A 117,251-nucleotide genomic window follows, 5' to 3' on the forward strand; every position below is an offset into this window, starting at 1 on the left:
ACTTATCATTGCGAAACTGTAGCAATTGCTTACGGTTTAAACAATCACACAGCGCAAATCTAAATTCATTTCGTCGCGAGACAAATAAAGGCCAGAGACACAAATAAATAAAAGTGGCTGAAACTCCTATCGCTGAGTGCGCTGCAGCCTGCAAGCCCAACAAAAATTTTCAAAAACGTCGTAAAAAACTCCTAGAATAAAAGTAATTATGACGCAATAATCCACATCGAGTGATCTGAATGTTTGCACAAATTGTATTACTTTATTTTAACTACTGTCAACCGTGGACGTCCACGTGTCAACTTAAGTGAGTTTCTCGCGTACCATCTAAAAGACCTTCGCGTACCACTAGTGGTACGCGTACTACAGTCTGGGAACCACTGCTCTACAAGTATGCGAAACTACCAGAAATAACCTATCAAGGTTTTGTCAGTCCGAGGATAAAGATTCAAAAACCAACCTAACCATCATCCGAACGACCTTCGCGTACCACAGTTTGGGAACTATTGTGTTAGCTGAATTTGAGGAAAAGAATAACCCTAAACCCTCGGATGCATGTTGGTAAAGAATTCAATATGAAAATCAATGCTAAAAATACCAAACCATTGATAATCTCAAAATCATCAGACCCTCCAGTAGGCTATTCCGAATTATATTTGATAATGAAAATACATAAAATGTAATTTTTTTCCTATCTTGGACACTCAATGACTAAAGATGGAAGGTGTGACCATAAAACTCTAAGGCGGATAGAAATTGCAAAAACTGCATTTGGAAAAATGAAAAATGTTTTAATCAACCAAAATTTAAATTTAGCAATTCGTCAAAGAATATTTTGCTTCTTCTGGTCAACCTCGGGGTCATACAAGGAAAATTAATAAACATTTGTTTATAAGGCCAATAGGAGTCGGGTGGTGGTCTAGTGAGTGTTTCAATAAGCGTTACAAATACATCTTTATGCTTTAAAGTAGTTTGTTTTTTAAAAAAAAAGGTATTTTTGTTTCATTGTTTAATTTCACCAGCCGTCGTGTATTTCCACTAGGTTATAAAATTTTAAAAAAACGCGCGGTGGCCTGTTTCTTCAAAAGTAGGAAAGATCCATTTATGAAGTGAAGATGAAGATTCTATTGGAATTTCTCTTCGACCGCTTTTGTTTCTACGATAATTTGAGATAATTACTAACAACATGTAGCGCTGGATAGTGGGTGCGAAGTGGGTTCTTTTCTGGCACAAAAGTCAACCTATCTAAAGTTTTATAATTGAAGTCCGCTACAGCTTTTCATAGAGCCAAAGTGGTCGGCATGCAAAAAGCGCTGACGAACCCTGTTTTAAACAAAAGCATTATAACGCGGCACAAAAAACGGCCAGAAGAGTAACGTCTGTCCACATTTTTATAAATAAAGCTCCTAGATCCTCAAAATAGTGGTAGGTTAATTGCAATTTCGATCCTTCTTTTGTAAAATAGAAACAACTTTCACAAATTCTAAAACTCACTACCAGACCCCTCTGGAGTGGCCCCCAGTGTAGGGGGTGCTGATCTGACGTACACATCTCGGCATCGGAGAGTTGTCCTGAGTGCTGGGATCTTTAACTTTGTTTCAGAAATGAATACAGATTAGACTTGAGAAAGTTTTTATAGACAAACAAGCTTTATTGTGCGATGACGCCATACTGACGTGGACAATGGCACTGCTGACATCATGAAAATGCACAGTGATGTCATAAAGGTATTTACGTAAGAAAAAGTAACGGGTTAATATATTATATGTATCATTATACCAAACAATGAACAAACGAATAATGAAGACGAAGAATTCATAACACAACGAAACGATTGAAATGGGAAATTTCTTGAAAGAAAACTATCCATTGGGTGTTTGGTACGCGACGCTGGGGAGGAATCATCTGACAATAAGTTAAAGAGAAAACAGCAGAAGGATTCAAGGAACTGATTGCGGGATGTAGCTTCTTGCACTGTCTCGATATTTCTCGCTTAATCTACAACACAAAGTAAACATCTTTGAAATTCTTAAAGCAAGCAAAATTATTTAAATTCTAATCTTAGAGACGTTTGTCTAGAAGACTCTAGTTGACTGCGCATATTTTAAATGACGTTATGTGGTACTAAACCAAATTATATCAATCCATATTCTACTTACTCAACCATTTCTGACAAGCCGTTTGTCACACATATATATATATAGTGATAACCGACATGAACTCACAGGCACGGATTGTCGCACAATCTTCCGGTGATTCTTTCAACCAGCCCTGACGTCAGATCATCGAAACCGTTCTCGGCAATAAATACGTCGCTTGATGACGTGGCAATCGTATCAAGCTGGCTTCGATTGAGTCGTGAACCGGCCACTCCAACCGCAAACACCTAAACAGCGATGCCAGTGATCAATCCTCGCTCTTCATAGATAATTTCATAGATGCAGGTTACATAGCTCACTGTTCAAGACAGAAGCTATTATGATGCAGCAATCAAACTTTATCAACGTTTGTTTCTCGACGTCCGATTGTACAGTAGCAAGAATGTAGACACGTGCCCATGGTATCGCCCAACTATTTCATATCAACTCTCGACCACCGCCTAACCATCAGTCAGTAGAATTCGTTCTTTTGTGAAAATAACGTTTTTTAATTGAAGAACAATCATCACTCACCGTAGCGCCGCTTTCCTTGAGTCGGTCAGCTGGCCCTGTGACGTCATCTTGACTTGCTCCGTCAGTTATCAGAATGACGTAATCTTTTGCATTACGCCTGTTAGCTCCTGCTTTTAGACTATTTTCGGTCACGTGATGAAGTGCACGGCCTGTGTTCGTTCCTGAATATTTTGAATTTCAATATTTGTGATAACGAGCAACGATGACGTAATCACAGAAGTTGCTGTCGAGATTTGAAGCAAACTGATTGGCTGATCGATTCAAGAAACCACAGGACAGCTATTATATAACTGGTTTATCATATCAAATCATGCTATCACTGCAAAGAAAAAATAAGTATTTTGTAATTATTTATCCATAGAATTCGTCCAGCAAGTCCAAGTATTGTTAAAATAATATGATGAGACAACTCACCGAATCCTCCATAGTTGAGGAACCTGATCGCGGTCCGGAGGTCGGATGACGTTTCGTGATCTCCAATTCTAATTTCTCCTCTGACATCAACATCTCTGTGGTATCTCACCACACCAACCAACAGATCATCATTTCCAACATTGAACGATGACACAATCTGCAACGAACATTTAAATAGGATTTCAACCACAAGATGGCTAATATCAAATGTGCTATATTTTGGTACAAACCTTTAAAAACTCTGTTTTCTTACGTTGCAAGCACAAGCGCTCTAACTATTTCCCACTTTTAAGTAAACTTGGCAGTAAACCTCTTTAACGTTTCATAATTAAAGTTAACTGATTTTTTTCCAGCTAAGTATGCAAAACGTTAAATTATTAATATTGCTAAATTGGAACAAATTAAAGGCTGATGATCAGATAAACATTTCAAAGAACAGGGTACTCTGATTAACAGTCTAAATACTGCAATGCACTTGCAGGTGGTCAGCTGTCAATACAAAAAATTAGCGGTGTTTTCATAAAAAAAAACACATTTCCACTTTACTTCGTTTTCACATTTATCTCCATGCTTTGAGTAACTAAGCGAACCTAACTTCCTACTTCACTGACAATCCTAACTAACTTCCCACCAATACAACCAGCTGACAATTGTACTTTGTAATACACAGAAAAAATGAGACAAACTTCAGGAGAAGGACCACGGCCTTCAGGAGAGGCAGTGAATATTTTGAAACGTCTTTGATTAGAGATTTCTAGAAGTACGGGATGCGAAGCTACCTTCTCAGAGTAGAGTGCGTTAAATAATAGTGTTGCCATTTTTTGTTTTAGGATAAATGTTATTTATGATTTTCTCAAAAGTAAATTAATGCTTATTTGTTAAATTAATTTCAAAATTTGCAAACACAAGATTCCAATAACGATTAAAAGTTTAATTTATCAACTCATCATTGCAGTACTGTTGAAAAATTTAAGGTGTTCAAAGCAATATTAGGCTACAATCTAAAAAATTATAAGTTTATCAAATAAGCTATATACTGTTGTGCTACATCATCAGCTTATCTAAGGAAAGCATTACTGGATGAGTCAAGTAATGAGTGTAATGTTTATACATTTGTATTTTTTTTAGTTGTTATTTCTACATGGATAATACTTGGTTAATAAATTTATCAACACCAATACTTTGATTCGTTATTTTTTTAGTATTCTGGCTTACATCTGACTGATAAGTTAACAATAGATCACTTTAAAAATTGAGATAATTCCTACAATTGATGCAAATTTTAGTTGAGGCTTGACTAGAAATCATTGGCTGATTTTAGAGCTGTTTGATTAGAAATAGCTTTTCATTTAAAAATGTGCAAAAGTCTGGCAACGCTTTTACATAACATACCCTACTCTGAGAACCAAGATGGCGTCAGTTGAGCTTCCCGATACGTTCTTGATTTACCTGTCTTTGATGAAATGAGTTACCTGATTAACAAAAGATAGAACTTTGGTCCAGTTTCCATAGCCAACGCTGTCGCTGCTGTCAAGCACAAAGAACATATCAATCCTTCCAGAAGGTGGGCATGGTTCTAAAAAAGAATCAATAGAGGTTGAAAAAAAAGTCGCAATAAACCTATAAACAAAACGTCTACGCCAGTGGATTACAGCTAGGCTACGCTGTACAAACTTAGAAAAAAATGTTTCAACTTGTCTTTTTAATCTCACTTTGCATCACACCATTCAAATAATTACCGTACCTGTTACCACTAATTAGGCTACCATTAATAAACATGATAGGACTGATGGGCACACCATACACAGGAACTTGCTACACGGAAAACTGTTGATTTAAAAAAATATTATGACTGCACCAAAGCTTAAACGTGTCCTTTGTAGAAGCAGTAGCGTGCACCATCGAGTCTAGAGATACGCGACTCCTCTTGTTTGCTCCCCCTGGGCAAACTGACCCATATTGAGGTATTGATGTTCTTGCAGGAGTACTCAAATAACTTTACGCACATACATGCAGCGAGAAAGGAAGAAGGAGCATTTAAACCATGACAAAATATGAGCTTACTGGCACAGCACGGGGGTGGTTCGTTCCATCGACCGTTTGTCTGGCAGGTCAACTCGCTACTCCCGTACAATTGGAAAGGTTGCTCGATCGAAGCAACGTTGCCGCAGCTGAAACTGTGAATGTGGCGAAAGTGCATTAAAAAAATGAACAGACCGAAGTCTTCACCTTTTGCATTACATTGAAGTTAAACCATTAGGTACCTGCACTGTGAGTTGTGCCAGTTAGAATTCGTGCAAAAGACTACTCCATTGTCGAACCTGGTGAAGCCGGTGTCGCAATGACCTGAGCAACAATTGACCATAAATTAAACACGATACGATTGGCTGCTGAGCTTAATTTTAACGGCTTAAAAATCTTTCAAGCACATACCTCTGCAGTAAGGTCGAGGGTTAGACCATTCCCCATTGTATCCGCATGTTGTTGCGTCGGACTCGCCCTGCATTTGATACAAGTCGTCACAGGAGTACCTGCATTGCGCCCCGTACTCATTGTGGACACTCTTGTCGCACACAACACGACCATTTGGCAAATGCAGAGGAGGACATCTTCCAACTGAAAGAACAACACATCACAAAGTTGGAAAAAATCACATAAGAATGTCTCTGCTTGAACGGAATGGCAAAGTTAAAAACTAACTTGTTCAACTGAATGATATCGGATTTCAAGACTATGGGCGTACTCACGTCTACAGCTTGGCTTTGGTTCACTCCATTGGCCGCTCAGAAGGCACGTGACTTCAGATGAACCAATCAACTCATACCCTTCTTGGTTGCAAGAAAATACTACTTCAGAACTATAAAAAAGTAACGAGAAATTTTTTTAAAATTTTACTGGAATACACAGCCACTGTATATACGAGCTACGAGCTACAGTATAGCTAATGTGTAGGCTAAGCTTCGTTTCCATTGATGAAATATATATGAATCCCCTCAGTAAAACTCGAATAAACAAACCAATGGGATTATACAAACGAATTTATTTTCACACGAGTCAGTTCAATAATAAACCAATGTGATTGTTTATCTGAGTGCATCGATGTTTAATGGATAATCATTCCTGAAGACCATAAGTGCATACAAAATAAACTTCACATTCATTTTTACAAATAAATAAACTAGTACAAAGGGATAAAAATCAATCACATACCCAGCCTCATTGTGGTTGGAGGATGATACGACGCCATTTTCAAGTTCCAAGTAACGCAGTGGGCACTTTGTGGCTGTAACAAAATTGGGGTCAAAATAGGTTTAGGCTTGAGGAAGGCTTTAATAGGTTGTTAAAAACTTTGATAGAAGTTGCAGTACATTTCCAAGCTAAGAATTAAAGTTTATCTCAAAATTATATTTGGCTGTCTGATTTGGGATGCCATCGTGCCAGTCTTTACCTTCGCAGGTTGGTGTTTTATGACTCCACAGCCCATCAGCGGCACATATGACTGTTTCGGCGCCATCAAGTCGGTACCCGGAGTTGCACAAAAACCGGCACAAAGACCGGAATAGCAATCCATTGCTGCAGCTCACTTCACCGTTCTCTAATGTGAGCATACTAGCACAAGACCGTCCTGAGAGAAGCAAAGTGGTAAGTTGCTTATTACGTCACGCAACAGGGGTGATTCGAAAGAGAACGTAAACGTTAAAAATTATGTGTGACATAAGCGTGTTACAGTAGGAGTGGTACAGTAAATCATTTCCAGTTTGGAATACAGAAACTTGTTTATTCAAACATGATTTATATATCAAATAGTTGCAGTGCTTAAAAAGACTGCTACTTAAGAATTGATTGAAAATGTTTTGATGAGACATGCGCATTTGTTGTTTTTTTACAATATACGATAAAGATCTTTCATGCTGATACCCCATCAGTTAATAACGAAATAACAACATTTACTTAATTAATTTAAATCAGTGGCACTTTTTTGTGACCTTAGCTACAGATATTATCCACGATGCGATCGATTGCGAGTTCACCAGAGGTTTCCGCTCGATGCCGCCTCTAGTGGACATGCTCACGATAATTGATTTTCAATGGCAAAATTTACACTTACTTCTGCATTCCCCTAATGGAGGCGTAAACGTGATTGGCCCCCTGTTGTTGGCAATGGTGCACCTGCTGGAGCTGGCACCAACGAGATCTGTCCCTGAATCACACGCTAGCTCACAATTTCCCTCTTCATTGCAGTTGATGCTTCCCAGAGGGAAGTACTGGTTACAAAAATGTTTCATAATTAGCTTAGAAGCTTAAAAATCATACCAAGCAACTAGAAATACTCAGTTGCTATGAACTGAGTGCTCACTGCACATTTGTTGTAAATGCCATTTTTGATACTGCAACAAAGTTGGTTAGGCTATTAAGTAAGTTTATTTTGAATACAAACTTCCAAATGAGTAGCTACTTAATACCCCCACAAATGACGTCACTCACCGTTGAAGAGCATGTTGTCCGAGCCACACAAGTCGGCTTCTCTATCGACCATTCACCATTGGCTCGGCAAGAAGCTATGTCTCCACTTGTGATGAGCTCATAACTGGGGTCGCAGAAATATTCGCACCGGGAACCGAACCTGACCCCATCAGTACACAAAACTTTTCCATTTTCTAACTCACGGTAGGAAGACGGACACTCCACGTATCCTGCAAGCAACCATTGACAACTATATAGAGTGCGTGATCCAGATATTCTTTGTTGTGAATAATAATTAATTGAAACAATTCAATTAATGAAAGCAAGATCATATCCCTCTTGCGCCATTTGTGTGGCCGACAAAGAGCGCGATTCAATTGTACTGGAAAATTTCGTTTCGTTCACACCTGAGCACTCTAGTTCTGGACCAGACCAATGCTTTTTCTCTGTGCAAGTCCGAAGGTTGTTTTCCGGATTTCTGACATTGCGTCCTGATCGACATCGCGTCACAAAGCATGCCGAGCCGAAGTTGTTGTCATCACTGCACTGGATCTCCTCAACGTTGGTGGGAAGAAGCAATGAAGTGCATTGGATTTCTACCAAAGTATCAAAGAGTTTTGAATATCCAAACAAAACAAAAAAAAACTGTCAAACGTAACTGTCGATGATATTCAGGAAATGTATTAAACTCAATGCAATTGAAGTATTTCATGTTGAGTTGCCAACAAAATCTTTTAACTTACTTTTGCATTTTCCAACGACTGGCCACCATTCATTGTTGGCTTCACATTCAGTGAAAGCGTATTCACCCTCAGGGGTGTACCCAACGTGACAAGTAAGGGTGCATCGCGAACCGAACTGAGATGATCGCGTGCATGACAATTCCCCATTTTCTATCTCCTGTTACATAACGCAAGATGTCAATTCACATTTTCACATTGAGAAAGAATAAATACCATATATACCAATGGATAACAGCTAAACATCTGCCCCGCAGATCGTCTCCATTGCTTTCATATCATTCATTCCTACCTCATCCATCTGTTCGGCAGTGGGAAAGCATTCGGATGGAATGCAACGAGGCGCCTCCTCCACACTCCACGACCCTGTCGTGGTGCATCGAACAGACGGATCGACCACGTCCTTGTCAAACTTGTCCACCAACTGATAGCCGGGATTGCAGATGAACAAACATTCCGACGCGAAGAAGTATCGGTCACTACAGCTGACTCTTCCATTCTCAACCACTTCATAGCCCTCCGATGGACAGGTCAGTTCTGTGCAATTAAAAGATAATTTTTCTAGAAAAAATAACAAGGTCTTCCACTTCTATTTTTTAATTTAGTTGCGCAACTGGTCGGAAAGACAGTTTATTTAGTATTAATTTCTATCTCCTACAACAACAATCAGCAGCTGTTTTGTAGTGTAGACTTTGACTACTGTACTGATTTAGGGCAAGTCGGAGGCCATGATGCTAAATTTGAGCTCAAATGTCTTCTATTACATGAAATATTGAGAACAGAAAATTAATATTGTTTAAAAATTTTATACAATCAACTATTAAAATTATTCCTAACACAAAGCTGTAAGTTAGGTTTGTCGAGAATTGTCTGCTACTCAGAGATAGCAATAAGGACTTACTTTGACAATAGCGGACCGCACCAGTCCAGCTCCCATCGGCATCACAAGTGATGTCATGAGTGATCTCTTCAGACACTTCGCCCGTCGGTAAGTATCCAGGAAGACATTTATAGACGCAAGAAGACTGAAATCTATACTCATCCGTACACAACAGAACAGTGTTTGCTGGTGGCTGAAGAGGCGAACAGGTGATTTCTATAAAATTGATTTGATTCTGTTAAGCAACTTTACAACGGTGTGGTGAAAGGAGCCTTGCACTTCGGCTTTGTTGTAAAGTTTTTGACTTTTCATTACTGATTGACAATATATCTCAAACATAGGTTACGTATTTCACAATGTAGATTTTAATGACCTGTTTTAGCCTGATGCTGCGAGTTCGCTGTGGTAATGGTGAATTGCACTAGCTTTCGGAACACTGTGCCATAGTCATGTGCTATGACGAACTAGTTGTTGTAATTTTATGTCGACGAACTCATATTACTAGGGAACAGTGTTCCGAAAGCTAGTGCAATTTGCCATTACCACAGCGAACTCGCAGCATCAGGCTAAGATTGGTCATTGAAATCTACATTGTGAAGGAAGCGACGATCATGCTACTAAAAGCGAAACTCAATCAATTGCATAGGTTACGTACTTCTGCATAGTCCAAGACCGTTAGTCCAAGTTCCATCATGCTGACAAGTCGTGACATACTCTCCTGTCATCTCGTAACCATCAAAACAATGCAGGAGACAACGTGAACCGAACTTGTTTTCATCTGTGCATGTGACTTCCCCGTTTTCTTGCGCCTAGCGTTGTGAAAGCAGGGCGATATTAATGTTACTACGTTAGCTACTGGGATAAATGTGACCCGCCATAAAGTGGTCGCATAATTATTCTAACATCATAGTATGTCTATCTATGACGAAAGAGGTAAAAGGCAGAACCATCTTCTTTGTTTGAGCTTCTGGGGCCGAGGGTCTATCCTTTTACCACCCCAGATTCACGATGTTCCCGGACTACACTGGAGGGCTACTAGAAAGTAGCCAGTCTTTGGTGTCATCATTTAAGAAGAGCAGACCTTTCATTTTGTTAAGCGGCTTGAAGATGGTAGCCTATAGCCTACTGTACAATTATTGTTGATGATGTACTCTGCGGTCTGTTCCTTTGTGCCATATATATCGGTTGGAAAAGGCAGTTTAACAAATAAAGTCGTATAAAAAAAGTAACAGCTTGAAGTGAATTAAACTTGTGAGTTGTCCACTTTTCACATTTTCTTATTTAGTTTGCAATTTGTAATGTAGCAAAGCTGCGTGCGTACCTCTTGCAAACTGGAATCGTTGGCGGAGCATCTGTTGTTTTCGCAAATGGGCACGGTACTGGACCACAAGCCAGTGTCAGTGCAGGCCGACACGTCAGATTGGCCTTGAATCATGTGGAAGCCCTGGTCACATGTGTAGCTACACACTGATTCAAATACGTTGGAGTCTGAGCACTCGGCAGCCCCATTGTGAACTTGAAGATGATCATCCGAGCATGAAATTTCTGCCAGAACCAAAATAGTTATTATTTTATGTAATTACCATTTTTCCTTGTTCTTATACGATGATTGTCAAATAGATACCACCACATATTGAAAGCAATACAATATATACGTCTCACCCTTCGTGAGTTAGCGCAATTAATTTTATCAACAAGCTTCAAAAGGCAATGTTTATCAAAAAACACCAGCACTTATATTTAAGTGGACAGGCTGATACACTAAATAGTAAATTTGGTGTAATCGCCTAGTTTCGTTAAGTATCATGTACAATTAATTTGCCCCATCTTCTGTAGATGAGTCTTGCGTTCATCTCCGTTTGCAGGGGTCTGCCAGTTTTTCCAGTCCCTTGCCTAACCGTAAAAAAATTGAATTGCACAATCTGAACCTGCAGAGCAGCAATATTAACTGCCAAGACTGGTTAGGAAATGTACTTTTAGTTTGGGTGAACCCGTATGGATGATAAAGAATGATACTAACTATTCAAGCATGAACAAAAATAATACAAGCAGCAACACGAAGCCTCCTTCCACTTACTCGAGCACTCCGGCAACCCTCCACACCAGGTACCATCGCTTCGGCAAGCAATCCCTTTCTCTTGATCGTACTCGTTTTCGGGATCTATGATCTCATAACCGTCGTCGCATTTCACTTTGCAGTGAGACTTAAACAAGTGGCTGTTTGTGCACGTCACAGTTGCATGGGCGGGCGGCTCTAGCGGAACGCATTCAATTTCTACAAACACAGCAAGGTTCAGTCAAGGGATCCACTTTAGTTAAGAGCTTGAGTTGAAAAATAGTCATCACGGCCACGCAGCGAGAGATATGTGCGGAGTGGCTTTGGTTAGTTGAGTTATCTTTAAAATAAATTTTTGCTTAAATCGACAGAAATGGATGTTCGCTTGTTGTGCCATCGTTATGTAAGTTAGATATGTCAAGGACAGTTGCACTCGTCCAATGGAATACCCCCGGATATGTCACTGGCCACCACACTGGCAATGTAATATTTGACAATCACGAAGCCACCTCAAGCACATGTACATCTTACATCGAAAAGTTTTCAGCTAAAAAACGTTTTTATTAATTTACTTCTTCCTCATTACCTTCGCATGGTTCGATGGCTATCGACCACTCGCCATCTTTTAAACAAACGGTTGTGTTCATTCCTCTTCTCAACTGGAAGCCTTTGTTGCACGCAAGAGCACAGTGAGACTCAAAGTTAGATCCATCAGTGCAAGTCACGGTTCCATGCTCTTCTTCCTATAGCGCAATCAAACGTCAGCTCTATGATTCAACAATCACCTGATTCAAAGTCGTACAACCAATCGCATATGTTCATGAGCGCCTAGTAAGCTTTTTTAATTTTAAAGCAATCACTTAACTTTTACGAAACATTTGTTTAAAGTTCGATAAAGAAACAAAACAGCCATGAATTTCACACCTCTTGCATTTGTAAAGCGCTTGGAGAGCAACGTCTTCTGACACACATCGGAACTTCTTCCAAATTCCACAATCCACTGCTAGTACATGTGACCAGTACGGACCTCGTGCTCAGGTTGTCTCTGGGTCGGACAAGTTGGTATCCTTCATTACACTGATAGAAACAGGTGGAAAGATATCTATTTCCATCAGTGCATGACACATTTCCGTTGGCCAGTCTTTCCCAACCTTCCAAAGGGCAAACTTTCTCTGAAACCACAAAACGGCTTCAATCAACAGTTTCACAGTCACAATGTCAACGTGGATCTAAGTGCATGTGACGTCACGTACGTCTCGTGTGTTGCACATTAATTTTACGAAGGTAAAACATTGGTCTGGAAACGAGCTCGACTTCTCATGTAAAACTCACTTTCGCATTGAGGATTGTGGACCACTGTCCATGTTCTCTCCTCTGTACACGCCGCTCTAATGGCCGAAGGGAGGGGAATGAAGTTTCCTTCGTCATCTCTGGATATCCTTCCATCGACAGATTCCTCAATAAACTGGTGGCCCTCATCACAAGTGAACTCGCACTCGGTCTCAAAGTTGAAGTTGTCGGTGCAGTTGAGTGATCCATCGATGGGTTCATCTCGGGGCGGGCACTCAATCACTGAACAACGTTGTTTGATATTGATAATTGATTCTATTTGAATAAGTTAAACTGAAGATGATCTAGCAAGCAGATCACAATCAACCTTTTAGCTGTTTAATTGCACTGATACGTGTAAAAAGAAATTTGTTTATATCGCAAGGCATATCGTTCGTATCAAGCATTGTCTATGGCTCGACAGCGGTCAGATAAAATCTTTTTCTTGTTTGACATTGTACAATATTTATCTTCAAAACAATCTTTTGATAAAGTTTCATACAAAAAATGAAAAGTAAAAAATAAACATTTATCAAAGTCAGCACCCATTACAAACAAGGTCTTGCTTACTTGTGCAAATTCCTATGGAAGCGTTCCAAACGCCCGAGTCAGTACATTCAATCGAGGATTCCCCGTTCGCCTCGAACCCTGAAGCACACTTCAGTTGACACACTGAACCGAACCTGCTGCCTTCGGAACATGACACACTTCCAGCGCTCCCTTGGTTCAAAGCCTAATAAAAGCAGGAAACATTGACTTTCCCTCAAATTATTCCAGACTGTCAAACAACAACTTTCAACAGGCACCTCTGCATTAAATGGATAGTATGCGCTTAGTTTGAGTTGACTTACCGCAAGAAAATCTTCATTTTCCTTCACCGGACAAGTTTTTTTTTCGCATATAGGAACTTGTACATCCCATCGTTCGTCAGACAAGCACTTTGCTGTAACAGTGTCTTGGGCAACAAAATCACTGTCCAGAAATTGATACCCCACCTCACAGTGGTAAACACACACTGATTCAAACAGGTTTGCCTCGGAGCAGTTGGCTGAGCCCAACCTAATATCGAGGTGATCGTCTGGACAACTTATTTCTGAAAAGATACAAAGGATCGTCTGTTAGTGCAAGTCACAATGGATCATCGATTCATCTCATCGTGTTACATGAGTCCATCCAAAGTAATGTGCAATCACTTACTTTGGCAAGTTGGTGCTGGGAAAGTGTATGTCCTGTCCGCTTGGCACGTTACTTCAGGTTCTCCGACGAGATAGTATCCAGAGTTGCACGTGAAGCCGCAAGTAGATTGGTAGAGATTTGTTTCCGAACACTCGATGTCGCCATTGTCTGGCTTCATTAATATTTTGCAACGAATTTCTAAAAATAAATTTGTGGTTGTGAATGTTAGCAGTGCATGTTAACCACCTATCATACTGCCCCTTGCTGCAGTGAATGTTAACCACCTATCATACTGCCCCTTGCTGCAGTGAATGTTAACCACCTATCATACTGCCCCTTGCTGCAGTGAATGTTAACCACCTATCATACTGCCCCTTGCTGCAGTGTATGTTAACCACCTATCATACTGCCCCTTGCTGCAGTGAATGTTAACCACCTATCATACTGCCTCTTGCTGCAGTGAATGTTAACCACCTATCATACTGCCTCTTGCTGCAATGAATGTTAACCACCTATCATACTGCCCCTTGCTGCAGTGAATGTTAACCACCTATCATACTGCCCCTTGCTGCAGTGAATGTTAACCACCTATCATACTGCCTCTTGCTGCAAAAACACATAAAGTGACTTTTGTCTCAACCAACAAAGAGTTAATTGCACTCACTTCGACAGTGTCCAAGAGCGGAGCTCCATTGCTCTGTGTCCAGACACCTAATTTGGCTCTCTCCTTCAACGAGTTCGTATCCAAGGAAACACGTAACAGAACACACTGAATTGAACAAGTTGTTCTCAGAACACGTTACTCTGCCAGTATCCACAGCCTGAAGAAGGAATAAGAGATGTGATAGTTATTCAGAAATAAACGCTATAATTTTGATCAATTTAACGTCCCAGTCTTGAATTCACCATTTGGCAAGGAGATCTAACAACAAAGCTGTCTTCCATGAAAGTGGTACATAAAAGCTTGTAGACATTATAGCAATATAGCAACTAGTGCATTTTATGAGCCACCTACCCTGAGCAAGCTGAAGTCGTTCAGTGGACATTTTCGCTTCGAGCAGGTTGGTTTGGGGTTCGACCACGTCTCAGTTGCTTGACAGGTAGCGGATGTGACGTCACCTTCATCCAGCTCGTAGCCTCTGTCACAATCATAGGAGCACGTCGATTGGTAGCGGTTCGCATCGGAGCAATGCACGCTGCCGTGATCCAAGGAAAGGTAATCAGCAGAACATCTAATTTCTGAAGAAAGAGGGTTAATATATTTATTAAACTTATATTACTAAACTTTGTTTGCTTTACTTGTTGTATACACATCTGCACTGAAATGTTTTCTAAAACATCTACTAAAAAAGAAATCAATTTTCTTCAAAAAATATTTGAGGGATAATTTATATTTACAGTATGGTTCATCTTTTAAAATTGGTAGACAACACAGGGAATACATACTGGAGCACACAGGTAATGATGAAGACCAGGATTGATCAGCTTGGCATGTGCTGAGAGGAGATCCAGTCATCTCATGGCCGGAGTTGCACTTAAACTCACAGGATGACAGAAACTTGTTCGAATCGGTGCAGTTTGTTATTCCATTCAATAAGTCGTCAAACTCAGGACAGCGGATTTCTACACATTTGCAACAAAACAGTGAATAATTGTTGTCTGCATCATAAAGTGATCAACTGCAAAGTTATTTGTTGGAGTGATCACTGACTTAGTTCTAACTACTAACCCATTAAGTTTGTGGCTTTGGTGAATATGAACAATACACAAGGCGACGACAATTGCCAATGTTGACATAAGCGCATTTACGAGAATTAACCTCCGTTGCTGCTTTTGTTTTCGGTTCTGCAGTGGATTTCTTGTTACTTGCGATAATAAAGAAACCTTTAAAAATCATGAAGCCACAAATGACTTACTGATGCAGTATCCAAGAGCTGCATCCCACTCTGCGTTTTCGTTGCAGCGAGTTCTCCGAGATCCGCTGGCAAGCAACTCATATCCCACGTCACAAGTAACAGAGCAAACAGAATTGAACACGTGACCTTCGCTGCAAGTGACCAGCCCATTGAGATCGGCCTGCAATGTAATGGTGACTCGACAGATCTCATCATTGTTTTACAAATGATAAGAAAATGCAGGTACGATCGTCCATGGTACATTGGTACCAAGAAGGGCCCCGGTTGTTGTTGCTGGGTAGGGAGATGTTTAGTGAATTTTCAATTTTACTTCAGCAAGGTATTGTGAGAATGCATTTACTACACCAAGTAAGATTTGTCAACTAATCCATCCACGTACCCGCACGATGTTTTCATCACTGGACTCACAGATCTTCTTGTCACACACAGCTTTCTTTTGGCTCCATGTTTGATCGTCCTCGCATCGCGTCTTGTCGCTTCCGGCTGTGATCTCATAACCGGCTGTGCATCGATATTCGCACACCGATTGAAACAGATTTCCTTCTGAACATTCAGCAGTTCCATTGACGATGGTGAGATAATCTTCTGGGCACCGTGTCCCTGCGAAACGATAAATTATTTCAATGAACATGAACAAAGACGCAGACATCTTTATATTCACGATCGAGTGTATTAACTTCCAATGACATTACAAGCTTATCTTTTTACTTTGGCATCGAGGTTGTGGCTTGCTGAACGTCCGGTCGGCTTGACAAACAGAGTCCTTGCTACCCACCAACTCATATCCAGCAGTGCAGGTGAAAGAACAAGTGGACTGAAACCTGTTTTCATCCGAACACATCATCGCTCCGTTAGCTACCGCATCGAAAGCTGGGCATCTGATCTCTACAAGCAACGCAAGGACAATGTGACGCATCGTACTATTTGTTTCTCGGCAGCCGATTGTAGTAAGAATTTACAGCGACAGACACGTGTTTCGCCCATGAGGCAGGGCTCAGCAGTATCGCACCACTAATTCATGACACATAGTTCTCAACCGCTATATTTGTCAGTAAATTGAATCCATACCTTTGTGGAAAGAAAACAATTAAACTAACTGTCGCCAAGGATATGCACAGTTGAGAAGGAGCGCTGTTCTATAATGAGTAGTCAGGTAGTGCTGACGCCAGGAAGATCGCTTCTTCTCAACAGTATCATAGTATTGCGGAGTTCAACAGCATGATATATTTCCGATCATTGTTCACTGCATAAGTACGGTAGCGTATGTGCTATATCAGGTAGTGAACCAATATTGTGATGTGGTGTATAATTTTGTTCAAACAACATACTTTGACAAGTTCCAAAGGTATCTCTCCACATTTGATTAGCTTGACAATCTGTGATTCCTGTCCCATCTGTCAGCTCATATCCAACGTTGCACGTCAAAGTACATTCCGATTGAAATCTGTTTTCATCTGTACAGACTACGCTGCCGTGTTCAAGAGCCTGTGATGTGTTAATATTCATAAACTAACTGTAAATGGGATTGTAAAAATAAAAGATGATTAGCTTTTAAGTGCAATGGCTAATCAAATTAAATCGCTTCTTTTTATTTTAGCAAAATAGCCACAATATATCAATGAAAATTCATTACAAGAAATTGTTAATTCTGGAAACTTACCGTCAAAATGATCGGATCTGCTTGAGAACAGCGACTTTTCGTACAAATAGGTGCATCGGTGGCATCCCATTTGTAGGTGACAAGACAAACAGCAGCAGCAACGCTGGTTGATGTCAATTCGTAGCCACTATTGCACGTGTACTCGCAGTGGGATGCGAACTTGTTGGAGTTGGTACAGCTTGCTTTACCGTTTCGAAGATTGGTGAAGCTCACCGGGCACGTGATTTCTGAATTCATAATATTGCTTGGTAAACTCAGCCGTAGCACATCAATCATGTTTGAAAATGTAATCGGTGCAAAAGTTACCAACACTAACAATGGATTTAAAATATTCTGGTCTTGGAATTACAAAACAAGGAAACAAACCTCTGCAGGTTGGTTCCACGTGGGAGAATGTTCCATCAGATTGACAGGTTGAAGAGGAGGATCCTATTCGTTCGTAGCCAACATTACATTGGAAGGTGCATATGGATTCAAACCTGTTCTCATCACTGCATCTCATCGCTCCATTCAATGGTTTGTCAAGCCCCCGGCATTTGATCTCTGAAGTTATTGAAAAGTTATGAGAAATATACAAATTCCGCAAAGCTTTAAACTACAAGCATGCTCATTTTAAGTATAAATAAAAGCGACGTGAATAAACAGCAACTTACTTTCACAATATCCAATAGTAGGAGCCCAATCAGCTGTAGCAGTGCATCTGGTACTATCTGGACCGACTAGTTGGTAACCCTCCTTGCAAACAACGGAACACACCGAGCGAAAGAATGTCTCTTCAGTGCAAGTTACAACGCCGTTTTGTGCCGCCTGCAAAACGCGTGAATCTTGTCACGGCAATCTCCTCAACTGGCGCATTAATGGGAAAACCTCAGCAACACGTAGCATCAGCAACACGTAGCATCAGCAACACGTCACATCAGCAACACGTCACATCAGCAACACGTAGCATCAGCAACACGTCACATCAGCAACACGTAGCATCAGCAACACGTCACATCAGCAACACGTCACATCAGCAACACGTAGCATCAGCAACACGTCACATCAGCAACACGTAGCATCAGCAACACGTCACATCAGCAACACGTAGCATCAGCAACACGTCACATCAGCAACACGTCACATCAGCAACACGTCACATCAGCAACACGTAGCATCAGCAACACGTCACATCAGCAACACGTAGCATCAGCAACACGTCACATCAGCAACACGTCACATCAGCAACACGTAGCATCAGCAACACGTCACATCAGCAACACGTAGCATGAGCAACACGTCACATCAGCAACACGTCACATCAGCAACACGTCACATCAGCAACACGTAGCATCAGCAACACGTCACATCAGCAACACGTCACACCAGCAACACGTCACATCAGCAACACGTCACACCAGCAACACGTCACACCAGCAACACGTCACATCAGCAACACGTCACATCAGCAACACGTAGCATCAGCATGGTAAGCGCAGTATAAAGCCGCAAACTTCAACATTAAAATTTAAGTTACTTACTCTCATAAGAGCGCCATCTTTATTTGAACAACGTTTTCGTCTGCATTGCGGCAGAGCTCCTCCCCACGTTCGATCTGCCATGCACGTCAGGAGCGCTGTGTTGTCCGCAATGTTGGATGACGTAGCACCAATCATTTCATAACCAGGATTGCAGACGTATACACAACGGGATTCGAACCGGAACCCATCGGAACAAGAAGCGTTGCCATTTGTAAGCATGGTGTGACTCTCGGGGCACTCGATTTCTAGAAATAAACGATGAAGCTAAAAACAGCCAGCGAGGAAACAGCTTTCTTTATTTTAGGTACTGACAATTATTTTCAGTTCTTACAACAAAAGCAACAAACTTTCACTTTTATTTAAAAACTTTTGATGGAAGTTTTTCCAAACTTTTTTTGTTTTAAAGCTTACAGCTTACAAACAAACTCATACTTTGGCAGTGCGGCTGGCGGTTGGTGAAAGTCCGATCTGACTGACAGGTTGAGCTGCTGTCTCCTATCAAGTCATAGCCAGGTGAGCACTCGAAGTTGCAGATCGACTGGTAAATGTTTCCATTGCTGCAAGTCATTCGACCGTTCATGAACTCTTCAAATGCTTGACATTGCACTCCTGGAAAGAACAAATGGTTCAAACAGAATCCACTTTGTTACTGAACATACAAGAAACTTCGCCCCGAAACTTACTCGTGCATCTGCCGAGCTGGGACGACCATTGTCGTGTTTCAGTGCACTGAGTGCTGTCGCTTCCTCCAATTATCTCGTACCCTTCCTCGCATCTAAGTCGGCACACCGACAAGAAACGCTCCTCATCCGTGCAGGAGATGCGACCATTCGGACGTAGCTGAAACGACAGATCTTCAAGTTAACATTTCAAAGAAAAAAATTAATTTAACGCATCATTATTTTCCTGATGATAGACAGCTATTACAGCACAATGAATTAGGGTGCAGTATTGCCAAAAGCATTCAGAGAGGTAAGCTAAACTTACTCTGCTCATGAGAGCAACTCTTGGAGAGCAACTGTGCTTGATGCAGGTGGGTTGTTTGATGTCCCAATCTGCAGTTGCAAGGCATCTGTAGCTGATCACATTGGCGTTATCAGTTTCAACAGCTCCACGGAGACGCTCTTTTCTTTCGGCAACAGCTCGGACGGTGTTAGAGTCAAACTGGTATCCAGGATTGCACCTTGAGGTACACACTGAATCGAAGAAGTGATCGGCAGTGCAAGCAACTTTTCCCTCTTTGAGTGAAGTGTGAGACTCGTTACATTGAACAACTAAAAAATAAAAGAAATACAAACACAAGTCAGACTCTGAAAGAGAGAAACGAACATCTCTAATAGCACAAAAAACTTAAGAAAAGTTTTCTTTAAAAGATTCTGCGAGTACAGTCACAGCCAAGTGTCATGGTACAGATCACCTGAAAATTTAACATTGTGATAAATTCTTGTGCGTGCCAGGACAGGAACACCTTTTAAGTATATCTCAGAAAATGAGATGATTGAATTTTTTCAGGCAATTCTCGCTATGTCAGAGGAAGAAACACCTTAAGGTAAATGTTCCATGTTCGATGTTCAACTTAGCTTCTGTTAAGAACAAATATATTCTCTTGAAGTGATGCGGTAAAGACTGCTCGAGTGCTAGTGTACCACGACTACTTGGTGTCGCTACACAATAAGTTTTGCATTCTGTGATTGTTTTACCCACTACCAAGAACTGTGGACCTGCTTGGTGTCACAGCCAAATAAAGTTTAATCAAAATAGAAAGGAATAATGACCACACATATTGTTGAAGATAGTGTTTACTTTGACAGCGAGGTCTTCTTTGGTCCCATGTCCTGTCTGACATGCAGTGTGCGATTGCACCACCGATCAAGTTGTATCCTTCCACGCATTCAAACCTGCACTGGGATTGGTAGAAGTTGGCGTCTGAACACGTTATTAGACCGTTCAGCAGTGGGGCATGTTCCGAGCACTGGACTTCTGTAAGGTGAAAGTATATATCTGTATATTTAACATCTTCATGTTCAACAAGGTTCAAGACTACAATGTATGCTTGTTCCTGCTCATGTTGCCTAAATTGTATTTTAGTTACTTTAGAAAACGTCAACCACTTTACGATGTTGCGTTATTGAGCCGCATCATTATTGTTCATACTTTCGCAATGTCCGAGGTTCCTGCTCCAAGTTTGATCTTCCGAGCATGTTGTTCTTCGTGGTCCATTAATTTGATATCCAGCCTCGCACATGATGCTGCAAGTGGACGCAAACAAGTCGCCGTCCGTGCACAAGATGCCGCTGTTGGACCGCTCCTAGTGAAAGTTGGAAAAAATGTATTCGACACAAGACCAGCAATAAGATGCTGACACGGTTTGATGAGGTATTTATGCTGCTTTGTTACAATGTATTGCTTCTTTATTTAACTTTTTGCTCTGGCGGCTTGATTGCCCTCTTGATTTGTAATTGTGCTAACGTTGAGTTGTTTCTTCTTTGTTTTCCGTGACGTGGTCTGCCTCCGACTCAGGCGTTTCACTCTTTATTGTCGCTTCTGCCGCGTGCCGGGAGCCGTTGTGTGTGGAGAGACCACTTACTTTTTGTGTTGAATTCAGTATTGGTAAAAACAAAGGAATGCCAGGACGCCTTTACGAGGTGTGTGTAGTGTGTACTTTGGATTTGAGTTTAACCGTTCGAAGTTCATAAGTGTGGTTTTTATCCCCAAGTCAGAGTCAATAAATAAAAATAAATAAAAGATTGCAAGTTATAGATGTGACAGCTTGAAGGAGAGGTTGTAGGTAAGCATTGAGCTCCTACTCTTCTGACCACTTTCTGTTTTATAATTTTTATCTAACGTTTGAAATTATTTAACTTTGTACGATCAACAATCGTGGAGTTAATAATTGTTTTGAACACAGCTACATAATTCAGGAAAAACATTAAAAAATAAAAAAAATATTAGCACATAGTAAAATTTTGCAATCTTATTTTTATATGTAAGATCGAAGGTACTTGATGTAATATTTTTATTTTTTGAATTACAGCAATCACAATCTTACAGCGATCATGTCATCAATGGGGGGAGTGCACGACGATTTGACACATAAAGGGACTTCGGTAGACCAGGTCGAATCGCTGCGGCAATTGCTGGTGATGACAAGGAAGACGCCTAGGGAAGGTACGCTCTGGCTTCCATCATCGTACTCATATCCCGGATTGCAGAAGTAGCTACATCGCGACTGGAAGAAGTTAGCATCCGTGCACTCCGCTCGACCGTTTGCCATCTTCGTGTTTTCCTCTGGGCACCTAATTTCTGTGGTGATAATATCAACTATTTTATAACCATGGGAAAAACTTACAAAACTTATCAGAAAAATATACAAACAATTTATTTAAAGTTTTTGCATCAATCCTTTTCACAAAAGGCAAACTGACTTTTGCATCTAGGAATGGTGTTCGTCCATGTTTTGGTTGACATGCATTGTGTTTCACTTTCCCCAACTAGTTCAAATCCTTCATCACAAGAACTTGTGCAACTTGATTGAAAGAAATTTTTATTACTGCAGGTTAAGCTTCCATGTGCGGGACCACGAAGACGAGCACATCTGACTCCTGAAAAACAAAACCAGCTATATGTAGGAAGCATACTGATGGCAACCACCTAGATTTGACGTTGCAGAGACGCATGAACCGACACCGAGAGATGGAAATACATTAAACTTACTTCTGCATTTAGCTTGAGTTTTGCTCCAAGCTCCATCTTTCTGGCAAGTAAGCTGAGTTGCACCTTCGCTTGGTTCATATCCCACAACGCAAGTGAGCCTACATCGGGACCCGATCAGGTTTTCATTGGTGCAGTCGATGTGTTGATTACTATCTTGTTGCAGATCCGGACAAACTGTCACTGCAAATAGACATCATTTTGACTTTAATCCCGATGACATCGATATCGAAGATTGAACATCAGAAACACTGTTTTCAAAAGGTTTGTTTTGTGCCAGAAAAAAGAATCCACTGCTTTGCAATGTCTAACAAACTACTCACAAATACATCTCTTTCCATCGGCAGCCAGTCGATAGTTTTCTCTGCAAGCACAATTGAAACTTCCGTCCAGATTGAAGCACACCTGGTCACAGCCCCCATTGTTGAGGGAACATTCATCTTTATCTGAAAGAAAGAAAAAAGTTTATTACAAAATACAAATTGATACTTTTTAGTGCAGCATGTTTACAATTGTCAGGGGGAGATGAAACTAATCATGACCAAAATATTTGGGAACAGGAGCAAAACAGGAAATTGCCAATATCCACGTAATTGTTAAACTTACTCAAATACATAGAACTATATATTGGAATAGTTATCTATTGGACTTAATACTATGAACTATGTACGATAAAACGAGCGACTGCACCATGTTGCTCTGGGAAGATGTAGGAACGGATTGATTAGTTTTAAATATATTTAAGCATTTTGTGGCTTCCCACGTTAGCATAATGCAGTTGTGCTAATGAACGTAATTAAGCATTTATTGATTTTGAGGCAATCTGTGCCATGTTGGTTCGGGCAGTTTCATAAAAGGATTAACCAACTCAGTTCAAGGGAATTTCTTCTGTTGTAGTTGTTTTAATCAACATTGTAGCCTACATTAACAAAGTTAAAAATCGTCTGTTATTTTGCCACTATATCAAACAATTAATAGGTCAATAGTCTATGTGTCTGTGTCTGTTGTGTAATTTCTCGAACAGAGAGGCAAATATACAGCTTTTTATTTAGCACACTTTGTACAAAAACTGTAGAATTGTGCACAAATTTACGATGGTTTTGACAGGAGAAGAAGGTAACTGCTCCTATGCCTCGTGCGCCTCCTTACCATTGCAAACTATGTCGCTTGCCACCTTCCATATGCCATCGTCACCGCATGTTGACTTGTCTCCCCCTGTGATGTCATATCCGGTTTTGCAGCTCACCGAACACTCGTGGTCTGTGAAGTATCGTCTGACTCCTCTCACCGTCTGCTCTGGTCTGCCGCAATCAAACTCCAGTTTGAGGGATCTCAATGACGTCATACCACTTTCCAAGCAGACGACACCTGGAAGATGACGCATATCACAAACTCACATACGCTACTGTTGCAATGGGATTGTTTGTTGAAGCATAAACAACCAAAAAAAATCAGCCAGTAGATATATTCGGCCACAACAAGTGGACTCCAAAACGCGTAAGTCATTCACAGTATACTCACGCGTGCAAAGAGGCACTCTGCGGCTCCATCTCCCATCAGTCTGGCATTCAACATCCGGGTCACCATTAACCTGGTATCCATGGTTACAAACCACGGTACATTTTGATCCGGCAAACCTCCCATCTGTGCAATTCAATGATCCACTGGGCACGATCCTACTGTCGCATTGCCTCCCTGAGGATAATACATGTTTACATTGAAGTTTTGTTTTCGTAGAAGTTTCGTCATTGAATTCGCTGGCGAAAATTAAGTGTTTTCTGTTTAATTGAATCTGAATGATTTTAAACTTTTACTTTTGACAAATCAAACAATATTATTTTTTCTTTCATATTAATATCTCAGACTCATCTTATGTTTGGCTCTATGTTTTCAAAAATCGCAAAGCAGCCTCCTACTCACTGATACACATCGGGTTATCAGTCAGCCATCTTCCATTGGAATATCCGAATCTATTCCTGAGGCACTGAATTTTCGTCCTCCCAGCTACGTAGTATCCGCGAATGCACCGAAAAGAACAAACGCTTCCAACTTCCCTGTGATCCTGGGATGTGCATCTTCTCGATAGTCCAGCCGTGAGAGCGCGATCAGTGCAGCGAGCCTCTGCACGATGAGTCGCATTAGCAATGACTAGTGACCTGACCCTGATGTGTCTTTGATAATTACCAAACACTTTTAACAATTAAAAGTTAAACAAACGTTGATGTTCCATCGCGACCACTTCAGCTTGCACTGGATTTGAGGTCAAACGTGACGTAATTGTTAAGCACGCGTTTGGTGCCAATTGTTACTTCATAAATGAAAAGATCTTTCAAAAATGATTTATGCATTCTGGAACAAATCAAAAGTAAATTAATTAAAAACTTTTCAGTCACGACAATGTAAGATCACATTGAAGACAATATTTAGAGACAAAAGCCAGACAAAAATAGTTGGTTGTTAATTGCAAACTGTTCTTTGTGAAAGTTAGTTGAGCAACCATTAAAACACCACCTTCGTTTCTATAGTTACGTATACGTCGGTTGTTTTAAGCGTTTTCAGCGCAACGCTCTTGCGTCGTGACGTACTTGGTGACGTATAGTGAATCACTTACTCTCACATCTTGGAATGCTACTGCTCCATCTACCGGGGAATCTTGTGTCCGCATCCAACCTTGCTGTTGGGGCACGACATGTGATCTGCACACCAACCAACAATATGTTTATCAAACTAAAAAGACAAAGCAAGTTTGAATGCTCATGAAATTATTATCATGTTTTACTTGTAACAATTTATTTGATATGTATCCCAGTACCGGTAGCATCCTTAATAAAGGTGGTACTGCTATTTTGCATTCATCAAATGCTGGCATTTGCACAACAATCTAACCTCTTAGTGTAATTTATTAACAGTCGATTTCGCTATAGTAATAGCATCTTCAGCTAGCACATGCAAAAAAGAAAATTTTAAAAGTACGTAAAACGAACAAATAAAGCAAACTCCGATATTATCAACATGCATAAAAATTGTATTTTAAACTGATGATTACATAAAATTAAAGTCAAAAGCTGCAAGCCTAAATCTTAAACTGGTGTTCTGCCACAATTTCCAACAATATGCTCGTACAAAATTCAAGAAATACATTAACATTATCATCCATCAAAGAAATTACAACAGTTCAACAAGACGAATACAAAGAAAAACGCAATTTAGTTTACAGTCCATTGCCATAAGTTTACATTAATATAACGTCAAAAAGACTAAAGTGTGAATGGGCGTGGTTGAAGAATCTACACCGCAGGTAGTCTAATAAAGGTAGTCAGCACACAAGAACACACGAATGAATTCGAAAGCGTTGCATATATTTTTGAATGAAGTCATGAATGGAATTGAAGTAATGTTGATTGCTGCGCGTTATTGGATTTATGTTTCTGTATGGACTCACTCTCTTCTTGGACCGACGCGGCAACCCATAGCCAGTGTTGCATTGAAACGAGCAAACGCTACCAATACTGTTTGCATTGTTGCACGAATAGGATCCGTCACTGTAGTCTCCGATCGGCTGGCAACGAATACCTGGAAAAGAAAATGCTCGTTGGAGGAATTCTCCATTATTCACCGCTGTTCGACGCCTGATGAAAAATGCTCAAATACTATTCACGTTTCTTTAGCAAGTGGCCAGAAAACAATATGAATTCCAAACATCGGTAATCACTTAGGTGGTGCTCATGGAGTCCATTGTCGTGTCGTCATCATCCGGGAAAAGATTAAAAAGTTTGAAACATAATTTGTTGCATCAGGAAAGTAAAATTGGTGCAAAAATGATTCTTTTCTCTCGAACAGACTTGTGGAGATGAAAATGCAAAGTTAGCGTGAAGCAATTCTTGAAATTCTTACGTCGGCAGCTTGGTGGTTGATTGTTCCATTGTTCGGTCGGCAAACACGTGACCGTGGGTTGACCAATCACAGCAAAGCCGTTCTGGCAACGGAAGTTGCAAACGGATCCAACAAACTGGTCATCCGAGCACTGGACGTAACCAAACCGAGGTTGTGGGAAGGCGGGACTGCAACGGAGTCCTAAACAGTCACATGCGCTCAACCAAATGCTTGCATACAAAGCTTTGCAATAAACAGGAAATGAAAAATAAAAGCAACAAAAACTGCTAAAAAATAAAACAAAATAATTGACATGTTCATCTATAGCGGATTATTTTATCCTCAACCTAATTTCTAATTTGTTTGTACAGCAGAATGTAAAAAAACATCATAACATCACTTTTGTAATTACGTTTATGATTTATTCTGAACCTAAATGTTTTTATTTTCCAGACAAAATCATCTTACTGATGCAAGTCGGGGGTGAACCAATCCACTTGTTGTTGATGCATCTCTGCACAGCGTCTCCTTGCAGCTTATAGCCCGCCTTGCATGAATAGCGACATGTGGCGCTCTCATCTTGACCGTCTTCACATTCGGACAAAACATTTGATGGCCTCCGTGGCCTTGCAAAGCAACCTTGGCCTAAAGACAACGCGATCGGTTTACAAACACACAACGAACCGAAAACACAAGAAGGAAATTAAAAACTTCTTACGTCGACATTTGGGTGGGGATTTTGACCATCTTCCGTTTCGTCTACAAGTGATGGTGTCTTCTCCCACCAGAGTATACCTGGCACTGCAGGAAAACTCACAAAGGGATGCGAGCCGGTTCCCGTCCGTGCACACCATGGCCCGGTTGCTTGCTCGCTTGATCACCGAGCATGTGATCCCTGGTGACAAGTCATTCAAATTTAATTTCGTTGCATTTCTTCACAATTAGAATCAAAACTTTTCTTTTGTCTTAGATTCGTTGGAGAAACTATGAACTTTTGAACAGTTGCCATGAAACATGTCACTACGTGGCTTGTTACGTTGGCAAGACAACCAACCTGCTTGCCAACAATACCATGCTGGTGCTGTGTAGTGGTTGCGTTCGACCAGGCATTCATTATGCAATTGAAAGCATTTAATCGAATTATCCAGTGAACTAACTTGTTAGACAACATTTACACAATCTCATCTCAATACCAAACAGAGAAACTACATCTAATTCAGTTACTACTCACCAAAACTCTTAACAGCCTGTTTCCCTTAGGTCCTAGGACCATGAGAAGAAACTTATTCAAATAGAATTTGAGTTCTAACACAACGTTCACTTCCGCTAAACAAACAAACAACAACGTTGGTATTGAAATAATAATAAAAAAACCTGCAAAACAACATCCAGTGAACTTACTTCTGCATTCCGCTTGGGATCGCGTCCATCTGCCGGTGTTCAAGCACGTGCGCCTCGACGCTCCCGCTGTCAGCTTGTAGCCTCTGTGACGTCAAAATATAAGTTTGGTGAAACAGCTGATGATGAACGCTAATGTTTAGATTAATAAGTGAATAAAAAAATATCAGCAACCTCTCAAATACATGCAACTCCACGCAAAGTGAAATTTATATGACTTTTGACTTTTTATTTTTAAAAAAGGTAATATCTTAAAAGACGTTTTTAACTGCAAGCAGAAGCCAATGTTTCGATCTTATGAATCTCTCCAGCGAGTGAAATAAAAGTTGAGATTTATCTTGATGTTTCGGATGATATAATGGTTTTCAAGAGCGATGATCAGAGCCAGTAAAGTCAAGTTTTTTTCGGTAAGCTATTGCGGGATCACTTTAAGTAAGAGTCTGGGCACAAGCTCTAGGTATCAAACTCTTAATTTGGTTTGATCAATAAGAAGTTGATTTTTATCCTTAAGTCAGTTTTTCAATTTCAATTCTCTGTATTTTAAAATTATTTTTTTCGCACCTTGCCTTTTTACCACATCATGTGATCTGTTTAACACCTTTTGATGCAGTCACCTTTGATTCTCGTGGAGCCTATCGTTGAGTTTGAGCTAGTCAGAAGTACTGTGCAGTTTTTGTCTTTTTCTGTTTATAGATTTAGTTAACCATTGTATTTTATTCAGATGTAGTTAAGTTGTATGTATATTATTCCTGAAGAGGACATCTTGTGATGTCGAAAACGTTCGATATTTATTTTTGTTGCGTAGTTTTGTGTTTTTTGTAAATATAATAATCTTTAATATGTTAAACTTGATAACGTTACTCGGCTTCGTATGCCTATGGTTCAACAAGACAAACTCTCTACCGAAGCTGTATTTTCAATTTTAGATTAATAAAGTCAACTTTACGTAATTGCCACGTCCAGTCCAAATGTTTTCTTTTAAATGCTGAAAAAACTTGATGCTTTAACAGCTTTTTGTTCCCTGTTTGCTTCTGTACAAAACGTTTTTCGTTGCTTCGAAAACTTCTGGCCAAGAACAGAAAATTTAATGCCGAAAATGTGGAACATTGTGACTAACATTACGTCACATTTGAACTCTTGTTCTTGGTGAACGTAATGTTCGTTGTGGAATTAGCTGCCTGCTTATATAGCCTTCAGATTAGCCTATTATGTTTTTTCGCTGATTTAATTTTTTTGTTGTTGTACCCTTCTTTCAAACACAAAACACAAGAAACAATGGTTCACTCAGCCAACTTTTGTTAGGTCAACCATGGCCACCTGGAGATGCGGCCTGATTTGTCACATTTTGCAGATTTTGATTACAGCTACTGCTAGTGCTTGACTGACATTTTTTGAGATGTTTTTACTTTTTGCGGTTTCCTAATGACATAAAACTTTTTTGTTGCCTTGGGGAAGCAATAGCAAATGAGAAAAAGTAAATTGAAAAACGCAAAATCTGACTGTTATTGAAAATCAACAATCTGACTATAATTTTCGAAATCAAATTTTCTTTGTTTTTCAACATGTGAGGATGTTAAAACCTATTGTGTCATCTGGGGAAAAGAATAAAGAAAGCGTAAAAATCTACTTTTTAGAAAAATTTATACGTTTGCCCAAAGTTAGAAAAACCTGAAAATTTCTGCAAAATGTGACAAATCAGGCCGTATCTTTAGGTGGCCATGGGTCAACAAAGTCAATTTTCTGGATTTTAAAGTCAATTGTTTTGGACTTTCTAGCCAATAAAAACTTGCCCTAGTGATGATTTATAAGCCAATGAAAATTAATTTAATTCTTAATTGCTAACTGCAGCGAAAGATGAATTTTTCCCCCAGTTTGAAAGTGTGAATTTTTTGAGAAAAGTTATGCTCAGAAATTATGTGAATTTGTTAAAAATAAAACTTGAAAAAAAACAGGAACTTTTCACTAAATTAGGACATAACAATCATCTGAGATGGATCCAAAATGCAAGAAATTAGATACTAGTGTCACGTATAAATATTAAGATTCAAAGAAAATGAAGGGGCGTACCAGCAAACATCTATAAGATTGGCCCATAATACAAGAGAAGGATCCACAGAGGATAAAAACTGATACGCGCAAATGGTAAATCCTCTGTTATGTCTCAGCTTAGTGAAAAGTTCTTGTTTTTTTCTTAAGTTTTTTTTTTAACAAACTCAAATCATTGCTCAGCACAACTTTTTTCAACAGAATCACACTTTCCAATTGGCGGAAAAATTACGTTTCGCTGCAGTCCGAAATTAAAAATTAAATGAATTCTTACCGTGGTTATTAATCACTCTCGAAAACCATCATCTCATCAAAAACGTCAAGACAATTCTCTACATTTATTTCACTGCGCTGAAAAGATCCATAAGATCAAAGCATTGGCCACTCTTCGCAGTCAATAATGTCTTTTTAGACATTACTTTTAAAGAAATGAAAAAAAAGTCAAAGTTATGTAATTTTCCCTTTGTGTGGAGCTACATGTACTTGGGAAGTTACTGATATTTTTCTATTGTCTTAGATTAATCTTTATAAGAAGTGTTTCAATATATTACGAATATTACCGTTAACAACTTTACTGCTACTACCATAAGCAATTCAGTATCACTAAGACTGATATCGTCGACCGCGGGCCTAGTTCGACGATCGAAAGGTTGCTAGATCCTTGTCTGTTGCACTCAGCTGTGGCCTGGCAACCCACTTAATGTATTTTTTGTAGGTACATTAAAAAATGTATTGCTTTTAAATACCGAATTTTCAAGCATCTAGTGTAAGACTGAAAAGCTACAACTTAATATAAAATGGCAGACGTGTTGCTTTCTATAAGAGAGAAGTCCTGCTGAATGATGCAGCTTGGATGCAAATCAAACTTAGAGTTTACTTGGTTGTCTTTATAAAAGGAAATCTATGAATAGCAGTCAGTCAACTTACGAATTGCATGATATGGAACATACAGAACTTCGCTGGTTGGAGTTGGTGCAACTGACGAGGCCATTTGTAGGATTGTTCAATTCGGGACATATATAGATTGAAGGAGGAGTGGGGCCCTCTTTTTCCACTGCAAGATATGGAGACATTGAAAACATTATTTGAGTAAAACAATCAAATCTACATATCACGTCCCAGTTTGATGAAAAGCATGAGAGATAACTGAAAGTTTGAGAAGATGCACGAATCCATACAAAGATGTGTGTTTAATCCCTGTCTTACTTTGAACACATTTAGGAGGTGTTATGACGCTCCATGTGCCATCTCTTCTGCAAGTGGAAGAACCAACTCCAACTAACTCCTTCTCCCCTTCACAACTCCATGTACAAACAGATCCTCCTCTGTTGCTGTCAGTGCAATCGACAACACCACCGGCAGGAGGTTCCAGTTTAGGGAAGCAACCTAAACATAGAAAAGATGATGCATCGTTTTTGTCTGTTCACAAATTGTCACAACTTTCCCGGTTTTCTTAACTCTGAACTGACGACGTGGCAATTTATAGCTGCCGGTAATATACCACAAGCGCAATGTTTCTCACCAACCCACTTTATAATAATTAATGAGATCGTTGTTTGAAGTGCTCGAAAACAAGTTAGGCTACCTGCATCCCACTTAGCCTACGAGTTAAAGGCTTGAAAGGCAAGGTTAAGCATGTAGGCTGCTGTCAAAACATTTTATGCTCATTAACTAAACAACAATAAAACACAATCTACCTTCCGGCGTAACCTTTTGTAGCCAGGGGTTGGCATGATTTGTCACTGCTTGATTTAAATTACAGTTTTGATTAAACAGAATTCCTTTCTTGTATAATCATTTTAGAGGCTTTCTTTGTAAATAGTTTAAAATGGTATTATCAGTAGTTTGTTGAATCAGCTTTTTTGTTTTCAAGCGTTGAACTGGTAGGCTACATGTTTGCCTGGGGTAATAAGCTACAGTAAAGTATATGAGATGCACTTCTCCGCTTCTCTATGGCAGGGTAAATCGACTGATGTTATCAACAAAATAGCCCACTGAGTCAGTGATGAATATTTTGACTTCTTTTCATTGCTTTAAAAACAATTGTACTTTATTGTAAGATAAATCTGACCATGCACTGACACTCCGGACTGACAAGCACAAACTCAACAAGGGATAAAAGAATGATTGCGAGTAAATAGCATGGCGGGAAGCAAGAAATATTGCAGATTTAAAGTAATTCCTGATGAGGACACAAGTGCCTGTCGAAACGCTTGAGTTTAGTTTAATTATGTTATATTTCTTTGTGTAGTAAAACATGCTAAACCCGTTGAAGTTACTTTGTTTCGTATATCTGTGGTATAACAAAGCGAACTCTCCACCAAAGTTTCAAAAACAATTGTTGTACATAAGTGCCAAGTGCCGTTTCAGTGGTTTTTGTCACTTTCAAACAACCTTATGATGTCACAACCCAAATCGTCAAATGTTGGGAGGGCGGTTGCTTCAACTTATACTCATCGTCATCGAAATATAACACCGATGAAAATGTCATGCTGATTGCTTGCGTGGATGGTTGAATCAACACGCGCTAGTTGCAAACGCGCGCAAAGCCTTGAGGCTGACAACCGTGCAACGATGGATGATGAGGATAATTAAGCGAAATGACTTACGAGTGGCGCAAGGAAGCTCCTCGGCGTTGCATAGATCGCTTTTGCAGGCGCAGAAACAAAAGGAATCTCTCCTGGAAAAACCAACATATTTCTTGTTAGACCTGTTTCGCTGGTCCACCTAAGTGACCCAAATAGCTTGCTGGCAATGGCGAATGCACGGACAGGTAGGCTGGATTGAAAGCAAAAGAGAATTAACTTGTTTTGCAAGACAACCGATTATTTAGAATGCAAAGTTGTTTGTTGTTTATAAAATTTTTATAGTTAGAACTGCACGAGACGATCGACGATCTAGGCAAAGAAATTTGTAATCGGTTCGAAGAACTGCCCTGTTGATTTGCATGATGTTAACTTTAGATGTTATCTTTGCAAAAGCAACAATCAGTGAATCACATGTGTGACTCAGAAGATGGGGCAATCTTGAAACTTGTGTTTACAAGTAATAATGGAAAGAACGGGTAAAGTTTTGTTGAAATATTGTCACAGATTTGCACTTTCGATTTATTGTAAGTGGGAAACTTTATTTATTTTTCAACAACAATACTAGAGCAACAACAATACTAGAGCAACAACAATACTAGAGCAACAACAATACTAGAGCAACAACAATACTAGAGCAACAACAATACTAGAGCAACGGCAATACTAGAGCAACGGCAATACTAGAGCAACGGCACGCTTTGAATTTTGAGAAAAGCATAAATTTCACCACGAAAACTTCCATTTACGAAATGCTCTATTTTTCAGACCGAAATATTTTTCTTGTTTTTCTTGTTCTTTTAAATACTTTGCATGCTAACTGAGCATGGTGCTATTGTGATGAAATCATTGACAGACAATAGTACCGTATGCTAAAATTACAATTAATATTATCTATGTCTCTCACAAAACCATAGGCTACTATTGTGATATTCTTTTTCACGTAAGAAATAATGTTGATATAGGTTGCTGTACAAATGGCAGGATGTAGAAAAAAGTGATGAATGCAGATGATTAACATTACCAGCAAGAATGATGAATGGAATATTTCACAGTCCGACAAGCGGAAGCTTCACTCTGTCAACCTCGGTTACCGGACCTGCGTCAGTGGTTCAAAGCCTCTACGAATATACGAAACCGCCAGAAATAACCTTCTCAGTCCGAGGATAAACATTTAAACCAGTCAGTCATTGTCTGTTGTTTATTCTTCTGGGAGTCAAACCAGCATTCATCCGTTAATGAAGAAAGGCACAATCATCGTATGATGCAGCACAGACATGCTCAAGCTCTCGCATTTTCATTCTCACCTCATTGTGTATGTTCGTCTACCATCAATCAATTTAAACTATTGTAAAAACTATTAATTGTTTTAATTCTTACGCGATTGTCCCCTGGCAAGCCTCAGTAGCGTCAACGCCCCCTCGAAACTTGGTGGCAAATTCCGGCCGGAACTGTGTGCACCGTTTAGTCACCGTGGTCAAACCATTCTGGTACCGAAGCTCGTTCAGGCAGCTGTCCTGCAATAGCGTTGCAATGTAATAATCCTGCATTGTTTACCGTCAGACATGACCTCTAACTGAAGATGGCTATGCCGTCAGACCATCTATTCCATTAACCATTATGACAATGCGTCGTTGCAGTTTGCGCTGACAAAGCTGCTAACAAACGGTTCGGAACGTGAATGGTCGACGCTCGTGCAACATGGTGAACGCGCAGATGTGCAACTGATAGGAATGTTCATTTGTGCCACCACCTTTGCTTGCTTATGGCAACACACTGTGTAACACTTCAGTGTCACAAAGGGTTAGACATTGTTTATTAACATTAATGTAACATTACATGACAAAATCTTCGTTAAGTGAGCATAACCAGACATCGTTCAATGAAACGATGACAGCTGGCAGCACTTCGTCTGAGACAGTTGCCACCGTTCACTGATTTGTAGCAATTATTATTTGATTAATTGATGTTTTCGTAATAAGCTTTCGAGGTAGTCGCCAGCGTGGGAGCGGTTTCAAATCATAATACTCACAACCAGCTGTGGTCTCAAGCATCTTGTGGAGCACTTTTACATCATAATGATTAATTAACCACAAAAAAATACAATTTTCTTCAGAGTCTAGACATATATTTCAATGCAACACACCTCATCAGCACCTATCATTAACATTCCATAGAGAAAGCTTACCTACCTTGTTTCGGAAATGAAACTACAGAAGTGACGAGGTCCAGTTATAAAAATAATTTATAAATTGTTTTAATAAAATCATCTGCTTCTTGTTGAGCCACTTACGGTTCCTCGTGGGCATTCCATGACAGTGGTCGGTCCCTTGCACTCGTTGTTTGACGCTCTCCCATCGCACACGTAACATCTCAGCGCGGTTCGCACCACACCTGACGCTGTGGACCCGATGAGCCGACCCGCCCGGTTCAGACCCTGCACCTCCACCAAGTAGTCTCTCTGTCAAGATAAAAGATGCTTGTAAAATCAATCGCAAAACAATTTTAATTGATAATATAGTTTCGGGAGAGAGTTTGCTTTCTTGTACCAAAGACAGGCAAGATACAATAATACAACAGGGTTGAACATTATAACAATATATTCTACGTATTTACAAATAGTTTTAACAATTTTTGCAAACAAGTTCAATTGAAGTTTACTTCTGGACTACCAGACCTGCTACAGGGACATGCTACGTAGAAACCCTACAAAGTCTTTGGAAACAAATCTACACAAAATAACTTTGCCACTAATCTGCATTCTCTTCGTTTCTTGTTTAAATGTTACAATACTTAAACATTGCGGGTCACGAGCCGATTAATTTCAAAGCAATACTTAGCCTAACTAAAAGTTTGTTCTGAAGACAACATAATAATTATAAAAATTCTTTCCACCAGACGCCAATTCCGTTAATGGAGAGTGACGTTGTGTGACGTCGGTTGCATAACTTTTGCGCAATTTGTTGAAACGAAAAATTATTAACGCGATGGCGTCTGGACTGAAGGAACTGAATGTTTCTTCCAGTATGAAGATCAGAAAATATTGATTCTGTATTAATCTTAAAGCTTGTGCTGTTTTCTTTGAGTCAAGAAACAACTTATGCAGACGAGATTAGTGTAAACAAAGTATGTTAAGTAGGTTAGTGTGTTCTGCTTCTCTGAGCTGGTCTCTGAAGGCAGCTCGAGTTTAGATGTGACCTGGAGCTTATATCTGAGTGGGGTGAGAAGCTTCCTTCTTATTTTGTATTTATCAATCGAAAATTGTCATCAGGTTCTTCCATTAAGCATTATGACAACACAACTTTGTGAACTCACCCCTGGGTGGAGCTGATCTAAGGTCGCTTGCCTCTTATGCTCGTTCACTTTTTCCTCTGACGTAGCAATGGTTTGCGTCACTCTCCGTTTGTCGACGCTGTATTCCTTGGCGCTCACCCTGTAAAACATCACCTAGCGGTCAATCGATAAAATTGTTATCAGCATTCAGTGTAGTCCTTGAAAGTTGCCAACTTATGGTGGTGAAAGGATAAATCTTCGGCTTCACAAGCTCAAACGAAGAAGGGGAACAGCTAACGATTGCACAATGCGACTATCATGAGTACGATGCGTGGTATGATCCATTATTGCTTAGACTTGAGAGTAACACTGTAGTGTACAGCATAGGTGCTACAAATTTTCTCAAAAGTTCTTGTTGCGTCACAGTGTTGACACAAACAAATCGACAACACTGAGAAACATGTTTTCTTTCCCGGTAACTTGCTTCAATTAGATTCCCTACATGACTTCCCGTGTGACGTAATCGTAAATAAGCTCCAAGTAGCAACCCAGGTTTGTGAAGCGGTGTCAGGAAATAAATCAACATTACCCAAATTAAAAAAAAAAACTTTGAAAGATTTGTTGACACGATGTCTTTGAAAGTCACAACTAAAATGTTGGGTTGGCAGGTTCTTGTGCGCATGCGCAAATAACCAGGATAACTTACTGAAAACCAAAGCTTATTCTGGGCCGATCAGCAAATAAAATTCAACGTATCACTCAGGCTGTCTAGCAAAGACATCAAATTGACGTTGAACAATGTAAATTAAGTTCTACGAGGTAGTATCATTCTATTTTGTTTTGCATTGTTTTCGAAACTACTCAAATTATTGTTATTCTGACACCGTTGTAGATTCAAGTCATGGATTATTATCAAATTTGTGTCGTCATAATCCGTCACATCAATACACTATTTTGACTGAGGGGTTAAGGAAGTACCAACAATTGTTTGTTGGGATGAATATTAACAAGACCACAAACAAACACTACTAAGCAATCTGACGCGTGCCATTCTCAAAGTAAGATCAACCCTTGTATTTCTTTGACATAGTTTCTACCATTTGCAGCTAACAAAAAATTTCGATTGAAAAACTGTAAGAAAGTGTTGATCTATGACTCACAAATATCCCTTCGCGCCGCTGATATAGTTGAAGCCAATCTGAATGGAAGTTGATCGAATGTTCTCCACATTAATGTTTGATCTTCTTCTTGCTCTCGCTCTTACTGACCTAGATCGCGCTTGCCTCCTGGACCTTGATAACGGTTCCTCACCCTCATTTAACGCTGCAACGGTAACCATGGCTACCGTAGCCATGACAACCGGAAGGAAAAGCTTCATGTTTATAAAAACGTAGGACGCCAAAATAAATATTCTGTAAACGAAAATTTTGAAATCAGTTATTTTTCATCAACCAAGGATCACTTTCACGCCATAAACAAACTATTTTAAATATAGCTAAACATGGAGATAAGTGGATGGGGTTACCCATGAACGAATAAACCTGGAACCGTCCTGATGCACAAAGAAAAAGAAGTTTCCTTATAAAAGTAGTAGTTGCTTTATAAAGTTCATAATGTTCATCCCTGAAAGTCTGCTCCTCATGAAGTGACCAGATCACAGAAACCCGACTAAGGGGATGAATACTGATACGGACCTGATGAAGGCAAAAAGAAACACAAATCCGATGGAAGAACCTGGTGTTATTTTCATAAAGCAATGAAAGCGCTGTTCACGAGGCGTACCTCCAGAAATAATACGTTATGTGCTCTATTACATTACTACAACAAACACCATACGATCAATAACATGTTGGATTTCATATATTTGCAATAAATTGAAAGCCACTTCCAGCTATTAAGAATGATGTCATGAAGCTCTCTCTTGAATCCCTCCCACCTTGTTTGGCTTCGGCATGAGACGGCAAGCTCATGTTGGCGACGCTTATGCAGCCGATTTGTGTACAGCGCAATTTAGTGAGAAAATGATGATTTGCAGCAACCTTCAGGCGTTCAGTAGGGTTGTCGCCATCATTTCATATTTAATTAAAATAAAATGCACCCATAAAGATACTATCGCCATTGAGGTATATTTACTGATTCAAACACTGCGCTGTCTGAGCACGATTGAACAAGTCTCAACATTAACTCGACGACAAACGTTTTCGAATTGTCATGGATAAAGGAATACTTGATCCAAGAAGAACAATGGACACCGAATAATCCACCACCTCAACCTTCTGAGAAAGCACAATTTGGGTAGAGAGGTAACTTTTTTAAACCATACACAGACGTAACCCAGCAACAACACTGCATTCAACATTATAAAAACAAAAAGCTAACGTTTTCGGCTAGTCATAGCCTATAGCCCTTTTCAAGCCTATAAGAAAAATATTTTTAAAAGAAATACTAAAGAATAATACACTATCGCTACAAAATATGGACAAATCTAAACATTTGAGAAACTTGCTGAACTAGCTAACTAGTATTTGAGAAGTGAAATTAATTAATTGTTCTGAAAAATCTGCTTGAGTCCTTTTCAGAACAATTAATTAAATTCACCTCTCAAATATTCGACCCGTTGTGCAGCGTAATTTTTAGTTATCAGTTTGTGTGAGCTAGTTAAGCAAGTTTCTCAAATGTTTAGATTTGTCCATATTTTGTAGCGATAGTGTATTATTCTTTAGTACTTCTTTTAAAAATATGTTTTCTTATAGGCTTGAAAAGGGCTGTATGACTAGCTGAAAACGTTAGCTTATTGTTTTTGTTTGTATCATGTTAAATGTAGTGTTGTTGCTGGGTTACGTCTGTTTCTGAGAAAGTCTATCTGAAGAAAATTCAAGAAATTCTTTTGACAATCTCGAACATTTGAGACTTTTTTTAATTAATCTTTCTTACTTGGTTGTTGCAGAGGTACTCTGACAAATGTTACAACATTTCCTAATCACTTTTTGCTGCAACAAATTTTTTTTTACTTATTCCTAAAAAATACAAAAGTGATTTCTCAACAAAAATCTTGCTGCACTCTCATCCGTTCCGAGCCCAAGCACTGTGGTACCTCGGAATGAACGACGTCAGGTTTTATGCGAACGCGGCGTTGCCAAAACGTTTTTTAAGCTTTTTGCCCACGCAACCTACGCACTGACCATTAGCGCGATGCCGACGTAAGCTTTGAAGCGTGCGTCGAAGACCGTACGGCCCTGAGGCAGTGGTGCGGCTTGTTTGTACTCTGATGCCATCGATGTTTATTTGGTTGCTTTGTAAAAGATTGGTAAGTTTATTTGTGACCTTTTCCCTTTCAACAACTGGGGTGTCATGAAATAAATCTAGAAACATTCATTAGTTGTTTGCAAACTTGAATGTTCCAACATAATTTTGTTTTTCTATTGGCTGCAACCAACCAAGGAACAAGAAACGCAAAATATTTTTTATTGTTCGACTCAAAACAATAATTTCCCCTCGTTCAAAGCAATCTCTCAAGGAATTGTGATGAACTTTGCCAGGATTTTATTTAGACTATTTCAACTTATCAAGCAGTAAGCGGAGAACCATCGTCACATTTCTTCCTCTCGTCGAGAGGTTAGAGACAATAAACAGCCAAACTTTTCTGTAGTAGCCTACTCAGTGAGATGTTTGAATTGCAGTTTTGTAGTCAAATCGTGTCCACTCTTTAATATCAATAAAGATTTGATTGGTCTGTGGATATTTTGTTTTCTTTATTCATTTTTCCTTCTCTAGTAGTTGTCTTTAAAAAGAATTAATTAGAATTATACTGTAGCAATCTAATTCGAATTTTACGGATAAAATGTTTTCTCGTTTTATTTTTTGCAGAACGCAGCGCTGTGAAGTCGGGCGACAAATATGCGACTCCGACTCCTTGGTTGATAACTAGCCGACTCCGACTTCGGACGCCCCAAAACCCTTCCAACTCCAATACTGACCCCACAGCCCTGACAGAACGTCCATGTTGGTTTGCATTCTAAACAGTGCATTTTTGTTTGTGATTTTTTGTTTCTAAATTTTAAGCATTCTTCAATAAACCCACATTTCAAATGTCTCTAGTCGTTTAACCATTTGTGATGATAGTGTCCATGTTTCTGCATTGTAAAGTAACGTAGTCCATATATAGCATTTCATAATTCGTTTTCGAGTGTTTATGTTAATTTTGCGTGTTGTCAATGTTTTCACTTTCACAAACTTGTTTCTTGCTATTTCTATTCGTCTCAATATTTCCTTATCGCATCTGCCATTTTCAATTACCATGTGTCCCAAACATAGCCGTAGGAGATGGGGGGGCAGGGGGGGCGGTCGCTCCCCCGCTGAAAAAAAAACGCCGCGAATTTGGGCAAAAATCTGCACTTATTTGGGCAAATCAATCTTATCGTGATGTTTCGACATTTTACCAGTTTAGAAAGTTTACGTAATTGTTATAATTTATGAGATATATACATTAATATTTTCCAATCACTTATGTAAAGTGCATTTTCATCTATTTTGAAAATTGTTGCATAATGTGGTACGTATTGCAATTTGGGCAGAATGATAAGTTTCAATTCAACACCTGCAGAAAGAAAAGTGTAAAAGAACATAATTGGCAAGCAAAGTTAAGCTTATTAGTACTGATATTCACCAGCATGTACGTAGGCTGTATTTCTTCACAGTGAGATTTGTAAGCTTGCTAGGTAGCCTACTAATAACCTTAAATGGCTTTTGCTTTTTACTTTAATGTAGTTATTTCTAAAATTGTATTTGGGCAAAAATGTCCAGTTATTGGGAAAATCAATCTTACCATGAGTTTTCAAAATCTTTCTAGTTTAGAAATTTGTTTATAGTGTTGCATTTTGTATGAAATACATTAACATTTTTCTTTAAATGTTAAATGTAGTGTCATCAAATTTGGAAATTTTGTATTTGGTATATTGCTATTTGGGCAGAATGTTAAGCTTCGATTCAGTATATATCTGCAAAATGTAAGAAAATACAATTAGCAAGCAGAGGTACCGGTAAGCTTATTACCGATGTTCATTAGAATATACACTACCGGTACATTTCTTCATTGGTGGAATTTTGAAACCTTGCTGGGTAGCCTACTGGTAATCTTATGAGGTTTTTTGCTTCTTTCTCTATATTCTACTATTGTATTTATTTGTAAAAATATTTGGGCAAAAATGTCGAGTTATTGGAAAAATCAATCTTACCATGAGTTTTCAAAATCTTTCTAGTTTAGGAATTTGTTTATAGTGTTGCATTTTGTATGAAATACATTAACATTTTTTCTTTAAATGTTAAATGTAGTGTCATCAGTTTTGGAACTTTTGTATTTGGTGTATTGCAATTTGGGCAGAATGTTAAGCTTCGATTCAGTATATATCTGCAAAATGTAAAATAATGCAATTAGCAAGCAGAGGTAAGCTATTACTAATATAATCATTAGGATATATATACACTACATTTCTTCATTGGTGGAATTTTGAAACCCTGCTGGGTACTGGTAATCTTATGAAGTTTTTTGCTTCATTATATATATTCTACTGATGCATTTATTTGTGAAAATATTTGGGCAAAAATGTATAGTTATTGGGCAAATCAATCTTAGGCTACTATGAGTTTTCAACATCTTAACAGTTTAAAAACTTTGTATATTTGTTATAGTGTAATATTTTGTATGAAATACAGTACATTAAGATTTTCCCATGAATGTAAACTGTGCCATCTTCAATTTTGGAAACTATTGTATTTGGTATGTTACAATTTGTAGAGAATGGTGTAAGCTTCGTTTTAGTATCTGTGAATTTTCCAGTGTTTGATTTCATGTTTTTGTGAACTGAACTTGTGGGCTACAGTTGAAATGTTTTTTATATACATAAAAATTATTTTTTATATTAACTGCTGTTTGTCTTTGTCAGTCCTAGGGTTGATATGCTCAGCTATTTACCATATATGACACAGTACATATTATAGTAATCAATGATCAAAATATATAGGCAAGTGTTATGTTGCTTTGGCATCCAATTCATGCGGTTAAAATATCAGGCAATATAGACAGTATTGATGATGTTGTCTGTATTTTCTGGCAAGGATTGAGTTTGAAGTTATTACCTATATATGAGTTATTTTGGTTCAGTGCCTGCGATTTCAGTAGTTGCTTCATCATGAACTTAGAATATCTTGGTACCGTACAGTAATTATGTTAATGAAAAAACATTGGCTATAACTTCACTGTAATATGAGATCAATATTCATACTAATACTAATAGCAACTTAGTTTTGTTCAAAGGTGCAAATTTGATGTGCATAGTATGATAAACTGTACAGTAGAATTCTTTTCAGGTTGTTAGTAGCATGGATTAAGTAATGTTACTTGTTTGATAAGTAAATAGGTTGTCATTTGAGATTTTTTCAATGCTAATTTACGAATCTTGACTCTTGATATTTTGAACTATCTTTATAATGAAAAGATTCAGCTACTTTTGGTCTGGCTTTTTATTGCAATTGAGCTAGAGATTTTGAAATGATCTGACGACTTGGATATTTAGCCACTGTTGTCCAGTTATTGTTGAATTCTCAGTTTAAATTGTTGTTGAATCCAGGTAGGCCTAATATATATACATATTTTTGTGCCACAAGAAAATTATTTAAATTTGATGGTTTATTTAGTTTAAAGTTAATTCAGCCTTGTTTTGCTAAGTTGAACGTTTTGCTGCCTGTGTTTTTGTACACCGCCAAGTTGACGACTGTGGAGTTCTTAGACTGCACTATCTCAGAGGTTGTGAGTAATTTTATGTTTTTGAAAATATATACGCAAAGACAAAATTTGGGCAAAATTTGGGCAAATTTTGTTCGCCCCCCCAAAATGTTTTACTCTCCTACGGCTATGGTCCCAAATAAGCAAAGTTTTTCACGTAATTGTTCATCCGTCCATTGTAGCAGCCTGTCTGTTTGTTTCTTGTAGTAACGATGGTTTTTGTATTTTTTGTGTTCATTTTCATGTAATATTCCTTTTTAGTATTGTTTACTTTTTCTACTATTGTTTGAAGAGCTTTGTCTTGATTCAGCCATCAAGACATATCGCAGGTTAGATGCATTCATTTATTCTGACGGACTTCATATTATAATTTAGAAGCCAAACGTTGAACTTGATTTAAGTAATACCAGATAGAATTTGAAATAGTGGTATGTTGTAAAAATGTAAAAAAATAATAATCTGACGTAAATTGCAACGTATTATCTTGATGAAACTCATTCAAATGTAGTTTGCTCAATTGCTTACATTAAAAGTTTTTTTAATATTTTAACATTTAAATGAATAATTACGTCATCTATTAACTTTGCACACTGCCTGAGATAAGAGGGCCACTTTATCTGTGATATAGCAGCGGTGCAAAATCTTTACATTTATCTGCAAAAAATAATTAATTAGACCAAAAATCGTGGTTTGTCAAAGGCATTGCGGTCTCAAGAGAGTCGATTTAATTGAACTAAACAGATAAGTGACACACAGTTAGGAAGATATCTTGCCCACTCTGTGACACAGCACTGCCTCAATGCTTGAACGATGACACAGCCATCTCAGCCAAACAGTGTTCTTATAATTGGATTTACTGATCTGACACAACGCATGCAATATGCCGCCGTAAGATATCGTTCATGCGTTTACACTCTCTTCGGTAAAACCTTTATTTTAAAAAATCTCCATTTCCGACAACGTGAGCAAACTCTTTACCGTGATTGCGCGACGTAAGGGATGCCGTTGCTTCTCTATTCTTGAGAAACAAAGAGTTGTGCAAAATACCCCATTTGCAGGATCATGACGTAATAAAGATTGCGAAATGTTAATTGATGTCATTCGCTTTGCGCAAAACGTTATCCTTTATACGTGAAACGACAAGTACCCTTTATGTCGTCATGTTGGTTAGCACTATGATCATTGCAGGGTTAGCGGAGGAAGCCTTGTCACGCGGATGAATATGAATACGGATCACCGTAATTCTTAATTCAGTGTGAATCTCCCGCGCAGTTTTTTCGCTTATTCTCGCGACTCTTCATCTTCAAGCACAATGTGCATAGCCGTAGGAGAGTAAAACATTTTGGGGGGGCGAACAAAATTTGCCCAAATTTTTCAAAGTTTGCCCAAATTTTATCTTTGCGTATGTATTTCAAAAGCACAAAATTACTCACAATCTCTGAGGTAGTGCATTTAATAACTCTACAGGCATCAACTTGGCCATGTACGAAAACACAGGCAACATAACATAGGCTACAATAGCAAAACAAGGCTAACTTAACTTTAACGTGCACTCATAGACCTGTCTGTGTCCCAATTAAATAAACGATCAAATTGAAGCACTCTTATGTGGCACAAAAATATATATTAAGCCTAGCTGGATTCTACAACAATTTAAACTGACTTACAGCAATAACCGGGTAACAATTGATGAACATCCTTGTCGTCAGATTATTTGAAAATCTCCAGCCTAACTTCACTAAAAGGCCAGACAAAAAGTAGCTCAATCTCTTCAATATAAAGATAGTCCAAAGACTCAGTATTTGTAAATTTGCATTGAAAAAAATCTAGAATGACAACCTATTTACTTATCAAACCAGTAACATTACTTAATCCATGCTACTTCAAACACTATAGCTTAAAAAGAATTTGACAGTTTATGATGTTATGCACAATTGCACATCAAACTTGCACCTTTGAACAAAACTACTTTTAATAACACAAATATTGATATCATATTACAGTGAAATCATACTCAATGGTCTTACAGAACATCATTAGAATGATATTCTGATATTCTTACTTCATAATGAAGCAGCTACTCAAATTGCAAGCACTGAAGAAAAGCGACTCCCAGGTGGTAACTTTAAACTTAATCCTTGCCACAAAATATTACAGACCTCATTACCAACAGCACTATTTACATTGCCTGATGCACCAACTGCATGAATTGGATGACAAAACATGAACAACATAACATGTGTTTTTATATTTGATTGTTGTTGCTCTAATACTGATCATAGATAGTAGGCTAAATAGCTGAGCATATCAACCCCAGGACTAGCAAAGACAAACAGCAGTTTAAACAAAAAACTTCTTTACATAATAGAAAACAGTTAAACCGTAGCCAACAAGTTACATGAAACTAAATGCTGGAAAATTTACAAATTATTTTCATTGAATATACTTTTTCACTTTGTGCAGGCCTATGCGGTACGGTAGCCTAGTTAGTTGCCGAGATCAAATGCCCACAAAAGTGGTGTATACTGTATATGTGGCCTCACAACTGTTGATTTTTAGAGTTTATAACAAATGCTTAACTTGTTTCGCCATATCTAAAAATGATGAGCTATCTTTGTAGTATTTAAGTTAAGTTTTGTGAGCATAGCATAACTCATAAGATTAATTTATCCAATAACTAGATAATTTTGCTCATACAACTACATTAGTACAAGAATCCAGTAGGGTTTCAAAATTCTACCAATGAAGAAATGTAAGCTAGTGTGTATACTGTATATATCCTAATGAATATCTGTAATAAGCTTACCTCAGCTCACCAAATGCATTATTTTACATTTACTTTCTTTAGATAGTGAATCGAAAGTTACATTCTGCCCAAATTTCTATACCATATACAAAAGTTTTCAAAATTGTCGATGCTACATTTACATTCAAAGAAAAATGTTAATGTATTTCATACAAAATGCAACACTATAAAGTTACTAAACTGGTAAAATGTTGAAAACTCATGGTAAGAATTAACAAAGTGGCTATTTTTACACACTTGTTGCCATGCTTGCTTGTGAAAGGTGTTGCCAGAGTTAGGATTAACTTTTCTCAAATTAGGGCAGAATTCCTTATCTGGCTATGCTATTACAGCTATATTTACACTATTATAGTGTAAATATAACCACAGCCATGAATTAATTGATTTAATTAACTAGATATTTTTTCCCAAATGATTTTTACAAACAACTACATCACAGTAGTAGAATATTAAGGAAAAAACCCAAAAACTCTCAAAAAGTTACCAGTACCCAGCAAGCCCTTAAATCTTATATATTTAATGCAGCCTATGTTTTAGTGAAAATCAGTGATAAACTTACATTTGTTTGCCAACTGTGCTTTTTTACAGTTACTTTTTGCAGTTTTAGAATCGAAACTTATCATTTAAATGCCGAGATTGCAATTGTTTCCAAAATCAATGATAATGCATTTTACATTCATTGAAAAATATCAATGCATCTCATAAATTATAATAATTATATAAAGTCTATAAACTGGTGAGACTGCGAAACATCATGGTAAGATTGATTTGCCCAAATAACTTGACATTTTTGCCCAAATTCGCGACATTTTTTTTTCAACGGGGGAGCGACCGCCCCCCCATCTCCTACGGCTATGACAATGTGTGATGAAAAGTAAACTGTGACTCCTTGGTGGCCACTTCTCAGTCAAACATACAATCGGCTTGAACATTGTTTTATTATGGACTTGCCTCAAAGCTTTCTCAGTACCGAGTAAATAGGAATGGCTTCCGGGATGAACTTGGCAAGCGTTATTTGATGCTTGCACCAGTTTTTAAAAAGCTATTTCAGCCGCATTAATGGACCTTGTGGATCGTGATGCTTTTAGTGGTTCACACGTTTTGTGCCAAAACCATGAAATAAAACATTTACATGACGTCATCAATAAACCGAGAGTGGACAAATGGATCAAGCTCGACACGATGAATGACGCGGTGATTGATGAGTGGATTTGGAGTTTTGCATAATGATGATTTTTATGCATTTTAACAATGTTTTATGTGAATTAATTGAGAATTATGTACTTTACAGGTTTTTAAAGCCACTTAGTGCACTCTTCCCGGCTAATTATTATCGTTGTGTTGATCGCAAATACATATCAAAAAATACAAAGCAATACGCAAGGGTAATTTTGTATTGGAAATAAAAGTCAACATGCTTGACTGCGTGAGGTAAGTGCAGAAGGATGTCTTCTTTTCCGAGGGATCTAGTGCAACAAATGTAATACTGAGTGATACTGAGTGTAACAATTGGTTTTCAAATAAGCATAAATTTTTTTGTGTATGATGTGGCATTTGCTGATGATGTTGCTCTGCTGGATGAAACCATCAAAGGTGCCCAAAGCCAAATTGAAAGACTGCAGGAGCTAGCTGAAGAGCTTGGATTTGTAATTAATGCGAAAAAAACAAAGTATTTGACTATTAATATTCCCACAGGACACTCATTACAAATCGATGGACTAAACAATAAACATACAACACACAAATCAGTTTAAATATCTTTGATCACAAATTGGAAGACCTGACTCAGACATTGAAGATCGACGACACAAAGCAAATGCAGTGGTAGCAAATTTACGGTGTCCGACGTTTTCTTCGTAAACAGTTGTTCGTGAAACAATTGTTCGTAAACAATTGTTTGTAAAATTAATTCTTCGTAAACACAATTCTTCGGGCACGCAATTGACCGTAATGTTCGTAAACAAATGTTCATAAAAGTTAGGTTACAATTTTTTTTAAAACAGTTACAATTGTTTACGAAATCAAGCGAGACCAAAACCTAAATGAGGTTCGCATTGAACAGTATGTCAGTGGCCAGGCAGGACCCGCTCCAAAGAAGAAGTACAAGGACAGTGCAGAAAGACTAACTAGAGTCGTCCAAACTTGGCGTCAAGACTTTCAAGATGATGAAGTTTGTGATTACTTGCGTGGAATTGCACACAATACTTCATACTAAACTTGGCTGGTGGACAATTTGTACGAAGTTACTCAAAGTAGTATTGGTAGTGTAAGCGAAGAATTGCTAAACACAGACAATTGTTGTATTCCAATAAATAACAAAAATTGCGCTTTTTCATTGTGCTTATTTGTTTATGTCGTCGTAACTTCGTTATTCTGAAAAATTTGCATTATGCACCTTCATCGGAAATTGCAAGACAAACCTTGCTGTTGCGAAAAATTGTTCACGAACAATTGACCTATCACCTGTTTACGAACAATTCACCTATACGAAGAATTGATGTATACGAAGAATTGTTTTACGAAGAATTAATTTTACGAACAATATTGTTTACGAACAATTGTTTTACGAACAACTGTTTACGAACAATTCACATATAACACAAATTTACACAATATATGGAACTTTGTCATCAACTTTAAAACTCAAGCAACACCAAACACTTGTTCTGGTTTTTACTTATGTTTGTGAAACATGGAAACCAACAAAACCAACAAATTAAAACCTTAAAGTACCATTAAAACATTTCACACAATCATTAAGAATTTTCAAAACTTCATGGACTGAACATATTCACAATGACTTGTTGTATGGTGCTGTAGGAGAAACTCTCAGCAAGTCAGCAAGGGTCAACTTCTCTGCTTGGGACCTAGAATACGACATCTAATAAACTCGTTTTATAATGAAACTCTGCTACTATCAAAACTGATCCAAGACAAAAGAAACCAAGGAAGACCAACACAAACTTTCATGCCAAGGGTTCGATTGCTCACAGAGTACAGCCAGGAAGAACCGAGACAGTTGGCTGAAAATCCCAAATTCTAGAGACTTTAAATTGACGCTATTTTACATCCAATTGGTGTTAAATATATTCTTATTATTAATAACTGCCACTGCCAAGAAGATCAGAAAATGTACAAAATATACGTCGGTTGCTGAAACGTGTTACCTGAAAAAATCCGTGGCTCTTAGAGGATATACCCACTGAGGAGTGATCGGTCGCTTCCTACGGGTGAAAACATGAAAGGTGGCTTGTGTTTGTGCAAAGATTAATGAATTAATTGATTGGAAATCAAAATAGGATATTTTACATATTGCCATGCACGCTTCTGTAGGCTGCTTGTCTGGGCCATGTTCATGCTGTGATCTCCACCACCACACACTTCATGGTATGGCACGAACGAGCGCGCTGTGCTTCCAAGCAGGCACTTTGCCCAAACCACTTTTTCCACGTTGCTAAAAGGTTTATGACAAATCACTTGGCGCGGAGGTCACTTTCGTTTCGAAACGTTTGCAGAAAATTAATAAAATCACGTCACGATGGAACAAAACGATAAATTGCGTGGCGAGAAAAACATACAAGAAAAATAAGCTTCGGAAGCAAAAGCTGCAATAGTTTGATCTCCTTGTCTGCCCACGTGAAGTAGCATTCATTATGGCAACGTAAGTAAAGAATATTGTGCAGTACATGGGCAGAGATGATGACTGCAGCCGTGATTGTTGTATCCCTGCTTTCAATTTATCCATGTGTGGTGAATACCCTTTTAGGATTGTTTTAGGACGTTTTAGTTTAGCACCCACAGTCACCCCAGACAGTGGTGCACTGCAACGATTAATTATATTCGTGTTGTCAAAAGTGGGCAGTAGCGCGCTCCTTTTGTAGCGCCGCTTTTTTCAGTAGAGGTAGCGGTAGCGCCGCTACATTTTTTTCAATGTAGCTCTAACGGAGAGGCGCTACATTTCTTTCAGTCACACACACGCTACCCGCTACTGTCTAATTTAAAGTCACAAAAATGACTTGTTTTTGAAAGTTTTTCATGGAAACAATGTGTGAAAAAATCAAAGCAGAAATCATTCGATTATTGCGGGAAACATCAAGCTACGTTGATACCGACAAGAGTGACACCAACATTAGTCAAAACTCCGAGGTTGAAACTTTTGGTGTGTCGGTGCCACCGCATGAAGCACGGAACGGAAAGAAAAGTCATTTGAAGAGGCCTTTTTCCAGGCAAAAGCAAGTTCTTAAGCTTTCCTAGTGTCGATTTATAACGTTTCTTTATTAAATACAACAGCCCCATTCCTTCCGGTGCTACGGTGGAGAGATTTGTCTCCGTTGGAAAAGATGTGCTGAAGCGAAATTGGGCAGGACTTAGCAACTCGTGTTTGAAATGCTCTTGTTTTTGAAAGATGCGTAACAATAAATTTCACCATGAATGTGTTTTTTACTGTATAACGACGTTGAAATGGCAGTGTAAACGAATGATACTATTCGTGTAACGTGTGCTACTTTAGCCCAAGCAGCGATAGTGGGTAGCGCGCTACTTTTATCGATAGGTAGCGGATAGCGGTAGGGCACGCGACTTTAGCCCGAGTAGCGGTAGCGCGCTACTTTTAAAGTAGTGGGCACACCTCAGCGTGTTTTAAGTTCTTTACTTTTCGAATGGATGAACCAGCTTAGAGATCGAGTGGCTATCGCCTTTGAATCGTGCTGGTTGGTCCGCGTACGGTTCTAGGTCGGGCTTGAATACATTTTTGTCGTATCTAGGTGTCCGCCCGGTGGTTAAAGATTTACATTTGTCGACCTTCTTCTGTCTAAAATCTTTCCACAAACTGTTTTAGTTGTTGGGATCTAACGAATTTGTTTGAAAAAATTTAATTATTGTTTTTTCATTGATTTCAAGTGAGCGATTTTGGCAAATGTGATTTAAAACTTTTAAATCAAAGGTTAAAAATAAATGAAATATCTTCTGACAGGTGTCAACCCACAACAATGCTTGATATGAACGACTCAAGTTACATGTCTTGTAATACAAACAAATTTACTTTTACACGAGTTTTCTTCATTTGTTTTTATAGCAGTATAAGGTATCGTAGCATTTCTCCAAAGTAACTACATTTTGAGATTTTTTTTGTGTGTGGCTGACAGTGTCCAAGATGCAAAAAATAATATAGCAACACTGCAGTATCAATCTCAGGCCAGTTCCGAGTTCGCATTGTACAAACATTGGAAAGCATATCATCATCAATATACCAGGTCATTTAATTCTCAAACATACAAAAATTCTCAAATGCTCTGGAAAATGTGGACTTCACTTGTTTCCAGCACTGTCCTACATAGTTTGAATCTCATGGTTTAAACATGAACGGAATTTGAAAGCTGTCGTGAGATTAGCACAAACGATGCTTTGGGAAGTCAATAGATTAGCACGCAATGACTGCTATGAAATTCCAACAACAGTTAGGTGCAGCTGTGTGGTGCACTTTTCGTGTCGTTTTCAAGTTTGTTTCTTTTTTATGCGTGCAGTTGCAGGCACATGATATGAATGTTCAGTCTAATGTTTACCGGGTGTGTTGTTCAGGTTCTACCTCGCATCAAGTTCTACCAAGTGACTCCAACGTGTCACACGCGACTTTTTTTAAACGATATGTCTTTATATGTATGTTAAAATATATATGTCTTATTATATAAAACGATAAAACGTATAAAACGATATGTCTTATTAAAATATATGTCTTTATTAGTATGTCTTTTTCTCAATTAGCCAATTATAATTAAGTTATCGTTGATGAGTTAATTCAATTCAATTTTTATTTTCTTTGTCAGAATGCAAACGAAATGATATTGTGAAAAAATACAGTAACAAAACCAACAAAAGTTAAGGGGTGGCTGCTTGACTTGAAGACCTTGAATGGTCACTTCGCAGCCTCCCGCTGTTGTGATGCTTTCATCATTTTCTTTTTTTTGCTACGTACATTGTGTTTTGATTCGTTGTGCATCTTTTTTCGCAGCAGCCAATAAACATCTATCTTATCTTTAAAAAAAATATGAGGATGAGCTTTGAACTCTCACTTGTTGGAAATTGCAACGTGGAGCAGCACGAGAGACGTTCTGGTAGCTAGGATTGCAAATAATCGAAGTCCTGGCATGGTGCAGTGGTCGAACTGATTATCACAGAATGTCATCTTGTAAAGTGCATTACACAATTTTGAAAAAATAGCAAACTTTGATATTTGGAAATTTACTCGTAATTGGAATTAAACTTTTTAAAATATGTGAAATCATTACGACGAACGTGACAGGAGGAGCATTGGATTACATCATCGCCAGCAATCATCACACACTTCTCGTAAAAATATAAAACTCCGAAAATTTCCTAAATGCATTTTCGTTTCTAAATTTATCTTAGTCACGACCAATGATTGATGTGACCGTCATTTGTTCTTGCTGGTAATCCACTTTCATAATAAACAGAGGAGTTTTCTCAAGAAATGTGCCTGTGCAATCTACATGTAATTCCAATGCTTTTAATCGCATTCTTTAAAACATTCTTCAACATATGAACAGCTCAGATATACCTGGAATAGTGCAAAATGTATTTTCTGGTCGTGCTAGTTTTATCGTCAAAGTTTTAAGAACCTATTTTTATTATCTGATCAATATCAATCAATTAAAGATATAAATCAATATCAATATCATATCAGTCATAAACAGCTAAAAATCGATTTCGATCAGCTAGTGGCTAGATCATCTTCAGTTAAGCTTATTCAAATAGAAACTATTTCAAATACAGTACAAACTATTTGAATAAGCTTAACTTAAGATGATCTAGCCACTAGCTCAGGGGTCGGCAACCTTTCTTCAGTCGCGGGCCAAAACAAAACTGCGCAGATGTCAACGGGCCGTACAAGTTTTCCATTTGCACTTCCGTTTTCTTTACTTTTCATAATATTGTTAAAATTGGCGTTCTTATCAGAGTATCTCCATATTTAGCTACTATAGGCTTATATAGATTAATATAAAGAAAAATAGTAACAATTGGTAACGAAAAACACCAAGTACTTTATTTATTGACAGCACAACATTAATGTGATATTTGATGTTGTTTCCTGCTAGAAAGTTTCTGAAGGTCAGGTGATAGGTTGGATGAGGCAAGAATCATAACATCTTGCAAGTGGTCATCAGTAAGTTGTGTCCTCAACTTGCTCTTGGCGAGTTTCATTGACGAAAAGAGTTGTTCGCACGTGTAAGTGCTACCAAATATTGATGCCATCTTTTTGGCATGATTAACCAAGGTGGGATATCGCTTGTATTCGAGATATTTATTGTAAAAGTCAAGCAGTGATACACCTTCAGCGTGAAATTTTGATTTTAACTCGTTATTGCACTGCAGCTCAACTAGTTCCATTTGATACTTCTCTTGTACTGCATCCACCTGTACATCAAATGGAGTACTGAACAACTTAATATCATTCTCGAGAGAACGAATATCACCAAAGCGAGACGAAAATTCAGTTTTTAAATGTCGTATCACAGAAGCAAATAAATTATTGCTTGTAGGTTTATTCTCTCGCAGTGTAGCAAAGTGAGCATAATTTGTAGTTTGCAGCTGACTTTCCCAGAGTTGTAGTTTTGTTTCGAATGCACGTACATAACTCCACATCTCGTGTATCAATTGGTGCTTTCCCTGAAGCTGCAAGTTCAACTTGTTCAAATGCGATGTTAAGTCGACGAGAAATGCCAAAATGGAGACCCATTGGGGATCGCGAAATTCTGCCGCTTTCTTGTTTTTATTTTCAAGAAAGGTTGCTATTTCTTCTCTCAGCGCGTACACTCTTTGTAGCATATCGCCTCGACTGAGCCAGCGGACATCGCAGAAATAGAGCAAGTCACCATACTGATTCTCTGCTTCTAAAAGTAATTGGCGAAATTGACGATGGTTCAACCCTCGAGACAAAATAAAATTTACAGCCTTCACCACTACGTCCATGACGTTCTTTAAGCTTAGTACCTTTGCACACAATGCTTCCTGATGAATGAGACAGTGTAATGTTACAATGTTGCTATTAATTCCTTGGTCTTCCATGTGTTTTTGAAGCAAAGCCACAACACCTTTATTTTTTCCCACCATTGAAGGGGCTCCATCCGTTGTTATTGACACCAGTTTTGCGAGATTCAGATTCGTGACTTCAAGGCATTGAAGTAATGTCTTCAAAATATCGGCTCCTGTAGTAGTACCTTTGATAGGTAACAGTTGAACAAAGTCCTCAACAACGTGAAAATCTTTGGTTACTCTACGCACAAATACTGCCAGCTGAGCTGTATCTGTCGTATCTGTGCTCTCATCTATCGCTATTGAGAAGAACTGTAGATCTTCAAAGCAATCTTTTTGGCTAGACCTCACGTTCTCAGACATCTCTTCTATTCGTCTGGTTGTGGTTCTTCCTGAAAGACTGACATCTGAAAATAGTTTTTTCTTTTCCGGACATACGGTTTCAACAACAGCCATCATACATTTTTTCACAAATTCGCCATCAGTAAACGGTCTCTTGTCTTCTGCTATTAATTTTGCTACCTTGTAGCTAGCAAGAGTATTCTTTTCTGATTCAATATTTTGTTTTTGGAATACAGAACTCTGCTGTTTTAAGCTCTTTTTTAGTCGCTCAAGTTCGTCTTTCCTCAATTGACCTGTGAACTTGGAATAATTGGCATGCTTTGAGTTATAATGGCGCTTTATGTTGAATTCCTTGTGTACAGCAACTGAAACGTGGCAAATCAAACACGTGGGTCTACCAAAATGGTTAGCGAAAAAGTACTTGTTCTCCCATGCTTCATTAAAACCTCGGCACTCAGCATCAACTTTTCTACGTTTTGCCAACATTGTAAGATTGCTAAAAATTTGGTTAAATATACGGTTAATTGACTATTACTAACGCAACTCATGTAGCCTGCAACTAGCATGCAGTAAATAGGCTAATATAACCGGACTTCAAGGTGAAACTGCCAAGTACCTTGATGCTACCTTCTGCAAGCTTAAGCTAAATTTTGCCCCAAACCTAGTTTACTATAACAAAGCGACAATGCCCTAACTAAGCATTGTTGCGGCATAAGTACACAGGCTACGTGATTACAAGTGAGCGTTACGGATAAATATGGAAAAGTAAAAATTGCGAAAGTTTTACATAACATTTAGTAATCTTAATTCTGTTATGTAAAACCAAATGGCAGCATAAAATAATGGGATGTTCGTTTTGGCCCGCCAACTACAATTTGCAAAAATGCTGCGGGCAGGATAATTTTGCTTGGCGGGCCGGATCCGGCCCGCGGGCCGTAGGTTGCCGACCCCTGCACTAGCTGATCGAAATCGATTTTTAGCTGTTTGTGATTGAATTACTTCGTGTGAATATAAATTCGTTTGTATTAAACTCAGAAATATAACAAAGTTTTATGTAAAGTTTCTAAGCTGGTGAGACAACGAGACGCCGAAACATTATGGTAAGATTGATTTGCCCAAATAACTGAACATTTTCCCCCAAACTCGCGACGTTTGTTTTCGGCAGAGGAAAGATCACCCTCCCCCCATCTCCTATGGCTATGGGATTTCATTTCAGAAAGATGAAGAAAAGCTTCGACGGCCAAGGAACGGTTGTCATATAGATTGCAGCAGTTTTCCGGCGGATTTGTTCTTGTCATGTTTAGAAGTTCGGGCCCGATTCTTAGACGTAATATAAACTTTTGTTGCACAATTTAAAGTCAGACGAGGTTCAAAAACGCCATTTCTTTGATAAATTGATGCGCAGTTTCTTTATCTTTATGTCACTTTTTTTTAAAAAAAGTTAAATTTTGCTGTTGCTGTCAGAGCATATTATTGTACAATCACTTACAGTAATATGCTACCTACAAATTCTTTGCAGACGAGGTCTTGTTGTTGTTTGTTTATCTTTATCTTGCATTGCGGGAAAGCGGACTTGAGCGCTATACGCTATTTAAAAATGATCCAAACTTTTTTCTCTTCTTGGCCAAAGTTTTTGGAGACATTATTGATAAGTAACTACTACTCCGTAGGCTATGTATGAATCGTTTCAAGCCGATCGGCCTTGTGATTCTGTCAGTGCAAAGCAAAGATTCTCAACCAAGGATGCACGCACCTCTGTGGGATGTGAAACTTGTTCTCAGGGAGCGCAGAGATGCTGTATCGTTTGGGTTAGTTAATAAGTTATACTTGTTTACCGAGCTGCAGCAAACATTTTGAAATATAGGCAATTATCACTATTCAGCCAATTCTAGGGGATGCGAGAACTGGTTGGTGACTTCAGGGTGGTGCCAACAAGGTTCAGAACCACAGGAGTGAAGCATTAAATGCAGGTGTATAGCGCAATTGGTTTTTTTACAAAAATCGCATTTGAATGACAGAACACACTAAACATAGTGTTCCGAACAATCTTTGTACAAATCAAACGTCACATAAAACCGCTGTCTACTGAACCTGACGTCTTACGTCATGGACTTGCTAGAAATAAGCAAAGATTGCATCCTTTGTCACACCTGTGAAACATTACATAATCGTTAAATCTTGAATTACGAGATATGGTGTAAGCCAAATTCAACAGGTGCTTGAATAGCTTCATAATGCTTATCATTATTACGTCACAGAAGATGGTTACGTGCGTTTGGAATATTGCAATCTATTCTCGTCATTATAAAATTGTTGCTTGAAAAGTTGGTCGCATATTCAACTGTTTTGCTTAGTGCTTACCAGCTGGACGAAATTTCCGTCTTCATCCCAGTAATTTGTATTGTAGTGACAAGTTTTAGTGGGTACGGTGCTGCTCTCATTTTTCGACAGCCTTGAGGTTATTTTTACAGAAATACAATTCTTAAATAGACGTTTTCAGAAGAGTGTTTCTTTCGGTCATTGCATACAGACGAATGGATCCGAGAAATTTATGTTACAATTTTCCCGCGAAGAGATTATGGTTTACCGTTGTGACCACATAGTCATGGCATCAAGTTTTTCCAAAAGCTTGGTGCTAGTCAAACTGAAACTATTCGAGAGATTCGGCAGGTTTTTGGAGATGAAGCCTTAAGCCCAACTTAGATAAAGGAATAGTTTAATCGTTTCAAAAACGGCCGGATGTCAGAGGAAAGGGAGTCACACTCAAGAAGGCCATCTGCAAGCCAAAACGAGGAGGTGATTAGTAGGCCTACTGGAAGATCGTCGTTGAATGCATAAGGAACAAGCACAAGTTTTGTTCATTCCATCTCAACCAAGAATTTCCACCCGTGGAACGTGTCGGCAAAATTTGTTCACCAGCTGCTGACGGAGCAACAGAAGGAACGCCGAAAGCAAATTGCCAGAAACGTGGATAACAAAAATAAACAGAGAGCAACTTAAAACCTAGATAAATCTTCAATCATTTTGCTATGTCACGTAATCTATTCTACGACAACTTATTTTAGTGCAATGTAGGAATCAATATTCCAAATGCTTGACATAGTCTAAATGATGTATGGTTCGCATTTGTTTGTTTGATAAATGCTGAGTTGTTGCTTGGTTCAGTTTACGTGTTGCTTAATTTTTCATTGGAAACGTTTAATGACTAAAGTCATCCATCAAATGCACGCAAAAAACGTGAAATTGCAACAATTTCTTCTAAAATTGTCGCTAAAAGTTAAAAGCTAAAAGGCGACATGGAGAAAGTATAGAGTACCAGCCATACGTCATAAACCCATACCTGATTTTTTTCAATCATTCACTTGTGATATCACGCTTCCAGTTCACATCAGTTTGTGATGTTATAACGGGTACACCGGTACAGTATGGCATTACGTAATATTTATAAAAAAGACATGAAGCAAAAACTCAAGCCATAGCCTACTCGTCAAATTAACGTGTCTCGATTTTGCTTGATAAGTAAATTGGCATATCACAACAGCAACTCTCTCTATGTTGCTTCAAACAAGTTTGGTCTTCATCCCGAAACATCAGGGTAGACTAGTTGCCTGCAGTGACTCCTCCATTTCTTTCTATCTTTGGCATCTTTAACTTTTAAGTTTCTTTTTTGTCAATCCATCTTTGTTGTGTATTTCCGTGTTTTTATTGGTCTTTCTTTTCTCAATTTTTCCATCAATGCTTTATTCATAATTCGCTTTGTTAAATTATTCTCATCTATTCTTTCAAGATGTCCAACCTATTCTCAGATGACGTCCTAGCAACTAGGCCTACTCCTTTATATCAGCCCACTCCCTCAAGACATCAATTCTAATTTTGTTTTGAGTTGTCTTGCTACATCATCATTCTGTTAGCTTAGGTTAGCGAAACACAATGTTTGCTGTTCTATAGTGAGTAGTCAGGTCAGGGCTGTAGCCAGACCGCAGAGCAAGGGGGGCCAAATTTTGTTAGGGGGGCCGAACAAATTTAAATAATTTTGGCATTTTAACCTCTAAAATACCGGTATCCACAAAAATTGCAATATATCAGATTAGTGTTAAGACCTACACTGGTCTCTTATTTTATCCGCTAGTTAAATCACGGCAACCATATTACAATGACCAACATAACTCAGCAATTGTTGACTTGTTGTATAAATAGCGGTAGGCTACTTGTTATGAGCAAAAACTTTAACTGGCTCGAAGAAGCTAGTGCCGAGGATTTTGATATATATGATTACATTCCGCCTATACACCAGTGAGCTAGTCTATTGCAATTGCAGTCGCGGATGTTTGGATACAAACCGTCTCACAAACAAGTCTAAATCGATAGATTTCGATACAGAATGTTCAAAGGCCATAAGCACCAAGTTCGCTTGTCTTGGTTGTAACATGCTCCGTCTAGTGCAAGGGTTCTTAAACTTTTTTTTAACGCAGACCCCTTAAAAAAAAATTTGGTTTGCGTGGACCCCTTTATGGTCTAGTCTGAGAAACTTTTTTGAGCAGCATGAATTGGACATAAATTAAAATGAATTGGTAACAGAATTTATTTCTATTTGAATAAGGACCTTCTGATCATCCTCCTTTTAGGGTGAAACAGGCTGTCAAAGGTTTAGAGAGTGGTAGGCCTAACTCTATTTGATTTGAGGTAACAAAATTTATGTTTTATTAAATTTAAGAAATAGCGAATGCAGATTGTTTTTCACTATATCTTCAATTTAATTTCATTAATGTGAAGGATGCTGCTGTTTGTCTTCAATAAGAACATGAAATTGTGACTTCGTCTTCGATAGGGCAACACGCTTGTCATCCATTGCACCCAACCGGTTTTAACTCTTTGTTTCGGTAGTTACCTGACTCACATAAAAACATAAATATGTAGTCGCAAAAGGGATTATAGTAACCAACGTGTTCATATTTCCGTTTTTTGTTTTAGTGTGATTATTTGTTTTTTGTTTGTTTGTTTTTTTATTATTGTGTTACCTGCAACAGGCTAGGGTGGCAGCTGACATAGACGACCTTACAGGTCTTTCGTTGCCATCCTGTTGTGCTGATAGACACTCAATTTGTATGTAGGCTACTTTTTGTTTGTTATCGCCAGCAAAACAATAAACTAAACTGTATAAGAAGACTGCCCTGAGGATTGTGACATTTTGATCATGTTTCAATAAATGATTTCATAAAAAAATGGAACGTTTCGCCCTTTTGATTTTATGAGCGTTAATACATAGGGTGGTTGCCCAGACCCACGCACGATTTTCCAATTTTTCTTGTTTGATGGATATTTGTGTATTGCCCGAATTTGGGCTACCCGAAAGATTCCACTGGATAGTTGAGCTATACTCCTCAGATATTAGCAGTGTGAGTCGAATTTTCACCGTCGACAAGAACAATAGTTCCACGCCTTGGGCACTCAACTGACAACCATTTCCTCGAAGGCATAAATTTTGCACTTTTTGTATAATGCCCATAATATACTCTCGCCACTTGGTAGCGCTTAGTTTCGTCATTAAACCGGACCTGGGGTCAAAATGCTTCATATTATGAAGCTCCGTTCTGTCTAAAAACGATCTTTTAGAACAAATGTATTGGATCTGCAATTATCAATGGGCTGGGAGTAATAGGTAAGCAATTTTAATTTGATGACGTCAGAGTGACGTCATTTAAATATAAAAAATATTTTATCAAATGTGAGTTGTCTCTTTCTCATATACGTAGGAAAAAAAGTTGAAAATGAGACTAGAAACTTGCGCAAAAGGAAAAATGCACTTTCGCCACTAGCGGCGCAAGGTGCTGCTTAAAAAACGGCTATAACTTTTTTTGCCAAGGGTCTCTGGTTGGAGGAGAGTAAAAATCTTAATCTAGAGGAGTTAAGCTTTCCAACGATACCTAATTTGTTAAGGTCGCAATTTATTCCAGGTCAATACGTTTTACGCTCAGACTATAAACCTTTCACAATCTCAACCTAGCCTAGCTGGCGTCTAGCTTAGCTGCAGCTGATAAAATTTTGCAGTGTTCAAAAAGCGGCAAAAACAACAATGTGGAAAGTGACATAATTAAACGTACGTAACAAAAAACAGTACAATGCGATAACAATTATCTGGAAACGCCAAACTAGAAATCATCAGCGCTGTTTGAAGTGAATCTCTTTTCTTTTGAAAAATTTATTCCATTTTTGAAATTATAGACTAAGATTTCCATTGGGCCTTCATGGACCCCTTAAAACTAGTCTGCGGACCCCTTGGGGGTCCACGAACCCCAGTTTAAGAACCCCTGGTCTAGTGGGAGCGTCAACCCTTGTTAACACTGAGAATCCACACTCACAAACGGCAGTGCTAGATCCAAATGTAGCAATATCTGCTGCAAGGTTGAACACTTCACAGATCAGAAAACTAGAAACAAAATTTATTTAAACTGATTGGATTGAAGAGAAAAAATAAACACTGCTTAAACGATTACGGGTATATTTTGCATGCGTTGTCTTCAAAAACCACTTGCTTTACCACTGCACATTTTGCGATTTATCACTGCACAAATTTGGTGCAGTGATATAGCCTAGGTACACTTCATATAAGAAATACCAACTTCAAAATATAAAAAACATTTTATGCAAAATTGACCATACACGAAAATTTAAACATTTTATTGGCCCCCTGAACGCAAAAAAATGAAAATTTTGTTGTTCTAAAAAAGAGCCCAATTAAAATACAAAACTAATATTCATATAAAAAACAATATTTTATGCAAAATCGACCTGAGCACGCAAATTTAAACATTTTGTCGGGCCCCCTTAAACTCAAAAAATTGAAAATTCTGTAATTTTAAAAAAGGGCATTGCCTAGGCTACCCATAGGGGGGCCCCATTCGATATACGGAACTAATATAAAAACAATATTTTATGCAAAATCGTTGAAATCTTTTTATCGCGTGAATTTAGACATTTTGTCAGGTCCCCTTGAACTCACCGGGCCCCGGTGCAATGCACCGGTTGTCCCCCCTCTTGTGGGCCCTGGTACCAAGAATAGCGACAGCTGATATCAAATAGCCTAGTTTGCACCGGTTTGTAGGCCTGCTGGAAAACCATTCTCTCTTTGTTAGGTTATCATTCTTTCCCAAAACATTTTCATTTTGCACAGTTTCTGACAATTTTTCTACCAACTTAACACGTGTTGGCCTTGGTTGAATTGAACATGTTGAGGTTGCCAAAGGAGGGGGTATGGGGGGGCGAGATTGTTTAATCATCTTAGCTGTTAACTAAACAAAACAGTTGTAGTTAATTGGGCCTAGGTTGGAGCTCTGCAACGGGAAAGATGGGCAAAATCCTTATAATTGTAGCTGTTGCTCGAGAATGTTGGGATTTTGCCAGGGGGGGGCAAAATTTTTTTCAGTGGGGGCGAAGCCCCCCTGGCCCCCGGCTGGCTACGGGCCTGAGTCAGGTAGTGCAGACTAGTGATGCAAGCCGCGCCGCCGCGTAAACTTTCAAGAAATTAAACTTTCGCAAACGTAAACTTTCAACTTTTCAAGAAAATTTTTTCCCCTTCGGAAACCCTAAGCTGGAAAGCTATGCAAATGGCTTGCAGTTGACAGGGTTTTTGGGGCTGGCTTGTGAGAGAAGATGTAGCATGTAGGCTACGAGTGTTTTTGGTCAATAGCCTAGCTGATAAACTCAGCTCCCAGTTACCAGGCTTTAGGCCTAGCGCAACTACCGCATTAGTTAGGTACTATAACAGTTAGCCCAGTGAGTTCAGGCTATAAGTTTTACTCTTGACGTCTTGTCTGTCTGTGTAGTTTGTAGTTCATAAAACCACTGACATTAAAATTGCATTATTGCTTACAAAAAGTGTTCAAAAGTCCTGATACTGGATGTAGGAACATTCTATTTGAAAAAGCATGATGTCTTAGAACTTAGATGCATTGCTGAGAAGAGAATATGATCTGGTTAGCCTAGTCAATTAGTGCACAACCAGTGATGGGCATTATCGGCGATAATTTATCGGCGATAATTTATCGGCGATAATTATCGGCGATAAACTTTTATCGCTTATCATTATCGCTCAATTATTTTTTCAGTTATCGTTTATCGTTATCGCCAAAGACAATATTTGATTATCGCCGATAATTAATCGCCGATAAATTTTATTTCGGATCAACGCACAAGTGGAAAGACCATGAAAAGTAATATTTTTACTAGCCACCTAGTTAATGCAACTAAAATTAAAACCAGATCTCCTTCAGTGCCTGAAGTGTATGTGCACAGGTCGTTATCAAGGGAGGGGGCACGCCCCCTGCAGCGACGGCCCTGACAACACAATAATTTTTAGAGTTGCAAATTGCAATGTAATGAAATGCATGCAACAAGTCTCTTGTTGTTTTGCTGCAATCGGCAATCGCGAGTGAATTTTACAATTAAAATGTAAGCGCACAGACAGTACAGATTCCTTTGAAGCGAAGCGAAAGAAATTGGCAAGTGGTTTGTGAAAGTGTCGCAATACGAGGCCGCTTTTACATCGGAAACATGGTCTTTCGCGCCACCTCACGATCAACTATTTTATTCTTGTGTTTTCTTTTTTGGTTGGAAGTGTTAGTTTTTAGTAATTGTCGTAAAAAAATAAAATCCCTCTCGTCAAAACATGAAACTTACTGTTTTAAGTGCATTAAATCTTTAGATGAGTAGATTAACTAAAATTACAAAAACTTGCCTTGAGACGTGCGGTTACGTCACAAACTCAGTTTAAAAGATAAAATTCACACACAATAACAACACAAGATCGGTTATAGACTATAAGATCGATTTTTTTCTAGCTTGGCGATATAACTTTAATCCAAAAATAATAACCAAATTTGTAAGTGCCATTTAACTTACAAAGTTAACCCATTTGTGCCGAAAGTGAAAGTACTTAAAAAAATTTTCGGAAAATTTAAATATTGCATAATTATGACCTAAGAAACATATCACAATTATTTTTTTTCTTAATTGTGTTTGTACTTTTTGAGAAAAAAACCGTCCTATATATAAGACGCTAGGCAAATCCGTTATCAAATTTCACAAGTTTCTTGTGCGTAATGCTTAAGCGTTATTACATTTTACTTATCGCTCCAAGTGATAAATGAGAAATGTCTTGTTCATGTCATTATTGTCATCGAGCATTTTATTGAAATGAAAGTTTAAAAAATATGAAGATGAAAATTAGCAAAGTAACACAACATCACTGAAACAAGTCATTGCGGAGTATGATATTGCTTGAAGCATTTGACATGCAGACCGACATCACATTTTATGCATCTTGTAGGCTAGTAGTTTTTGCATGACAATAGGCGGATCGAGTTGCGTGGTAAAATTATGCTAAATACAGTATAACCTTTCTCATTTACCTATGCGACCTAGCCTACCTCAACCACATATTTTTATTCCCACTAATACAGTGCCTATATTGTAATTCTTATCTCAACAACTCAGCGTTCTGTCATTGCTTTAATGAAGGTGTTCACAAAGAAAACAAAAAAAATTATCTGAAATTATCAGTAAATTACGATAATTATGTTATTGTTCTTAAACAAACACGACTAATTTGACAAGCTTGATGGATTTTACAGTATGCACATTTTTACTACCAATAACGCTTAAGATTACTGATAAATTTTCAAGCATTTTGCGTTTTTTGGAATTTTTTCAATTATTGCTGACTTTGCTGTAAACAGCCCTTTAAGCAGAAAGCAAAATACAAAGTTTGGAATTTTTTATGGTATTTTCATTTGATTTAATTATTTTTCCTACTGCACGTAAGCGGCAGTGTAACTCAATTGATAAAAGCATCCAACTGGTATCTGAAGGTATAATTATAAGCACGGCGGTTACCTCAGTGGTTTGATTCTGGATCAAGAGGTTGAAGATTCGATACCCATTGCCGCTGTTGCGATTCTATTCATGCATAACTTACAAAAATTTTTGTCCCTTTACAGTATATTATGTTCGATTTTTCGTCATGTTGATGAAAACAGTTCGTGCTGCATGGGACGGGGCAGCGCTAATCAAAAAAAAAAATTGTCGTTATCGGACATTATCGGCGATAATTTATCGTTTATCGCTATCGCTTAACTTTTTTTTGATTTATCGTTTATCGCTTTAGGCATTTTTCGTTTATCGATTATCGTTATCGCTTAACTGAAAAATGAGTTATCGCGCCCAACACTGTGCACAACTGTACCGGTAGGTTACCAGTTATATGCCATGGGTGCTTTTTGCCACAATTGACTTTCTAAAAAATAACGCGTTAAAATAATTTTTAAAAATTTTGTAATTTGCGGTGTGTGGATAGGTGATTCAGTTGCGGTGCGGTGTGTGGATAAAAATTTTGGGTTTGCTGCATCTCTAGTGCAGACGCCAGGAAGTCGCTTGTTCTCAACTGTGCATATCCTTGGCGACAGTAAGTTTAGTTGTTTTTTTTCACAAAGGTAAGGATTCAATTGACTGACAAAAGCAGCGGTTGAGAACTATGTGGCATAAATTAGTGGTGCGATACTGATGAGCCTCATGGGAGTACACGTGTCTATCGCTGTCAATCCTTGCTACACTCGACTGCCAAGAAACATCATCATTTCTGTCGTTCGCATTCGCTTGATATTTATCTTCGTCATCGCCCAGCATTCACCTTTATCACACTTTAAGCTTCTTACATACCTCTTGTATAAAACGGAAAATTACAAAAAAACGGAAAATAAAAAAATTACAAATTCACTTATTCAAATAGAATCTATTTGTTTCTATTTGAATAAGCTTAACTGAAGATGATCTAGCTGCTTCTGATGGAAATATATTTTTAGCTGTTTATGTTTGAACTGACTCGTGTGAAAATAAATTCGTTTGCATTACAAGACATGTAACCGAGTCGTTCATATCAAGCATTGTTGTGGGTTTGACACCTGTCAGAAGATGTTTCATTTTCTTGACTGCAGGTTACCTTAATTTTATTGCATTTAGCTTCTGTATGACGTCACAAATGTTGTTATCAATCTGCTCGGTTTCCATATGGACGTTTTAATTGAGGCTTTTGTGGTAACCAATGGAGGTAGTCCTTTGTAATTCTGATGTTTTTGCAGAGTAAATTAAGGTTATAATATTTAATATGTTTTCAGGTATTACCGATCTATTGCTTTTGCATATTTTATCAGGACCTTCTGATAATCCCTCTTTTAGAGTGAAACAAGCTGTAGAAGTTTTCGAAAGTAATAAGTGTATTTGATGTAATTTGCTCTGCTCGGCATTGAGCACTTTTTGTAACTAGTATTAATAGTAGTTATTGTTTAATTTAGTTTTATGTTTACTTTACTTTGAGCGGATTAAGCAGCACAAAGAAATACCATGACAGGAGTTCAAGCTGCACTAGACGAAGGATTGATAACAAAACGAAGATGTTAAAACACGCAAGAATAGTGAAATTTGTTCTTTCCGCATAATCGGACCGGTTCGGCTTTTGTTTTGAATCTTTATCCTCGGACTGACAAAGCCTTGATAGGTTATTCCTGGTAGTTTCGCATTCTTGTAGAGCAGGGGTGTCCAAGGCCATCAGAAATCATAGCCTACATATTCCAACTTGTATAGATAAAAAAAAATTACGATAGCATTTGCTCACAGACAAGAAAAAAACGGGCAAGGAAAGTTAGAATCATTACTTCACTTTTTCTCAGTGCGATTTCTGATCCTGTGTGGACAAGCACACGTTGATATTCGAGCAGGAAGACAAACGTGAAGCTATTGAAGATTTTCGACCAGTGTTCCACGGAATCGCCGACTAGTCAAACTGATAAATGTCTTGCGGAACAGTGAAGCATTCATTCATTTTCTTGCCAGCGAAATCAACGACCGCTTTCGGGATTTTGCCGGACTTATTGCTATTCACTCTTGCGTGAACCCTGATGAGGCTCCGGCTCAACTGCAGCAAATTGAGCAAACCAATACAGCAAACTTCACTCTGCCAATCTCGGTAACCGACCCTGTGCGCCAAGAACCTCTACAAGTATGCGAAACTACCAGAAATAACCTATCAAGGCTTTGTCAGTCCGATGATAAAGATTCAAAATTAAACCAATTGAGCTTTACGGCGACGCAGAGTAGGCTACCAGCAGCATCTTTCTCTTGTTTACCGGTAGCCGCAATCAAGTGGCTGTTCGAAGAATGCCCGGACATTTGACCCCAATAAAACGTAGGCTATTCCAAAAAACTAATCTCTCATACGAAAGAAGACCGATAGCTGGATAAATAAATTCCTGAAATGTGAAGGTTTTACAAACAAAACGTTGAGCTTGTTCGACTCTATATAGGCTATTTGTGGAAGCAGACGTTCTCAGTTATGAACCGTTTGAGATCAAAACTGAGCGTCTCTGGCTTACGTGATGTTTTATGCTTGTCTACCAAAATTTGATCTGGGTATTAAAACCAAAATGTCACTTTCATTCTTCACATCAACAGAAGCGGATTATGCAAAATTTCGGGTTGTTTCAATTCACAATGGAAAAGCTGATAACGGACAGCCTAAACCTATCACACGCCATAATATGTAACTTATATGACAAAATACTTAAACCTACATACTGCTTTGTTGCAATGAAATAACACAATTAACCCACTGTATAATTCACCATTCTTCGAGCAAATACAGATAGCCTAACTTATCAGAGATTGTTGGCCCGCGGGCACTTCCGCATTATCAAATTTGGCCCGCCTGTGGAAAAGTTTGAACACCTCTGTTGTAGAGGCTTTTGACGCAGAGCCAGTCACCGAAATTGACAGATTGAAAGTTTTCCGATTGTTGAAGTCTTGTTGTCGGGGAATTATTCCCTCCACAAGAGGCCGCTGAATGGAGAGCAGTCCTTAGAATGCGTTGCTCAAGCGCAAAACCAAGGAGTTAAACCAACGCTGCTTGATCTTGAAGCTTCATCGTTCACGAAGTCACGCGCTAACCAACTGAGCTATTGGGGCTTGGTCCCGATGTGGGCCGATGAAGTGGGGTTGATTGTTTTAATTTTTTTTTAAAGTTAATTTATACTTAAAAAACGATTTGCATCTGCGTAGGCTACTCCTGTACTTACATTATTGTTATTAGCCTACAGCGCTTTTTTGCATTTCACCAACGAGAAATAATTATATAATTGAATATTGTATTTGGCAAATATAAAACAAAAACGTAAGTAATGCAATCAAAAAAACACTTGACCTTGGTCGATGCATAAACTGGAAAGAAATATAGTCGAGAGCAATCGTAGGGTCAATCGCAACGTCTAAACCAGTAAAGAATCAGGCAAAAAGTTTGAGGGCCCCATAGTTGTGATGGAACAAATGCGGTAAAACCATATCAACGATAAAAAGACGGGCCAGATAAAATAAAGGTTTAGGTAGGAATGAGGTGATGCTCCCACAGCATTTGCCTTGCAAAGTGGCCTATTTTGTTATCTTTTCTCGGGCTCTAGCACAGAACTACGACTCCTGAGCAAAATCCCTCTAGCGGATCTGGGGAGAATTTGGTCACATGACCCACAAGCCGAAAAAAAAACATGCAATTTTTTTGTTTTTGCAAAATTTCTCGTTTAATCCGATTCCATTAACTTAACCAGCGGCATTGGGCACACGGGTTTACTGGTGAGCTATGAAACGTCGTCCAGCGCGCTCTGGGGGAATGGAAAAAGTGCTCAAAAAATCTAAGTTGACAGTTTGAATAATAACTACCCAGTCAGCAAGGGTTCGTGGGGCCCACGTGGGATTTCCATGGGCATTCGTGGGCTTGTGGGCTTAAGGTGAGCTTATCTGATGTTTCCGATTAGCCCCAAGTGCGCGGCCTACTTCATATTTTTTTCTTTACAACCGATTCCCGACATCTTTTATTGAATTTATCTTAATAATGTTATCATATCATGAAAATGTATCTGGGAATTTATTTTCATTTCTTGAAATAAACTTTCTGGGCTTTCTGTGGGCATGAAGTGGGCTACCCACCATGATGAAAAATTATAAAATATACGTTCGCACCGGTCCATTATGCTATATTAAAATGCAATAATCATAAAAATTGAATATATACAACGATACAACGCGACGGCGGTTTACATTTTAATAATGGTTTCATGGTAGGCTACCCACCCATTAGACGTAGGTGGGCTGCCCACTTGGGACATTTCTGCAAACCGTGGACACATAGGTACTGGGGCCCACGCAATACAATGTGAGTAACCCATATGCAGCCCAAGTGGGCCCCACGAACCTTTGCTGACTGGGTAGTTATTAAATAATAGTCTTTTTGTATATTTTATGTGACGTTGAGCTAGTCTTGTGTTATTGTTATCATGCTAATGGACTATATTTTGGTACTTGAGCTGGGAATCGAGAAACCATGTGGCAACACTGGTCATAGAAAAAAATTTGTCATTTTTATCATAAAATTAAGAGTTTTGCAGTGATTTGAGATTCAGTGATCACACTTCAGCAATTAAGATTCTCTAAAATGAGTCAAAACTGTCATTTCAGAGAGATATAAAGTGAATTTGGCTTCAGGTTCAAAATTGAAATTGAGCATAAATTAATTGTCGTTTAAAACAAAAAATATTTTACAGCAACTAAGCTTAGGCCTATTTATTAACTCCAACTTTTACAGAAATCCCTTTATAATTTGAAGAATTGAGTCAAACACAGATCGTACGTCTTCAACAAGAAAATTAACCTCAAAACGTGCAAAAAGCTACTAAAATTTTCAGAAAATTTTAGGGGACAAAGTACTAATTTATTCCTTGGGCCACAACTTTCACATTGTCGATTTTCTGTTACAATCTTTGCTTTGTTGAAACTCTGGTGTTCCTCAAAATTCTTTTCTGCTGTAGATACTGGTTGACCCCACAAAAAAATAAAATCAATGGATACATGTAGGCTACGCAATCAATCGGTCTTTGCAAATTGGTTCATTGTTTCGTCACAGCTCAGCATTGATGAATATTTATTGGGGAATTTTAAGTGCATACGTCATACGACCTTGGGCTGGTGTGGTATTGCAGATCATTACATATCGTAGGATAATTACTTTCAACACTAACGATCGAAGAAACAAAAAATCGACGGTGGGCGCAGAGCGTTTAAAGCGAGGGGACAACTAAATATGTTTTCGCTGAAGTCAGACCAACCGCTCTAAAGCCTACACAACAGTAGCAAATATCGCAACACAGAACTCAATGCATGCACAGTTGCACACCTCAGACATGTTCTGATGATAAATCTGACACCAAAATGTTATGCTTTGCCAAAAAAGACAGCCTAAAAATAACTTTCATACTGAATTTAAATTTTGTGCAATTTTTAAATGTAAATAGGCTAAATTAGCTCGTAAAACTAGCGTGGACGCACTTTGTTCACTTTATAAGCGTATGGCCGGCCTGTCAAAATAATTTTAAGAATCTTTTGGTTTCCGAGTTGAAACTTTGCCCACACTTGTGTCTCATAGGTCGGACACATGTGTTCCATAGGTAGGACGATGCTTCTTTTCAAAGATGGCACTTTATATCTATTTTACTCCGACCAATCGCACCAACACAAGATTCATGTACACTTGGGTTTATGGTTGTGACCAAACGTTTGATTGAAACCAGAGTTTTCATCTACGGTTTAAGGTTTTCCGCCCCTATATCCGCTACAGGTCTAAATCAAAATCAGGTAAGAAATGAAGTCCAGAACATGAAATTCGTTACGATTTACTGGTTCTATCCGACAAACACCAGTCCCGCCTGCCATCTAGCGGCTTTCAGTAGAGGGCCTCAAGCTCCGCGAAATGAGAGCAAGCTTCTCCATCATAGCTTTCTTCTGGGATATTAAACCTGTCAAAGTTCTTCATTGTCACAACGCTCTATAATCTATGCTATAGTTGTCATATACATCAATCATCATTTGCCGTGTTTTTCAAATCTCTAGTCTACATTTTACCAGATCAAGCGGCGCTGGTTCGACTCTCGGGATGTGCGTTTGAGCAACGCATTTCTGGACTGCTCTCCATTTAGCGGCACCTGGTGGATGGAATAGCTCACAGACAACAATACTTTGGACAACTATGGTAACTTCATTCAGCTTATCTCGGTAACCGGCCCTGCGTCAGTGGTCCAAAGCTTTACATGCGAAACTGCCAGTAATAACTGATCAAAGGCTTTGTCAGTCTGAGGATAAAAGTCTAAAAACCAAACCAAACACTAAAAATAGTTTTAATCAAAGCAATTTCCTTGGATAGTTAGTTTCGCTACAGCATGATAAACTGTTGTTCAACTGCTGCACAACGCCGTTTTCTTGTTTTTCACCCTCTTGACGTTTTTCGCTACTCAATATAACGCAACGCAACCGTCCTGGCCAGCGACGGTACACGACAACTGGGCGAGACAAAGTCGGCGATACCCACTTGGGCGAGACCAGGTGGGCGACGAGACAAGTGGGCGACGAACCAAGTGGGCGACGAGTCAAGTGGGCGACGAGCCAAGTGGGCGACGGCCAAAGTGGGCGACGGAAGCGAAGTTTATTCGTTCGGAAAAAAAATATGACTTTTAATTTTTACTTTAAAATACAATGATTGATTTGTGGAAGGGAGGCAATGAGAGTTCTCACGCTGAGTTTCATGAAGCATTGGAAGCAACATTTTCATTATTTTTTGTAGTCTAGTAATAGCGCTTGCTGTTTGATGTTAATTTGCATTGTGACATCATCTTGACACATTATTTTGCAATTTGCGCGTCAGGGTTTATCGTGAAGCTTAATAGAAACCTCTCAGAAAAGAGACAAACGAATGGTCATAGAGTGGTTTAAGTCAGTTATGAACGCTCCCTAACCGTTATCGAAGCTTGTCAGTATAAAATATGACTTTTAATTTTTACTTTAAAGTACAATGATTGATTTGTGGAAGGGAGGCAATGAGAGTTCTCACGCTGAGTTTCACGAAGCCATTGGAAGCAACATTTTCATTATTTTTTGTAGTCTAGTAATAGCGCTTGCTGTTTACTAGACTACAAAAACACATTGACACATTGACGCTTGACACATTATTTTGCAACACACAATCCAGTCTCTGAATATTATAAACACTTGCGGCAGGGATATCTATAACTACGGGATTGGAAACTCTGTGGAACTGAAAACCCTTCTATACACCAGTAGGGTCACTTTTCTTTGTGCGCTGCTGTGATAAATAATCACGTAAATTGACCTCAAAGGGCAGCAAGTAGTAGGCTAAACGAACAACCAAAAGTGTAACAATCAATTCCCCTGCTGTAAATTGTAAGGTCTACGTTTGCCTGGTTTGTTGATTTGCTTGTATTCCATTAGTGCAGTCATGTTGTATTTTGTTTGCTGCTTAAAAAATTTCCACAATGAGTATTGGTTTTAGTTCTGATGACATCGTAAACGGATTGGTTTCGTACTGGATTAGTCTGTGAACAAGTTGATGATACAACAGCATATTTCACTGATTGCTGAACACTCCTCATTTACTTCTGATCCGATTTGTAGTACGCAAAATGCTAAAGAACAACAGTAGGCTGTTTTTGGACTCGTTGCATTCATTCATTTTTTGGATTCATCGTTTTTTTTTCTAGCAGCGTAAATGTACTTTTATACATCAATTAAGTTTTAATGTGAATGTAAATTTGTATTATTATTGTAAAATCGAACTTTGTATATCTTTTAGTGGGTATTTTATTTTGTTAATCTTTCTGTAATCGTAATAATGTGATGACCCTACTGATGTATAGCACTGGATAGAGTTTCCAATCCCGTAGTTATAGATATCCCTGACTTGCGGTAGGTCACTAGGTCAGCCAGTGCTGAGAACTTAACTACTAAGTAGCTGGTTTGGTAGGTACATGCGTTAGACATTGGAATGTTTGTAGTGATTTTCAAGCGAAGCAGAAGTTTTTGTTAGTTGTTCGAGTATGTTATTGTTTAAAATACATGTAAAAACTTACATACGATTCATTAACTACGGAGATTAGCATAACTTTGATGCTCTAAAAATAAAGTCATATTTTTCAATTTTTAGGTCATAAACAAAATGGCCCTAGTAATGTTTTATACCGACAAGCTTTGATAACGGTTAGGGAACGTTCATAACTGACTTAAACCACTCTTTGGCCATTCGTTTGTCTCTTTTCTGAGGGGTTTCTCTTAAGCTTCACGATAAACCCTTACGCGCAAATTGCAAAATAATGTGTCAAGATGATATCACAATGCAAATTAACATCAAACAGCAAGCGCTATTACTAGACTACAAAAAATAATGAAAATGTTGCTTCCAATGGCTTCGTGAAACTCAGCACGAGAACTCTCATTGCCTCCCTTCCACAAATCAATCATTGTATTTTAAAGTAAAAATTAAAAATCGTAATTTTTTTCCGAACGGCTAAACTTTCGCTTCCGTCGCCCACTTTGGCCGTCGCCCACTTGGCTCGTCGCCCACTTGGTCCGTCGCCCACTTGGTCCGTCGCCCACTTGTCTCGTCGCCCACCTGGTCTCGCCCAAGTGGGTATCGCCCACTTTGTCTCGCCCGGTTGTCGTGTACCGGCCAGCGATCCCACGAACATAGGTCTGTCCCGTTAGCTCAATTGATTAAGCGCCCGACTATACACGAAGAAACCTCAAGCTCAAAAAGCGCTGGTTCGGCTCTTGAGCAACGCATTTCAGGATTGCTCTCCATTCAGGGGCACCTAGTGGTTGGAATAATTCACGGAAAATAATTCAGCAACAAGCAGAAACTTCACTCTGCCAATCTCGGTAACCGGCCCTGCGTTAAAAGCCTTTACAAGTAAGCGAAACTTCTTTCTGTTTTACGGTTTATTTCCCGGGATGTCGGGATAGGACGGACCTGGCAAGGTACATACTTAACTTCTACTAATAACGATCTATTAGGGAAGGTAGAAGTTGGGGATTGCTCACTCAAAAGTAAGGTGGACAACTGGAGGGTCACAATGTTATGACAAAATTTGATGCAACTACAGCTTGAGGTCTACTGCCATAAGTCGCATACTCAGGTGCAGTTTATATGACCTGCCCACGTGTGTACAACGTGTGTATCGCCAAAATAAATATAGGAAAAATGTGATATCATGTTCATTTAATAGTATTCAAGTCATGATAATGAAGGGATAGACTTCACGCAACACCGGCAACAGTAGGTAGCCTCAAACTCCTGCAATGAGGTTTTGCAGATTTTCTAGCACCCAATATTTTAACCAAATATAGCAATTCATTTGATGAAAATGAATTTACCTAAAAACAAAGAAAACGTTGTGCAGTTCTGTAGTTGTCCATTTCGTAGGAAAAATCAGTAAAGTGAGTCGTACCGATATTCTACTGTCCCTAATAACGATCTAGCTAGGGGCTAGTGTTAGTCATCTGCAACCGCTTAAATGATTTATCCATACGCTGCTCCTTTCAATATGTCCAAACCAGCGGAGACGGTGGAAATGAAGAACATCCTCGATCTTTGGTAAACCCAGCTAGTATGTCTGAGCTGGTATACTGGATCTCTTTTGGTCGGTTGTTACAGATCCATCGCATCATTGCGAGGTTATTTCGTTTGATTCTATCAAGTATATACCTCTTTTGTCACAGCTCAGCATTCGCTCGAAAAAAAAAACTTCTGACACAGCTGTTGTAGACGCTGCATTTACTGAGAATGCATCTACCACTTTGAACTTCTCATGATTTATTTGGATGTCAGTGATGGTTCTACCTTACCCTTCCCTACCCTCTACTACTGCTAGGAATAACTAATCAGAGGCTTTGTCAGTCCGAGGAAAAATATTAAACCAATCAACAAATATATGAACAAACCTTAACCACAATGTTAAAACTATGAATCTTACCGCACGCTTGATGTAGATGTAACCACTGAAATTCAACGATTTCTCAACAGGTTATCTAATTCTAACCGATCTTCATTTTACTTGCCTTCTTCCTCTTGTAGTTGCTCCCTGATCATTGCGTCACATCTGTCAATGGTGTAGGCTTCAAATCCTTTGCTCTGGCTGCACACAACAAATGGACATGACACATCTCGATACAATAGCAGGCTCAGTTTTATGACATTATAGCATCTACAATTCTACATTGCGCCACGTGAACAGTATGAAACAAGCTCCGAGGCGCTGTAGCCTCATCATCATTATGATCCTTCCTCGTATTGAGGGTTAGATACAATTTTTTGCGACATTGTTCTCGACCATGAGCAGTTCGTATTCTGTAGCCTACATTCGCTATAGCCTACACCAGGGCTTCCCAAACTTTTTTGCTCGCGACCCCTTTTAATCTCCTAAAATTTTTCGCGACCCCTTACGATTAAAATAACGAACAGTGCGAAATATACATTTGTGATAGCCTATTTATTGAAAAGCTTAGATCAAACGAAAACCAATTTACCAGCACTCAGTTCATTTTGTTTTTATATTTATTTCTGACTATCACAACGAAGCATATGGGCAAGCTACGGGAAACAAAACAAAAAAGCAAACACATTTATTCAGTGTGATAGGTGTGACTGCTATCTGCCACAAACCAAGTCCAGTCATGGCTCAGTGTTTGTTAATGCAGGTCTCAAGGCGGTTTCGATGTTGCTAAGGCTGGAACGGTAGGCAAAGTGAGTACATTTCAGATAAATCATTTTGAAATTTTGGCTTCCAGATGTTCAATTTTTTGATGAACGCATCAATTTTAGATTTCAATTCAAAATATTGATGTTTTTTCTTAGAAGGGACAAATTAAATTCGTTCAGTTTTTCAAACAAATCTGACATTTGGCATTTATAATTTCAAAAGCTAGATGGGAAAATGGTGGACCAAGACTGAACTTTATTTTGTTGGAAAAATCACGATTTCGGTTTTTAACATGAATTGGTTGCCATTTTAAACCGTTGACTTTTGAAAGCCACCTCACTTCACAATGCAGTACCGGTAAAAGAGTTTTTAACTCCGATTCCATTCACCTCATAAATTTAAAAAAATAGAGGCAGTCTATTGAGTGCGCGACTCTACATAAACTTAATAACTGTCACAGCATCTCGCACAGAAGTCTTAATACGCAGTAGCCTACCTTGTGCAAATTGGTATACTTTCTGCGACCCCTGAAGTTCGTTACGCAACCCCTTGGGGGGTCGCGACCCCCAGTTTGGGAAGCCCTGGCCTACATGACGGCATAGTGAACAAAATCTAATGGATGGAATAATTCCCCGTCAACACTTCAACAATCGGAAACTTCATTCTGTCAATCTTGGTGACCGGCCCTGCATTAAAAGCCTCTACAAGTATGCGAAACTAGCAGTAACCTATCACGGCTTTGTCAGTCCGAGAATAAAAATTCAAAAACCAAAACCAACCATCATTGTAGGTGCGGAATGGCCGGTTTCGGTGAGTTCGATTCGGTGAGTTCCCTATTCGGTGAGAGCCCTATTCGGTGATTTTTTTTTTAATTATCGGGTACCGTAGCCTAACTATCATTGCCGTGTTAGGGTTAGAGGTTAAGGGTTACGAGTTAAGGGTTAGGGTCTTATTTCAATGTTTAGCGACGTTAAAACGATGTAAAAGCGGCAATGATAATTAGGCTACGGTACCCGATAATTTTCAAAAGAAATTTCAAAAAAATCACCGAATAGGGAACTCTCCGAAAAAGGCTCTCACCGAATCGGACTCACCGAATAGTAGCAGACCCTTGTAGGTGAGTATGAGTACATACTGTTACATGGGTACATACGTTAGTGGTATTATATTAGTGAAAATACTCTATTAACTCAAGTATATCAATAAAGTTCTTGAGTTTATGCGTGACCTTGACTTTACAACAGAAGTTCTATTTGGTATTTACTATTAGCAGGGTTGCCATACCATCTTTATTTCTAAGATTTGTCCTTATTTTGAAGGGCCAGGTCTTAGAAAACTTATATGTCCTTATTTCTAAGAAATGTCCTTATTTTCGACTTGCGTCCTTATTTTGTCTTATTTTCAACAATTACAGAACTTCGATCGTTTTCCTCTGGTATCCGTTGTTGCATAATATTCTAAAATTAGTTTAATTAGTTTCCTCTAGTCATCAGATTCTTCAACGCCAAAGTGGGAGTGCGTCTTCTTGACCTGCGGTCGATGCCAGGCGAGTCCTCGGCACACATCACCAACTTTATTCTCTTTTCTTGGCTATTCAAGAAAATGGCCTAGACATAAAACAGCTGTCATCCTTTTGTGCCGATAATGCACCAGTGAATTTTGGAGGATCACAGCATAGTGGAAAAAACAACGTCTTCTCTCGTCTCAAAGAGCAAACATTGTATTTGATCTCAGTCGGCTGCCCTGCTCATATTTTGCACAATGCAGCAGAGAAGGGATCAGAGCCCCTCACACCAGACATAGAAACAATCATGCTGAAGATTGGATCCACTTCAAAAGCCAAACTGGTAGAACGATGAGGCTCAAGCATTTCTGTGAGGAGCTTGATAGCAACTACTCGACTCTATCAACACATACGGCACACGCCGACTCGATAGACCACACTTGATGCTGTACTTGAGCGAATGATCGATCTCTGGGAACCACTCAAAGCGCATTTTCTTTCGCTGAAACATCAACCAAGAAAATTGGAGGATTTGGTTAAATCAAAAGAGTCACTGATCATCATATCATTCATCAACAGTGCTTTATTGCTCTTCAATAAACCACTGTTACTCCTGCAAAAGTTAACTGCATCTGCATTGTTTCCTGAACTGGCAGATATAACTGAATTTTTCAAGATCAATATATTGCAACGCCAGTGTGCAGGGTTTTTCGGAGCAACAACAGACGAACTACTAAGAACAGTCGATGAAGAGCATGCTAAGGTTTTCAAAGCGAGCTTCCAGGAGTTCTACACCATTATTTTGGAATATGTCAACCAGTGGTATCGATTTGAGAAGCATCCAACGCACATCAACTGGACCATGCAGAAAGATCAAGCAATCAAGTACGAGGAAGTCAAGGGGTTGGCAAAGCAAGTTGATCCACTAATAGTGCAGTCGTGGAAGGTTTTTTGTGGGAAAATTTTTTTATCAAGCTGATACTTTTCTCAGACCTTCCCCATACTATGCAAATGGCTCAGAAAAAATTCCCCATCAATCGGATGATGGGAAACCCCCTTTTGGGCCCATTTTCCAAATGACGTCACAATCCCTTTATGAAAATTTGAAGTTTTTCAAAATAGGACATATTATACATCATTTTTTAGGTTTTTTCAAGTGGAACAACTTTTTCTATTAACAAGAACCCTGAAAATGTACAGAAAAAGAGTTATTACCGATTAAGCAAAAAGATAAATTTATGAATTCCAGGCAAATTTGAAATTATTCGTCACTGTTGGACTTATTCTTCTACATTCGTTAACAAGAATTAAACAAAGTAAGCAAAACAAAAATTGAAGCTATCATCATCATCATCAAAAACGTCAAAGATGTTGCTTTCCTCCTCGTCTTGTCCCGTTTCATCTTCATTGTAAGAGCACTCCTCTTCGGTACCAACATCGACGTTATGCAAAAGTGAAAAAAAAAACTTCATTCTTAAGTTTTTCGTCTAGCCTCTGGAGTATGTCGTTCACTCGTTCATACTTATTATACTTAGATACGAAAAAGATGTGAAACTATCTTTGTATTTGAAGCATACTTAGGCTACTATACTATTACATTCGACACCATGACTCCAGATATTGCTGATATTTGCAGAATTTTCTTTTCATCTATGGTTGTCAGCCTACGATCAACTTCTAACCGAGCAGCACACAGTAAAGAGGACAGCAAAAAAGCTTCACCGGAATTTGGAAAGATCTTGCAATCGAGTAAGCTCTTATGCGCTCAATTAAGTCGCGTGGAGGATTGACGGAAGGAAAAGTATGCAGAAAGTGTTCGACATCTTTGGGTTTTTGGTGTGAGTCACTCGGCAAGTATTCATGAAGCAATGACGCAACTAAACAAGGCTCAGTTTCTATGAAGTAGGCTAACCAGCATGAAGAGTTGGGTGCTTCAAGAAAAAAGAGGGATTACGAAGATTGTAAAAGTTTCTGGCCTGGTTAACAACAAAAAACCCATTCTCAGTACCAGATGTAAACCTATCTTCTCCTTCAAACGGTCTAGTGTCCATCGCCGGAAAAGATGACGTCAATTGTGAACAAGCGGAGCAAATTGGTCAAAATATCCAAAAAGGTTTAGATGGGGTAGCAATTACTATCGCATCAATCAATTGTTCAAACCATTAGAATCCTTAATGGAAGTAAACAAAACAAAAAGTAGTGCAAGTGGTATTGGTTCGAAAGTCATGTTCAATAGGATGTTTGCTGTTGCTGAAAGCGAGGAAAGCCTTGAGCAATTTTTCGAATTCGAGTTGACTTCAGAGCCAATGTCTATGTTCAAGGAAGGCATGATGAGAAAGCCTGACAAACCCTCTCTTCGAAAAATTCTTTTGCCTGGTTCTTCGTCGCATGCCTTAGAGGAAATCAACAAGTAACTTCTATTTTATCGACGGTGGTGCATTAGGCCTACTACATAAAGTTCGCTGGAAAAAAGGAATGAAGTTTTCGGAAGTTTGAAATTCGTATGTGAAATATATCCAAAAACATTATACCCATGCTGTAGTTGTATTTGATGTCTATCATGACGAAAGTACTAAAAGTCACGAGCACTTGCGCCGAAATTCCGTTCCACAGAGCACGTTTGTGAAAATTGATCCGAGCAATTCACTTCCTTTTACTCAAGATCGCTACCTCAGCTGCATCGAAACCAAGGCTGAATTCATCAAGTTTGTTTCTACCCTTCTGAGACAATCCGAAGTTGAAGTTCACAACTGCTGTGATGATTTTACAATAACATCTACATTGAAAATAACTGATCTACACAATGAATATTGAAAAACGAAATTCACAAGAATAAAACTGCAAAGCAGAGGAGAAAGGCACATCGCATGGGGTCTGCTACTATTCGGTGAGTCCGATTCGGTGAGTCTGATTCGGTGAGTTCCTAACCTCTAACCCCTAACCCTAACTCCTAACCCCTAACCCTAAAACAGCAATGATAATTAGGCCACGGTACCCAATAATTAAAAAAAAAATTGAAAAAATCCCCCGTTAAGGGATCGGACTCACCGAATCGGACTCACCGAATCGGACTCACCGAAACGGGCCATTCCGCATCGCATGGCGGTTAATTACGCGAGGCAAAATGCTCTGATGATGCTGACGGTTCCATTGTAGCAAAATCCCTTGATTATGCTCTTCTTCGAAAAGGTCCAGTAAATGTCATTGCTGATGATACTGATGTAGTTACTATGTTACTGCATCATTGGAAGACTGACACTCATGATGATATTTACTTCGACCAAGGAGCGCTTCAACAAAGCCTGGAGAATCAAAGAAGCCAACCCAAGTATTAAAGATATTAAAGAAGATCTTCTTTTCCTCCATGCATGGTCAGGATGCGACACAACGTCATCGATATTTGAAAAAGGGAAAAAAAGTTTGCGAAAATCAGAAACGCTGAAAGAGAATTCTGCAATTATCAGCAATGTCTGGAGTTCCCAAAACGAGGTCGGAGAAGCCTCTATAACTGCATTCAAGATCTGGTATTGTGGCAATGAAGATTCAACGCTTACTAAACTCAGGTATGTATTTTTACATAGGGATTATATAATAATGTTTACACTTTCAAGATATTGTCCAATTCTAGATACCCTGTATGTAATATTTATCTTTGTTTACTTTTAGACATGACAATTAGCCTAGGCTACATGTATATGGCATGCGAAGGGATAATTGCACTGAAAAGCTACCACCGAGCCAAAGAGCAGCCTGCTTCCATGGGTTACGTCTTTAGAATTTAAATTCAATGTTTGTGAATGGGGATGGAGAAACAATAGCAACAACGAACTTGTCCCAATAATGACGGATATGCCTATAGCACCAGAAGCATTGACCAAAGTAATTAGATGCAGATGTAAGAAATCAACGAAAAATCCATGTGGAACGAAAACTTGCACCTGTCGCAATTATGGAATGGCATGTGTTTCTTCGTGTGATGAATGTCATGGTGTGGAATGTAATAGTATAGTAGCCTAAGCATGCTTGAAATACAAAGATAGTTTCACATCTTTTTCGCATCTAAGTAATAATTTGTATGAACGACATATTCCAGAGACTAGACGAAAAACTTAAGAATGAAGACTTTTTTTCACTTCTGCGTAACGTCGATGTTGGTACCGAAGAAAAAGAATTCTCGTACAATGAAGATATGAAACGGGACAAGACGAGGAGGAAGGCAACATCTTTGTCGTTTTTGATGATAGCTTCAATTTACATTTCGCTTACTTTGTTTAATTTTTGTTATAGAATATAGAAGAATAAGTCCAACAGTGACGAATAATTTCAAATTTGCCTGAAATTGACAGATTTATCCTTTTGCTAAATCGGTAATAACTCTTTTTCTGTACATTTTCAGGGTTCTTCTTAATAGAAAAAGTTGTTCCCCTTGAAAAAAGCTAAAAAATGATGTATAATATGTCCTATTTTGAAAAACTTAAAATTTTCATAATAGGATTGTGACGTCATTTGGAAAATGGGTCCAAAAGGGGGGTTCCCATCATCCGATTGATGGGGAATTTTTTCTGAGCCATCTGCATAATATGGGGAAGGTCTGAGAAAAGTATCAGCTTGATAAAAAAATTTTCCCACAAACACCACTTTTTAAGCTCCCACGACTGCACTATAATGGCAATGAAAGATGAGTTGTTCGATGAGGTCTCGGCTGTTAACGCTCTGCTCAAGAAGATTCCAGATGATGTGTTCTGCAAGGATGAACCTGAGATCAAGTGGATGAAGATCTTTACCGGAAACAACTCTTTTCCGCTGCTCTACATGCTGGTTAGCATCATTTTCTCCTTTCCGGTCAGCAATGCGTTTGTGGAAAGAGTGTTCCTGTCTTGGTTCGGCGCAGTGGACCAAGGAAAGAACATACTTATTACTTAGTGAAATGACAGTCAAATCTCAGCTACAAGTAAAGATAAACCTAGACCTGAGCTGCCGTGAGATCCATGAAGCAATTTGCCAATTTGTAATAACAAGGAGTTGCTGGAGCAGATTGTTTCTGGCAAAAAGTATGGACTGGATTGACACGGCTCGTATAAATACAAAGTATGTCAAAAACGTCTTTTAAATGCTAATCTAACTTTTCGGCTGTTCTTATTTTTGGGTCCATGTCGACGGCAACCCTGAATTAGTCATAGGATTTATTGCACGCCTCTAAGCTCCCGGGGAACATGGGAGCAGAAAAGTCGTCAGCCTTCTACGTAGGTTACATAACACATATATCTTAGGAGTATAGGTATCATAATTATACTGTATATCAAGAGAAATTTCTGCACAAGGGAAAGAACTTGTATAAGTGTTTTGTGAACATGGAAAGGCGTTTGATAGAGTTCCAAGAAGAGTGGTGGAATGGGCAACAAGAAAAAAGAAATACGAAAGGCACTAGTGCAAACAGTAAATGAGTCTTTATGACGGTGCAAGGACGAGAGTTTGCGTTGGATCTTTGCCATTGTGATTGATGTGATTACCAAATGTTTAAGACAAGATTCATTGATAGAGATACTGTACGCCGATGATTTGGTTTTGATGAGTGACACAATGGCAGATCTGAGAGACAATAAAATTCGATTGCACAATATTATTATGAAATGTACACAATATATTAAAACTTGCTTAATGTATGAAAGTATATTTACGCTACTAGAAACAAACGACAAATCCACAGAATGAATGAAAGCAACAAATCTAAAATCGCTACTGTTCTTTAGCATTTTGCGTAGCCTAACTGCAAACCGGACCAGAAGTAGGCTAAATGAAGAGTGTTCAGCAATCAGTGAACTGTGCTGTCGTATCATGATAAAGTTGTTCACAGACATACCCAGGACAAAGTCAACTAAAACCAACTCTCATTCTAGAAATTTTTAAAGCAGCAAACAAAATACAACACAACTGCACGAATGGAATACAAACAAACCAGGCAAGCGTAGACCCTACAGTTTACGGCAGGTGAACTGATTTCTTTGAGAACACTTTTCCTTGTCCGTTTACGAAGCTACTTGCTGCTCTTTGAGGTCAATTTATGTGAACCTTTATTGCAGTGGCGTACAAAGACTTACAGTGACCCTACTGATGTGAAAAGTGATTTCAGTATCAGAGATTTTCCAATTCCGTAGCTTTATCAAATATCAGGTTTGTAAAAAAATGGATTTTTTTAATAAAACCCAACCCACCCAGGTTTTTATGGGTGAAATCACGCTTTTTGGTAAAAAAACGTGGGTTTTATGGGCAAAAATGGGTTTCATCAGAGAAATTTTTTTGTGGAATTCTTGAAGTGGCTATTTCTACCGCGCTGGTTTACCATGGTCTGCAAAAACTTTTTTTGCTTAATCTCAAAAACTAGAGCCAATTTGACAAAAACAAGTGCAATTTCAGAATCAATGGCCTCGAAACACCCTACAACAATTCTAACATGCTGTGTCTTTGAAAAAATAATTTTTGTTAGACTGTGTAATCTTAGCCATAATTCTACCTGAATACTGGTGCCCAGGACTCACTTGCATACAGTGTCACCATATCTCCAGCACCTACAAAAACATAAAATCTATGTGTCGAAAAAGGAAAATACTTATGAACTATTAAGTCACTCAATATTCTGCTATTTGTTAATTAAAACAGGAGTCAGCGAACTATGGCCGTGGACTGGAATCAGTCCTGCGGCCCTTTTACAAATTGTATATAATGATATGGTGGCCTTGAGGTGCGGTAATTTATTTTATGATTTAACAGACAGAACCTAATCAGTAATTGGAAAAATAAATACGATAAAAAATACGAAAAATAAATATTTTTGCAAGAAAACAAACAACATAGAAGACTACGAAGTCAGTGACAACATATGGAATTGCAGTCGAAACAGTAAAGAGCCACAGGTCTTGTAGGCCTTCAAATATATTAGAAAGAAAAAACAACCTTCCTCAAAGATAATTGCTTCCATATTGCAGAAATTTGCTATGAATAATTATTTTATTACATGACATTTCTTGTCAATTTACCATCGTATTTAAGCAACTTCAATTTACATCTCCGAATGATATATGCATAATTGTATATGTAAAATGTGCATGTGCAATTGTGCATGCATGCAGGCCTCGAAATTCGTTTTTGTTGACGGCGGACAAACGTGTCCGGTCTGAGCAGCTATCTCGGCGGACAAATTAAGTCTCACGGCAGACACACCAGTTTTAGCGTCGATCGTCACACTTAATCACTTTATCTTGATAATTCTTCGCCATTTGAGAACTATAGCTACGGTTGAGAAGTCTTTTTAAAATTTCAGCGAAGTCACTCTGAAAGGCTTTCATCAGACCAACGACGTGCGCTTGAAGAGTCAAAGCGCCGCGTAGCTGCTTAATACGCCGCATAACTAATTAACTTCCACCGAACGAGGTCGTGTGGCTTCTTACGTCACAATGCTCTGGACACGAGTTGAAAAACTTTTACACTAACGCTACTATTTTCTGTTGTGCAAAGTTTCACTAGGCTTTTTTCTTTAGGTTTATTTTTGCGAGTCATGTGAGCGAAAGTGAATTTTCTCTGGGCCTTTTCTTTCTTACTGTAATACCAAAACTAAACAAATTTTGCTGCATCTTGCTGTAATAGCCTACTCGTATAATCTAATTTTGTAACCAACCTTGCCTTATCAATATTACTCGGAGATCAAAGCCAGACATTGTGACGTAAGACTTGAACTAAGTTGCGCGTGATTAGTGTAAAAGTACCGGTACTCCCATCGGTTCTTAGCAAATAATTCACCTTTGTTACGCTGATTCAATGTCACCAATCGTTGAAGCAACGTAAAAATCAAGTTTTCCTGCTTGAATGGAAGCTAAGGGATACAGTATTAACATTTTCTAGTATGCGCGCTAGAATGCGCGTGAAATTATATATTCGCAACAATTGTTCGTGCTATGCAATGACGATTTCTACCACTATTTCTCGGCGGACAAATATGACCGATCTAGATGGTACTTCCCGCGGACATCACATGCTGTGACGGCGGACATGACCGCCGTGTCCGCCGTGAATTTCGAGGCCTGTGCATGTGTAAAAACTCGAAATGCATTTGAAAAATTCAACTGGAAATGCAGTCTGCTCACTTTGCTACACTGCAAAGGAGCAAACCTAAAGGTACCAGTACTCCAGTAGGCTACTGCTTTGTTTGCTTCAGTGACAAAACAGTCAAGAACTGAATTTTCATTCTGTTTGGTGATATTTTCTCTCCACAACCATACAGGCTACCAACTTGTTCAGTAGGTTACCTCACTTGATGCCTATAGGTGAACAGTCAACAAGAGAAATAGCAAAAGGTAGTAGCCTAGTTGAGCAGTAGTGTAGCAACAAGTTAAAATCAAAATTTCAGTCACAACGTTGGCATAAATCTGGAAGCACTTCTATGTGCAACCAACAACTTTGGCAATGAAACTGTAGCAGCACTGTTACGATAGTGGTGGGGATGACCTAAGGAGAATGTCTATATTCTTGTGTAGTAGTATATTACAGTAACAATAATCAACTTGACACCATCAGAACAAAGAGGGAAGACGTCAGACGACCAAAAATGAAATCAACAACAGAGCGCAGAACTGATTGCAATCAAACTTGAAACTGAAAACCATAACAAAGCTCTCCAGCACATGTTAACACATATTGAAATGCACTGGTTGCATACTGGGAACATACTGATAATCTTTAAAACTATTAAAACTACTTTTCTACATTTCGAATAAATATTGAAACTTCTTGAAACATGTACCAATACCCTCTATTACAAATTACAATATCGAAACTTACATATCAAGAGTTAAGACGATGGACGTTCCAACTTAAAAACTAGTTTTAGATTACAAACATGGCCAGTTGGCCACGAATTAGTTTTATATTACAAACGTGACTTATTGATTACAAGCGGTATGCAGCAAGATGGACGCAAAAATGTGTATATGTAACACAACTGCAAGAGAGCGGCCACATGCCCCGTACAATTTTAATCCTAAGGTTTGTTAAACATGCAGGAATGAACCATAAGCCTGTAAGGATTACACAGATTCCAGAATCAATTATGAGTGGCGTCAAGAAACACAGAAATGACGTATACAGAGCTTGCAGGAGCTACAAAACACATCAAGAGATAATAGAGATCAAAATCTACTGATGATTACTTGCAAGATGTTATGCTTTTTATGCAAGATCTAACCTCACATTGATAAATGTCTGTTACTCTCAAACCGTGTGTCTTGTTTTGATGGGTACTCAGCCATGTGCTAATCGCCAACAAGAGATTGCTCTTTCTACTCCATGTAGTCATGTATCATGCGATTTTGCTACAAACTGTTAAATTTGATTATAACTAAAATTTAATTTTGCAAATTTTGGTTTTAGCCTGTGGCTTGGAAAAGGTTGCCGACCTCTGAATTTAAATGTACATCCACATTATAGAATGAGCTGTTAAACCTACTCTTCAAAAAGGACCCAATCTCTCGCTCCGAAATTGTGGAAATATCCAATGATTTGCTGGGAACTTTGCCAACAGTTTCTGATTCAGTAAGGTTTTCCTAAAAATCATATATCAAAATTTTTTTATTTTCAAAACATTTTTGTTATCTTGCTGAATGGATCTACCAGTAGTACCACACTAATATGCTAATTTGCTAAACCACGGAGCATAACCCACGAATGTTATAGTAGACCTACTTTACATGAAAACATTATCATATTTATAACAGTGAAGTTATTAAATTTGATACAACCAAACTTAATGTTAAACATTACAGGTAAAATGTGTGTATAAAAGAACACTCATTTTTTCCTACTGCTTTGAAGTCAACAGATCTTACCTTTAAAATAGACATTTTTGTGGTCAGTCAAAATGTATGCAATGTGTAATGCTTAATAAACGATGTTTTACTACAGATTTACCTGAAATAAAAAGATCTGTGCATGAAATTCGATAAATCCATAGTGCTGTACTAACCGTCAAGCCAAAACATAGCAACTGTCCATTTTTTGTTTTTTACTCAAATGAATTTTGAAAATTTTGCTTTCTGTTTTTTCTCTTTGTGTTCTAAAATTCTCTACGGCAGGGATTTTCAACCTAGGGGTTGCGACTTCTGCGGGAGTTGTGAGATGTCTGAAAATCCAGTGTATTGTTTTCAATTCTTCTTTTTATTTACTGCCAAGTCAGCAATTTGTTTTCAATTTCACTTTCTGCCAAGTCAGCAAATGTGATTTCACAAAGAAAATTGCTTCTTCTCAATAGAAATCTGTTTAAAGAAGCCCTGAAACGTGGCAATGGTCCACCATCAACGCCCAGAAGGTCCGGATTAGGACCGCGGTCCTCCAGTTGAGTACGGTAGTCCTGCTGTAGCCTACGAAAAGTGTTACTCTGAGGTCTGGCAAAATTAAACATTGAGGCCTCCTGGTGCGCTATCTTGTATGTGTTGCTTGTCTGTTTTGTCTAAGGTACCGTACATAAATGTTTTTGCACAAAAAAATAAACTTTCTGTTTCTGACCTCTTCAGATTTAAAAGGCTTGAAATTGATTTAAAGTTTTGACTAGCCTACCTTTTCCTAGTAAGGTTGTAAATACTCCTACTGGCTTTCTGGTTCTTGTGTTTTTTGTCCACAGAAGTTCTACAGAGTCTGGAAAAGTTTTTCCATCCTCTTTGACCAATCGCCATCTTTCGGTGAAGCGGTGGCCATGTGCTCCAACCAGTTGTTTTATATCAATATCTTGGACTGGATCGTCATGCTATTGTCTGTTTGTTTATCTATTTTTTCTAACGTAATATGCCCAATTTTTTTTCACTTCTATTATGGTTTAACGTGTAAAACATATGGTAACCCAAATTTCTCATATTACTGTGACATGCCACTACCACGTCCCAGCTAGTGATGCCTGTCATTTTTGCATTAATTCAACGTTTGCAAACGTTGAATCGGTGTGGCAGTGACGAGTTTACCTGACTGGGGTGTAAAATTATCGCTTTATCAACGCAACTTTATATCAAAGAACGCTTGATATCTTCAAGACATAACTTCTCTGGGTATAATTGAATTTCCGCAAGATGATGATGTTGTTTTTGCTAGTTCGTTTTATTTGTTTTCATCATTGATTTGCATCCTCAAGTTGTATCTTTTTTGTGAGTCGTGCAAGGCCTATGGTGCGTTGCGGTTGAAATGACTTTGCCCGTGGTAGGATTTCTTTGTGGGGTTTTCTTTGCCTGCCTTGCTCTTCTTTGCTATGAGCTAAACCAGTGGCTCTCAAACTTTTTCAAAATACTTGTTGAATGGTCCCCTTGTGATTTTTTCAGCGACTCACGGTCCACCAAAAACTTAAAGAAAATTAGTGCCAAAACAGTAAATAATAATTTATTTATTACATGCAATTAAAAATGCACTGGATTCACCATCGGTGGTCATGTAATATCCAACTTAAGCTACGCAGACGATATGGCCATGTTGGATAATTCTAAACTGAAAATGTAGGAATACCTAGATGCTCTGTCAAAAAATGCTGCTAAATTCGGCCTCCAAATAAATGTGTCCACAACCAAATGTATGACAACCGACAAAACTAACAACACACTCAATCTCAATCTCTATGGTAAACAAATAGAACAAGTATCAGAATTCATATATCTTGGCCACCGACTATCCGCGACCAACGATGGAAAGACTGCAGCGCAACACCGAATTGGCTTAGGCTGGGCAGCATTTGTAAAGAAAAAAAAGATTCTAACATCCAATAGACTCCCAATCAAACTGAAAGCAAAAATTTTCAACACCTGCGTGTTACCAGTCATGCTGTACGGTCTAGATAGAATGCGTAAATTGGACATCATCAACAATGAAAAAGCTCATTACCTTCTAAAATCACATCATGAGAAGCATGACCAACAAAAGGTTGCTTGATCACACGAAAATAAAAGATCCTCTAACTATGACAAAACTACATCCAATTGCAGCAATGATAAAATCAAAAGTTTTTAAAACTGTTCGGCCACACTAAAAGATCACAATTCGGAATCAGCATAGTTTGCACAGAAGGCAAAGTAGAAGTAAAAAGAAAACGTGGCAGACAACCAAAACGATGTCAAGACAACATTCAATCATGGACCGAACTCAACTTGACAACACTGGGCGAGTTGGCTCAAAATCGCCACTCTTGGAAGCAAATAAGTCATGTTGATGCGCAATCTGCCGCAGGCGGAGATAACGACTGATGATGAAAAATGCACACGTCAATAAAATGGGTGCACCTGCTTGGGTGTTATCAGTTCTATGCTAGGTTCCGTTTTGTTCAACATGATCTTGATATTATGCAATTATGCATTACATCTAACATGTTTTGAGCTAGGTATCAATGTGACATCGACTTCTGTATCTTTGACACCATCTGCGACAAAATGTTTTCTGATAGCTCAGATATTCTTCTACTCACAGTGTCGTTTGACAGAGACACTTGTTTCAGCTTCTAAGCTTCAGATTCTCCCAAAACGTTTGATACAATAACTTGGCAACAAGGCAAGATCAGTTGTTCTGCGGTGGTGTGAGGCTTCTTAGCGATAGGCTAGCTATTTTTCTTGCAACTTCGTAGGAAACCCTTAACCTTGCAGTATTTTCCTTCCATTGATCACCTGTAGCTGTAGGCTACTATCAAATTTTGACCTAACTAAACTATTAGCTTGTCGTTCAAAAAAATCTGCATCTTTGTTTTGAAAATCTGTATGAAGTGTCACCAAATGTTTTTCAGCTTGCTAGTTTTAGAGCAGAACTTGCTGAAACTTAACAGCATAGTAGGCACTGCGGCTTTTCTTCTCCGAAATGTAGGCTATCACAGTGAAACCAAATTGAACATAGGAATCATTGAATCTTAATTTTTTTCGAGGCTGAGCCATTTTCATTTTTTGTACTCAATTAGTAGCAAAATTCAATTAGTAGCCTAAAGTTAAAAAGTTATTAATTTTTAGCTAATTTGACAAAGGCTAAACAAGCTAAAAGTTTGGAAAAGCATTCAATTCAAAGCATCAGTAAAAATAACCAGCCTTCATCAACTTCGCCTACCTCCTTTTTAGTCAAGTGTATTTCGTAATTCTGTTCTTGATCTGGTAAACACGAGTGTTGTAGGTGTACGTCACAACTATGCACTCCTTGATGTCACAAAGGCGATAGAAACAAAACAAAGGCTATCACAATGAAACGAAAAGCCCGGCTTAAAAAACTGTGTGATGGGATGCCAAGCCAGCTTACTAAAATATATCTTTTAAGTTTGGTTTGAAAAATAAGTTGCCTGAAAATTTTTACTTTCCACAAAATTTTTTTCTTCAGCATCGTGTTAATTTTTTTAAAAGGTGCTTTGCGGTCCCAGAAAATTGTCTCGCGAACCCCAAAAGGACCGCGGACCCCAGTTTGAGAACCACTGAGCTAAACGCATCAAGACGTGTTCCCCTCACGACCATCAGCACTCTTGATAACGCACCATGGCCGATCTTCATAGCAATTGTCCATACAAATCTTAAATATATCAGCTAAAGCTATGTGGGCTAATAAAGCTATAGCCTAAATATTAGGGTGTGACAGCCGCCCCGACCTTTTCAGAATTTGCCTACCTTTTTTTTGGTGGTGAGGTTTTACCTGTATAAGATTCCTGTAAAGTTTCAAAAAAATTGGTCAAGGTTTAGAGGTGGCCCGTGGCCACTAAAGTTTTGGGGGGTGCGTGATGCATTTTTAGGGGTGTTTTTGCTATATCTCGGCTCCTAAACATGATGGAAGGTCGTGCTATAGCTCAATCGATGCAGAATAAGCAAATTTGTATTAGACTTGTGAAGAAAATATTTGCCTAAAATGTGTAGTTTGCGAGTTATTTGAGAAAACCCCGTTTTTTGTAAAAATTTTGTGAAAAATTTTACATATGAATTGAATGTTTTATCTTTTTCACTTTTTTTCTTCCTAGGAACACCTGGAGAAGTACAGAAGCTGTAACTCTTCACAGTTTAAACCTAAGTTACCTCATGTTTTGCTTTGTTAGAAGCATAGAAACTGAACACTAACATTGTGTTTACTATTTAGGCAATTTTTATGGTGGTAAGTGCTAATTTATATTACATGCTATGTCATAGTTTAAAGATCCAAGGTATTATTTGCTTGACACAATTCCTGGTGAAGAAGATAAAGTCATTACTGGTTCACGACTACCTACTTGTCGTCAGGTCCTGCTGTTCTTTCTTGCATCATTCCACACCAACAAATACCTTGAGAAACGCTGCTAACGAAGCTGTTAAAGCAGTACTACCCTTTTACGCATATGCAAGAATACCTCACTTGCAATCTCATAAGATGGCAGAGGAAGTGATTAGGCTTCCTAATAGAAACTAAGCACAGGATGGACGATTTACAGCAACAAAGAATTTTAGTAGTGTGAAATGTGTTTATATTCTCACAGGTTTAGGGAGAACTTTGAGTCAATTAGCCATAAATGTTGCCATGCAGACCTAGACATCCCTGCACCTTTGCCAGCAGATATGAGGATCAAGAAGGAGATGATTGTGAAGATCTGCTATGAAGCCTTAGGCCAGAGATTTGTGAGGGGTGATTATGAGGAGCTAGTCAAACTAGTGCTTTTGTATCTTGGTGAAGGAGCTGACTGAGATCTTTGGAGGTTTTCTACGTCCGGGTGCTTGTCAGTTGTCACAAAGCCAGATGGATGGCCAAGATTTTATAATGCATCAAGATCGTTCTTCTGACTAAAGTTATTACTAGAGATCTTCCTGCAGGTTTTATATGTTCAAAGCAACAGTTAAAGAAAATCCAAAAATTTGTTCAGCTTGTATATTCCTATGTGTCATGGTGGCTAACTGCTTCTGTGTCAACTTCTGCTCCTTGCAACGACCTAGAACTTATCAACAACCTCCTTGAGTATGAAGAAATCAAAAGCAGTAGGGCCAAAGCAGCTCTTAAAGCTCTAAAGGGGCACATGTGGTATCTTAGTGAAGAACTTATACCCCTTACCCTTTCGATAGCAGTCTGTCTGATGGGACAAAGCAAAAAATTGTTCAAAAGCTGACAAGCTTCGAAGATCCTGGACATTCTTTGAAAAGAGAAGGAAGTGATTTTGGCAAACCCTCCTTTCCTTCCGTTCCTACAAAACCAACAGATGACTTGAGCTCCTTTGTTGGAGAATATTCTTGGAGCTTCTTCAGAATCTTGAGGATTGACACGACCTTTTTAAGTGTTGGTGTTGTCGATTAGTGCCAGAACGGCAGCTACTGTGAAGCAAAGAAACGGGTTTTAAATCTTTGTGTTGTTAATGATGCAGCAGAAAGGGGTGTCAAACTGTGCCAAGACTTAATTGACACAAGACAGAAGTTTCATTTAAAAATCTTCTTCAAGTAGTTCAGAACAGCAGAAATTCTATGCCCAATCAGCGTAAACAAAACTTACATCCATCTCGGTGTTGGTTTCTTACATTGTGATTTTTATCATCGCTGTTCCTAGTTCTCAAATGTACTTTGTGATTTCGTTTAACATTAAGTAAACATGTGAATTCATCATTTCATTGATTTTCCATGTGTTTTAACCCAAGAAGAAAATGTGCTAAGAACATTTTTCTCACGAATATGCAAAAAACGGGGTTTTCTCAAATAACTCGAAAACTACACATTTTAAACTGAACATTTGTTTACAAGTCTGATATAAACTTGCTTATTCTGCATCGATTGAGCTATAACATGACCTTCTATCATGTCTATGAGCTGAGATATAGCAAAAACACCCCTAAAAATGCATCGCGCACCCCCCAAAAACTTTAGTGGCCACGGGCCACCTCTAAACCTTGACCAATTTTTTTGAAACTTTACAGGAATCTTATACAGGTAAAACCTCACCACCAAAAAAAAGGTAGGCTCTGTGAAACCAAGTTTCAAAAATCATGGGGCGGCTGTCACACCCTACTAAATATATTATGTTGTTTATTTTATTTTTTTTGTAACAGTTTTTTTTTTTTATTTTCCCTTTATATCTTAAATTTTTCTGAAGGTGTTGCGACCGTGTCAAATTTCTCAACTTAATAACTTACTTCGGTCACAAGCACGTGTTAACATTCGCGTTTTGTCGCTTCTACCTTTTTCTCGACCTTTGCTATGTTGACTTGTATTGTTTTTTTGATATGATGGTCAGAAATAAAAAAACAACTGAACTGAACTGAATTTTCACCATAACTAGCAGTAGAGAGCAAATAACAGAAGACAAAAATCACGCAATCAAGCATGACTACAAAAGAAAACAATAAGGAAATAACCAGGAGAAAAATTATTCTGTATTTATTTGTATTTGTTCAATTTGCTTTCACTTCTGACCATCAGAACGAAAAACAATATATATCAAATATAGCAGAGGCCTAGAAAAAGGTACAAACGACAAAACGCGGATGTTACCAAATCCCAATTCAGACAAAAAAGGATAAAATTCCAAAACAAAACTTCGTTATTAAACTTTTCATCGAATCTTATGATTTACTTAAATAATCCGATTAGGATGCGTAGTGTAATAAAATTTGCAGTGACGATCGGTGAGGGAAAGCAAGGAAAGCAGTGCTTACCTTAGCAAAAACTACGCAAAATATAATGACTGAATTCTAGGTTTAACTTCTTATTATTTTTATCACGTTTATTTTAACTTGAAAATTACTGTATTCGTGACTAGAATTACTCGTAACGCTTGTGAGTAGTCTAAGTCCTCACCAAACCGCATGTCTTGCCTATAAATGCCAATTGACGCAAACTCTTCTGTCAGAAACAACCACTGAAGCTCCAGGGAAATCAACTATCAAAGTTGCTTTCCCAGGTTCAAAAAATGTCAAAAAACGCCTTCGTTTTATCCAATCCTCACTCGTTTTGCAAAACGTCACCAGCTGCTTAGCCAATCAGATGTGTTATGGTTATGGTATGGTTAGTTGTGCTTTCCCAGTGACGTCAATGCGTACATTCGCTAGAGCGACTAGACTAACTCGTCAGAATGGTATCTCGTCACGGTACACGCACAGCATCATAATGCCAAAAAGCTTGTTGCTGTTTTTTTATGTCTCCTCGCCATGTACTTTAGCCTACTGTAGGGGAAGGTGGGGTTAGTTGAGTCATGTTTCAGATTTTTCCTTATAATTTTTTACCTATTGTAGATACACCTATGAAACTCTAAGTGAAACAAAGGTAATGAAGTATGCTTGCTACTACCCATTTATCAAAATGCTATCTCGTGTTTAATTGCCATTTTTATTACCTCAAACATAGAGTACCGTTTGACTCAACCAACCCCGCAGGCAGGGTTAGTTAAGTCAGTGGGTGGGGTTAGTTGAGGCGCAATGGCATTCATGAGATGCATAACTTTTTGGGTCTATATTGGGCACCGCCCCCATCTGGCACCTCTGATCTATACCATCAATGAACGTTTATTGTATTCAGGAGTGGGGAATAACCTATTTTGTGCTGTGGGCCACAAAAACTATTAGCAATACCAGGCGGGCTACATGGCCCCGAATTCGCCCGTTTCAACAGTCTTTCTCTGAAAAAAGAGTCTTCACTGCAACCAGACCCAAATTTTCCTCGGTTATTTTATCCGACTTTATGTCGTTTCTCTAAGAAAAAAAAAATAGATCTTTACTGCAACCAGGCCCTAATTTTTCTCGATTTCGCCCTACTTCATGCCATTTCTCTAAAAAAAGTCTTCATACCGCCTAGACCCAAATTTCACACATTCTATCGAAATAAGTGACGTGAAATCTAATACTTTTCATGCTTTTCCCGCGGGCCACATTGTATTGCTTCGCGAACCAAATTTGGCAAAATTGGAAGTATTTCCATTGGAGACACATAAGTGGTCTCTGAACTAGCTGAATTCCGAAGAAGTTACGTTGGAACAAGCTTGATGTGCAGCACTAATGTTGGGTGTTTCGAAGGTTATGGACAACTGATCCGTGTGTTCATTGATTTCTGAAGCACAGTTTTCAGCTTGAATCCCAACACGTAAGGGAACGTTCAAATATTACGTAACGCCTTCGAGGGGGAGGGGGGGGTTTATGCAAAGCGTTACGTTAGCGTCACATCGGGGGGGAGGGGTTCAAGCAAAACGTTACGTAACGCTTTCGAGTACGGAATGGTAGTTTTTTGTGCTGAATTCGTAGTGAAAAAGCGTTACATGGGGGAGGGGGGATTGAAAAAAGCGTTACGTTGGCGTTACATGGGGGAGGGGGGGGTCAAAAATTCGGAAAAAAAGCGTTACGTAATATTTGAACGTTCCCTAACTCTAAAGGTCGGTTGGTCATTTCTGATGGAGCAAAATCTATGTCAGTGAAAATGTCTCTGTAGGCTACACAGGATATATCCCTGTTGTCTCAAAACCGGCAGCAATATTTTTGTGGGAAAAAGCATTTTCATAGGCTTGGTTTGTAATGCCAGACACATCATATATACTACAAACCTTTCCAGGATTATTTATTTGCCAGGAACTCAATGCTCTGTTGTAGTAGGCCTTAAACGAGCCATACACAGGCACACAGCCCTGTCCAAAGGCTGTAATTAATGAGATGTGTGAGCCTGAGGGTGTAAAACTAAATAGAAAAGTAGGCCTAATGGATAATTTTAATCAAATAATAGCTCATTTTGTCCAAGTAACTGATTTAATAATGCACGTTTAGCAATTCAAATTCAGAAGTAAGATTTCAGCAGCCTGCAACTTGAGGTAGGGTGAGTTGAGTCACTGCCTCAACTAGCCCTGCAGCCAGGGGCTCCGGACACTTCCTGAGAGTGGGGGGGTAATTTAAGCAGGGGCGGGAACGATGTTTTGACATCGACAGGGGCTTATTGGATTATCGCATCACAATCACATATACTTCTGTAAGGTCGCTCCCCAGACCCCGTTCGCATTACTGAAAGTTTCAGTTTCTTATACAGCGTCTTAGGCGCCATGTTTCGCGCCGAAGGCGCACAATTTTTGCCTTTCAGCACGATTTAAAATCGAAAAATTATTTCAACAAATCTGAAATCACGAGCAAAAGCTTTTTAACATTTGCCACATTTTTTGAGGTTTTGAGACAATTTTGCCTGGAAGGGGGACGTACACAAAATCCCTCTCTGTATTCTTCCTTGGCTCAAGTCCTCCAAATTTTGAAATTCAGACGCTAAAAGGTTATATTTAAAAGGTCAAAAGCGTTAAGGTCAAAGCTATAATAATCTATAACTTAATTTACAATAGCATAAATACAGCACGACAACCTGTGCCAACATCTACAGTGAAATGAAACGTTTCAGCATCTAGGGTCTAGGCCTACATTCAACTCAGAAAAAATAAAAGCTAAAATTCATTTAACTTTTACAAGAACTGAAATAAGGAGACATCTTGATTGATACTACAGGAAGGCCTATCATCTGCGCCGTGTAAGAAATAACACTGAACAAAAAATGCCATAACACCCAGGTAATACCTTGTGCCAAAAACTACAAAGAAATAACATTATAAACGAACACCTCAACTCAAGCAAAACACTGTGTGCACTCGCTTCTATTCTAAGCAGAACAGTCAGAAGTAGAGTTGTAAATGCAAAAAAAACGAACCGTTTTTTTTTAAAAAAAACGTATTTTTTTTCAAAAAAAACTTGGGCCAAAAAAACACGCGTTTTTTGTTTTTTTTTGTTTTTTTTCATATTTTTCTGGAAAAGTTGCAAATTTTTTACAATTTGCAGCTTAGTTTCATTATAGTGCTCTTGAAAAACATTAAACTAGTAAAATTGGTTTTATTGGTGTGCTGAAATTCCAAAGTGTGTGTGCTTGGCAGCAGCATATGTTTTTTGCATAGCCCTATAGCCTACGTTGTTTCACTTTCTTTTTCATTCTCAGGCATGTTTGTGGCAGTAGACCTGACAAACATTGAATTAATGCAATTTGATACATGACATAATGTAGATGAGTTAATTTCTTTTTCCTTTTATGGAAGTGCCCTTTATGGAAGGTAGCCTACGATGTTAGTATACCGGTAGGCCTACTGGTTATTTTTGTACACACTCAATGGGTTGACGAAATTTTGGCAAAAACAAGATGGCAGTATTCAGAACACACATTATCTTGTTTGTGGTAATTTACTAATGCAAGCTATTGCCAATAGCTTGTTTAAACATCTTTTTTAACTGATAGCTTAACAACGATGTATATGCTTTATAAATGTTGAAACAGAAGTATTCTTTTCGTGTGTTGTAAGGTCTTAGACACTTTGTTATTCATGCTTCCTGCAGATCATTTGTGACATAATGCAAGAGATCTTATCACTGATATTTTTAGCTGTCAAAAGTAAGTGAATTTGTCAGAAAAGGTTTAGGTTAATGTTCCTTTCAAATGCCCACCACCCATGTTAACTACTGCTAGTAACTACCAACCATGAATGAAGAAAATTTCCCTTTAAAGTGAAGTTTTTCAGCACTGCTCAGTGTTCACATGGTGAATAAATGCTTTATAATGCTTTTCCTGACAAGAATAAAGTTTTACCCATATTAGGCTACCGCAATGCAGGATAAAGATACAAAACAAACATCAAAGATGAAAACTTATTTTATTTGGGAACTACGCTGGAGTAAAAAGGAGAATTGACCTTTTGTCGTTACGCACCAATAAAACCATAATGCGTAACTTTAATTTTTTTTCTATTGGGCAGAGAAAAGATTGATAAAAAGTTTGGCAAAAACAGAAAAGTGATAAAGTCTCAAAGTCCTGAAAACTACAGTAGTTCAATTTGGATGGATAAGTGCAACCATACTTCTTTTAAAAATGACTATGACAGCACAATGGTGTGATTAAGGGAAAACAAACATGACTATGACATCACAAAGGAGTATTGAACCTCTTCAGGGAAAATAAAAAACATCAAAATGCTTCCATCTTTCACTACATTTAAATGTGATTTGGGCTAAAAGTTGGGGTTTTAGCACAACACTGCTTTTGCCAAACTTTTCATCAATCTTTCCTCTACCCGATTAAAAAAAAAAATTTTTTTTAAAGTTACGCATCATGGTTTTATTGGTGCGTAACGACAAGAGGTTAATTTCTTTTTATCTGAAAAAGTAGTCGCCAAAACTTGTTTTAATGTTCATAAACAGATAGCCCACCCCAGAAAACATGGGGTAGAGGTAAAAATTATCCAAATATGTTGAGCGGTTCTTGAGATATTGCCATTTTTCTATTGCTCCTTATCTATGAAGCCACCTAGTGGCTAAGGTTACTTCACTTATAACTCGAAAACCGCTTGTGTGATTTTCATCAAGTTTGCACCAAATGCACATCAACTGGAACAACCTCTTGGCGTTGTACTGGAAAAGGTGTGGAGTGCTGGTCAAAAGTGCCTTTGTTAAGTAGAAAAACAGGACACTGACCACCTAGTCTTAACATGCCCATTAACCAAAATCCCAGGTGGCTTCGAAACTGTACACGAGTGTGGTACTGCATTTAACAACTGGCTCGACCAAATTACAGACAATACTTGATATGTGCCAACCATAGGACACTGTTACTACTATTTGAGACAGTGAGAAATCTTTATGGCTCGTGTGTTGAGACTTGGGATCTACAAAATTGCAATGAAAAAATAGGCCTATACCAGACATATAGTCTGATTTAAAGTAAGTTATACGAGTTATGAGACTGCTTCTTTGTTGAAAGAGACGCTATTGCAATGAGTTTACCCTAATTGCTGCATATTGTGACATTTAATGTCAAAATAGGTAAAAAAAACAAAAAAAACAAAAAAACGAATAAAAAACAAAAAAACGATAAAAAACAAAAAAAAACGAGCTCGTTTTTTTTAAAAACAAAAAAAAACGTTTTTTTACATCTCTAGTCAGAAGTCGCCAAAGACGTTAAATCTTTGTGCATTGTTGAAAACAAATTCTTTGCAGATTTCATCCAAATACACTTGATGGGCATGGCACATGACAATGAAATTGAGTCTTGAAGCAGTCATTGTGCTTCGGAGCCATGTTTTTAAGTTGCGTAGCGAGCTAAACTATCTTTCAGCTTCTGCAGAAGATGGGCCATTGACCAACAGCAATTTTACAAGTTTTTCCACACTAGCATAAAACTCTTTGACAATAATAGGCCTAAGTCCCATTAAATTGTTTCAAACATCGCACACATACTTGATCGGCCCAAATTTCTAATGGAAGTGGCTTAAATCTTGGCCTAAAATTTTCATGTCGAAGCCATAGCTTATCGTTCCGACGCTCTAACAGCACTGTCGTTGACGGTGCCAGATACTAAAACTTCTTTATGCTTTTAGTGAGTTTTAATTACTTCGCCATTGAAGCGGTGGGTGAGGCCTTGCACCTTGCTGTCAATAGATGCGTAGAACTACCTTCTGTAATGAGAAGCGAGGTCATGGGAAACACTTTGCTCACAGCGCTTTCTTGAAATCTGGACTTCAGCTAAGCCTAAGCTATCTACTTGCTGCTGAGATTCATTGTATAACTGCATAAGTTGTTCTTCATTTCTAAGACTCTCGTAATTAACTTTTGAGTTTTCAACCAGTTCCATCATGTCGCTGATGGTATAAGACTTGCTCTGCAACAGGCCAGTTATCTTTTCAAGTGGTTTGTATAAAATTTGGCAAAGCTGCAAATCTGCAATGGAAAGTAAGTTATGTGTTGCCTTGCAATAATTGAGAATAAAGGCCTAATGATTTCGCATAGTTGAAATTTTGAAGTATGTTTAGCAAGGCTTCGTAAAGGGACAGTGGAATACGTAGCTTCGTAGTTTAACACTGAAGAAATGGCCGGTACAAGTTTACGCATGGTACTGTTGTAGGGTTGGGAATAGCCTACTGCTGCACTTCTAGCTGCTGTCACTTGTCAGTCAGTCGTTGTCATTATTATTGCAATTAGAGCTCGAGGCTGCTGTGCCAGAAAACCGTTGTGTTACAAGAGTTAAGGTGTCGCAGAAACATTTAGCAAAGTCTAAAACACCACTACAAGGAATGCGAGATGTGACAACAACACGCTCTGCAAACACTGGTACTGTTGTAACACAAAGTTTAATCTTCAACAACCGACGTCCAGCGTAGTTGTGAAGACATGTTTAGTCATAATTCATGCAAAATTTTTCAATTTCTTGCGCCTCCCTTACGAACCTCACACGCCCCCCAAGGGGGGAGCGCCTCCTAGTTTAAGAACCACTGTGCTAGACAATAAATAAAGCATTTTGCATTATTCGTCCTAAAATGTCCAAATTTCAAACTAAAACTGTCCGAATTCCTGTAGGATTATTTGGCAACTCTGTATTAGGGTGTAGGCTACCATTTTGCAAAAAGCTTTTAGAAATTAGTGCGGCTATGTATTACGGGTTTCCACTTTTGTTAAAAAGTATTTTGGTGGAGTTTCAGAATTTTCCCGCCAAAACTGTGGTTCTGCCAACATTTTGAAAAAATGGCGGCCAGATAAGATATCATGAAAATCTACAGCCCTAAACTGGCGCAATGTGATCATGTAATATGTCGATTACGGGTTTTTTGGGGTCGCAGAACTTAAATTTGAAGTCAAAATCGCTCTACGGCAACAATTATTTTGCAATATGAATTTTGACATAATAGATGTGACCACACTGTTTTGGACGGCAGATTTACGTGAAAAGAGCATCTTGTTGTCATTTTAACCTTGAAATGCATGTAATGATGTATGCGTAAATTTTTCTAGTCGGTGTGATTATATCAACCAGTATGAGGGGACGTTGAACATGTACTTTCTCGTGTACTTCAGATCCGATGAAAACCTACTAATAGCCTGTAGCCTACTTAGTTACTAACCTATATAGGCTACCTACTTACTAACTAATGGACGGCAACAGAGTACCCCACGGGCCCGGCAGACCAAAAGGTTCGAAAAACAGAAGTAAACTCTCCCAACTGGGTAAATGCCTTACTTCTACACGACGAAGATCATCACAAGCTACAGTGACTCGAAGAGTAGCTAGTGATCCTACGCAAGTTACAAGATTCAGATCAGTTATGCCACTGAATGAGAAGGCCAGTGAAGCACACCGGCCATTGGCACAAAGACCAAAAAGAAAGTACTTCTTCATTGGGAACACTATAGCTAAGACTAGGTGTTTCTAAGCTTCTTAAAAGCTCTGACGTTCTAGCTAAGCTGTTGTTCCTCAGAGACGAAAGTCACAGAAACGATCAACCAATCCATCGTGATAGCAAGGGAGGAAATTTGCCAGGTATGGAAACATTATTTTGGCGTGGGTTTGGTATTTGGTAAGAAAAACGAGATACAATAAGGTTATTGTTAAAATGCGAATATAGACCGGCATGTGAAGAATTTGTATAAAACTTGGTATCAACTAGAACTTGATTCCAGGCCTGAGAGGAATAATAGTGACTCATTTAAAAAAACGTTTGCGTGATATGGAAGAAAAGCTCAAGGATCGTCTGAATATATGTAAGACTACCTCGCGGTCAGTTCTCATGCATTCTCGTATCATTGACTGGGAGACAGATCTGGAACATCTGAAAATTCAGCTCCAGCGAGATCAAGTAGGTTGCGCATTGAGCAGAGATGCTATGCAGAAGATAAGGGACTTAGCTAGAGAAAAACGACGCAGTGCAGCTTGTGAAAGGAAACACAAAGAGGATGTTGCTGACAATTTCAAAACAATGAAGTTGGATTTAAGTACAGATGAAGAAACAGAAAGTGATAGTGACAACTGGAAATTTTTCTTTCTCTTTCAAATAGAAGAGAAAGAAAATGGATATTGTGTCGCCTACAGCTTTAACATCTGATCGACTTGGATTGAGCTATCGGCAAAGAGCAATGTTCGTGGCTGCTGTGGCTCAAGCGTCCAGCATACAAGTCGAAGATGCTAATATCTTAAAGATTCAAAACCAATCAACCACTTCCAACATAACCAAGTCTGTAGCAAAATTGTACTTTTCATGTACAGTAGGGCTAATCGAGCAGTCTTGGTGGAAACTTACGAAAACAAGCACGCACTGGGTGCGTGTTTGATGCATGTTTCACGCATGCTAAGCACGTGGAATGTGATGACACCATGATGCGTTTGGGGGCGTGGCTTTGGTTAAGAAATCAATAACAAACGTCGATGCCCAGGGTCAATGGCGCAAGGATTGCCTGGTTTGGCGAACATTTCCGTTTATTTAAAGTAAATGCTGTAACCATTTTTTTCCATTGGTGAAATATTTTTTATTTTAAACAAGAGCACTTGAAAAAAACGTAAAAAAAATGTGAAAAAACGTGCTCCATAGTTTAGCAAGTTATCCCACGTTAAAAAAGTTAAGCCAGAGGAGTTTTTCAGTTGTCGTCGTGTGATGGAAAATGAAATCCAGTGTAACGGTACAGTGGTCCTGAACTTACGGGCTGCCAAGCAATTGGAATATCAATCAAAAGCTTTAGATGCCACGCTAAAAAATTCACGTTGGTAGACGCGAATGTGTTCTCTCTGCTTGCAGAAATTGACTAATACGAAAACAAAACCATGCGCTGTTCACGCTCTTTGCACGCGCAACATATAGTCACGAAAGTCAAATTTCTGGCAAATACCAAGAAACGAATTTTTTATATCTTTCGAGTGTAAGTTCTCTTGAGTATAGCTTCTGCATGACTACTTTTCGATAAATTATTCCAGTTCTTTTTCTTAATCGTAGTCTAGAAATGAACGTTTCCACTCAAAAATCAATTTTATCTATTTGCCTCACACCCCAATTCCACTTTCAGGCATCTCTGTTATGTGAATAGTAGTGAGGGTTTATCCTGATATTCCAATACCATTCCATTATTTCCACTTCTTTCTTTCCCCTGTACGGTTTCAAAACCACTGAGTTGATAGTATTTTAGGGGCGGTAAACTCAAAATAAGCTATGTTGATTGTTCTTTTAAAGTTTCTAAATCATTGGCTTGTCCTTGCGTTTGAGGCCACCTGGTTGTTTTTGAATCTTTATCCTCGGACTGACAAAGCCTTGATCAGTTATTCCTGGTAGTTTCGCATACTTGTAGTTGTAGAGGCTTTTGACTCAGGGCAGTGCCGGTCTTTGGAGTGTGCAATCCGTGCGATCGCACTGGGCCCGCAAATTAGGGGGGCCGCAATTTACTCAGAAAATGCAGTAATTTTTGTCATTTCCAAGAAAACATGATCTTATCCTTTTGCTATGCCACCGGACAGCACCATTTTTCAGTAATATTCATACCCAAATTTTTGTTAAACAAGCTCTCAGAATGCCCCAAATTCATAGTACATTTTCAAAATTTTCTGAGGGAGGCCCCGCAGACCCCCGCCGCTGGGTGTCGCCTTCGGCGAACCCGCCGTTAAGCTTCGCCCGGGAGCCGTCAAACCCCCCTACCTTTTTAAAATACCTAGCTACGCTACTGAATTGGATCATTGTCATTGGGGCCCGCAAAGCATATTCTGCACAGGGCCCGAAATACGCTAAGACCGGCACTGCTCAGGGTCGGTACCGAGATTGACAGAGTGAAGTTTTTCGATTGTAGTCCTGAAATACATTGCTCAAACGCGCACCCCGAGAGTCGAACCAGCGCCGCTTGATCTTGAAGTTTTTTCGTTCACGATGTCACAAGCTAACCAACTGAACTAACTTCAGATCGCATTGTTAGATCCATGCACAGTAGCCAATGGATTGTGTGTTGGGATCAATTAGTGAAAACAACTGGATATTTTTTTTATATTGAGTTTGACTTTGCAGTTTTGTGGTAAACCTGAAAGATAATTTTTAGACTTTAAGTAGCTGAAGCGTTTTGAAAGAAGCAATTCACAAACGCAGGACTATGATATCCAATGTTTCAACTGCGTGATCAAGTGGTGGAGTGTCTTCCTTTGTACACGGCTTTTGGTACCGTCGGTTCGACTCTCATTGAGGGCTGTGTCTTTGATCAGGCACTTAGGCACAATGACATGTGGACACGAAGATTGACTTCCTTGTCTTCTCATCCACTAAATGACTTAATCTAAATCTTCAACCACCAAGTGTAATCCTGAGCACGACCCATCTATGTTGTTGTCAAGGTGGGTCATCAAACGGGTACCCGGTCAATTGGTCGAAAGACATTTGGTCGACAGTCATTTGGTCGACAGACATTTGGTCGACAGGACGTTTGGTCGGCAGACAATTGGTCGACAAGACATTTGGTCGACAGGACATTTGGTCGACAGACATTTGGTCGACAGGACGTTTGGTCGACAGACATTTGGTCGACAGGACATTTGGTCGACAGACATTTGGTCGACAGGACGTTTGGTCGACAGACATTTGGTCGACAGGACATTTGGTCGACATGACATTTAGTCGACAGAACGATTCATTTTAGGGTTAACTAACCCTAACCTAACCCTAACCTAACCCTAACCTAACCCTAATCCTAACCCTAACCCTAACCCTAACCTAACCTAACCTAACCTAACCTAACCCTAACCCTAACCTTAACCCTAACCCTAACCTAACCCTAACTCTAACCCAAATGTCCTGTCGACCAAACGTCTTGTCGACCAAATGTCTGTCGACCAAATGTCTTGTCGACCAAATGTCTGTCGACCAAATGTCTTGTCGACCAAATGTCTTGTCGACCAAATGTCTGTCGACCAATTGTCTGTCGACCAAACGTCCTGTCGACCAAATTGGTCACAGCGGTAAACCATAATCTCTTTGTGGGAAAATTGTAACATAAAGTTCCCGGATCCGTTTGTCTGCATATAGTGACCGAAAAAGAAACACTTCTTGAAACGTCTATTCAATAAGTGTATTCCTGTAAAATTAGCCCGCGGCTATCGAAATGGAGATGCAATGCCTACACCTCTAAAACTGTCACTACGATACAGATTACTTGGATAAAAGACGGAGAATTTGTCCAGCTAGCAAGCACCAAATAAACCAGTTAAATGTGCGACCGACTTCCAACAAACAACTTCGAGAATGAATCAGAAAAATTTGTGATAACTCAAAGGCACGCCAGCAGTAGCGCGACGCAACATTTCATGTTTAAACCGGTTTCAACAGGTTTGACACAGGTCTTACGGACGATGGTGCAATTTTGGCTCATGTTTTAGGAATTTCCATGACGTAATATTCAGTAGACCCGAACGGTTTCTACATGACGTTTGACCAGGCGAACAACCGTCTGGAACACAAATGTCTGTCGACCAATTGACTGTCGACCAAATGTCTTTCGACCAATCGACCGGCCACCCATCAAACGTGACTAGAGGATAAACATTGGTGCATTATGGGTTACTAAGGGACCAACAGGACTCTCACTCTGGCTCTTCAGGCCATACAAGTCTAACACACGGCACTGTATAGTGATGGCTGACAGTCAACGCTTTATGGGAGTTAATTCATTACTTTTAGCGTTGAATAGTTTTTGTACGTTTCTGAAAATTTCCGCTCTTGTAGTAGCTTGCTATCACACAATGACAATATGATACAATTGGCATCGACAAATAAAAAGAACTGTCTGAGATTCAAGGCTTTGGATGCACGGGGGTAATTTTTTTAAATGTTCATCCAAAACCAGCCCAACCCCAAAAATTACTTTTGAGGAAATCTTGGAACACGTTCAAATTTATTCATGTTGCCAATCGCTTGTTTGCATTGATCACGACGCCTTTTCCTCTCAGATAAAACAAAATCTCACAAGCGGATATCGCGTTAATGGACCTTTCGAGCTTTTAGTATGGGGCCCCAATTTTAAACGTGTACCTCGTATCAACAAAATCAAACGTTTCACAGGGGCAGGGAAGTCTGTGATCACATCAAATTTTTTAGATGACGCTGCACAACACACGTCACAACGCAACCACAGGAACAAAACAGCAGAGGTTTGAGTCAAGACGTAGCCTACTGATGATGATGGAGTAGAAATTGGCACTTAGACTAAATTTATTTCAAATTCTAATGTGCTAATTGCATTCGGAAAGCTCCTTGTGCGTTTCGAGTCGATTTTAAACAAAACCAAACTTTTAATTAAGACACCTATTACGAAACCAAACAATTCAATTCAATTTATTTTTATTTGTCAGAATGCAAAAGAAATGATATTGTGAAAAAGAAATACAGTAACAAAACTAACAAAAGGAAAAGGTGGCAAAACCTTAATGGTTTAAGACGTGCATGAAAGGATCTAATATTGCGGTATATGCATCAATAAATATAGTTAAGCACGGCCACCAAACCTGAAAATAAAGCCAAAGAAACAAACTGATATCGAAGATCGAAACAAAATATTTTCGAAAAGCCTGACTTTGTTGTTCTACTATTTGTTAACCCAAAAATACAAGTGATTCAAAGCCTACTAAATTGAGGAGGCTTTATACCGTACAATAAACTAAAAAGTAAAAAACTGGCAATCCGAAGCTGTGTTACCGAACAAAGCCTCAATCATCCACATTCTCGCATCAAGTTGTTTATTCTGAAATAAGCGATACCACTAAAGCGGATTTTTTAGAGTAAACGAAGCTCGAACTGATTGCTATTTGGTCACAATGACCGTTGACAGTAGACTAATTTGAACGAATGTTCTTTTAGCAGGCCCCAGTGGCGTAGCTAGGGGGGGCGGACCGCTCCGGGCGGCACGTCTGGGGGGCGGCACTTTCAGACAGGACGTTTTTTTTTGTTGATAATGCAAAATTACACGGAAAATAAAAGCAAACAGAATGGCAACGTTCAAAACAGTGGCGTAGCCAAGGGGGAGGAGGGGTTTGGGAGTTACAACCCCCCCTTTGGCACGCATGTGACGTCACGATATTGAGAATGATACTTTCAGTCTCTATGTCTCTAAAACAAAGTTTGCCTAATTTTAAACGAAACTCCATTAAAAGAGCGAGTTTTGCCAATACCAAACATTCAAATATCTCAGCCAGGAATTGGCAACAAAAAAACATAGAGACTTAGCTTTATTAAGTTACCGAAAAATTCCCAAGAAAACATGATCTTATCCTTTTGCTATGCCACCGGATAGCACCATGTTACAGGAATATTTATACTAGGAGATTTATACCCACATTTTTGTTGAAAATGCTCTCAGAATGCACCAAATCCAAAGCAATTTTTCAAAATTTTCTGGGGGAGGCCCCCCGGACCCCCCGCCGCTTGGTGTCGTCTTTGGCGAGGACGCCGTCGGGCTTCGCCCGCCGGCCCTTAAACCCCCCCCCTTTTAAAATTACTGGCTACGCTACTGGTTCAAAACATACAATAATTCCACTTTAGGTCAATTAAAAAAATTTCATTTTCACATGCTTTTTGTTGAAAGGGCGGCACATTCCCTAGCTACGCTACTGGCAGGCCCGTAATTATACATTTTAGCTTTGGGGTGCTCAAAAGCTGTTGCGAGGTAAAAGGCTATGCACATAACATTTGTAGTTGCAATGAGTCTAATTTGCGGTTTTTCGGGCATATGTTATAAAGTCACAAGGTGCTAGATAGCAGTAATTTCGAATGATTGGGGTAATTCCAGCCAAAATGATTGCAGAATAGAATAGATGCAATATTTTTAACACACACTTTGTCAGGAATGACCCTCGTGACTTTGTCTGGTACAGGTCTCCACCAAACCAATTTATCCCCTTTGGGGTGTAATATTCGGCAGTACGGTAAACGTCAAAAAACACTAACAGTTATCCAAGCTGATACCAATACCAATGTTGTTGGATTTGTTTTTAAGAGATATTCATGGACAATATTTCCAAAACCAGCATCTTACTCCATTGTAATTGCTTTTACCTGAGATGCCTTGCCAAAAAAACTCACCCAAATTTAAAAATCATTATCGTGCAATCTGTCTGGAATAACCCTATAACTATTACCCTACCAGTACATAACAACTACAAAATTACAAGCAAGATAATTGTACAAAGTGACATGAAACAAACTTAATCTACTTTAAAAGGGGAGGGCTACGCAAAATAATTGTTGTTGAGTGATTTTATAAAGAGAAGAATTGAAGTGAACGTTTTAGCTCAGTCTACAATAAGTATCTCTTACTTTGAGCTTGGCCTCCCCAAGCCCCCCCCCCCCCCCCGGCAATTACGGGCCTGCTTTTAGTCTGGGCTGTGGAGTCGGAGTCGTGGAATCGAAGGAAATTTGGTGTGTCTGAAGTCGCAAAGAATTTGGTGTGGTCGGAGTCGTTATAAAAAGGTCAACTCTGACTCCAGCTTGATACAAAACGATAAACAATAATTTTTTTGTTTACAATACACTAAGGTTAACTAATACTAATAGGCTACCAAAGCCTACCATTGAAGGAATCCTGGTGGAACAAGTCAAATGCTTTACTTATGCGGGACACATAGCCATTATTGCCTAATAATAACTGGACAATCTCAATTTTCTGAAAGAAAATGTGGAAATCCAACTACAAGAACCGGTTTCAGCAGATATCGCTCCTCTCGTTAAATTTCGGCCACCTCACTTGGCGTGAAATACAGTAGGCTTATAAGCCGATTAAAAAGACGAAATATATAATGTAAAACGAACTGAACTGAGACTTGAGAGTAGTTTTTGCCAGTTTTTGTGTACCGGCTGCCAATTTTTATGAAGCTCGTCATATCGTACTTTTTCAAAGTCGAAAATTTTGTGGACAGTGCAATCATGCAGTACAGTATTTCAATGTTTGTGCGACCACCATAGCAAGTAGGTTTCCCATCCCTGATTTAACTGCTAAACATTTTTGTGTGTTCCTTTAAGAAAGTAAGAAATAATGTAGCAATTGGCCTATGTATTCAGAAGTAAACCCATTGATCACTTGAGTTGTGCGAGTTTTGACGGACATTTAATTTAGGATTGTGGAAACTGGCATTGGACAAATCCACCATGTTAAAGAAGGATTGGTGCTTCACAAACACTGCTTCAATTTTCGAAAGATGGTGGAATAGTTCTGTTGATTGCGCAACACATGTTTCTTGAACAGCGACAGGTCTCTGTTGCATCAGCACGTGGACCATTCTGCGATCACGCCGGCTCCCACGCGTTCCATCTCTTTAAAACACGCACTAGCCGCATGGTCACCGCAATTATGTAATGACGTAGCTTCAGCGAGGAATGTGATTGGCTGGTTTGGCACCCGCCCATACTACACCGAAGCAATGTTGTTGTTGGAGGCTGGGCGACCAACATTATCCGTTTGACTTCATCCAGGATAGTTACCGTACTTAGTTTATGCAGTTTGTTAGTTTTATTGTGGAAAGTGAATAATTTGTTTCTTAGAACACCAAGAATATAACAGTAGTGAATAATGAGATCTTTGCCAGGATCGCCAACTAATTCTACTGATAATTTTGAGGTAAGTTGCTGCATAATTTGTTGTTATTTGACTAAACTTATTGAACACCATATTGTAAAAGCAAACTCCATTTTAAGCTAGGGTGATTGAGGTACCTAAGTCACACGATGGTCTTTTACCCGAGATTTAATTTGCACTATAACATTGCTTTCACGATTGTTCATACAAGTAAGTTCCCTGACGATATGCGAGTGTTTTCAATTGCGCCTTTTCATTGAAAATTTGAGATTTTTCCGTGTTAAGTCAACACTAATACTTATCCAATATTGTTTTCGTATTCAATACAAAAAAGTTGTATTTTATCTATAGTGTTTTGTCGACAAATTCTTAACCTAGATTTGAAAATTGATTTTAATGTTTTGGTGATATGTTACTTGGTCGGATAGAATTGCACATTTGGCTCTGTATGAGATTGATGTCATGTTTCACTTTTGCAATGAAACGGTATGTCCACTCTGGGGATCATTGGGGTGGGGACAAGTTTAAAGTTAATCGACCAATGAACGGTTGCGATTCTCTTATGTAATTTGTCGCTGAATGAACTATCACCAAGGCTCCTCATCCTTCACCTCTTGTTTCTTTATTGTGACGTCAAGCTACTTGAGTTCACTCGAAATATTTGCTTTGTTGGTTGATCATGCAGCGGCGGCATGATATGCGCATGCATTCAATGGATATGCCCGCATCAAGTGCGTGCAATGCGAATGCACAGTTTGATCAGCCAGCAACTAATGTGGGCGTTGCTGCTGTCGTCATTGCCAAAATGACATCATTGTGAATTGTCCTTGCACGAGTTGCGCATTTTTTTTGATCCATATTGCATTGAAGAATTATTAACAATAAATTTTGAAACTGTTGTTCTCGACGTCTTTCATTTCAACTATCGATTATTATTTTTTTAGATGCAACATCATCAGTCATCTACCATGGAGTTTATTCATCAATGTCATCGTGGTGACACTTCTGATGGAGAATCGAGGTCCCGACACAGCAGCGCCTCTTGTGGGGGTTGCAGTGACTGCGAAGCCGCGGACACATTATTGTCGATGCACCAGCTCTGTGGCGCTACCACGCGACCTAGGAAGCCTGTTCTGCCTCCCCGGCTTCGTTCCAAACAGTACAGAAAAACCTATTTCGGCGAAGAAGGTACCTTAAAGCAAGCCGAAGCTGCAAATAATCAAGAGCGAAAATCCACGGTAATTACAAAAGTTTCTAAATAATGTTTTTGATCTCGAGCAATATTTTTGCATTGCCCTGTTGTATTCATGTTGTATTTCTTTTCGTGAAATGGCTGAGCGTTATTGTCATCGCCTGATAATTGATACTTTGTGTTTACATTGGCTTTTATTTCATTTCAGGTGATCACGCCCCCATACACCCCCCCGCCTAGTGTCGATACGCAACAGGCTGTGACACACCTCACTAATGTCCGACCAATGACGACCATGTCTAACAAACGCGCCCTGACTGTGGTGACAGGGTCGCACAGTGGAGACCAATACAACGAGGCCAAGAGGTGCAGGCACGACTCGGGTTGTCCTGACAACGCCACACAAGTCAAAGAATCCTTTCCTTCGAGTCCTTGGTACATTCCAAACTTTTCTGTCAGTCGTTCGAACTCTCCTGTTAGCTCAGACACTGCTCGCTCCAATGCAACCAGCCCCACCCTCGACACACCCATATATCTCACGCCAGCTGCCTCCCCTGTGCAAAGCGAACCTTCAGACGATACTCTTGAGCCCAAGAAAGAGTCATCGGAAAGCGCGCCGGTGGTTGTCAGGCATGACAACCTACATCGTCAGGATCAAGGTATTTGTACGAATACCACGTCACTGGTACCAATTCGTCCTCGAGTTCTTGCACAACCCTCCCTACCTTCAATTTTGCAACCGACCGAGTTGGAAGCGTCTAACATCCAACCTGTGAGAATGGTTGCCAGTAGCCACTCGCAATTCCTTCCCATACCTGGCAATAAGAACATCCAGACCATGCCTATAATGATCCTTGGCGATGTTCAAGCAATACAACAAGCTCAGAGCGCCGTGCTGCTAATGGTGAACACTTCGTCATCAGCACCACGTTCCAATTCCGGTACAATGGTAAACAGGGTTGATATTCCTACCATCTCTCCTCCTCCCAGTCCGAAAGCAGTGCCGGAAGCTCCACTGCACTTCCCACAAGCCTTCCCCACCAATGCTTCTTTACTTGTGCCTGTGAATCTTTCAGATGTCAGCGCTCCAACCAAGGCACCTGTTGATACCGGTAGAAGGCGCTCGCACGTATGTCACTACGAAAACTGCGGAAAAACTTACTTCAAGAGCAGCCACTTGAAGGCGCACTTGCGCACCCACACCGGTGAGAAGCCGTTCGAGTGCCAGTGGGAGGGATGCGGCAAGTGCTTCGCGCGATCGGACGAATTGTCGCGTCACAGACGCACACACACAGGAGAAAAGAGGTTCGCGTGTCCTGTGTGCGAGCGCAGGTTCATGAGGAGCGACCACCTCACGAAGCACATGAAGCGTCATAATGGGAACCGAAAGATCCCGAACTGGCAGAAGGAAATCAACAAGTTCGCTGCTTCCGGTCAGTGCGATGCTTCAGCGCCACTTAATGGCGAACATGTTGTTTCGTCCAACCCAGTCCACACGAACAATTGTGTAGCGAACGGTGTCAGAACCCAAGTGAAAATTGCGCCAAAGACCGAGCACCGGTCTCCACCTGCTGGAACGGTGTTGCAATATGTTGGTATCCCTGCCGCCGCCAGTTTCAGCCCGATAGTATTGACCGTTCCCAAACCGTAAATACAATCGCTTTGACATATGTGACGTCGCCGCGTACCTTAGCAATAACTCGCTGATTCTTATGAGTTTTTATATTCCAGTTGTGCATTCTTTGTGTTTGCAGTCAAACTACTTCCTCTCAAATATCGAAGATTTTGTTCATTCTTTTGCAATTTTTTGTATGTTGTTTTAGCGTTGAATCAACGTGATAATTGGTGCACAATGTGCATTTCCTCAACGTCACATTGGATGTTACTAAGACCCTTCTTTTAAAGTTATGTCACACAGTGTTTGCTGTTTAAAACGCCAAACTGAGAAATTAAATTTCACTTTCGTTATTCATCGAACTTGTGTCAGGAATTTTCGGCCGGTCAGACAGGTAGCTCAAGGTCGAAGGAACCAAAGCATGTGATTGGTTAGAGAGCGAGCTAGCAAACAGGCTTTTGCGAAGTCATCTCAGATGAGGTTGCCAGTAACTTCCCACTCGGATTCAGTTTGTAGGTAAAACTTTCATCGCTTTCACGAAGACTACTCGAAGTGAATTTAATTCGGATATTTTAAGACACAAAATATCCAAGAGTTTTTCAACCACGTTTCTAACGTGAGTTGGTGAAATCAATATGTGTATGTGCCACCATCCTGCAATGCGGACCAACTGAGCAGCTAATAGTCCGCATTGCAGGATGGTGGCACACTCCCCCTCGTTACATTGAGGGTATCGTGCCAGTGAGATATATGAAGTACCAACTCAAACGCGGTTGCCGTAATTACAAAGCGGTGTCTGCAGCAGCATTGCCACAGAACCGTTGGCGCTTGCGCTGTGATGAAAAACTATTGCGGGTAACTGATTGTAAAGTTGCATGCGACATCACTAACGTCAGAAGTGGACTTAGGTATAGGCGAATAAGGCAGTCGCTTAGCTCCTCCCTTGGAGGCTCCCCTAGTCAGTTTACGCACTGCTGTACTACAATAGCCTACATTGAACCTACCGACTCCATTCAACAAAATAACGTTTGCAGCTTGCTGTGTAGAGGAGTTTCAACGTTTTTAAGTAAGCGCGTAAAACCGACACGAGCCCCTAGAGTGATTTTAATTTCTTGGTTAACAAAATATTCCAACTCGTCATTGCTTTTCTTTTAGGTCTGGGTTTACATAAAGAAAGTTGTCAACAAACGAAAAGTCAGTCGCTTTCGGCCTTGCTGCAGCTTTTTTAAGCGGAAATTGATCAAAACATATTCACAATCTCGTATGAGTCAACAGCCTTGAAATGGCTTGGCGATGATGTGCATAGCAGCCAGGGCCGTATCAACCACCCCCCATTTCCCTCGGCCGGGGGGAGGCACGGCTGAATAAAGGCCTACTCATTTTAGTCTGCGTAATGTTTTTTGACTGTTTAACAAATAGAAAAGCTGCTACAGAAGCTAGATATTTAATAGCTTAAATCATGCAAGGCCTATTTACTGCTTTTAGGCTCTCGGCTGGGGCCCACGTCTGCGCCTAGGGGCCCACTCATATTTAGTTTGTGCAGCGTTTTTCGAGTTGTAATTTTACTTGTAGGCTACCGGTAACGTTTAATACGATTTTTTTCCAGTTTGTAAAATTTTCTCGCTCGCTTGCTCATCTAGCCGGCAAAATTAGGCATGCATAGTTTCACCCAGTAGATTAAGGGAGTAAAAAGTTTTTGTATCCCAAATTGATATACTTCATTAATAATTGAGATAGGTTGGTTGGTTGGTTATTGGTTATGAAGCTAAAAAGTGATCAAAACAAAATTATATTTGTCAAAGTTGTCTGGCGGCAAGCCTCCTACAGTCTTACACCCCCTTTAATTTTTTAAACGTCCCCAACTTTTTTCTACATACGCTACTGCAGGGCTTCCCAAAGTGGGGGTCGCGACCCCTTGAGGGGTCGCGTAACGAACGTCGGGGGCTGCCGAAAGTATACAAATTTTACACAAAGCACTGCATATTAACACTTGTGTGCAAGATGCTGTGAAAGTTATTACTGTAACTTTATTAAGAGTCCTGCACTCAATAGGCTACCGTGCCCGTATTTTGTAAATTTATACAGTGAATTGAAATATGGAATAGGAGTTTAAAGTAAAGCTTATGCTTTAAAAAGATATTAGTGTAAAAAATTTAATTCGTGATTTTGCCAACGAAAAAAAGCTTAGACTAACTTCGTCGTTTTTGTAAAGACGTTTTTGAAAAGGCTTTTCAAATCATGCAATTTGTCAGGTTTGTTTGAAAAACGGGAACGAATTTAATTTGTCCTTCCATTTTACATTGAAATCTAAAGTTGGAGCATTCATCAAAAAATTAAACATCTAGAAACAAAAGATTGAAAATGATTTATTTGAAATATTCTCATATTGAGAAGAATTTGGCTAACAATGGCGGGGAATCAATTGTTATCAAGCCTCTGGTTATCGACACTTGTCAAGACTGTTGAAAAAGTTAAAAGAGCATTTTCTTCTAAGTTAGAATTGGACAATAACAATTTAGACTGGATCCAAAACCCATTTGCAATGCAAAAACAAGGTAGCCTACGGAGCACCTCTCTTTAAAATCTCAGAAAAAATGTGCAGATTTATCTTTTGACTCTTGAATTGTCTGGAAAAAAGTTTCACACTTTTTGGCTTAGTCTAACGTTAGAGCGGAATACGCTATTCGCCATTATATGGCTTTAGCAGTAACCGCACTCCTGCCGTGTGTCTCCACGTATATGTGCGTGTCAGTGTTTTCAACCTTGATAAAATACCGTTCCAGCCTAAGCAACATTGGAACCGCCTTGAGACCAGCATTGACAAACATCGAGCGACTTTGTAGCAGAAAGAAGTCGCACCCATTACACTGAATAAATGTGTTTACTTTTTGGTTTTGTTTCCAGCAGGCTACAAGTAGGCTAGTTAAGTAGGCCTAGTAGGCTTCGAGTACGGATAGCTTGTCTTTAGTTTTCGTTTAAATTAAACCTTTCAATAATTAGGCTATCACAAACGTAGGCTATATTTCGCATTGTTTATCCTTTCAACCGTATAGGGTCGCGGAAAATTTTAGGAGATTAAAAGGGGTCGCAAGCAAAAAAGTTTGGGAAGCCCTGCGCTACTGCACTGCTGGGCATAGCCTGTTAGTGTTAGGCCCAATTATTCCTTTCTAGAAAATCTTAAGAGTTGCTGAGGCCACTCTTTCTTAAAATCATGAATGTAAGTTATATTTTTCCCCACACTGAAAGAATTTATGGCTCTCAATGCCTTCTTGTCTTATTTTTAAGCGCCATCACTAAGCATAGGGGCCCACTAGTGAATTTCAGGGGGGGGGGCGAGATGGTGCTCTCACGGCCCTGATAGACCCTAAAAAATGAACAATAAACTTGATTTGATGATAACTGAATTTTCCAAAAAAAAATCTGCAACATCATGAAATAAAATGTCTTGAAAGGGTAGCCTCAAGGGCGCCGGAACGATTTTTGACTGGGGAGGCAAGATTACGAAAAAAGGGCACTTTTGTTTACTAAAAGGCCAATTTTTTTTCAAGTTTTAAAATAAGATATAGCGATTATGCTAATCTATCAGCTCACTATGTAGCCTATTGAGTGATGATAGCCTACAAGTGTCTGGTATACAAAGAAGGGCATCATGCTATGTTATAATGATGTAACCTACTGTCAAGCCTTAAAGCAGCCTGCGGCCATGGCCGCTAAGTAGTGCTTGAATGACAGCCGGTGCTACCTCCTCAATCGGCCAGGTTTGGCCGCCAGTCTTTTCTAACCAATTATTTAATTTCGCAATAGAATGATTGTGGAATAACTGTCAAAAACATGTAGGCTAGTATCAAAGAGTGACGCAAAATTAGGTCAGCGCGTCATAATCGCCACTGTTGCATTTTGCGAAAATATTTGTTATTGATGGAATATATCCATCTCCGATCACCAGCGCTGTAAGTCTTGTTTGTAATTCCCGACGTTTATATTAGCAAAGTCTTAATCCGAAGTGCTAATTTATGTCGGCTGGCAATATTGTCGTTTTTATGTCGATTCGATGTTGTCGGACATTGAATCGTTGTTAAAAAGAAGAACTAGATTAGTTGACATCCAAGGGGAAAATATTTTTTGATCATATTTTGCAAAAATTATGCTTCTTTTAGTAGTGTCCTTCACATCATTGAAATACTTATTTTATTAGCCTACCTTGCCGTCATCGTCAACACAGTTATGTCGAACGTTGTTTTTCGTTGCTAAAAAGAATTCTAGGGTAGCCTAGTGGCAAACCTTTAAAATCAGCCACATTGGAGACACTCCAGTGGCGTAGCTAGGGAATGTGCCGCCTGGGGCGGATTCAGATTTTTCCGCCCCTTCAAGAAAAAGCATGTGAAAATAAAATGCGTTTTTTTATCAGATTATAATCAAAATCAAAAATCGTAATCTGAAAGTGCCGCCCCCAGATGTGCCGCCCGGGGCGGTCCGCTCGCCTCGCCCTAGCTAAGCCACTGAGACACTCGTGCGAGTGTCGTTAGATGGTCCGCAGTACTGGATTAAAATCCCGATAAAGCAGTTATTGCGTGGTGCAACGATTCTATTGCAGGACGTCGCCCAGGCCCAGACTTCAACAACGCTAAGTGATCATTTAAGCATTGTTGCAAGTCTAATTCTACTTACTTGTGCCATCGTTATTTTTATTTTGTATTTTGGCCTCCAAGCACGCAGATTTGGCCGCCGAGAATGAGCTCCGGGCTGCCGAAAAAAAAAACGAGTTTTAAGGCCTGTAGGCCTACTGTGTCGCAAAACTTTGTGCCGTAAATATTATTTTGAGGCAAAATTTGTTTTTGTTTTTGTTTTATTATCTTTATCCTGCATTGCGGGAAAGCGGACTTGAGCGCTATGCATCGGTGTACGCCTTCCGACGTACACCTGACCCACGCTGCAGCCGACTGCAAGGTCTGTTTTCGGTTGTCTACTCTACTTATGACTTAAATTTGGCACTATCCATTACTCGAAATCGATCACTGGGTAGAGGCAATTATCGTAAAGTTTCTTGCCCAGAGAAACAACAGCAAGTGCGGGTGGCTGGAGTCGAACATGCAGGCTCTCGACTGCGAGCCCAACGCGCCAAATTAGGCTAAAAGCGAATAGCAGAATTTGTTATATTGCAAAATGTGCAGTAGTTTACATGACATTAAAAGGGCACCATTGCCCCCCCTGTCCCTCCATCTGCAGAAAAATTGAGGACAGGGGGGGCATCCGCCCGGAAGCGGGGGGGCAGGGGGGCCCCCCTGCCCCCCCGCTTCCGGCGCCCCTGGGTAGCCTAGGCCTATATGCTTTTTGAATGGAATTTAGATATTATTTAACATTTAGGCTATTTCTATTTTTGAAAAATTTCTCGCTAGCTTGATCACATTTTATTGACCCAACTAGCGATGTTTCAGAAAGTGAGCTGAGCGAGTAAAAAGTTTTTGGCGTCCCACAAAAACTAACGAAATAATTATATTTCGAAGTCAACACTGCTCACTCAAATAGTAGCCTACAGTTAATTAACAATAAAATTGATAATTTTTGGTGTAAATGGAGATAGGTTACAAAGTGAAATGTACCGCGAAAATACACTAGGCGAAGCGACGGCGGTAGTACCGGTAGCCTACTGGCAGGTGAGGACAATTCAGATAGATTTTTGAAATGCTAGCCTGCTGAAAGGCTTGCAAGAAGTTAATTATTGAAATCCCTTTGTGGTCGTAAATAAATTTTTTTGAAATGGTAGGCTAACTTAAATTTTCAACTAAATCTTTGAGGAATTTGGTTGCGTACAAAGCGACTTAGTTACGCAAAAAGACATTATTGCGCCAAAAACGACAAACAAGATTAGTATGTATTTGCAAAATTTTCCTGGAGGTAAGCCCCCAACAGTCCACACCCTTATAACAGTTCACTTTTTCGGGTATTAAGTTTAGCATTGTCCATTTGCTTTGTTAAAACGGCGGTCTTTTCTGGATCTGCCACTTGTCGGCATTTTCACTATTGTTTTTGTAATAAGTTTAAATATAAAATAAAACTATGTAAATTTTTCTCCCAAGTTATATTGAAACAAGTTTGCGGCCCTAACCTGACGCTTTCTTGTCCTACTTTTAAGCGCCATCACTAAACATAGAGGCCCACTAGTGAATTTCGGGGGGGGGGGGGGGCAAAGTGGTGCTCAAACGGCCCTGATTATTTCAGATTACCAAATAATGTTCACTAAATTTTTAAAAATTGCAAGTTAAATGTGTAATTTGTGTGCCTGCGGGCCA

At 39.0% G+C, this 117,251-nt stretch overlaps 3 protein-coding genes and 1 pseudogene across 3 annotated transcripts; 1 reads left to right on the forward strand and 3 right to left on the reverse strand.

Moving 5' to 3' along the window:
* Positions 1–1,663: 1,663 nt before the first annotated feature.
* LOC145785886 (complement receptor type 1-like) lies at positions 1,664–37,091 on the reverse strand. The gene is made up of 62 exons (XM_082597588.1): positions 36,874–37,091; positions 35,756–35,873; positions 34,734–34,901; positions 33,821–33,957; positions 32,465–32,535; positions 31,062–31,241; positions 30,783–30,909; positions 27,813–27,895; positions 27,130–27,306; positions 26,880–27,056; positions 26,433–26,612; positions 25,981–26,111; positions 25,150–25,234; positions 24,459–24,659; positions 24,060–24,233; positions 23,688–23,906; positions 22,862–22,984; positions 22,542–22,721; positions 22,253–22,429; positions 21,877–22,130; positions 20,982–21,135; positions 20,631–20,807; positions 19,815–20,101; positions 19,511–19,667; positions 19,260–19,436; positions 18,828–19,072; positions 17,961–18,114; positions 17,674–17,850; positions 17,308–17,534; positions 16,976–17,132; positions 16,356–16,532; positions 16,027–16,247; positions 15,648–15,807; positions 15,178–15,354; positions 14,747–14,970; positions 14,396–14,552; positions 13,753–13,929; positions 13,407–13,648; positions 13,126–13,288; positions 12,559–12,798; positions 12,151–12,398; positions 11,813–11,969; positions 11,248–11,445; positions 10,492–10,715; positions 9,826–9,979; positions 9,192–9,386; positions 8,583–8,827; positions 8,294–8,450; positions 7,958–8,146; positions 7,572–7,780; positions 7,195–7,351; positions 6,535–6,711; positions 6,297–6,369; positions 5,834–5,943; positions 5,520–5,702; positions 5,351–5,432; positions 5,151–5,263; positions 4,559–4,662; positions 3,087–3,243; positions 2,673–2,833; positions 2,226–2,386; positions 1,664–1,998 (listed from the first exon to the last, which is right to left on the reverse strand). Exons 1-62 carry the CDS (start codon positions 37,089–37,091, stop codon positions 1,941–1,943), a joined length of 10,542 nt encoding a protein of 3,513 aa, XP_082453714.1. The 3' UTR covers positions 1,664–1,940.
* A 14,610-nt stretch (positions 37,092–51,701) lies between these two features.
* LOC145785887 (general transcription factor II-I repeat domain-containing protein 2B pseudogene) lies at positions 51,702–54,177 on the reverse strand (annotated as a pseudogene).
* Positions 54,178–66,867: 12,690 nt separating this feature from the next.
* Positions 66,868–85,787, reverse strand: LOC145785066 (uncharacterized). The gene is made up of 5 exons (XM_082596771.1): positions 85,704–85,787; positions 85,325–85,421; positions 82,340–82,394; positions 73,684–73,760; positions 66,868–69,575 (listed from the first exon to the last, which is right to left on the reverse strand). The coding sequence occupies exons 1-5, from the start codon at positions 85,716–85,718 to the stop codon at positions 69,493–69,495; spliced, it is 327 nt and encodes a 108-aa protein (XP_082452897.1). The 5' UTR covers positions 85,719–85,787; the 3' UTR covers positions 66,868–69,492.
* A 22,234-nt stretch (positions 85,788–108,021) lies between these two features.
* LOC145785441 (uncharacterized) lies at positions 108,022–111,323 on the forward strand. The gene is made up of 3 exons (XM_082597098.1): positions 108,022–108,196; positions 109,099–109,392; positions 109,555–111,323. The coding sequence occupies exons 1-3, from the start codon at positions 108,149–108,151 to the stop codon at positions 110,995–110,997; spliced, it is 1,785 nt and encodes a 594-aa protein (XP_082453224.1). The 5' UTR covers positions 108,022–108,148; the 3' UTR covers positions 110,998–111,323.
* Positions 111,324–117,251: the final 5,928 nt, after the last annotated feature.

The sequence above is a fragment of the Aplidium turbinatum genome, chromosome 16 (assembly GCF_918807975.1).
Source record: "Aplidium turbinatum chromosome 16, kaAplTurb1.1, whole genome shotgun sequence".
Classification (NCBI taxonomy): Eukaryota; Metazoa; Chordata; class Ascidiacea; order Aplousobranchia; family Polyclinidae; genus Aplidium; species Aplidium turbinatum.

Bases quoted from the DNA above. Each gene is read 5' to 3' on its own strand.
- LOC145785886 (XM_082597588.1), bottom strand. From the start codon at position 37,091: ATGAAGCTTTTCCTTCCGGTTGTCATGGCTACGGTAGCCATGGTTACC. The intron at 31,242-32,464 runs GTAAGTCATTTC...TTCTATGTTTAG, and splicing joins GGAGCTTCCTTGCGCCACTC to GTTGCTTCCCTAAACTGGAA. The intron at 22,430-22,541 runs GTAAGTTTAATG...TTTGTTTTTCAG, and splicing joins AACTCAAGCTAAATGCAGAA to GAGTCAGATGTGCTCGTCTT.
- LOC145785066 (XM_082596771.1), bottom strand. The intron at 73,761-82,339 runs GTAGAATTATGG...TGTTGTGTGCAG, and splicing joins TCCTGGGCACCAGTATTCAG to CCAGAGCAAAGGATTTGAAG. The intron at 69,576-73,683 runs GCAAGTAAAATG...GAACTTTGACAG, and splicing joins GCAACTACAAGAGGAAGAAG to GTTTAATATCCCAGAAGAAA.
- LOC145785441 (XM_082597098.1), top strand. From the start codon at position 108,149: ATGAGATCTTTGCCAGGATCGCCAACTAATTCTACTGATAATTTTGAG. The intron at 108,197-109,098 runs GTAAGTTGCTGC...TTATTTTTTTAG, and splicing joins ATTCTACTGATAATTTTGAG to ATGCAACATCATCAGTCATC. The intron at 109,393-109,554 runs GTAATTACAAAA...ATTTCATTTCAG, and splicing joins ATCAAGAGCGAAAATCCACG to GTGATCACGCCCCCATACAC.